Source organism: Neovison vison, chromosome 6 (assembly GCF_020171115.1).
Source record: "Neovison vison isolate M4711 chromosome 6, ASM_NN_V1, whole genome shotgun sequence".
Classification (NCBI taxonomy): Eukaryota; Metazoa; Chordata; class Mammalia; order Carnivora; family Mustelidae; genus Neogale; species Neogale vison.
Window position 1 is genome coordinate 12,707,901 of NC_058096.1, and position 144,179 is coordinate 12,852,079.

General features: G+C 41.5%; 2 protein-coding genes and 1 long non-coding RNA gene across 5 annotated transcripts; 1 reads left to right on the forward strand and 2 right to left on the reverse strand.

Annotated features, from left to right (window-relative positions):
• Window positions 1-27,842: 27,842 nt before the first annotated feature.
• LOC122910310 lies at window positions 27,843-45,764 on the reverse strand. Its single transcript, XR_006385210.1, has 3 exons — window positions 45,178-45,764; window positions 34,958-35,232; window positions 27,843-27,945 (listed from the first exon to the last, which is right to left on the reverse strand). It is a non-coding gene; the product is annotated as an uncharacterized LOC122910310 (long non-coding RNA).
• A 1,711-nt stretch (window positions 45,765-47,475) lies between these two features.
• Window positions 47,476-114,731, forward strand: SCAF4 (SR-related CTD associated factor 4). Of its 3 annotated transcripts, none has more exons than XM_044251028.1 (20): window positions 47,476-47,864; window positions 70,805-70,888; window positions 71,775-71,819; window positions 73,355-73,516; window positions 74,618-74,753; window positions 75,083-75,222; window positions 75,833-76,009; window positions 80,408-80,580; window positions 81,447-81,555; window positions 83,036-83,176; window positions 83,729-83,814; window positions 84,489-84,679; window positions 85,812-85,912; window positions 86,331-86,444; window positions 87,746-87,902; window positions 89,099-89,256; window positions 99,358-99,523; window positions 99,611-99,697; window positions 99,851-100,042; window positions 113,424-114,731. In XM_044251028.1, exons 1-20 carry the CDS (start codon window positions 47,835-47,837, stop codon window positions 114,371-114,373), a joined length of 3,399 nt encoding a protein of 1,132 aa, XP_044106963.1. In that variant the 5' UTR covers window positions 47,476-47,834; the 3' UTR covers window positions 114,374-114,731. The 3 variants fall into 3 exon arrangements, with proteins under 3 accessions (XP_044106963.1, XP_044106962.1, XP_044106964.1); XM_044251027.1 differs by having other exon boundaries at window positions 47,477-47,864; window positions 83,012-83,176; XM_044251029.1 differs by having other exon boundaries at window positions 47,477-47,864; window positions 83,012-83,176; window positions 99,917-100,042.
• A 2,270-nt stretch (window positions 114,732-117,001) lies between these two features.
• On the reverse strand, window positions 117,002-126,151 carry SOD1 (superoxide dismutase 1). Its single transcript, XM_044251030.1, has 5 exons — window positions 125,970-126,151; window positions 121,728-121,821; window positions 119,446-119,515; window positions 118,522-118,639; window positions 117,002-117,442 (listed from the first exon to the last, which is right to left on the reverse strand). The coding sequence occupies exons 1-5, from the start codon at window positions 126,039-126,041 to the stop codon at window positions 117,335-117,337; spliced, it is 462 nt and encodes a 153-aa protein (XP_044106965.1). The 5' UTR covers window positions 126,042-126,151; the 3' UTR covers window positions 117,002-117,334.
• Between the last annotated feature and the right edge of the window lie 18,028 nt (window positions 126,152-144,179).

Here is a 144,179-nt window from a genome sequence, read left to right on the forward strand (position 1 = left end):
CTCTATTTTTTTGATGAATGCCTAAAGCCTTTCTTGGGTATGGGTTTGCTGATTGGATGGCTTCATTATTTTTCTTGTATAAATCACGTTCATATATTTCTAGTTTTGACTTCTTTAAAATAGAACAAGAATATAAAGATACTGGTGAAGTGTTCTGAGTGTGGAATCCTTCCAGATCCTTGCAATGTTTTTTCAAATCTCCTTACAGTTGTCGCAGCCATATCAAATTAAGCAAAACTTTTAAGCAACTCACATTTGTTGAGTCTCATGGCAGTACGCAACTCAGTTCTCAGAGACACAACTCCAGGAGGTAGTTATATCTTTTTGCACAGAATGTGAGTTACATGAAACAAGAAATCTTTGTTGCTTTGTTCACCAGTTTATTCTGGGCATGAAGAACAGAGGCTGGCACATTGCAGGTATTCAATTTGTTTTTAAAAAGATGATGCATGGGTGGCTCAGTCAGTTAGGTGTCTGTCTTTGGCTCAGGTTATGATCCCAGGGTTCTGGGATCGAGTCCCACAATTAGGTTCTTTGATCAGCAGGGAGCCTGCTTTTCCCTCTGCCTGCTTGTGCGCTCGCTCTCTGTGTCAAATAAATTTTTAAAATCTTAAAAAATGTATAATAATAACATTGAGGTACATATGGCCCTTTTTTTCGCTGCATCTGTATCTTTGGGGTAAATACCCAGTAGTGCAATTGCAGGGTCATAGGAAGCTCTATTTTTAATTTCTTAAGGAATCTCCACATTGTTTTCCAAAGTGGTTGCACCAACTTGCATTCCCACCAACAGTGTAAGAGGGCTCCCCTTTCTCCACATCCTCTCCAACATTTGTCATTTACTGTCTTGTTGATTTTGGTCATTCTAACTGTTGTAAGGTGGTATCTCAATGTGGTTTTGATTTGAATTTCCCTGATGGCTAATGATGATAAACTTTTTTTCATGTGTCTGTTAGCCATCTGTATGTCTTAGCAGCAATGGCCACAACTGCCAAACTGTGGAAAGAGCCAAGATGCCCTTGAACAGACGAATGGGTAAAGAAGATATGGTCCATACATACAATGGAATATTATGCCTCCATCAGAAAGGAGGAATACCCAACTTTTGTATCAACATGGATGGGACTGGAGGAGATTATGCTGAGTGAAATAAGTCAAGCAGAGCGAATCAATTATCATATGGTTTCACTTCCTTGTGGAGCATAAGGAATAACATGGAGGACATTAGGAGAAGGAGAGGAGAAGTGAACTGGGGGAAATCAGAGGGGGAGATGAACCATGAGAGACTGTAGACTCTGAGAAACAAACTGAGGGTTTTGGAGGGGGAGGCGGGGGGGGTGTTGGTGAGCCCGATGGTGGGTATTAAGGAGGGCACGTATTGCATGGAGCACTGGGTGTGGTGCATAAACAATTAATCTTGGAACACTGAAAAAATAAAATTAAATTTTAAAAACCTTTTACATAAGACGCATGACAGGACACCTAGGTGGCTCAGTCAGTTGGGCATCTGACTCTTGGTTTCAGCTCAGGTCATGATCTCAGGGTTGTGGGATCAAGCCCTGTGTTGGGCTCTGTGCTCAGTGTGGTGTCTTCTTGAGATTCTTTCCTTTTCCCTCTGCCCCGCTCCCCACTAGTTCTCTCTCTCTTTCTCAAATAAATAAATCTTTTTTAAAAAGATGGTAACATAATATTTAATTAGACTAATTAATTACAGTAATAGTACAACCAGCATAAAAAGGCTCCAAAGCTAACACATGAGACTTAGTAAGCACAGTAGATAAATCAGCAAGTGGGCGAGAGAGTGGTCAACCAGCTGTGAACATGTAGCTTGCCCTGAGCATTGACTTGTGTGTGTTTTGGAGGTTATGGAAATGTCCATTGAACTGGGGAGTCCATTAGGTGAAGAGTTGTAATGACACCCCTTGCTCTTCTGGAAAAATAAGAAGCCTAAGTCAATTGGGGCTGAGAGAGAGCCGAAGGAAGGAGTCACATAGAATTTCAGTGATTTTGGGTTGTCAAGAAGCTCTTCTTCTCCAGAAATCATACAATATCTTTCAACCTGTTTGAAATAACTAGGGCTGCTGTGGTTCCCAACTGGGAGTAGACATCCTACTACTGTTTTAAGAGGAAAATATCCACCTGCTACTTATGCTCATGCCCTTCTTGGCCAACCAGGCATTAGAATAAAGTCCTTTGAAACCACACCTAGAATGTTGTCAGAGAGTGAGACTGTCTTGTGCAGATCCTAGGGTTACATCAGCCATGCCGATTCCCCCAACGAGGAATAACTGCTTCCCTGAGGCTAGAATGGCAGCAAGTTCTGGATGTGTGTGTTGCCCTGGCAGGAAGGTTGAGGTGGGAGCAGCAGCGGAAGTGCCAAAGGAGCGGTGACTGAAGGCATCCAGGTCCTGGGTCAGCCACAGGAGCCACGCATCGGGGCGGGCCGTGGTTCCACACTCTCCCCTGTGTGGTGTAGTTGTAGGCACCCTACCCTCATCTTCATTTTCTGGCTCCAGGCCTAGTTCTTGAAGTCTCCAGAAGTTTCCATGAGATATACCTGCTTTAACTTGCCACAAATTCCTTTTCTGCTTAAATCCACCAGTCATTCTGTCTTGCACACAGTTGAGAATACTGACTGATTCAGCACGTGTGAAACTGATCATCAAAGGCCCATTCTATAACCTGACCCAGGTCTCAGTCCCAAGGCCCATGACTTGATGGCCTTGAATTAACCTGTCTTTCTCCCTTCTTTCCGTTTTCACATTTCAGCCACCTGTCTCAATGCTGATCCTTGCCTCTGCTAGGCCCCTTTGGCCAATCATTCCAGAGGTTCATCCAATTCCAGGGCCCCAGGGAACCTGGGAAAATAGAACTTTTAGACTCTAACAACGTGGGTAAAAATAGGGATTGTATTTGGCTTGAAAAAAGGCTCACCAAGTCTTACTACTGTGCTTCTAAGTTTCCACCAAATGTCCTCCCTTTCTGGCATTTGCTGTTTTTGTTCTTTCTTTCACTCTTGTTTTACCCCATTATCTGATGACCTGGCTTGATGCCTACAGTTCTTGCTACTGTAAAGTGCCTAGCCATCCCTCCTCTTACCTGTGCTAGCATCCAAACACTTCTCAGGGCCCTCCACACCGGTGCTGTCCTACCTCCGTGGTTATACATTTCCAGGGCCCCAAACGGTAGCCTCAATCTTTCCTACTGGGCCAGAGGTTATTCGACCCAAGGTGGTCAGGTTTTGCTCCCCTGATTTGAGCAGAATTGCTCATTTAGGGATTCTGAGGCTCGACCATGAGTCCCACGGATCTTCCCATTTCTCCAAGCAGACTTGAAGTCCTCGTGCAAACAGGACTTCTGGTAACCTTCTAGAATCCCAGTGTCTTCAGAAGGGTGAACAGGTGAACCTAGATTATGACTCTCACATGCACTGAGACAATCAGTACAGTCTGTGGGGAAGCAAATTGTCCTGTTCATAGTACCCAGGACCATTCTGGTCTTAGCACTGACCGTCCAACCTCCTAGGAAAATCTTCGTCTCTGGAAATCCAGGACAACTGGTCACCCTAGCAATCAGCCAACGTGAAATCAAGAATGTCCACAAGCTGAGGTCGACCACAGGTTAAGGCAAAAATGATTCAATGCCCTTAATGTTGGCACAAAGCAGTCTTCTTTCTTGGTATCTACACACAGAGCATCTTTTTAGACCTGCCAAAATGCTAAAGTAATTATGTTCCCTCTCTGTCGTAGCTTGAAAACATTAACAGAAGTCCCGGAGCCTGCTTTCTTCCAGCCGACTGACTACTTAGTGAAGCATTCCTTGCTTAGCTGCTTCCATCTTCCCTCTTTTCATCATTTTAGCTGATCTCTCCTGAACCTCTGCCAATTTATCCGCATCTTCTTGATACCGTGGCACTCCGGATTGAACGCCAGGCGCATTTATGTAGGCTTTCACCTCCTCGTCTCATTATGTGCCCCAGGCAGCAAATGCAGCAAAGCCATGTAAGCATCTTATCCAATTATTGTAATTGCTTTCAAGACACATGCACACAGAGACAGATATACTCTGTTAGTCAAGAGAATTAAACACCTTCCGAAGGTCAAAAAGCCACATCCCTTTGGGTTAGAAAATGCAGGGCAATGATCTTGGGGAAAATGATGAGCATGGGGGTACAGAGGGCAGTGGCGAAGTTCTTGCTAGCGATCTCTCTCTCTGACCCCACCAGCTTGGAGCCTTTGGAGAAGGCAGTCCACCAGCCTGGCTCTCTGTTTCCTTATGAATAAAAACTAGGGGGTTAGACAGGTCATCACAAAAGTCCTTCCCATCACTGCTATTTGGGGAAAGGCAAAGTCTGCCGCAGGGTCGCACCTCGCACAGCGGCTTTCAGTGGGAATGGGGCTGAATTCGAATCACCTGCAGCACTTTCGCAATGTGCACCTGCTTCTCCAGCTGGATTCCTGCTGACCCTCAAGGGCACTGCGACATTTGGAGACCTTATGAAAGCTTGTCTAGTGATTATGATGGCAACTGTGGTAGGAAATTGTCCCCCTTCTAAGTCCCTGGAACCTGTGAATATGTTAGGTTTCAGGGAAAAGAGGAATTGAGGTTGCATTTAGAATTAAGATTCCTCACCAGCTGACCTGAAGATAAAGGATTAGCCAGGAGAATGACAGGGACTCTTACAAGTGGAAGGGGGTGACAGAAGAGGAGGGTGGGCGGCCTAAGGTCTAAGGTGAGGACTCCACCTGCCATCGCTGGCTTTGGAGATGGCAGAAAGCTGCAAGCCGAGAACGCGGACAGCTTCTAGAAACTGGAAGAGGGAAGAAACAGATTTCCCCCAAGGGCCTCCAGAAGGAGCAGAGCCCTGCTGACACCGTGATGTGAACCCAGTGCGACCCATTTGGAATCTCTGACCTTCAGAAATAGAAGATAATGATCTGTAGTGTCTCAAGCCACTAAACGGGTGGCAATTTTGGGACAACAGCAACAGGAAACCAACGCAGTGACCTCAGGGGCCAATGTGGAACACATACGCTCACCCTCACATACAATCCCTTACACTGTTTCACACACAGCCTCACATCCTCCTGTGGCCACACTCCCGCACATACCCTCGCTCCGCCACACTCTCTGACACACACACTCAGGCACACTCACACACGTACACTGACACATACTCTCTCACACGTTCACAGACTCACACACATGCCCCCTCACTCTCCAGATGCACACCTTCACACACGTACCCTCGCTCCCCAAACATACCCTCACACATACAGCGACACATGCACACTTACTCAGACCTACACATGCCTTTAAGAACTAATTCATTCAGGGTGCCTGGGTGGCTCAGTGGGTTGAAGCCTCTGCCTTCGGCTCAGGTCATGATCCCAGGGTCCTGGGATCGAGCCCCGCATCGGGCTCTCTGCTCAGCAAGGAGCCTGCTTCCTCCTCTCTCTGCCTGCCTCTCTGCCTACTTGTGATCTCTCTCTGTCAAATAAATAAATAAAATCTTAAAAAAAAAAAAAGAACTAATTCATTCAACAGTCCAGGGCTGTGTGGAGTAATATCTAGGGACTTTTCATCATTCCCAAGAAAAAACTTTAACTCTCCTGACTGTACCAAGAAAGAATTTACAATGAAACAAGCCATGGAATGTGAGGGGGGCTTCTGACAACCCCGACTTCAGCCAGGCTCACCCGTGGCCTCCCTCATCACAGTCCAGTGGTGACTCCACGCAGCCCTGCCTTCTCCCACTGGAGAATCTCTCCTTCCCAGGCCTTGCAGATCTCCCTCCCACTGGACATAGAAAACCCTCAGACCATGAGGATAGCCAGGCCGGAAAACCACTCTCCCTGTTCCTTTCCTTCCTTTTTTTTTAAGGTTTTATTTATTTATTTGTCAGAGAGAGCAAGCACATGCTTGTGCAGGGAAAAGCAGGGGGAGCTTCAGGCAGAGGGAGAGGGAGAAGCAGGCTCCCCACGGAGCAGGGAACCAGACACAGGGCTTGATCCCAGGACCCTGAGATCACGGTCTGAGCCCAAGGCAGAAGCTTAACTAACTGAGCCACCCAGACACCCCTCTGTTCCTTTCCTTTTGGTCAGTGTCTCTCCCCTCCTCCAAGACTCACTGGAAATGCTCTTCCTGATACCAACATCTGATTTTGTTTTCTTGCCTCAAAACTCCCTGAGGCATCTAGTGTACAATTTTGTACTGTAGGTGGTGGCAGCTGATCTGATGGGAAAAATACTGGGCAGGGAGTCAAGAGGCTTAGGGGCAAGTCCCGGCTTATCCTGTTATTTTGTGGTCACTTAATTACGAAATATGTCACTCTCCACAAAGTAAGTTAGGCCGTTGGCCTCGAAACCCCGCTTGAAAAGCTTCCTCAATTTTAGTGAGTTTTCATTCACTGGGAATGTTCCATGTCCCCCAGAAATTAAAAAGCTCCTTCAAGGCATGAGTTGAGCTTCTATTTATTTTTATTCACCCCCACACCTAGAAAAATGTGCCGTACCCCGTGGGCGTCCAGTAAATGTGGATTAGCTGATGGCTGGCTTCAAATGAAGAAAGCATGATTTGGTTCAAACTTTGTGAGTCGTGAACTACTGGGGGGAGAAACTGCTCTCCAGGCATGTGTTTGGGTCTTCTTCCTATCACCAGTGACATTGTGGGAATCTGTCTAAATGTATAAAATAGGGGCACCTGGGTGGCTCAGTGGGTTAAAGCCTCTGCCTTCGGCTCAGGTCATGGTCTCAGGGTCCTGGAATTGAGCCCCGCATCGGGCTCTCTGCTCCATGGGGAGCCTGCTTCCTCCTCTCTCTCTGCCTGCCTCTCTGCCTACTTGTGATCTCTCTCTCTGTCAAATAAATAAATAAAAATTTAAAAAAATAAATAAATGTATAAAATAAATTTTGGCATGATATAAAATAATTATTAGCATCATCTTCATGTTGTAATTATGTTTTTAAGGCAGAAGGTGATTCGTGTGAAAACTATTTAGATGTCTTTATTTTTATTTATTTATTTGACAGAGAGAGACAGCAAGAGAGGGAACACAAGCAAGGGGAGTGGGAGAGAGAGAAGCAGGCTTCCCGCTGAGCAGGGAGCCAGATGCAGGGCTCGATCCCAGAACCCCAGGATCATAACCTCAGCCAAACGCAGACACTTAACAAATGAGCCACCCAGGTGCCCCTAGATGTCCTTATTTTATTGAGAAGGAAAGTCTTACGGACTGAACTGTGCTCCCACAAACACACCCCCCAAAACCAGGAGTTGGCTGCTTAACGGACTGAGCCACCCAGTTGCCCCCTTGAATTTTTGAAGACAGAAAAGAAAATAGAAACTTCATGAAATTTACATTTTCCCTTCCCTCACTGCTGATGTTCATCCTTCCAAAATGTTTTCCAAACAAACATATATGCATATAAATAGATTATTTCATTTTATTTTTTAAAATGTTTATTTATTTGAGAGAAAAAAAGAGCACGTGATCATGGTGGGGAGGGGCAGAGGCAGAGGGAGGGAGAAAGCAGACTCCACGCTGAGGCAGAGCCAGATAATGGTAAAAATAGGGCCCACAGGTGCCTTCAACCGCATGGACATCAGTGGCTCCTCCCTGGTACCTGAACCAGAGCGATGGCTCTCCCAGGTTACATCATTCTAAAAAATCTGTGCTTTTGGGGGTCACCTGGGTGGCTCATTCAGCTAGGGGTCTGCCTTCAGCTCAGGTCATGATCTCGGGGTCCTGGGATCGAGCCCCACATCAGGCTCCCTGCTCAAGGGGGGCCTACTTCTCCCTTTCCCTCTGCTGCTCCCCTCCACTCATGCTCTCTCTCGCTCTCCCTCTCTCAAATAAATAAAATAAATAAAATATTTATTTTTAAATCTGTGCTTCTGACAATGTGTGCACTTGAAAAGAGTGTTAGTGGGTCAGACTAAATCAGTGGCCACTATTCGAAAAAAAATTGAACACTAAACACACACACTCACCTGTACGCACCCCACTCCAGCTCTACTTCTCACACAAGGACACCGAATTGTGCCTCTGTCTCGGCCCATTCAGGCTGCTATGACAAAATACCATAAGCTAGGTGGCTTATAAACAACAGAAATTTATTTCTCACAGTACCGGAGGCTGAAAGTCCAAGATGAAGGTGAGGGCCAATTCAGTGTCTGCTTCCTAGACAGAGGTCTTTTCATTATAACCTCATATGGCGGGGAGAGGGAGAGATCTCTGGGGTGTCTTTCATAAGGGCACTAATTCCACTCAAGGGGGCTTCATCCTTGCGACTCATCACTTCCCAAAGGCCCCACCTCCTAATGTCATTCCATTGGGGTTAGGTTTCAGCATATGAACTTGGGGAGGACCCAAACATTGAGTCCGCTGCAGCCTCCAACCTCCTCTTCCACAGAGATAAGAAAAGCAACCCTTTGTCCATAGCAGTGGACCATCTTTACACCAAATATTTGAGTCATCTACCTTACTGTTCTGAAATGAAATCCATACATAGCACGGCCAAACCACATGCATCTAAATGCTCGTGTGTGACTACAATAGAAGACATCAGTGGGTATCATGTCCTTGCCTTCCCTGGAAAACTCCTGCAACAGGACAATTACAACTGCAGACTAAAATAGGGGTGTTGCATTGGCAACTCAAATTCCATGAGCACCGTTGCCCTTAGCAACGTTCCCAGAAAACGGAATGCTATGTTGTTTCAATGTATATAGTTGTTACCCAACGGGGTTCATTATAAATTAAAAGTGTATAAAAATAATAAAATATAGAGTGGAGTGTGGGTCGAGGATTAGATCACTATCAACGCATGTTTCACTTACATGAATGACCAACAAGACACTCAAAAGTAAGGCAGGTAGGGGGCCACCTCTTCATTGTGCGAGAAAACTCCACACACTGGGATGACTAGCCATCCAGGCTCCCACCTGTAATTACTCTGACTACAAAACCTGTCCCACAAAGATCTGAAGACATTGGAACCCATGCAGAATGGTATCACCGCTATGGAAAGCAATAAGGTTGTTCCTTAAAAAAATTAAACATGGTGGGAAGCATGGGTGATTGGGTAGTTAAGCGTCCTACTCTTGATTTTGGCTCAGGTCATGAGATTGAGCCCTGTGTTAGGCTCTGCACAGAGTATGGGGCCTACTTAAGATTCTTTCTCTCTCTCCTCTGCCCCTTGCCCCCCACCTTCCCACATGCACATGCACATTCCTGCTCTTTAAAACAAACAAACAAACAAAAAATACTAAACATGGAAGTACCGCATTTCCAGCAATTCTACTTCTGAGTATATACCCAAAAGAATTGAAAGTAGAGTCTCAGATCCTTGTACAGTCATGTTTATAGCAGCATCATTAATAATAACCAGAAAGTAGAAAGAACCCAAGTGTCCACCAACAGATGAATGGATAAAAAAATACGCTACATACATACACTGGAATATTGTTCAGGCTTAGAAAGGAAGGAAATTCTGACACATGCTACAACATGGGTAAACCTTAAAGAGATTATACTAAGGGAAATAAGCCATTCACAGAGGGGCAAATACTATATAATTCCACTTATGTGAGCTGTCTAAATGTAGTCACATTCATAGAAACATAAAATCAAATGGTGATTACCAAGGGCTGTGGAAGTAGAACAGGGAGTTAATGTGCCATGGATACAAAGCTTCAGTTTGAGATGATGAAAAGTTTTGGGGAAAGCTCAACAATGGGAATGCCACTGAACTGTCACTTAACAATGGCAAAATAGTAAATTGCATGGTGTGTATATTTTACCACCAAAAAACCCACAAAAACTGGAAGAGTTGAAAACAGGACAAAAAAAATCAACACCACCGAAAAACACGCTTCACAGGGCACCTGGGAGACTCAGTCATTAAGCGGCTGCCTATGGCTCAAGTCATGATCCCAGAGTCCTGGGATCGAGTCCCACATCAGGCTCCCTGCTCTGTGGGAAGCCCACTTTTTCCCTCCCCCTCTCCCCGGTATGTGTTTCCTTTCTCACTGTGTCTCTGTCAAATAAATAAATTAAATCTTAAAAAAAAAAAAAAAAAAAAACACACTTCACAGACTTCCAAAATACTCCAGTGGAACTGCCCAACTAAGCATTACTGCATAAATATGTTCCTTAAAACAAGAGGCCCAATCCTGTACTTGGAATGGGGAGTGATGAGAGAATTGTGAAGTAGAACATCTCAGGGATGCCATATTGGTTTTATCTCAAGTGCCATTGGAAGTGGCTGGAGGGTGTGTTGAGAAAGCATTTAATGTGACCTTTGAAGTCAGTAAGGAAGAACAGAACAATCCATCAGCAGTGTCTTCCACGGGCAAGAGAGGAAGGAAGGATGGCCCATGGGCCACCTGTGCCTAGAAATGTAAACCCTCTTACTCCAGACATCTTTCTCCTATGACTGAAGCCTAAAATTAAAAAAAGCTTTCTAGCAGTAAAAAAGAAAATGCAATGGACATACCAAGCTTTATTTTCCCACATTTCACAAAATGTTTCAGAGTTTAGAGCAAAGAGGAAAACATTGGGTTCAAATACTCAAATACTCAAAATATATTTCACTGAATGAGAGAGACTTCCTGTGACAAAGAAATTAAAAAAAAAAATAGAACTGCTTAGGAGACACATAGAGTATGGTTTGTGGAGCAGTCTGGAGGAATTTACACACAGGCAGCTCCCAAATTCAAGAATTGAATAAAATTCTTGTATTTATTAACTTTGACCATGTTTTCCTTCTATGCATAGTCTGCCCTCTGGTGACATTAGCAAGCAGCAAACTCGTCTGGGATTGAATTAACTGAGGGAAAAGGAGCAGAGAGTCAGGTTGCCGCCCTGAGACCTCCTGATAATGGAGGAAAAATAATAATGCTGTGGTTGCTAGTGGGCATGACAGTGATGATGGTGATGGTGATGGTGATGGTGGTTGTGGTGGTGGCGGTGGTGATAATGGTGGTGGTGGAGGTGGTAGTCATGATAATGATGGTGGTAGTGATACAGATGATGGTGATGGTGATGGTGGTGGTGATGATGGTTGTGGTGATGGTGGCAGCGCTGGGGGCGGTGATGGTGATGGTGGAGCTGATGATGGTGGTGATGGTGGAGGTGATGGCGGTGGTGATGGTGATGGTGGAGCTGATGATGGTGGTGATGGTGAAGATGGTGATGGTGATGGTAATTGTGATGACGGTGATGGTGGAGGTGATGTGATTGTGGTGGTGATGGTGATGCTGATGATGTTGGTGGTGGCAATGGTGGTAGTGATGGTGATGATGGTGATGGTGGTGTTGATGGTGATGGTGGTGGTGGTAGTGATGACAATGATGGTGGTAATGGTGGCCGTGAAGATGGTGATGGTGGTGGTAATGGTGATGACGGTGATGGTGGAGGTGATGTGATTGTGGTGGTGATGGTGATGCTGATGATGTTGGTGGTGGAAATGGTGGTAGTGATGGTGATGATGGTGGTGGTGATGGTGATGGTGGTGGTGGTAGTGATGACAATGATGGTGGTAATGGTGGCCGTGATGATGGTGATGGTGGTGGTAATGGTGATGACGGTGATGGTGGAGGTGATGTGATTGTGGTGGTGATGGTGATGCTGATGATGTTGGTGGTGGCAATGGTGGTAGTGATGGTGGTGATGGTGGTGGTGATGGTGATGGTGATGATGATGACGTGGCGGTGATGTGGTGGTGGTAGTGGTGGTGTTGGCGGCAGACATATGTAATACATATGTAGCCCTTCCCTATGCCTGGCTTTACTACAAATGCTTTACATGCATTCATTAATTTAATCTACGGGGCAGTTACTTTTATGATCCCCAATTAAATGTGAGGAAACTGAAGCACAGAAAGGGTATGCTGTTTGCCCAAAGTAACACAGCCAAGAAAGAAATGGAGAGGCCACCAACACCCTGCTCTAACCTATTGACTAAACAAATTTTCCTAAATAGGAACAAGAGTTCTATTTTGAGTTTCATTAAGATTCTCTTTCAAAGGAAAAGTACACCCTGGTAAGTGAAGGCTATCCGTCATTCATACATGTGCATCAAACATTACTCCAAATAGCTGGGAGTTCTCCCTGAAGGTGGGAACAGAGGAGTGGCACTGGAAAAGAGGTGTGGGGGGAGCGAGTTGCTGTAGTTGAGAAGGCTTGTCTCTAGCAGCTAGCTAGAAAGCAGACACACTTGAGTCAGGAATAGGATGTCTGAAGGTGGGGGAGTTGCAGGCACGAGCCTCGTGAATTTCCCAGGAGACTGCCAGTGGCATGTATGGCCTTGATTAATTCTTCTCAGACTCTCTTGGATTCACTCCTTAAATGGCTGGTTATAGCACTTCCCCAAGACTACGTGTTGGTTCACCTGTCCCCGGAGATCACTGCCATGGTCATTTCATCCACCTAGTATATCTGCAGCAGCCTCCCCCTAAAACGAAAACATGCATTTAGGAATAGGCTTAGAGGATTTTATGTTTCACATCCTGAGCTTTAACAAAAGGAAGAGGGGACAGGGTTGGGAGGAAGGAGAAGCCAATGCAGGGAGACTGGCCCTGATTTTACTTATCACGACTTCCACAGCAACTGGCAGGGCAGAGATGCTCCTTAGAGTTTGCTGATAAGTAACTAAAGGGATGAATACATGAACGATACCAGGGATATTTCTGCTCAACATTGGTGACGTCACTACCAGCACCCGCTAGCTTCCCTAAGTAACTCGTTTGTAGCCGTATTTCGCCTGGATTCTCCCGGATTCTCCCCCAGATTCTGAAGTCACTGCATCTCTAAGCGGATGACAATAGGAAGGATTTGTGGATGACATCTCAGTTACAAAAAAGCATATGCTTTTGCGTGGATACGGTTAATAGAATTATGTCAGGAGTTGGGATTTGAATATGCATGCTTTATTAAGGACGCACTGTGCTTTGTAGGTGATAATCAGCTAATGGTGAGTATTTCACAGAGTTGAAGTAGGGTGGGTTTGAAAAAGAGGGAGTGGCTCACCATGTTTGATTGGGGGATCAGGGGTGGCTTCCTGGAGGAGATGGTATTTAAGCTGAGAATCAGATGCATCAAAGGAGACAGCCATGAGAGGATGGGGAGCCCGCGTGCACAGTGGCCACAGCATGGAAAGAAAGCGGTGGCGTGGGATGTAGGAAGGAGTGTATGAAAGATGAGTCTGCAGAGGCAGGAAGGGTGTGACCGGGTGGGTCCTACAAAGCCAGGGAAGGGTCTTGGCTTTTGTTTTCGGGCACAGTGAAGAAGTCTGTAAGGGAAAGTAGGGGATTAAGCAGGGGAGTGGAACTGATGTGATTTAAGAGAAAAACACTTGCTGCGTTTGAGGAATAGGCTGAAAAGAATGAGAGAGGGAGCAGGGAGACCATGAAGGAGGCTCCTGGCAGAAGTCCAGACCAGCCAGCGCAGGGACTCCTGCTAGACTGGAAGCAGAGAGGGCGGGGAGAGACGGGCAGGGTCTCAGCAGGAGAGTAGGCAGAACCTCCTTTAGATTAGAGCAACAGGAAAAAGCAGAATCAAGAATTGGATATTTGGCCTGAGCAGCTGGGTGAATACTGGGGCCACTTACGGAAGTAAGGAAAACCAGGGCTGGCGTGATCGTGTTTGCCTCGTTCTGCGCTGTCAGAAGCGGGGTAGGGTGTGAATTGAGCGTTCGGTCTCAGTTTCATTAATTACGAAATGCCTATTCCGCATTGGGGAGGAACTCCACGCAGGGCATTAGAGATGCAGACGGGCTGAAATTCTAGAGAGGAAGGGCAGAGCATGTCCCTGCAAGGGGGCATCATGGTATGGCTGTGCCGCATCTCATGGCTCACAGGGCACCTGACTCCTCAATTTCCCAGCAATCTCATGAGGTCGTTATTACTTCTCGTTGAACTGATTAATAACCACATTTCGCTTGTGTATCTCCTTAGAGTTGCTACAACACTTCCCCACAGTCTGTCTCTGCCCCCATTTTGCTCCTTTCAAGGCCACGAGGGAACAGAAAGACGTGGGCGATGGCGGCCAGGAGCGCAGGAATCCCACCTGTTGAAATGTACACCTGCAGAAGCACACAGAAGATGACATAAGCTTTGTACACCTGGGCTTGTGGGGCTGTTCAAAAGCAGTTCAAATTTTTGTTATGTACATAAGAGCCCTCTGCTGTTCAGACTGGGTTTATCCATCTGCTGAGATTTTTTTTTTTTTTTTAAGATTTTATTTATTTGTCAGAGAGAGAGAGAGAGAGAGTGCACAAGCAGGGGGAGTCGGAGAGAGAAGCAGGCGGAACTTGATCCCAGGATGCTGGGATCATGACCTGAGCTGAAGGCAGTGAAGCCACCCAGGCGCCCCTATCCATCCACTGAGATTTTTTTCAGCAGATTGCAGCAAAGTTCTCTTTTTTATCAAATGTTCTTGGGCTAGAAATCCCACAGGCGGACCATCAACGCTTTTTGGCATGGATTAATTCATCATCACCGATAATAGCTCCATATTAGAGAACCCGACAGTTTACGGTTCAAGAAAAGAAACATTGAACGAGAAACAAAGCGCTTTTATGTTTGAGACCGACCTTCAGTAATGGGATAGTTTAAAAATCGTTGTGAAATCTTGTCATATTTCCCAGTATGCCATACCCATTCATGGAGACAAGAGCAGCTGAACGGCTCCTACAAGGAGGTAGAGGAATAAAAGGGAGGGGACTGAACTGGTCCTTAATGACACAGCGGTGACCGAAACAAGTGTGAGGAGTTTGCCAGATGGAGCGAGTACCCCGAAACCGAGAGAATCCTAGCTGGTAGAGCGGGGACATAAAGCTGGAGGACTGTCCCAGCAGGGCTGGCTGCGGCTCTTCAGCACCTGCCACGTGGGGACCCCAGAAGGCTCAGCAAACGGTTGGTGAGCTGCATGAGCGGGGGTGAGCTTTAAAGGAGGCTTTGAAAGACTTGTGTAGGGTGTTCAGAGGAGGGAAGGAGCAGGACAAAGAATGGCCATGTAGCGGCTCTTCCGAACATCATGAAAGAAAATCACCAGGGCTGGTGACTTTCGGCAAAGCTGGTGATCACGGAAAGGAGAAAACAGAATAAAATTGAGAGGAAGGAAGGAAAAGAGAGAAGAGATGTCTGGGGGAACGGAGGCAACGCTGCATGAACTATGACAGGGAAGATCTGGAAGAGAAGTTCCATTTGTATTGATAATAAAACAACCACCAAAGTATTTTGTACTTCTCAGGCCTGCCTCTATACACTCCGTCTCCTTACGGCTAATGCCAACTGGCTTACAGACCCGGGCTCACACCTGCCCCTCGGCTTAGGACCCACGCTAACCGTGGACGAGGGATAGCTGAGTGGCAGCTGAGAGCAGTACACAACACAGGGGTATCTGAAAATGTGCGAGAGCACTTTTGGCAGGTGCAGTGACTGACATTTGGGGGCGGGAACCAGGGATGCTAAGCATCCTGCAATATTCGGGAAAGTTCCACACAATGCAGGACCGAACCACCCATAATCCAGTAGACCGTCATTGAGGAACCTTGCTGCAGTGTGTCCCCTGGTCCCAGCTTGATAAACAGGCATCTGCTCTGTTCTCTATACTATTTCCAACAAGACTGGATACAACCAGAGAGCCCTGAACACAAGACTCCAAACGCCCAATTCCTGCAGTAAAGCCCTCGGTATTCTTCCTCCAATGCTCAGATCACCACCTTCTGTCCCCGCGTTTTGAGAATTTACCGAGCGCCCAGCACTGTAGCCACAGTTGGTAGCCGAGAGAGGCAGAGAAAGAGCCCAAGACTTCCTGCCCGTCAAGAATTTCACACGCCACTGAGGAATAAAAGGCTGGCCCTCCTTAGGCCAGACTGGATTTACGTACATCAGATTATAAACCAGCACTAAGTGCTCCATACAAGCCAGAAGAACTGGAGTTTCAGAGAAACTACCTAAACAGGAGGGAAGAATAGATACACCCTCATTAGGTATTTCCCAGAGCGGATACCTTGGAGCACTGATTCGGTGAAATAGCAAATATTGTGATTGGCGGGAAAAGGTCCTAGGGTCAAATAAGTTTGGTAATTGCCGAAATTAATCAGGTTTCTTTACTCCAGGGCATCTTAGATCGTCTGATAGCTGAGAACCACTGTGATTCTCTGCGAGGGGGTTCTACTCTTCAGAATTTGCTTGGTTTACTTGAACATGGCACACACCCTTTCTTTCTTTTTTTTAAACAGCAGGTTTCACGGTCCTGGAGTTGCATGGTATGTACTTGGGAAAGGCCATTGGAATCAGAGTACCAGCTACGGGCAGGCAAGTGCGGGAAAGCTGGGAAGTGTGCATGAAATAGTGAGATGAATGGCACCGCGGGAGGTCAGGGGAAAGCTAGGCGGGAAATGAGTAATGTTTAGTCGCTTACATCAGACCATCTAGGTTCAAGGACCACCTCTCCCACCTACGGGCCACATGAACTTGAACAGGGCCTTTTGCTCACACGTGACACATAGATAAGCTGTTGTTAGGATGGGATCTAGTAATACAATAAATATAAAGCACTTAGGGCAGTTCCTGGCACAAAGTGATGTGATTGTCCACTAATATTACAGAGCTGGAGGCCAGACAGTGAAGGGTCTTTAAGCCGGACGGAGCAACGTAAGTGCTACATGACAGATGGAGTCCCATAAAAGTTTCTTTTTTTGTACAGCTGACCTTTGAACAACACAGGTATGAACTGCACAGGTCCACTTATACACAGATTTTTTTTTGATAAATAACAAAATAGTACCATGAAAGTGTTCTCTTCCTTAGGATTTTCTGAATGACCATCTCTTCCCTCTGGCTTACTTTATTGGAGGAAAACAGTATATAACCATAAACTACACAAAATATGTGTCAATCAACTGTTTTTGCTATCCATGGGTCTTTTGGTCAACATCAGGCTATTAGTTGTTACATCTCAAGGGAGTCAAAAGTTATACTGGATGGGAGTACCTGGGTGGCCTCATAGTTGGACGTCTGACTCTTAGTTTCCACTCAGGTCATGATCTCAGGGTTGTAAGATCCAACCCAGAGCCAAGCCCCACTCTGGGCTCCACGCTATACAAGAAGTCTGCTCAAGAGTCTCTCCCTCTGCCCGCCCCCCTCCACACTCATGCTCTCTCACATAAATGTTTACCCCCCCCCAAAAAAAACCCCTTATACTGGATTTTCCAACTGTGCAGGGGATCGGTACCCCTAACCCTGCATTGGTCATAGGGGTGCCTGGGTGGCTCAGTTGGTTAAGCATCTGACTCTTGATTTCAGCTCAGGCCCTGATCTCAGAGTCATGGGATCGAGCCCCCACATCAGGCTTCTGCACTTAGCAGAATCTACTTCTCTCCATCACCTTCTGTCCCTCCTGTTCATGCTCACTCTCTTTCTCTCTCTCAATTAAATTAATAAATCATTTTTTTAAAAAGGTAGATTCTATATTTTTCTATGACAAAATATTTCATTCAAAACAAAGGATATATGTAGGCGTGTGTATGTATGTAGCCAATGCCCCTTATGGACCCATGACCCAGCTAAAGGAATTGACCATCACCAATGCACTACAAACCCTCGTAGTCCCCTCCCCCACCGGTCTCCTTCCCTTCCCACCAGAGGGAAGCACCAGCCTGATTTGGGCACTTGTGTTTCTAGGATTTACTTCCTAGTGGGCCCACATTTGTGTGTTCCTCTATATACGCCAGGTGGTCTGCTGCTTTCTGAACATGATCTAGATGCAATCAGACTGCGCTGCTTTTTCTGCGTCTTACTTTTCTTATTTGACTTTACGTTCCAGAGATTCATTCATGGTGAGGCCTTGGCTCTAGTTCATTCATTTTCACAGATCTTTAGCACCATATTCCCTGACCACATTCCATACTTTTCTATCCATTCTCTGGTTAGTGAACATTTAGAGTGATTCCTTTTTTTTTCTTTTTTTTTTTTTTTTTTTTAGCTCTAACAAAAATGCTGCCAAGGGCATGTCACCTGTCACACCCATGCAAGAGATTGTAGATGGCGGTATACTCCAGCTTTTCGAGGACCTACCAAATTGTTTTCTGAAATGATCAAATTCACTGGCCCCCAATTTACATATCCAAATTCCCTTTTTCACATCACTTACCCTGGAAACTTTGGAGCGATAAGTACTGACCTAGCAAAAGCTATGTTAAGGAAGATCTGTTCGCCAGTGACAGAGAAACCCCACGACAACTAAAATGGGTAAGAGAGCAGAGGACATCGGGGCACCTGGGTGGCTCAGTTGGTTGTGTCTGACTCTTGATCTCAGCCCTGTGAGTTCAAGCCCTGCATTGGGCTCCACACTGGGCATAGAGCTTACTAAAAAAAAAAAAAAAAAAAAAAATGCGCAGAAGACATCAACAGGTGCATCCCTGCAAAGACCTGTGGACCTAGCAAGGAACAGGTTTCTTTCAGGGCAGAACCCCTACGGTCTCTCTTATATATGAGTTGGTATCCACCAATATGTTCATGAACCTTAGAATGGACCTAGAAGTCTGCATGGCTTACAGAAAATCAAATACAGGGGCACCTGGGTGGCTCAGTAGGTTAAAGCCTCTGCCTTTAGCTCAGGTCATGATCCCAGGGTCCTGGGATTGAGCCCCACGTCGGGCTCTCTGCTCAGCAGGGAGCCTGCTTCCCCTTCTCTCTCTCTGCCTGCCTCTCTGCCTACTTGTGATCTCTCTCTGTGTGTGTCAAATAAATAAATAAAATCCCCAGAAAAATCAAATACATAGTTAAAAACTGGAATTCTAACGTATGTCCCCAGCTCTGCTAAAAGACTCTGGCCCCCGGCAAGGTCCTTTGCATCTTCGAACCTCACCCTCCTCAAGCATAAATCGGGCATCACTATCTAGACAGCAGAATTACTATGTGGCATAATTAATGGCAAAGGGCTCTTGGCACCTATAAAACCAGATATAAATGTTGAATGGGCTGTTAAGTAAGAACAGGTTATGCACACATTAGGTGGAAGTAGGTTGAACACGATTAATGGTGCTTCCCAGCTACAGCCTGAATCTCAACTAAATTTTAAACTGCTTGGTTTTGGGATGTCTGGGTGGCTCTGTCTGTTAAGCATCTGCCTTCAGCTCAGGTCATGATCCCGGGGTCGAGCCCAGACAACGACCCCCGACGACGGGCTCCCGGCTCAGCGGGGCTTCTGTGTCTCCCTCTCTCTTTCTGGCTCCCCCACTTGTGCTCGCTCGCTCTCTCTGTGTCAAATAAATAAATAAGATCTTTTTTTTTAAATGGACGCATTCTTTTTCTTTTTTTAAAGATTTGTATTTATTTATTTGACAGACAGAGACCACAAGTACGCAGAGAGGCAGGCAGAGAGAGAGAGGGGGGAAGCAGACTCCCTGCTGAGCAGAGAGCCCGATGCGGGGCTCGATCCCAGGACCCAGGGATCAAGACCTGAGCTGAAGGCAGCAGCTTTAACCCACTGAGCCACCCAGGTGCCCCTAAATAAGATCTCTTAAAAAATAAATAAAAATAAACTGGTTGGTTTTGTATCAACAGGACTTTTCCCAAACCATGGGTTTCCTTTGCCTTCTGCAGAACTAAACAGGAAAACCCCTGGGGAGGCAAGCCCGTTTCCCGAGAGTCACACGTCTCCATTCAAGCCTGGCCATCTTCCCTGGCTCCCACTCCCCACGGCACCACCCGCCCTGCACAAAGGCCGTGGCTTCATCTTCATCACTGGGAGCCCAAACACAGATGGCTGGTTCGAGTAGCTGTTCTCATGCAGCCTCACTGGGATGTTTGGAGCAGCAGCGAGCCTCTCATTTGCGAACTGCAGAGCAAACACGAATCCCGAGGGATGCGATTACAGGACCTTCTCTCCCACAGGCACGAGGACGGCTGGACCATGAGGTCCGCTGCAGCAGGGGTTGGTCTATCCAAAAGCCAATCTAAACAGCAAAACATCAGTAAAGGAATAGATCAATAGAACGTGTTATATCCGTAGGATAGCATTCCCTACAGCCACGGAAAGACAGTATTAATTAGCTTGGGGAGGGGGGTGGCCAGCTCTCAGAAATATAATGTGGAGTGGAAAAAAATACTTTTCCCCCCTGTGGAGAATGCAACTTTTTATTTTATTTTATTTTTTCAGTGTTCCAAGATTCATTGTTTATGCACCACACCTAGTGCTCCGTGCAACTTTTAAATTTCCTGACAGGTGATTATGGATTTTCAGGTGTTTGAGAAACAAATGGAAACAAATCAGAGTCACTGGTTGCTTAGACTGTTTTATCTGAAGACAAGAGCCTATGGCAGCTGATCCACGAGGGTCACACCTTTGTAAGCTCTGTAGTAAAAAGCGAGGGCCAGGATCCAGCCCGAGGCCTCTCAGCTCTGGCACCAAGTCCTCTAAAGGTCCTAGGTGCCTGGCCCACTGTGTGCGAAGCCTTGACCCAGTCCCGGGGCAGCGGGCTTGTTGAAGAGTCCATCAGTTGACATCCTGCCCTGATACGTAGGTCCACACCAGCAAGGCCCCGGTAACACCCGCACGTGATGGGTGCTCTTCTGCAGGGGTTCGGCCGGCCTTTAGCTACAGCATCTTCTCTGCTGGAAGGAACTCTGCCCCTGGGTCCTGAGCCTCCGTCTCTCTGCTCTATTTCTTCCTCAAGGCCTCTGCCTGACCAGCCAGGGGCCATGGAACCAGGAATAGAGCAGGGACATTTCTCACTGAAACTATGGTTAAGCAAAAAAAGAAGGAGGAGGGGGAGGGGGAGAAAGGGGAGGACAATGAGAAGGAGGAAGAGGAGAAGGAGTAGGTAGAAGGGGAGGAGGAGGAAGAGGAAGAAGAGAAGGAGAGTAGAACTTAGACAGGTGTGGAAACAGGAAGCCAAAGATCAAGATGACGGAAGGAAAGTCTGAAGAACCGGCAGGTCCCAAAGCTTACAATTCTACTAAGCCTTCACCCATCCATCTCTCCACTCATTCACTCATTCCCTCATGCACTCATTCCTTCTACAAATATGTCAGGTGCTGAACTACATGCTGGGGACACTATGGAGAACTTTGCAATGCCCCTAGTCCTAGAGATGCTCATATGCCAGTGGAGGTGATGGACATCAAGCAGCCCCTTTTGTGAGATAAGGTCACATGGTAGTAAGGGTTACCAAGAAAAATACATCTGAACAAGGGGGATAAAGAAAGCCTGGAGTGAGGCAGGCTCCTTCAGTGTGGGTGGTCGGGGAAGGCCTCTGAGAAGGTAACATCACTGCTTGGATAAAGGAGGAGAATGTTTCAGGCAAAGGGAACAGCGAGTGCAAAGGTCCTGAGGCAGGACCATGGTAAGGGATGCTAAGAAATTGGTGTTGTGGCCCAGAGGGAGCAGGAAAAGTGGTAGAAAATAAAAAGAAATAGCAAAGCTTAGGCCATAGAGCCTTTGTCAGCTAAAGGACAGGAATTTTTAGATTCTTTTCTTTGTAAGTGAGATGGTAATCCACTGAATAGTTTTAAGCAGTGGAATAACACCGTTTTGTTTTTGTTTTTTTTTTTTTAGATTTTATTTTCTTTATTTGTCAGAGAGGGGGGAGAGAGAGCACAAGCAGGGAGAGTGGCAAACAGAGGGAGAAGCAGGCTCCCTGCTAAGCAAGGAGCCCAACGTGGGACTTGATCCTAGGACCCTAGGATCATGACCTGAGCCGAAGGTAGCCACTTAACTGACTGAGCCACCCAGATGGCCCCCTCCTTTTTTTTAATGTACCACTAGCGTGACCATACTCAGGCCTGCTCTCCTCACCCTGGAGTCCCAGAGCCAGAGATCTCTGAAGGAAACTCTTGCTAGCTTCAGATTCTCTACCCCTGCTTTCCATTCCAGCTGTTTGCCCTGGTTTCCTCGTGTGTTGACTCACACTTCCTGCCCCCAAACCCTGCCCGCTTCAGCTCAGACAACCGTTCTGCCTCATATCTGTCAATCTGGGGCCCAGGCGGGCCACAGCAAGGAAGTCACAAAAGGTACATTTGCATCTCACCTGCATCAGTAGAGCAAAAAGGGGGGGGGGGGTAGCTATTAAAAAACAAATATTTGGAGTATGAAGCACTCAAGCAAAAAGAGAAAAGAAAATTATCCAAACACAACTAAATAAAGATTTCGCCATGGGTCCCGTTGCCGAGGTACAGACATTTACAGCAGGTGTTTACTTCTGCTCGGGACTCTTTGCCACTCTGAAGCCCTCCAGCAAGGCTTCTGGCCCTTAGGGAAAGAGCCTCACCCAACGCTTTGTAGATGGGGAGCTTGAGAAGCAGGGAGGTGAGAAACTCACCAAGGTCACAAGGCTGCCAGGTGGGGGCTCAGCTCCATCCTGGACTCGTGTCAACCAACCAAAGCTTCTCTCTGCAAAGATTTATGAAAGGCTGGGCAGTAATAAAATCCGCTTGTGCCACCCTTCCCCCTAGTGCAAATTAAGTAACTGATTTGAGGAACAGAAACCCAGTTAAGATTTGCCCACCTACAAACAATGCCGAGGAGAAAGTCGAATGCCGAAAATAGAAGGAAATACAGGAAGAAGATAGCCTCTCATGGGACTGAGCATTAATTGTACTCTGAATAATGGAGAGGTTGCCTGTGAGAAGTCATGTCCTCAAACTGAGCAAGGCTGAAGTCTGATGCAAGCCTCTCCAAGTTTCCATAAGATCACCGATCGTTGTAGAGTTCAGTAGTTTGCAAAACGCTGATGTCCGCATCATTCTCTCATTTGCTCTTTGCAACGACCCTGACAGCAGCTGGAAGTCAGTATCATCATATCCCCATTCTACAAACAAGGGGACTGAGGCTTAGCACAATTAAATGACTTCCCCAAATCAAGCAAAAGAGCCTTGGACCTTAGGCTGCTGAATTCCTTTGACAAGGTACAGCAGAAGGAAGGAAGGAAGGATCTCATTTTGCAGACTTCCCAGATACCCATTGCCCAACACAGCACTGGAAGACACAGATGGGAGACTCTTTTCCTGTGGTGTCCCTCCCACATTCATTGGCCTGGTTTCTTGTTGAGAAAGATGTCGGCCCGGCTTCGTTTAAGCAGAGATTCACTTGTCAAAAGAATCTGTTGTGGGGGATTTCACCAGAAAGCAAAGGCTCAGGAGAAGATGGCCAGAACTTCATTTCTTCATACAATACATATTAATGAAGTGTTTACCAAAGCTGAGTTTTAGGGAGACCATGGCAAACTAGGTGTGGATAGCTCTGGGCCTTGGGGAGCTGAAGTTATAATTTAAGTCATACATGACAAACTTAGGTTATCTATGACAAATGTCAAGCAGGTCATTTGCATCACCAACATGGCTGCCTTAGTCTGATTAAGCTGCTATAGCAAAATACAATTTTTTGAGTGTCTCATAAACAGTAGAAACTTATTTCTTATACTTGGAGAGGCTGGGAGGTCCAGGATCAAGGTGCTGGTGGATTCAGTGTCTGGTGAGAACCCGTTTCCTGGTTGACAGGCAGCCATCTTCTTGCTGGGTCCTCATGTGGCAGAAAGGGCAAGGCAGCTCTCTGGGGCCTCTTTTATAAGGGCAGTAATTTCTATGATCTATCATGTCCCCAAGCCCCATCTTCTAATACCACCACCTCGAGGATTACGACTTCAACATATGAATTTTAGGTGACATGACTATTCAGACTATAGCAATAACTTAGATACCCCTAGTCCCCCCTGGCTCTTGGAGGGCTCAGAATTAATCAACAAAAAGAAGCATCTTCCTCCTCTCTGTTACTTCCACTTACCTGCAAAATCATTTCCCGCTAAGTGAGCATCCAATTGAAGCAGAGAAAATGATGGTCCTGGGTGATTCCCATCACTGCTGCTCACATTCCACTGCTGAGAACTAATCACATGACTGTACCTGGACATCATCCTTGACTGGGCAGCCACCGTCCACACTATGGAGCAAGGATCATGAATTTTTGGTGGTCGACTACTCACTTCTGCTGCAGCCAGAAAGGAGGCTGACCATACCAGTAATCATAACACCTAATGAAAACAACTCAGGGAAGTTAGATACAAAGACACGGAAAGAGATGGAGAAAAGTATGCCAAATGCATATTAACACTATTCATTTCACAGCAAGTAAAATTTGAAAGGAAGAGGGTTAAAAGGAATATATCATAATTACAAAAGTACGACCAAATATGTCATAAACCTTTATGTACCAAAAGTCTTTGCCTCAAAATGCATAAAGCAAACCCTGATAGAAATGCAAGCCGACATGGAGGAGTTCTCACAATGGTGACAATTTTTTAAATTAAGTTTTTATTTTAATTCCAGTACAGTTAACATACAGTGTTATATTAATTCCAGGTGTACAACAGAGTGATTCAGCAATTCCATACATCACCCAGTGCTCATCAGGACAAGTGCACTCCTTGATCCCTGCCACCTGTTTCACCCATCCCCCGCCCACCGCCCCTCTAGTGACCACCAGTTTGTTCTCTAGAGTGAAGAGTCTATTTCTTGGCTTGAATCTCTGTTTATTTTTCCTTTGCTCATTTGTTTTGTTTCTCAAACTCCATATGTGAGTGAAATCATATGGTATTTGTCTTTCTCCCAACAGACTTATCTCATAGCCACAGTGGAAAACAGTATGGTGTGAAACTACTATTACATACACTTCAACTAATTGGAATTGGAATTTAAATAAAAACTTGAAACAACAACAAAAAAAAAAAATAAAATTTTTTAAATCTTAAGAAAACAGCATGGAGCTGCCTCAAAAAGTTAAAAATAGAACCACCCTATGATCCAGTAATCACAGTACTGGGTATTTACCCAAAGAATATGAAAACATTAATTCAAAAGGACATATAAACCTCACGGGGCACCTGGGTGGCTCAGTGGGTTAAAGCTTCTGCCTTCAGCTCAGGTCATGATCCCAGGGTCCTGGGATCGAGCCCTGCATCGGGCTCTCTGCTGAGCAGGGAGCCTGCTTCCTCCTCTCCCTCTCTGCCTCTCTGCCTACTTGTGATCTGTCTGTCAAATAAATAAATAAAATCTTAAAAAAAAAAAAAAGAACCACATTAGGAGCACTGCATACACATCAAAGCCCATGGACTATCCTGAGTCAGCATTCAGAAAAGTAGATAACCTTAAATGCTTAGGGTGGAAAACCAGAAGGGTTAAAAATATATGAGTCAACCAAGCTTTCAACTCAAGAAGCTGAGCACAGAGATGGGGAGGGGGAGAAAGAAAATAAATCTAAAGAAAGTTGAAGGGAGAAATCAAGGAAGATAAAAGTAGAAATTAATAAAAATAGAACACAAAAAGGCAATAAACTGATGAGTTAAACTGGTTCTTTGAATGGATTGGTCAAGACAAATCTTTGTCATACCTGTCAAAAGAAAGAAAAAGGACAAAATCTTAAGTCAAAAATTGTAAGAATGTAAATTACAAGATTATAAAAATTGTAAGAACCTTTATGGCAAGCATTTTGAAAATCAGTAGATGAAGTGACTAATTCCCTAGGAGAATATTTAATGAATCTTTATAGATTCATTCAAGGAAAAGTAGGAAACTTGAATAGTATCTTAACCATAAGAGGGGAGCCTGGGTGACTCAGTCAGTTAAGCATCTGATTCTTGATCTCAGCTCAGGTCTTGATCTGAGGGTTGGGAGTTCAAGCCCCATGTTGGGCTCCACACTGGGTATGGAGCCTACTTAAATATAAATAAATAAATAAGCATCAGGTCCAGAGGGCTTTTCAGAAGGCAGATTCTACCAGACCTTTAGTGAAGAGCTAATTCTATATAAACTATCTCAGAGCCTAGGAAAAAACATAAAGCCTAAATCATTTTATGGTTTCAATATAATACAGAACCCTGATACATGCTTTTCTCTCTTTCTATCTCTCTATCCAAACACATACGTGTACATTTACTTAAAAACAAAGACGCAAAATTCCATATCCAGAACTATATTAAAGGGATAACACAAAATGGTCATTCTAGGAATAGATGTTTCAGTGTTAAGAAAGTAGAAAGACAGTATGATTGTATTAACAGATGCTTTAAAGGCATTTGCTGAAATTCAACATGAAAGTCAGAGATAAGATGAGACTCCTATTCAACACTGTACCCCAGTTACTAGATGTTACATGAAGGGCATGAAAAACTAATACTATTAATCTTTTTTCTTTTCTTTGGATTAACAGAAGCAGTCTCGTTTGCCCTTTACAGTTTACAGAAGAGTTCCATGAGTCCTATTGTGGCCTCACAATGACGAGGTGGGATCAGGTCAAGTATTGTCATCTCAGCTCTGAGAATGAGAACCCCGAGGGTCATAGAATTTTCAGATTTTCCTAAAGACGCACAGCTAGAAAGCCATGATGGGGAACAGACCCCAGGTTTTCTTATTCTTAATCAAATTCAATTAGGAATAAGGAATCAGACTGTAAAAACAATACAGTTGACCCTTGAATGACATGGGTTCGAACTGCACGGGTCCACTTATACACAGATTTTTTTTTTATAAATATAGTACAGTACTTTAAGTGTACTTTCTTAGGATTTCTACCAGCTTGCTTTATTGGAAGGATGCAGTATATAATTCATATAATACAAACTACATGTTACTCCCCTGTTTATGTCCTCAGTCAGGCTTCTGGCCAACAATGGGCCATGAGTAGTTAAGTTTGGAGGGAGTCAAAAGCTATGCATGGATTTGTGTGGGGGTCAGCACCCCTAACCCCCAAGTTGTAGGGCCAACTGTATATTTCATTGCTACCAGTGACTGACCCTGACCAGATCACTCCCTCTGAGCAAGCAAAGTCAGAGCCCCGGGAGCTGACTGGGGTGAGGATGGGAGTGGGGGGAGACACTGCACAGTGAGGAAGACAGAAGGAAGAGAGAGAGCACTGAAGACACACTTCTCGGGGCCACAGCGTATGTCCCTGGATGCCACCTGATAGACGGGGCCGGCCGACACTCAGGTTTGTGCCCATGATGTTCCAGGTACTCTTCTGAACCTCTATGTCCACTCGTAGATCCTCATAACAGCTCTCACAAGGAAGCTCCTGGGTGGCTCAGTTGGTTAAGTGTCTGCCCTTGGCTCAGATCATGATCCCAGGGTCCTGGGTTCGAGCCCTGTGTGGGGTTCCTTGCTCAGTGGGAAGTCTGCTTGTCCCTCTCCCTCTGCCCCTTCCCCACTTGTGCACGTGAGTGCCTGTGCACTCTCTCTACATATATCAAATAAATAAATCTTAAAAAAAGAAAACCTCTCATGAGGTTGGCACTATTACTATTTTTTTTTTTTGGCATTTTATTTTTTTTTATTTTTTTTCTTTTTTTTTTTTTCCCAATTTATTTATTTTCAGAAAAACAGTATTCATTATTTTTTCACCACACCCAGTGCTCCATGCAAGCTGTGCCCTCTATAATACCCACCACCTGGTACCCCAGCCTCCCACTTTACAGACGACAAATGTCCCTTGATTTATAGGTTTAAGAAGTGGTAGTGTCAGGATTTGAACCCAGGAAGCCTGGCTTCAGAGCCCTTGCTTAGATCACTACATTACAGTGTCTTTAAGCCAGTCCCTGGTTCTGGGAGTGAGAGTAGAAACCAACTTTTCACAGATGAGTTTTAGATATAAAAACAATACCACTGAAAGAAAAAAGCCTCCATTTGCTCACTCAATTTTTTCGACATTGCATGAGACCAGGAGAAAAAAAGTTTCTCACAGACAGACACACACACACGCGCGCACGCGCGCACGTGCGTGTGCGCATGCACCCACGTGATCTGCTTAGAAATATCCATTTTTATTAAGTATCTATTTCGCTGCTTCCTAAAATTAGACTTAACCCAAAAAAAGAAAGGAAGAAATGTTCTCCTTGGTCTTTTTCCTTCAGTCTGTAGACCTATACCCTAAGAGTCCTTCTCGGTAGAACTGTAAGAGAATCAGAAAAAAAAATATATATGATTGCCAAGTTAAGAATCAAGATAGGGACCATAAAGAAGTGTTATTCTAAAGAATTACCTACATAATTATAATTCATTGCTCTAAACTTCTTTTATCTGCCACTACACTTGCTTTTTTATGTCAGAGGTCCTTGTTCTCTTTCTTGGCTCTTCATCCTGTTCTAGACCTTTCTACCTACCCCAGAGAAAGTGTGTTAGCATTTTGGTTTGGTCCAGCTTTTCCTGAAGCACATAGGACTGCAGAATTAGTTGGTCTGTGTTTATGTGGACCTGCTGGAAATAATCCAAACAGGGTTACTTTACTTTGCACAACCTGTTCCTTTATCCTAGGATACCTGTCCCAACCCAACAACATCCTCTGCTTCCTTTAGGACCTGGTTCACCTCTTCCAAGAAGCCCTCCCTGATGATGCCATCACACATGCTCCAGCAAAACCTATAAAACTCACCCAGAACAGTAGCTTCTTTAGTCCTTCCCCTTTTGCTAATTTTTTTTAAAACTTGTCAGACCCTCACGTGAAATTATGAACTCTATGAGGGTAGGGACTTTGTGCTATTCAGATCTGGGTCTCCACTGCCTTTAGATTAGGAAATAAATTAGTATTTCAAGTTTAACAATTTGTTGGAATATTGAAGATCAGCATCCTCAAGATATGAAAAATACATTATAGGAGCATCTTGGTGATGTGGTTCAGTCCCTTAAGTGGCTGCCTTCGGCTCAGGTCATGATCCCAGGGTCCTGGGATCAAGCCCCAAGTTAGGATCTCTGCTCAGCAGGGAGCCTGTTTCTCCCTCTCTCTCTCTCTACCTGGCACTCCCCCTGCTTGTGCTCTTTCTCTCTCTGTCAAATAAATAAATAAAATCTTAAAAAAAAAAAGAAAAAGAAAAATACACTATAGTCTTTTTTACAAATGGGCTTTAAAGTTTTAAAGTTCCATAAATCTTAAACTTTAAATAGAGGCACCTTGGAAACAATTTATAAGGCTTCTAATAGGGACATTATAAATAATGCTTATTAGAAAAATAACAATGGCCTTTATCATTAGCAGTATATCTGGACACTTCCCTAGAAGTTTGGTGTAAAAGCCCATAAACTATCTCAATAAATCAGAATGCAGACAGGGATTGGGACAGCTACCGTTCTTTAAGTACTACTATTTCTTTACCAAAGTAGTGATCAGAGAAAAATACCCAAGGAAATAGGTTAAAAAGAAAAATCTTTGAATTTAAAGTTTGCATTGGGAGGGGGAGGGGAAAAAGAGGGAGTTATGAATAATTCTGATAGATGGTTGGATCATCCGGTATTAAATCTTACCCAGGCTGGGACCGCAATAATGTCACTTTGCAAAAGAAGTCAATGAAAATGTCACAGATAAGAAGTACAAAATCTGTCAATCTGGATAGTAACATACATTAAAGATTTACGAAGCGATGTCATTGCATTACAGAATGACAGGAATTATGTCTAAGGGAGACAGATTCTCAGAGTGGCAGGTTCTGTAGAGTACCAAGATAATTTTAAGAAGTTTTAGAGACAAATTGCTGAAAATGATCTGTGAAAAGCAACTCGACTCAAAGGACTAGGGTGGGATGATTTTCCCCGCAGATCACCATCTGATCTGATAGGTCATTTTAAACCATGAAACACTGGATAAAGCCACATGCCAGTACTGTCATTTGCAAATATCTTCTCCCATTCCGTGGGTTGCCTCTTTGTTTTTTTGACTGTTTCCTTTGCTGTGCAGAAGCTTTTGATTTTGATGAAGTCCCAGAAGTTTATTTTCGCTTTTGTTTCCTTTGCCTTTGGAGACGTATCTTGAAAGAAGTTGCTGTGGCTGATATTGAAGAGATGACTGCCTATGTTCTCCTCTAAGATTCTGATAGATTCCTGTCTCACATTGAGGTCTTTTATCCATTTTGAGTTGATCTTTGTGTACGGTGTAAGAGAATGGTCGAGTTTCATTCTTCTACATATAGCTGTCCAGTTTTCCCAGCACCATTTATTGAAGAGACTGTCTTTTTTCCACTGTATATTTTTTCCTGTTTTGTCGAAGATTAATTGACCATAGAGTTGAGGGTCCATATCAGGGCTCTCTACTCTGTTCCACTGGTCTATGTGTCTGTTTTTATGCCAGTACCATCCTCAAACTCAACCCACACGAAACAGACAAACACATCAAAAAATGTGCAGAAGATATGAACAGACACTTCTCCAATCAAGACATACAAATGGCTATCAGACACATGAAAAAATGCTCATCATCATTAGCCCTCAGGGAGATTCAAATTAAAACCACATTGAGATATCACCTTACACCAGTTAGAATGGCCAAAATTAACAAAACAGGAAACAACATGTGTTGGAGAGGATGTGGAGAAAGGGGAACCCTCTTCCACTGTTGGTGGGAATGCAAGTTGGTGCAGCCTCTTTGGAGAACAGTGTGGAGATTCCTCAAGAAATTAAAAATAGAGCTTCCCTATGACCCTGCAATTGCACTCCTGGGTATTTACCCCAAAGATACAGATGTCGTGAAAAGAAGGGCCATCTGTACCCCAATGTTTATAGCAGCAATGGCCACAGTCGCCAAACTATGGAAAGAACCAAGATGCCCTTCAACGGATGAATGGATAAGGAAGATGTGGTCCATATACACTATGGAGTATTATGCCTCCATCAGAAAGGACGAATATCCAACTTTTGTAGCAACATGGACGGGACTGGAAGAGATTATGCTGAGTGAAATCAGTCAAGCAGAGAGAGTCAATTATCATATGGTTTCACTCATTTGTGGAGCATAACCAATAGCATGGAGGACAAGGGGCGTTAGAGAGGAGTAGGGAATTTGGGTAAATTGGAAGGGGAGGTGAACCATGAGAGACTATGGACTCTGAAAAACAGTCTGAGGGGTTTGAAGTGGCGGGGGGGGTGGGAGGTTGGGGTAACAGGTTGTGGGTATTATAGAGGGCACGGCTTGCATGGAGCACTGGGTGTGGTGAAAAAAATAATGAATACTGTTTTTCTGAAAATAAATAAATTGGGGAAAAATAAATAAATAAATAAGTAAAATCTTTTAAAAAATAAATATTTATTCTTTATTAAAAAAAAAAAAAAAAGCCACATGCCAGGCACTTGGAGTGGGTCTGTTTATGCAAGAGACACAAGTCACGTGCCCCGAACATTTTCCCAGGGGTAAAACCCGAAGGGATTTGACCTGATCCATCCCAATTCTTCTTGAAGCTCTTCTAAGCACAGACTTAGAAGACCAACACCCAAGATGAAGGGGGTGGCTGCAATCACAAGGGAGCAGAAAGCTTACTGGTGTAGCCTGGCATCAAACTTGGGAGCTGTTCTGCTGCAGGAAGTAGGAGTGAGATGAGGGGTGGGGAGACCTGGGCCCCCACTCAGGCTTTGATCTGATCTCAGGGAGAGATGAATCACTCCTTTGATCTCAAGGGAGAGTCTCTGATCATAAGACATGTTTAAGGAGGGAAATGGGCCTCCCCAAATATAGAAGAGCTGACTCCACAAGCTTCTTGGTGGGCATGAGCGGGCAATGACAATCTGTACTTGATATAATAATAACAGATTGATGATAAGGATAATAATAATAGTAATTGCCCCTTATCTGGGATATAGGAAAGGTGGGTGAAGTTTTGTGGGAATCATTAATATTCGTAATCCAAAAGGAACAAAAAGGAAATATTTACTTTTTTTGAACTTAGAATGTGTGAGATTTCCTCTCTCAAAGACTTTAAGTGTGTCTCTAAAAAGTTTGCATCTAAAACGGTGGTCAGCAAATGTTTTATGTAAAGGGTCAGATAATAACTATTTTAGGCCTTCTGAACTCTGTCCCTACTGAGCTACCCAACTCTCACTGTAACTGGAAAGCTGCCACTGGTGATATGCAAATGAACTGAACTGGTTGTGTTCCAATAAAACTTTATTTATAAAAACCTGCAGTGGGCCTTTCCCAGATCAGGAAACTAAGACAGGAAGAGGCTGAGTCCCTTGCCTAAGGTGACATAGCTAATCATCATAGAAATGTTATCAAAAGACAGGATTAAAATTCTCCTTTCCCCAGTAACTGGCCAAACTGGTCTGCACACTTTTCCGAGTACCAGTTTTCTCCTCAGAAAGTTTTGATCAGAACACTGCCCTCCCTCCCGACTGTGCACTCCTCAAATGCGATTAGGCACTTGAAAGTGCTTTCTAGTGGCACCTGGGTGACCCAGTGGGTTAAGGCCTCTGCCTTTAGCTCAGGTCATGATCCCAGAGTCCTGGGATCAAGCCCCGCATTGGGCTCTCTGCTCAGCAGGGAGCCTGCTTCCCCCTCTCTCTCTCTCTGCCTGCCTCTCTGCCTACTTGTGATCTCTCTCTGTGTGAAACAAATAAAAAATCTTAAAAAAAAAAAGTGCTTCCTGTCTTCTGTTTACCTCCACGAAATGTTAGTTATTATCAATCTTCCGTTATCTAGCAAAAATATAGAGAGGTATCAATTAGGAAGCACCAGGGTAATAAAGACACACACCAATAGACTTGCTACCTTTTTCGAATATACAAATCAGCAAGCAAAATAGGAAATGAAGTACGTACACTAGAACTAACATTCACAGATGAGCAATGGGACCTATCAGCCCTCCATGATCCAGACAACCATAAAACCTGCCTTTTCACTGCCCTGGGCTCTATCACAACTTTTTACCTATATGAATTAATTTGATACTAACAATTGTTTTTGCAGACAAGAAATCTAGGATTCAAAGGACCAAATTCACCTGCCTAAGATCATATTACAAACCAGTTCCCTGGACTCTTTCCAATGACTCATAATAATAAGGTAGCTCAGTGGGAGAGAAAGGGTATGGCAAAGCAGAAGTAGGTTTCTTATTTTACTTTCTTAAGTGTCTTCTAAATGCTTAAGGGTGCCTCATTTATTTATATTACTTGGAACTGAATTGTCAATACTCTACAAATTTTGGGTAACTAAAGCATATCTCTTTCATTATAAAAACTATACATCTCAATCTTCCTTCAGTCAATATTTACTTCCTTTCATATCAATATTCACATTTGTTATAATGCCCTCTTAGTCCAGATTTCAGTCACCCCCACCTTGCAGGGCAATAGTGATTATTATAAAAGAATATCAATTCTGGACCAGGCCATTAGGAGTCATAAACGTAGAAGATTCTATACTGGATCAATTTGGGTATTTTCAATCACTGAGAACAGAAAACCCAACTCAACTGGCTTAACCAATAAGGAAATGGATTGGCTTTCAAAACCCCAAGACCAGGAGTAGTATGGGCTTCAGAACTGGTTTCATCCAGCAGATCCAGTTCAACTGTTCTTGGACAATCTTGGTTCTGCTTACCACCCAATGGCAGCTTCCTATTCAGGCGGGTATCAATATGGCTGCAGGCATCTCCTAAAGAAGATACTACTATCTTTTCTAGCTCTCTGGAGCACGAGAAACTTTTCCCTCAAAATCCCCCAGAACCCATCATTGTGCATCTGATTAGATCAAAATGTGTCTGATGCCAATATACAAACCAGCCTTTGAGGTCAGAGGAATGTCCTATGTGGCTCAGGTCTGAGTTTCTGAACAAATCAAGAAAGGTTACATTATTAAAGTTGGCCTGGATAAAGCATGGGGTACATCTGGAGCTGGGATTAATCTTCTAAGCCTCATTGTTGTTAAATAATAGAGGGGCGAAATAGATTAGGGAAAGCATTTGTCATTGTCCTTGGTTGAGCAAGCTCTGAACCTTCTTCTTATGTTTGGGATAAAAATCTGGATTTATTTCCCCAGATTATAAATCCTGGTGGAAAGCAGACTCTACTTCCCACAACTGAAACTGAAAAACAGATCTATGACTCCCCAGGTGCTTTTGCAGCTAGGATGTGGGCAAGTGACTCAGGCTTGACAAGCTTAATGCCCCTCTTCACCCAAAACCACCCTTAGAAAATCAGGAAAAAGTGGCCCAAGTAGAATCAGAATCGTCTGTCTTGCAGCGATCTTCCACTGTGGCTAATTGACCACAGAATCTCTAGGTCCAAAATCATAAGGAGCTCACTCAGGTCTCAGGAAGAGAGGTATGATCTGAGTACTACAACAGAGATTCTCAAATCCTGGGCTTGAATAAATTCACAGGCGCAGAACCTCAGAAGTTCTTGCTGAAGAATACAGCAAAAAGATCACAAATGTGTATTGTAAATCTTCATCCTGATCTTCCTCCAAAACAGATACCGTCATTAATCAGGACAGATGTGTGCCACCGAAAAGGAAATACCTAGATCTTTGGAGGATTCATGGAAACTGGTCTATGGCTAATGCTAATTCCCGCAGACCCAGAAGGCCACTGTTGTACTCCAGTCAGAGAGGAAATTTATAGGGAAAAAGGTAGTAAAATGAGTTTTGACTTAAGTTTATCTTCAAAAGGCTTAAGGAGCCTCCAGATCTGTGTTTATGTCCTCAGTTCATGAAAGTGTAAATAGAAGGGACACATAGAAGAAAGAGCAAATCCCCACATCAGCTCTCTACCCAATGAAGTAAGGGCTGTTAAGGTAGGAATGGCCCGATGTAAGCCCTTGGTGCTCTCCTTATGTTAAACAACACATCATGACTGACAGCACATATCTTGTAGAATTTCAAACTTTAAAAGACTGAGAGATCCAGAGGTGATGACTGCTACCATATTCCCATTTAACTCTCTAGTTTGGCCAGTGAAGAAAACCAGACGGGTCTTGGAGAATGACAATGGATCATCATAAACTTAACCAGTTACATCTGCTGTTCCAGGTGCCTTCGGTGGACGAAAGCAAATATACAAAGCCCCTGGTACATGGTAGGCATCTGTGGGTTTGCCAAAGGCATGTTTTCTCTGCCCAACACTAAGAACACCAAAAGCAAGTTGTTTATTTGTTTTTCTGTTTGCTTTACCTGGCAAAGCCAACAGTTAACACCTCTACGGTCTTACCTGAGTCTTGCTCCCTGTCCCAGTGCTCTGCCTGGGTTTGGTCCATGGGCCCTGGGTCGGTCATCTCACAGGATCTCAAGCTGAGAGACTCCAGGAGCTGAGGGAGCAGACGTGCGGGTGGCCTGGGTAAGAAAGTTCATCTCAAAGGCTGGAAGGTAAGTCTCACCAAGTTGCAGTGGATTTGGGGCAGAAATGGGAGAGCGTTTCCGACAACCCAGGGCACGTAGGGCTCTCTGTCTCCAAAATGAGCGGGAGGCTGCTGTCCCTTGCATGTCCTGTCACGAGGAATCAGACACTATGTTTGTGCGCTTCTACAGGATTCTAGAGCTGCATAATCCATTTGCATGCACCACCGACCCCAAGAGGGACCCAACTGACTCTCAACTTTGAGAACGAGAAAGCCCGGGGCTGCTCCCGGCTGCAGGACAAGCAACACTCAGCTGTTTAACACTTGTGATTTGGGGGATCCAGTAAGGGTGTCCCCCGCACACTGGGTTGCAGCAGAGCCCACGGCAGGTGCCGAGAGGAGAACCCAAATAAAAGACCCGATGGTTCCAGGGAAACTCAAGACCTCTTGGCAAATAACGAACCTTTAGAGAACCAGCTCTTGGGGTCCTGTTCTGGGCAGATGCTTAACCGACTGAGTCACCCTGGTATCCCCCTTTCTTTTTTTTTTTTTAAGATTTTATTTATTTATTTGACAGAGAGAGATCACAGTAGACAGAGAGGCAGGCAGAGAGAGAGAGAGAGAGAGGGAAGCAGGCTCCCTGCTGAGCAGGGAGCCCGATGCGGGACTCGATCCCAGGACCCTGAGATCATGACCTGAGCCGAAGGCAGCGGCTTAACCCACTGAGCCACCCAGGTGCCCCTGGTATCCCCCTTTCTAATCTCCCAACTGATACATGTAGTCACATATGTACAGTATTTTAAATAAATGCATACATGTGATCTATGTATTTTAAGAATTTTTTTTAAAGATTTTATATATTTGACAGAGATCACAAGTAGGCAGAGAGGCAGGCAGAGAGAGAGGAGGAAGCAGGCTCACCACTGAGCAGAGAGTCTGACTCGGGGCTCGATCCCAGGACCCTGGGATCATGACCTGAGCCCAAGGCAGAGGCTCTAACCCACTGAACCACCCAGGTGCCCCAAGACTTTTTTTTTTTTCCATTTTTGCTTGTCTCCCCTCCTGCTTTCACTTGCTTTAAGGCTACCCCTTCCCCACTGTGATGTTGCATGTGCCAACCACTGGGTATCCACCCGTCCACATTTCCTGCATGCTTATACAATCATAAACGCACACTCACACACACAGGATATCAATCTATTGCATGGGAGTCAGTCTTGCCCACTCAACAGCCATACTTTTGCTTCCTTCCTCTCCCTTGAGGCTTCCTAGCTGACAATTTATTTGCTCACATGTGGGCAAATATCTGTTGGACTGAAGGAAAGGCACCCATATTTTAGCCAACAAATCCTGGTTTGGTTTTAAAAAGACAATCCCGTTCTTCTTTTACTTTGTTTAGGGATGAACATGTAGCTCAGTTCTGGTCCATAAGAAGTAAGGAGGGGCATCTGGGTGGCTCAGTGGGTTAAAGCCTCTACCTTTGGCTCAGGTCATGATCCCAGGGTCCTGGGATCGAGCCCTGAATCGGACTCTCTGCTCGGCAGGGAGCTTGCTCCCCTCCTCCTCCTCTGCCTGCCTCTCTGCCTACTTGTGATTTCTGTCTGTCAAATAAACAAATAAAAATCTAAAAAAAAAAAAAAGAAGAAGAAGAAGAAGAAGGAGTAAGGAGAACAACTCTGGAATAGCTTCCTTTCTTTATATGAGGAAAGGTAGTGTGATTGCTGGATTCCACAGTGGGCTCACCTGAGATTCATGGGCCTGAAGACTAATTGAGAATCAAATATGTCCATTAAAATACCAGCGGATTTTGTTTTTTCTCCAAAATTGACAAGTGTAAGCTAAAATATATACGGAAAGGCAAAGGAACTAGAATAGTCAAGATAAACTTGAATTAAAAAATTGGAGGATGTACACTTCTGGATTTCAAAACTTTAAGTATAAGTATTAGTAATCAAGTGTGGTATTGATCAAAGGAATAGAATTATGATTTCAGAAATACAACCCTACATATGCAGCCATTTAATTCTTGACAAAGGTGCCAATGCAACTCAATAGGGGAAAGAAAGCTTTACAGTAAATGGGGACAAAGGAACTTTTTTTAAAAATGAAATTTGAAAAAAAAATTAAAAAATTTAAAAAAAATGAAATTTGAACCCTATCTTACATATTAATTTAAAATGGACCATAGACTCAATATGAGCACTAAAACTTCAAATAAATCTTCCAAAAGGAAACATGAAGGATATCTTCATGATTTCAAGGCAGGCAAAAGTTTCTTAGGCAGAATACAAAGAACCACAAAAGAAAAAATTAACAAATTTCACTCCATAAAAATTTTAAACTTCTAGAAACTTCTAATCATGAGGTAGTAACAAGGTCCAGGATTACCCTTCCACCATAAAACAAAGAAACAAACAAAAACAGAAAACTGGAAAACATACGGGAAACAAAACAAGAACAGTAATAATACTAATATACTAATATAAACCCCAATATATTGTGGGTTTATATAACATGTAGAAGTAAAATATAAAACAGTAAGCACAAGGATGGGAGAGGACACAGGTTAAAAGTAAAAAGATGGGGGGGCTCCTGGGTGGCTCAGAGGGTTAGGCCTCTGCTCAGGTCATGATCTCAGGGTCCTGGGATTGAGCCCCTCTTCCCTCAGGCTCTCTGCTCAGCAGGGAGCCTGCTTCCCCCTTTCTCTCTGCTTGCCTCTCTTCCTACTTGTGATCTCTGTCTGTCAAATAATAAATAAAACCTTAAAAAAAAAGTAAAAGGATGGAAAATATATGTCATGCAAATACAAATCCTAAGACCAGAGAGGTTATATCAATATCAGATGAAACACATTTCCAGGGTAAGGTCTATTACCAGACAAAAAAAGAAATTTTCCTAAGGAAACAGGTCAATTCATCAAGGGAAAATAATAGCCGTAAATTTGTACTAACTGAATAACAAAGATCCAAAACACATGAAAGAAACTACTGACAGAACCGAAAAGAGAAATAGAAGGGGCACCAGGGTGGCTCAGTTGGATGAGTGACCAACTCTTGATTTAGGCTCAGGTCATGATCTCAGGGTCTTGACATTGAGCCCCATGTCAGGCTCTGCCTTAGCCATGGAGCCTGCTTAAGATTCTCTCTTCCCCTCTCCCTCTGCCCCTGCCCCCACTGTACTGGTGTTTACTCATGTACTCTCTCTCTCTCTCTCTCAAAATAAAGAAAGAAAGAAAAAGAAAGAATACATTTTTGAAATAAATAAATTAAATATTTTTTAAAAATACATTTTTGAAAAAGAAAAGAGAAATAGACAAATCCATTATCACAGGAAAAGATACCAAATCTCCTCTCTCAGTGACCAAGAATAAGTAAACAGAAAATGAAGAGATAAATACTTAAACAATACTATCAACCACCCGGACCCAATTGACATTAATAGAACATTCCATCCAACAAGAGCAGAATAAACATTATTTTTAAGTGTACATGGAACAATCATCCAGATAGACCATAGGCTGAGGAATAAAACAAGTCTCAAAAGAGTCAAAAGGATTGAAATCACACAAAGTCTGATCTCTGGCTACAGTGGAATAAAATTATAAATGAATAACAGAAAGATTTTTTTAAAGATATTTAAAATACTTTTTAGACTTAAAGTTATTTTTTAAACAATACATTTCTAAAGAAATGTGGGATAAAAGAAGAAATCATAAAGGAAATTGCAAGATATTTTGAAGTAAATGGAAATGAAAAGCACAACATATTAAGTTTTGAGAGGGAAATTTAAGGTGTAAAATGCTTAAATTACAAAAGACAAAAACACCTCAAATTGGTGATCTAGACCTCCAAACTTAAGAAACTAGAAAAGTAAATTAAATACAAAGCAAGCAGAAGGAAGAAAATAAATAAGGTAATAGTGAAAATTAATGAATCAGAAAGCACACAAGAAGTAGGATCAATCAATAAAATCAAAAGTTGGGAGCGTCTGGGTGGCTCAATGGGTTAAAGCCTCTGACTTCGGCTCAGGTCATGATCCCGGGGTCCTGGGATCGAGCCCCACATCAGGCTCTCTGCTCAGCTGGGAGCCTGCTTCCTCCCCTTTTCTCCCTGCCTCTCTGCCTCCTTGTGATCTCTGTCTGTCAAATAAATAAATAAAATCTTTAAAATTTAAAAAAATAAAATAAAATCAAAAGTTGAGGGAGCCTGGGTGGCTCAGTGGGTTAAGCCTCTGCCTTGGATTCAGGTCATGATCTCAGGGTCCTGGGATCAAGCCCCGCATTGGGCTCTCTGCTTAGCAGGGAGCCTACTTCTCCCTCTCTGTCTACTTATCTCTCTGCCTACTTGTAATCTCTCTCTGTATGTCAAATAACTAAATAAAATCTTAAAAATAAATAAATAAAAATAAAATCAAAAGTTGTTTCTTTGAAAAGATCAACAAAACAAACTTCTAACTACACTGAATAAGAAAATTTTAAAAAGAACATACAAATTACCAACATCAGGAATGAAAAAGGAGACATCACTACAGACATTAAAAGGACAATAAGAGGGTTGCTTGGGTGGCTCAGTAGGTTAAGTGTCTGCCTTTGGCTCAGGTCATGATCCTACAGCCCTGGGATCAGGCCCTCCATCAGCCTGCTTCTCCTTCTGTCCCTTCCCCTGCTTGTTCTCTCCCTCTCTGTCAAATAAATAAATAAAATCTTTTTAAATTTTTTTTATAAATTAAAAAATAAAAGGGCAATAAGAGACTAGCATAAAAAACTGTATGGCAATAAGTTATCAACCTTTAAGCAGACAGATTTCTCAAAAGATACTAATTATCAAAACTGACCCAACAAGTAGAAAGAACATTTGAAGAGCCCTGCATCAATTTAAAAAATTAAGCTATGAATATAAAACCTTCTCATAAAGAAAGCATTAGGCCCAGATGGGTTCACTGGTGAATTCTAACAAAATCTTAATGAAGACATAATACGATTCTACACAAACTCAGAAAATGGAGAAAGAAGGAAACTGCTCTCAACTCATTTGATGAAGACAGGATCCTCAGACATCAGAACCAGTACAAGGAAAACTACAGACCAGTATCACTCATAAACGTAGAAGGAAATATTCTTGACAGAATCTCTACAAATTGAATTCAGCTCAGGGCATGATCTCAAGGTCCTGGGATGAACCCCCTGGGGCAGGCTCCACACTCATCAGGGAATTTGCTCAAGGATTCTTTTTTTTTTTTTTTTTAAGATTTTATTTATTTATTTGACAGACAGAGATCACAAGTAGGCAGAGAGGCAGGCAGAAAGGGTGGGGGAAGCAGGCTCCCCACTGAGCAGAGAGCCCACTGCGGGGCTCAATCCTAGGACCCCGAGATCATGACCTGATCCGAAGGCATAGGCCCAACCCACTGAGCCACCCAGGCATCCCTGCTCAAGGATTCTTTCTCTCTCCCTCTGCCCTTCCCACTGCTTGTGTGCTCTCTCTCTCTCTAAAACAAATAAATCTTTTAAAATAAATAAATAAAAGCAAAATGAAACAACCTCTCAAGAAACTAATAGAAGGGAACTTCCTCCACCTGTTATAGGGCATCTATGGAAAACCTATAGACAATGACCTAGGTAATGGGGAAAGAATGTTTGCCTCTGAGATCAGATACAAGATTCTTTCACTACTTTTATTCAACATTTTGCTGGAGGACTGGTGAGTACAGGCAAGAAAAACACATAAAAGACATAGACAGTGGTTGGGAAATATAAATAAACTGTCTTTATTTTCACAAGACATGATTGTGAACAAATGACCAATATGCCTATGAAAAAATGCTCAACCTCAGGGCCAGGTGTTAGACTCTGGGGGAGTAGTTCCGGGAGAAAGGAACTTCTGCTTTTGTCTACCATGGTCTCCTAAACACCTAGCACAGTGCCCATCATAGAAGCGGTCATATTTATTTCATGAATGAACGAATGAAATGCATGGGCAAATGTTAGACTGGGGTGGTTCATTTCACTTCAGCCAAGACTTGATTTTCATAACTTTCAATTTTGGAAAAGATATCTTAGATAACAATCTTAAGTCAGATAGGAAATAACAACAACAACAACAAAAACCTGTCTTCTTTTATCAGTTACTTGTGATGGTTGATTTTATGTGTCAACTTGCCTGGGCCACAGAATGCCCATGTTAAATGTTACTTCTGGGTGTGCCTGTGAAGGTGTTCCTGGAAGAGATCAGCATTTGGACTGATGGAATTGGTAGAGTGGATTGCCCTCTCCAATACGGGCAGGCATCTTCCAGATCTGTTGATGACCTGACTAGAACAGAAGGTGCAAAAAGGAGGAATTAGCTCCTTTTCTCCTGCCTTAGTGCTGGAGCTTGGACACCTCAGCTCATTTTCTCCTGCCCTTGGATTGGAATTTATACCACTGGCTTCCCTGGTTTTCAGGCCTTGGTCCGGGGCTGCAAGCTTTCTTGATTCTCCAGCTTGCAGATAGCAGATTCTACACACACACACACACACACACACACACACACACACAAAGGGTATATATAGAGAGAGACAGAGACAGAGATTAGAATATATAAATATTTTAAATATATATATATATATCCCAATATATAGAGAGCACATAGAACATGAGAATTAGAATATATTATTATAAATTTTATATTATAATTATATAAGTATACATAATTATGTATTATAGTTATATATTATTAAAGATAAAAATTATATATTTATATATAATCCTAAATATTAAAATTAAACACATTAGAATATATATATATATATATATATTCTGTGTGTGTGTATGTTTAGTCTAATAGTTCTGTTTCTCTAGAAAACCCTGATTAATAGATTACTCTTCTGCTCCTATGTTTACTATCATAGCTAAGATTGTCAGTCCAAACATTATAGGTTTGCTGCACACTCTTCTGTAGTTCCTTTTTAAAGGAGCTCACTCCTTCTGATTACAAAAGTAATACATGCCTTCTGTTGGGAGTCTAAAAAATGCTGAAAAATTAGGAAGGAAATGAAGATTCCCTAAAATCCCATTGTCCCAACCGCTACTAAGCTTTTTCTCCTTCTAGTTCCTGTTTTCCTCATAATCTGTTCCACTAATTTGGCATCCTACAGGCATGGAGACAGAGATTGACATGAAAAGGAATCAGGTGGGTACCTTAGGGACAGAGGGGGACATCCATGTGGAATTTTCCAACAGGAAATGCAGCCATAAACTGAGAGATTTCCAGTCCCTATGTGGGGAGGGAGAGGGATTGCATAGGTATCAGATGAAATCTCAGGAAGGGGAGGAGGCTAGCCAGAGAAGAGAAGCAGACCAAGAAGAAAAGTCTCTTACAATGTAATTAATTTATACTCGCTCCAAATAGCATATGGAATAAAGCATTAAAAAGAACTTCTTTTCTCTTGAATTCTTTTTTTTTAAAGATTTTATTTATTCATTTGAAAGACAGAGAGACAGAGAAAGCTCAAGCAGGGAGAGCAGCAGGCAGAGGGAGAAGCCGGCTCTCCACTGAGCAGGGAGCCCGATGCAGAGCTCGATCCCAGGACCCTGGGACCAAGACCTGAGCCGAAGACAGGGGCTTAACCCACTGAGCCACCCAGCCGCCCCTCTTGAATTCTTATCTATAAATGTTTTCCTAGGCTTTTCAGGAGATGCTTTCTGTATTCTCTATACCTATGGACTGTGGCCAGCATTAATTTCAAGAGAAGAACAGGTTGACATGTGAAGGACACAGAATTAACCAGAATTATTACTTCCTGAATGCCATCTTTTCCTTTCTCTGAATATTGATTTCACCTGCTCTTTAAAAAATATGAGTTTGTTTGGAATGGCTTTTCAGAATTATTTTCACACCCACATTAAGAACACATGAATCCGCTTAAATCTATGTTCTCTGAGACAAGGCAAGTTTGCAAGTCGATCAAATTGTCTTGCTGAGTTTGATGTTGCATGTCCGTATCATCCTCCAGCCATCTTCTTCATAGGCTGCATTCCTACTGTATCAAGGTCTGCTCACAAAGGATAGCCCTCCTGAGTTTTTGTCATTTGCCAACAATTTCTGTTGGAAGATTTGACTTGTCTGCCTGAGCAGATCAAGAAAGAAGTCCACTCACAGCTCTAAGAATGGCTGCCACGTGTCCCCAAGCAGAGAGAGGAGTTGCCATCTTCCAAAGAGAAAAATGGGAGAAAATACTGCCAAGGCACCCAGGATCTCGCTGATAATGCAAGTTCCCCAAACAACTTGTTTAAAAGACTTCCTGAACATGAGCAACATAAACATGAACAACCCCATCCAGCAACAAACCTTCTAAATCTAAATTCTTTTTTTTTTAAGATTTTTATTTATTTATTTGACAGACAGATCACAAACAGGCAGAGAGGGAGGCAGAGAGAGAGAGAGAGAGGAGGAGGCAGGCTCCCAGCTGAGCAGAGAGCCCGATGCGGGGCTCGATCCCAGGACCCTGAGATCATGACCTGAGCCGAAGGCAGAGGTTTTAATCACTGAGCCACCCAGGCGCCCCTAAATCTAAATTCTTTACCTCAAGCACAAGAATCATAGAAACCAAATCTTCCCCCTTATGCATTCAAATCTCAGTAGGATGGTACACAGAAAATGTTCTCCATCAGGCCCTCCATCCAACAGTCATTCTAGGGCCCAATCGCCACAATGCATTGGATCCCAAAATAACTTTTTTAAAGATTTTATTTATTTATTTGACACACACATACACACAGAAAGACAGAGAGGGCACAAGCAGAGGAAGCTGCAGAGGGAAAGGGAGAAGCTGGTTTCCCGCTGAGCAGGGAGCCCCACACCAGGACCCTGGCTGGAATCATGAACTGAGCCGAAGGCAGACACTTAACCAACTGAGCCACCAAGTGCCCCAAGAACTTCATCTTCTAATGCAATGTTGATAGTCCTACAGATGACAACTCTTATGGAAGCAAAATGGGTTTAAAGAAATGGTAATAGTAGATCAAATGAGAAAGAAACAGGTAATAATATGAAGTAGATAATGGGTGGGCCTGAAAAGAATATTTGGGATCGGGGTGCCTGGGTGGCTTAGTGGATTAAGCCTCTGCCTCCGTCCGGTTCAGGTCATGATCTCAGGCTCCTGAGATTGAGCTCCGCCTCGAGCTCTCTGCTCAGCCAGGAGTCTGCTTCCCTCTCTCTCTCTGCCTGCCTCTCTGCCTACTTGTGATCTCTGTCAAAAAAGAATATTTGGGATCAATTTTGTTTGTTCCTGCAGCAAATAATTAAGACTGCGTTTCTCTCATTTTAAAAGACACAGGCAAAAATCGACAAGGCAAGAAACAAGTGTTGGAGAGGCTGTGGAGAAAGGCGAACCCTCTTACACTGTCGGTGGGAATGCAAGGTGGTACAGCCACTTTGGAGAACAGTATGGAGGTTCCTCAAAAAATTAAAAATAGAGCTACGCTATAACCCAGCAATTGCACTATCGGTATTTGCCCCAAAGATACAGATGTAGTGAAAAGAAGGGCCATCTGTACCCCAATGTTCATAGCAGCAATGGCCACAATAGTCAAACTATGAAAGGAGGTGAGAAGCCCTTCAGCAGCCGAATGGATAAAGATGTGATCCATATATGCAATGGAATATTACTCAGCCATCAGAAAGGATGGATGCCCACCATTTGCATCGATGTGTACGGAACTGGAGGGGATTACGCTAAGTGAAATAAGTCAAACAGAGACAGACAATTATCATATAGTTTCACTTATTTGTAGAACATAAGGAATAGCATGGAGGACATTAGGAGAAGGAAGGGGAAAATGAAGTGAGGAAAATCAGAGGGGGAGACAAACCATGGAAGACTATGGACTCAGGGAAACCAACTGATGGTTTCAGAGGGGGAGCAGGTGCCATTCTTACAGCTGTGCCCGGTGATGGGCATTAAAGAGTGCAGGGATTGCATGGAGCACTGGGTGTTATATGCAAACAATGAATCATGGAACATGACATCAGAAACGAATGATGTACTGTATGGTGATGAACATAATAAAAAAACTATTAAAAAGTAAATAAAAAAATAAAAGACACAGGCATACCCTTCCTTCACCCTGCAGCTTTCTCTTGATGCCGTTACAACCTGCCTTCACAGCCAAGTGTCCGTGAAATAGCTCCTTTTGCCTTCCCCTCTTGGATGCACCTCAGTTTGGCTTCTGTCCGCACCCACTCCTGCCAGCGTTCCCTCCTGGGATCCTAGATGCTGTCAGGTACTTTCCAGTCCGTGTCTTGCCACCTGCTATCTTCAGCACGAGGCAGGGCTGACCTGGTCTCCTGGTCTCTTCTTTCTCAGCAGCTTCTCCCAGCTTCTTCCCCCTTCCATACCTCTGTTCCCCATCTGCTTTCCCTATTTTAGATCCTCCCACCCCTGGCTGTGCGCTAATGACTCCCAGGTCTCCGCTTGCTCTCAGTCAGCTCTCCTGGCTCCACAGGTGTTTACCCAACTGCCTCCTAGACATCTTCACTTATGTGCCCCAGGGGCACCTTGAACTCCACCAGCCCCAGAAGGAAATCATGTGGCTCCGGGCATGTTAATAGAATCGGGCCTCACTTCCTCAACTATGAAACAAGGCATTACTGATAGCCACCTCAAACAGAAGCCTGTTACAGAGACTTTTTTTTTTAGATTTTTTTTTTTTTTTTTTTGACAGAGATCACAAGTAGCCAGAGAGGCAGGCAGAGAGAGAAGGAAGCGGGCTCCCTACTGTGCAGAGAGCCCGATGCGGGACTCGATCCCAGGACCCTGAGATCATGACCCGAGCCGAAGGCAGCGGCTTAACCCACTGAGCCACCCAGGCGCCCCTGTTACAGAGATTAAATAACACGGAATTGTGTATTGCATAGACTCCAGCACCCGGTAAAGAATCTACAAGTGTTTACTATCATTCTACCTTCACTCAAACTCATTTCTTCCTCCCCATAGTCCCCAAATTGACTTACAAATCCACCACACACAGCTCTCATCCAACCAGAACCTTGAGCAGGCTCCTCGACAAACTCCCTGTTCCTCAATCTGTCATTCTGTCCCAGGCAGTTCATTGTACTTCCTAAAAATCTGACCTTGTCTTTCCTGCTCCACTCTGTTGCCTTAAGTCCCCGGTGTCCCCTGGGGCTTAGAGCCATGCTTTCCCTGACCTCACTCTTGTTGCTACACCTTCGTTCTGAAAGAGCACATGGCATGACACCACCCTCCCCTTAAAACCTGTCTGCCTCCCCACTGCCTCAGGGACAAAATCCAAACTCCTTGTAAGCCTACAGAGGATCTTCAGGACCTAGTCTCAGTCACTCCCCCTCAGTCCACCCCACCCCCCAAGTTTCACGGGTCCTCCTCAGGGGAAGGGGATGGCAAAGTACTCATCAGGCTCAATCACTCCACAGCTTCTTCTCCAACAGCTGCTGCTTCTTCCAGATTTACCCTGGGTGCCACTTCCTCTGAGAAGCGTTCCTGGACGTCTAGTCGGATGGGTATCTTTCTTCTTTGTTCCCCTGGGTCTCCGTCCTTAACATTTATCATGCGTTAGGTCTTATCTGCTCATTTATCTTTCCTCCCCACTAAACGGAGTGGTCTGCCGGCAGAAAGATTGCCTTTTACTTCCATATCCCCAGAACCTAGCAGAGTCGCCAGCCAACACAAGTTGGTACTCGAGGCACGTGAACCGGGGCAAAGTGCTTCCACCAAAAAGGAAACGTTTGGGGGAATCTGCAGCAAGGGTTAGCGAATCCCGCGACAGAGGGTTTCACGGGGGTTCCTTCGAGTACCCACTGCCTGCACGTCCTTCTCAGGGCTTCACTCTCGAAGTTAGAGCAGACAGGGCTGCACAGGCAGAGGCTGCAGGGGCGCCAGCAAATGCACGCTCAGTGGGCTGAGGTTAAACCCTGCGCCCTTTGTTCGAGGCAGCGGAGAGCAAGTGGGTCCGTGCCCGCCCTCCCGCCCGGGCCGGGTGCAGGGCCTGCTTGGGCAGAATGGCACAAAAACGCACCGGGGAACGCCGCGTCGGGCAGGGGCGCGCGTGTGCGCGGGCCCTTTCCGTGCCAGCCTCCCGACTCCGCGGTCCCGCGCTCCCCAGAGCCCTCGCCGGGGCAGCCTCACTGCCCGGCTGTCTCCCGGGCCAGCCGCCACCGCCGGCGGGAAAGCGCCGGGCGTCCCGGCGTCACGCGCCAGCAGCCGGGCGCGCGGCGCGCGGGACGGGGGCGGGACGGGGGCGGGGCCAGCTCGCCTGAGGCGGGGCGGGGCGGGGCGGGAGCCGGGCACAGGAAGCGCTGGGAGGCCCGAGCCGTCCCAGGGTGCCCCGCGCGGCGTGGACTCGGGCCGCTGCCGCCATCCCGCTGGCGAGAGGGAGAGAGAGGCCCGCCCGCTCGCCGGTCGGGCCAGTGTGGGCTAGTGCGTGAGGGCGCGGGGGGCCGTGTCAGCGAGACGCAGAGCGCAGCCGCCACCGCCAAACGGACATGTTGGAGCCCAGCGCCGCCGCCGCCTCCTCTTCCTCATCCTCCGAACGGGACTGAGAGGGGGCCCGCCACCCTCCGCCTCTGCCGCCCGCCCCGCCGCCTCGGCCGCAGCCTCTTCCTGCCCGGCCTCTAGCTCCGCCGCTCGTCGCTTCCCACCGCCCCTCAGGCCCGGCCGGTTCCCCGGCCCCGCTCCGCCGCGGCGCGAGGTCTATGTGACCGGCGGGCCCGGAGCAGCCGCCGCCGCAGCGCGAACATGGACGCCGTCAACGCCTTCAACCAGGAGGTGAGGAGTGCTCCGGGCTGGGGGGTGCCGGGCCTGCCGCGGGAGCCGGGGCTCCGTTTCTCCCGCCGCCGGAGATTTAAAGCTTTGGTCGGGGTGGGGACGCTTCCTGCCCGGGTTCCGGGGCGGCGTGGCCTGCGCGGAGCGGCCTGTGGTCCGGGAGAGGTCGCGGCGGCCACGGGAACCGACCCTATACCCCTCCCCCATCGCCCACCCCCGGGCGGCGACCTCGGGCTGCTCCCCTCGCCCCTTCCGGCCTCCCCCAGCCCGCTTCGGCGCTGGTACCTCTAACTTCGCCCTCTTTCAGGTCCAGGCTCTCTCGCTGTCTGCTCCCAGCCCCGTTACTGGCTTCGCAGTGCCGGGAGCCAGCAAGGGGCTAAGAAAGAAGCGCGGGCGGGCGTGTGGGGTTGGGGGCGGGGGAGCGGGAGCATCTGCCGGTCGCTGGGCTGGCGGAGCGGCGGCCTCGGCTCTCCTGTTGCTCAGGCCAAGTCTCGGCGGCGGCTGGACTCTGATCCCGGGTCGGGGAGGAGGAGTTGGAGAGGGTGTTCATCCTCTTCTCCCGGGATGCACACACTTGGGAAATGGGGTTCCCAAATGAAGAGGGGTGGCTCTTTATCACTTCCAGTCATGAACGCAATCCTCTTAATGGACTCTGTGGCCCCAACGTGACACCTAAAAAGTTGAATGGGAGAGGAGTACTTGGTCCGCCTCGGTCCGGTAGAAAGTTGGCTTTGGCCTCCAGTCCCCCACCCTCGCACTTCTTCCGCGGTAGTTAATCCGCGGCTCCCTTCTAGAGGAACATTTACATGTGAAAACCTCCCAAAACGGAACAAAGCTGCCTGCCGCCCTAAAGCGCTATAGTTTTATCTCAAGTCATTCCAGGTGCTCTTTTTGGAGCATAGAGTACACACGTCTTCTTCAGAATGACTTGGGTGGAGGGGACTTGACCATTTAAAATGCAGATACAGAATGGAAACTGTTGTCAAGTGTTGAATTGGATTATTTCCCTTTTCCAAACACTAGAGATAAACCCAACATTGAAAAAGTCAGATGTAGTTCTGTAGCTCTAGACGTCTTGATACGGCGTTAAAAACTTGTATCTCACAATAAGATTTTGTAATTTCACTTGTAACAGAATTAACGTGCGATAATTTTCCTTTAGATTTGTAGTGCCATAATAGCGGTAATATGGGATTCTCCAGTAACACTGCATGTAGGATCTTTTATTGCCTTACACATTATCCTAGAAATGATTTGTCGTCAACCGATGAGTGCATAAAATGTCTTAATTGGAGTAGCAACTGGCGTTGGACAGTGGGATTATTTTCAAGATAACGAGATAATATTTGCTAATGTTTAATGGCTAGAGAATTTGTGATAATGCTCCAAAGATTTCAGGTTTGGAAGTTGACTTGGTTTCCTGAAGACAAAATTCACTGGAATGTTGGCTCTATGAGGGCAGGGAGCTTTTTGTTCTTTCCTTCTCCCTTCAACATAGGAGGCAGATAATGGTTGAATGCATGAGAATTTTACAAATGGTACAGCAGTTTTTTAAAGATTATACGTACATTTCTTTTCCAAGATGAACGAAGAAGGGGATTTTTAGAGTATTCTTTAGATCGGAAGTATTTGATTCTGAGTTAAACAACGTGGAAGTTGACATTAAGCAAAATATCTTATGCTCTGGAAAAGTGTGAGCAGGAGTTTTTACTCTGAAAAACCAAAATAAGGTGTGGCAGTGACTTCTCAAAAAAGGAAAATGGTGTTTTAACCTTTTTAAAATGTACAAGATGAGAATTTTCCTGTCATTGTTCACCTTTCTGCTCAAATTTTTATTTCCATTCCTACTCTTTATGAACTCCAAATTACATTATGTTAGGTGAGTGTTGCCAGTTCTAACTTTCTTCTGAAGAAACTTTCTGGAGAAATTAAAATTCATCTTCTTGCGCTGTTTGACTTGCAGTACTTAGTTATTTCTCCCCACTCATGAAATATTATTGGTTAGTTTTCCTGTAACCTCAAATCTCCCCAAGTCTTAACTTAGTTTGATAAACTTTTAAGTGCGTGCTCAGCTACAAAGCTGTGTCCTGAATACTGTGGTGCTACCAAGGATCTCTGTCTCTTAGGAGCCTGATGGAATAGAGGACACAAGACTTATGCAAATAACTTTAACATGTGATAGAATAGCTTCCTTTGGGGCCCTTAAAAAGGTTGACTATGGTGGCATCAGCAAAGACTTGGGAAGAGAAGGTGGAGTCAGTTTTAGGATTTTAGAAGGTGTAGAAAGTGATTGAAGGGCAGCAGTGCTGGGGGGTGAATAGTAGTTTGATTCCAAGTGCTACTGGAAAGTAAAGGTGGTTAAGTAATTTGGGGCCTGACAAGTTTCATGTCTGTCTAATGTGTTTAAGTTCCACTTTTAGGCTCTGGGTAAGCTGAAGATTTTAAGTAGTGAGGTGATACCATTAAGAAAACTGCTTGATTTGTATATATATTGTAGAAGGCAGAAATTTGAGGGAGATGGGCATTTTGAGGACGGAGGTAGAGTTGAGTAAAATCTGAACTTGGCACATCTGTAGTGGCAAGGAGAGGAGGGGAAGGATATGGACCAGAGGAGTCCATGCACCTGCCATCTGAAAGGGTTATAAGCACCTTTTACCCCCACATTTTGAGTGCTGGGAAAGTGGTGATGCTACTTACACAAGTCAAGCAGTCATCAAAAGCATATTTAGTGGAAGAGGAAATATGTTTGGTTTTTGAACAGGTTGAGTTTGAGATTGAGTGGAAAAATCATGTGGAAATTTTTGCAAGCAGTTAGTTGGGCATGTAGGACTCAAACTCGGAAGCAACCAAGAAATTGAGGAAGACGTCTGGGAGTCACTTTGAGATGTACCCTGGAGAAAATTGGGGGGGGGGTGCCAGGGTGAGAAAAGGAATTAATATTTACTAAGCATCTCTGGTGTATCAGGCATTTTATAAATACATATCTGATAGTCTCACAACCTTGCATAGACATCCACTTATAGATGAGGTAACTGATTTTCAAAGAAGTTAAATAATAATTGGCCCAGGGGCATATTGTTAGCTAATGGTAGAGCTGGGATTTGAATGCACATCTCCTCATCTTAATTGCTGCCTAAAGATAATATTTTGTATAATACCGGGGGAGTGGTTAGAAGTTAAGACTTAGGGAAAAAGCGACCTGTACCCCTGGGGCAAATAATACATTATATATTGATAAAAAGAATTAACAAAAAATGTAAAAAGAAAAGACTTTAAAAAGCTACTAAAATTTGAGAGTAATGGGATCTGAAGTAAGGTTGAATGGTGTTAAAGGAGGTAAGGAAATAAAGTTCACAAATGAAGTCTTTTTTAGAAGTTTGGTTCTAAGGGATTTAAGGACAAAGTTGCTTCAAGAATGAAGGGAAAGAAGTACAGTTTAACAGTGTAGTAGGCACTAATGGTAGGCCATTTGTATGTTTATATGGCATATATGTGATCTTAGCTTAATAAGTGATGTTGAAGCCCTAGTCTCAGATGGGAGTAGAAGTTTTTGAGCATGTTGGGGGAGGGAAAGTGTAGAGTAGTACAGTTTAAAAATAAGAGGGCTTGCTTAGAACATAGTTGTGGATAAAAGGAACGGTACAGATCAGCACAGGTAAAAGAGGTCCGTATTTCTGATACAGGAAGGACGATAAAAAGAATGAAGTTATTAAAGACACCCATTAAACAGAGGACTTTTATGGTGAGGCAGTTAAGTGTTGTTAAAAAATGTTGTAAAAAAATGAGTGAACAATTGCAGCTAATACTTCATTGTTTTCTGCTATGTTTATATACTCCTCAATGTGAAGAGTTTGGTATTTTGTAAGCTTGTTGAATGAATAAAAGTTATAGATTGGGGGCGCCTGGGTGGCTCAGTGGGTTAAGCCGCTGCCTTCGGCTCAGGTCATGATCTCAGGGTCCTGGGATCGAGTCCCGCATCGGGCTCTCTGCTCAGCAGAGAGCCTCCTTCCTCCTCTCTCTCTGCCTGCCTCTCTGCCTACTTGTGATCTCTCTCTGTCAAATAAATAAATAAAATCTTTAAAAAAAAAAAAAAAGTTATAGATTGGATTTTTTTAATACATTGATTTCATTTTTAGCCTTTAACCAATCTCTCTAATCCCAAGAAAGAGTGTATCTTCCCATAATTTTGGGAGGGGAGCATCATCTGTGATTTTAAGACTTTTAATTAGGGGCAGCTGGGTGGCTCAGTCGGATAAGCACCAGACTCTTGATTTGGGCTCAGGGTCCTGAAATCAAGCACATTGGGCTCAAAGCTCAACATGGAGTCTGCTTGAAATTCTCCCTTTCCCAGTGCTCCTCCCCCCACTAGCACAGGCACCTGTGCAGGCTCTCTCTAAAATAAAATCTTTTTTTAAAAAAAGACTTAATTAAAATATAAAAAAGCACAGAGATGATATAACAAGAATGGACAGTTGTTACTGTTGTGTTTTTAATTTAAACTTAAAATACTACAAGTTAAAGTACTTTCCTCCCGCAGAGGCAATCAAAATGAATTTAGTATCAATCTGTGGTACATAAGTAATATATAATCTGTATTTTGATATCCGTAAGTGGTATATTGTACATATTTGTGGGGTTTTTCCCCTCAGACATTGTTAATATTAAGATCTCATTCTAATGCTGGGTAGTGTGTTGTCATTTGAATAAACCATGTTTTATGTATCTGGCTCCCCAGTTGATGAACATTCAAGTTGCTTCTCAGTTGTTGCTGACAAACACTGCAGTAAACTTTCTCAAACATGTCTGTATTGTACAAGAGTTTCTCTGGGACAGCTGTTCTCAGGACTACAGAGAGCTTTTGTATCTGTGGCTGCTATCGTACATAAATATATATATCATATATCTTTGGGATATTTATCATTTTAGAAATTTAGTCTGAGAAATGCATTTATTGAAATAACAAACCCATTATATTTTAACATATATTTACCATTTTAAATGAAAAATAATGTTTCCCCCAGAAAATGAGAAGTGACATTGTTTTACATTTTGCAAATCTCATTTAAACTTTGGTTTATAAACCTGGATTCTCATATGTACTTCTTTATTCAGTCTCTTGCAATTAGACACATCAGGTAGCCTCTGGAAAACTTTGCTGTACACTTGTGAGAAAATGAATGAAAGGGGCAAGAAATGTTTTAGTATTAAAATTAAAATAGTTTTTACCTCACAGACCACTGAAAGGAACTCAGACCCCCAGGGATCCGCAGGCTATTGTTAGAGAACTACAGCACTGAGTTCCTGAGGTTAGGGTTAATACTGTGTTGGAAGTGCAAGAAGAAAACACGAGAACTTTGGCATTCATTTTTATCTTTAAACTCAGACTAATTAAGTTTTATGAATATTTTATGTGTGAATTTACATTGATGCACTGGGTTGTCAGTCTTGAACCACCACGTTATCCTGAAGGAGGAGTCGTGTTCCACATCTCAGCGGGGAGTTGCCACCCCTTTGTTTTCCCACTGGAAAGTTTTGTGTATGAACTGTTTTATGTTTTACCTACTGATTACTATGTATGGTTATCTTCCAGAATTTAAATCACATGAAGATACTTTAAGTATTTTTTTTCTTTATCTGTTAATGTTCATCTTCACTTGTTTTTGATCACTCCCTCTTTGGAGAGGTTTGTCTAAAGCAGTGGATAAAGAGTTGACACAAGATTCTTACTGTGTGGAGGAGACGTAGAGGACCAGGCCACAGTTGAAGTAAAACTGGAGCTTTTTTCCCTTGACTCATTTGATCATGTTACGCTGCTACCATGGGAGTTTTAGATATTAAAAGTTCTTGTGGTATTCCTCTGCTTTTTCTTGACTCTCAGAGAATTGCTCATCTCCAACAATGGTAGAGGTCTGGCCTTACGGTGAGTGTAATAACGCTGGCTCTTCAGAGCTTTCTGTTGCAGCATTTATCACTGATGTTCTTTTTGAAAATGTCTCCTACCCTAGAAGTCTGGCCTTTCATTTAGTATCATGTTTCAGAAAAAATTACATGGACGCATGATAAGGAACTGATTCAGAGAAAAATTGGAATCCTAGAAAAGTTGGCTTATAAATCTTGTGAAACAATTCAGAACTTAAAACTACGTGGCAGAAAATTGACAGATGGTAGTTGGTATTGGGGTAGGGGTTTTTTTTGCCAGATATAAATTGTAGGTTCTCTGCCATGGAACCCAAGTGAATATAACTTACTTCGGCATTCCAGGTAACTTCTGCACACATTGAAATCTTGTTTTAAATATATTTTAGTAACATGGTAGGAAAAAAGTTCTTACAAAGATGATGAACCTTAGTATTATTCATAACATTTGTTGAAATAATATGCCAGATCTTTTTTTTTTTTTTTTTAAGCATACTTGAGAGCAACAGCATACATCTTTAATGATGAGCTAAAAACAAGCTACACTACAGTATTGGCTATTATATAGAATAAGCGATTTACCCATTATTGGTTCAAATTTTTGGTAACATTAGTTGATTAATACTCTGTTCCTGTGGAACAAGAAAAAGTAGAGTTTGGTAGGACTAGGCCTTTAATGATCTGTTGAAAGTTTAGACTTGAAGAGACATGTCTACATTTCTTTGTTAAAACCACATGTGACTAACAGTGTACTACCATGATTTTTTTTGGAAAACTATTAAGATTTCACAAACAGTATTATAATTTTATTATACCCTGGTCACCTTTGTCCTATTAAATATTTGCATGGTTTATTGATTACATTTCATTGCTGTATATCTAAAGCTCCTTACTGGTGCTTGTGAAGGCATAAGTATAGAAACTTTGATATTCAGTGAAACACATTGTATTGACTTCTAATGAATTCTGTAAGAAATCCAATGTAACTCTGGAGCGAAGTTAAGAATTAAGAAGCTAAGGTTTAGATGGAGTCACAGGGTGGGGGGGGGTATTGGTGACAACAGGGCTCAATGAAAAGTAGAGAGCCATCCAGGTTCTTCTGAAAGTTATCATTTGTGTTTGGATAATTGGTGATTTTGGTATAAACCCATGTATTGGATCAGTAGTCCTAGTTGGGAGAGACTGTAGAGCAATGGCACGCCTTGCATAGGTGACATCCAGAGCACAGTTTTTCTTTTTAATAGATCCCTTTTCTACAACAAAATTTATTCCAGAAATAATCATGAGAATGGCCAAGAAAAACCTGAACTTTATGCCCATTGCAAATATATATTACAGTGGGAAAAGGTTAATATTTTTAAATTGCATTGATACTTTTTTTGGGAAAAAATAGAAAAATTTACCTACATACTGGTCTGTCATAATGACTTACTAGGATATTCCAGTTTCTTTTCAATCATTACCTTCTGCATATTTATCAGTGACTGTCAAGGTGATCTTCAACATATTTGTGTTCATAGACCGTTATAGCCCATTTGATCAGTCTTCACCTGTAATTGAAGAACACTTTTATTGGTTTTAATTATGAAAAGTTGTAAGTAAAGCAACAGACATACACTAGTTAAGGAGTCTTAAACATAAGTTTTCTTTGGTTAGAAATTTAGGGGAAAAAACCACTTCACAATAAATTCTAGAAATCTGGAATGTCTTTCTTCCACATTGATTGTAGTGATTTTCAAATATCTCCTCAGTCCAAAAAAATTTAAAAATTCACTGAAATGTTTCCACCAAAAAATTCAGTATAGATTTCTTATAGTTAAACATTCTTTAAATTATCTGTAAATTTCTGCTTCCTTACATTTTGTTGATTAGTTATGGCATTCTTCGTGATTTTTATTCATGGATCTTCAAGCTCTGTGTTCTGCTATACCTTTGTTCAAGGCTGATACTGGCTGTTTGTAAATATTTATACCAGAAAAAAAGATCTCAGAAAGGAGAATTGCATTCAGCTGTCGTATTTTGAATGTACTCTTGAACTACATACACACTCGTATATGGGAACCATAGGATTGGAGAAACAAACTGAGCCTGAGTGCAGGCTGTGTACACTAAATCTCTGTAGGGACTCTCCAAATGAACAGGTAGGGCGAATCTGCCATGTTTGGGGCACTGCCCGCATAACTGGGGGATTTCCTAATGAATTCCCACTTAGAGTAGACGGCTTAGTAAAGGACATGTAGTAAAAATGTATAAGTTTGATGCTTACATATTGTTGAAACTTAACAGTAACCACAGCAATAGATTAAAACCTAAACATCTCAGTCAACATGTGTTCGGAGAAGGAATATTTTATACCTGATATTATTTAGAATTGCTAGTGCTCGGTGATGACAGAATGATTTCAGTCAGTTTTATTACTGTGCTTAGAGTCTTCAGAGACAATTTACCCCCTGACTGCCTGACCTGTTAGTTTCTCCCATTGTCCCACTGTCCGTGCTGTTAGAGAGCAATAGTGGACCAACTCTGTTGTCTCTCAGTCTCCCTCTGCAGTGTTTTTAAGATACCTTTATGCATTTTTTCATGAGTATTCTACTTTTTTTTCCTCCTTTTGACTTTGTCAGAGCTGAGTTTTAGCTGAAGTGGAATTATATGCTGCTTAAAGGAAGCCTATTATATGGAAATTTACAGTAATAAGCCCTTTAAGCCTTTAGGAAGCATAAAATACTCTTCAGACTTCAATGGCCATATATCACCTTATTCACCTTAATTAAGAGATGCTGAATGATAAGTTACTTTGGAAAGGAGAGCCAGGTTTGGGGTTCATAGGAGATACGTTCAAATCTTTATAAAGGCTCTAATTATTGATTAATACCCAAAATAGGCAAATTCATAGAGACAGTAGATTATTGGTTGGTGGGAGGGAGGAATGGGTATAGAATTTTTTGGAGGGGATCAAAGTATGCCAAAACAAAATAATGCTGATGGCTGCCCAACTCTGAATATAGTAAAAAAAAACAACAGCAACGCTGAATTGCATACTTTAAAGGGGTGAGTTTTATGGTATATGAATAGGACACATGATTTAGCACATGATTTCCATTATTTTGTTGCTTGATCTGATTTTCTTTCCATTGAAAACAGTCCCTAGTAGCTGCTGAGTGGCTCTGTAAATTATTTTGTTGATCTTGAGTTCTAAGTTTGTTTTATAGGATATCTTTAGTTTTTACATGCTATTTTAAGAAGTAATCCAGTGGGGACAGTCCAGGGGAAGGATAGGAAAGGAATCCTGCATTTGCTCCGTAACTACCAGCCAGATGCCAGCTTAGGGGCTAAGAGTTTTTTTTAATAGGTGTGTCTTTCCATTCTTTTCATTTTGAAGTTAGGGAAATGGAAGAGGTGGTATGAATTGGCCAAGGTCACACCAAGTAATACAGCAGTTCTGAGACTTTACTGAGTATTTTTAAGTACGCATCTGAGCCCAGTCCATAGCCCCACATGGTTGCGGGTTTTTAAGCAGTGGCTCTTTGTCTGCTGGAGTGTTTATGAGGGGAGAGGGCTCACTAACAACTTTTTTACATTATGCTATAATGTATACTTCTGGAAGGATTTGTAGAAGTTTAAGAAAAATGAAGCTTGGTAAGTTTTTGAGTCATGCATAGATACTCCATATTTAAAACTTAAATGCACTTCTAGGCATTTATATTTCTTTTACTAATTTATATTCACAATTAAAATTTTAAATTGAGGATTTTATAAATTCTAACATTTTCATTTTTAGTCCTATACTTGTGCATAAATCCATTCATCACAACTTTGTGGAGAGAACTGGTTATAAATGAAATACATTAAATATGGGATAATTTTTCTTTTTTTCTTCTAATCAAATGATTTTATATCCAGGAACTAATTTTATTTCTTCAGTTGAAGTCTATGAGAAAATTATTTAATTCACAAAAAAAAAAAAAAATTTTTTTTTTTTTTTTTTTTTCCAAAGATTTTATTTATTTGAGAGAGTGAGATGAGAGAGCAGGGGCAGAGGGAGAGGGAGAAGCAGGCTCCCAGCTGAGCAAGAAACCCCTTGCGAGGCTCAATCCCAGAACCCTGGGATCATGACCCCAGCTGAGCGCGGACACTTGAACTACTGAGCCACCCAGGCACCCCTCACAAAACTGTTTGAAGACAATTTTGGCGGGCGGGGGGGGACGACACAAAGTTCACTAGTGTGAGGCACAGTAAAAGTAATTTTGCAATCTGGAATCTGCTAGTAGAACAATGACATAGAGAAAATATTTGCCATTTCTTAAAATCACCTTCTGGCCTATTTCTTGATCAGGTGAAAAGAAGTGGAGGATTGATTGGAGTTCAGTGAACCAAAATGTAGCTAAGGACTAAAAAAATGACCTGTTGTCCTGAGCTGGAGCTGAATGGGTTAAAAGCCCTGCTAAAGAGACACAGCCTTTGTTCTAAAGTGGGAAGTTTGAGTGAGGGGCTTGTGGTGGTTGGCTGGGTCAGTTGAGCATGAGACTCTGGATCCTGGGTGGGGTGTAGCGCCAGGTTGGTGTAGAGATTACTTGAAAAAAAAATTTGGGGGTGAAGAGTAGATTCTTGGAAATTATAGCAGAGTTACTCTTAAGTGAAGAATTAATTAAGGGCATACTATACAGAGTAAGTTGTGAGAAATTAACTACTTAGAAAATTAGTTCTGCCAGCAGCAAAGGGTGACAAATAGGGCTTGGTGATATAATTAAAAAGTGTGGAATAATGCAGAGGATGTTTAAACTGATAGCCATGTTCTATTTTCTTTCTTTTTTCTTTAAGATTTATTTATTTATTTTAGAGAGGGAGAGGGAGATAGGGAGGGAGACAGAGACTCAGGTGGACTCTGCACTGAGGGCAGAGCAGGTTCAAGACCCTGAGATCATGGCTGGAGCTGAAACCGAATTGGACACTCAACCAACTGTGCCACCCAGATGCCCCTGCCATATTCTCTTTTTTTTTTTTAAGATTTTATTTATTTATTTGACAGATCACAAGTAGGCAGAGAGGCAGATGGGGGGGGCAGGCTCCCCACTGAGCCACCCAGGCACACCCATACTCTCTTTCCTTAATGTGCACAGAAATAATAAGTAGTCAACTCAAAAATAGTTTCATAGTTAATATTCACCATTTTTATTTGCACTTATAGGTGTGTATTTTGTAAAGCATTACTCCAAATTCTGGAACTAGGAGAAAACTTGGAGAGTTTGTAGGAGGATGTAGTAAGGTAAAGATACAGGAAAAGTATGAAAATTTTTTTTGAACTTGAGAATATTCTGTGCAGCTGTGTTGCTTGTAAAAATATCTGGTTAGGATAAAAAAGAAAAAGAAAAAACCCAAAATCTTGCCATTTACAACGGCGTGGGTGGATCTAGAGGGTATTATGCTAAGCAAAATAAGTCAATCAGAGAAAGACAATTATTATATGATCTCTGATACAAGGAACTTGAGAGGCAGGGTCAGGGGTGTCCTGCGGGGTTGGGGGGGAATGAAACAAGATGGGATTGGGAGGGAGACAAACGTAAGAGACTCAATCTCAGGAAACAAACTGAGGGTTGCTGTGGGTAGGGGGAGGGATAGGGTGGCTGGGTGATGGACATTGGGGAGGGTATGTGCTTTGGTAAGTGCTGTGAATTGTGTAAGACTGATGATTCACAGACCTGTACCCCTGACGCAAATAATACATTATACGTTAATTTTTTTTTTTAAGATTTTATTTATTTATCTGACAGAAATCACAGGTAGATGGAGAGGCAGGCAGAGAGAGAGAGGGAAGCAGGCTCCCTGCTGAGCAGAGAGCCGGATGTGGGACTCGATCCCAGGACCCTGAGATCACGACCTGAGCCGAAGGCAGCAGCTTAACCCACTGAGCCACCCAGGCGTCCTATATGTTAATTTTTAAAAAAAGGAAAGAAAATATCTGGTTTAGGGATCTTTAGAAATCTGAAAAGTGAATTTTGTGGAGAAATAAATGGAACGATTTTCTAGTGTTTAAGTCAAATGAAAGACTGCTTAGTAGGAGCAGGGAGACCATGGTTTCTTTTTCCTAACTTTTTGTTTCAATGGCCTGGTAAATTTGCTCCATCTTAGGAATAGTTTGTGTTAATGCCAGACTGTCTTGTCTCTGTGTACCTTCCTCTAAGCAGGTTGAAAATTGGCTACCATTGAGGTTTCAAAGGGCTTCTGACTCTATGGAAAGTAAATAGAATTTGCTTGGCAGTAAAGTATGTCAGTAACTAAAGGGATACTTTCTTTAGTGTGCAGAGGTCAACAAAATACAAAGATAGTGATTTCTCAAATTTGAGTTTTATATCCACAAGGGCATCAGGTATTATAAATATTTAAAGGGGCAAAATTTTAAATTTATTTTTTAAAATGTTTTAATAATTTTGAAAATTTTTGATAACTCAAGGTTGACAAGGTTTAATCCATGAATAAGCTATATCTGATAATGATGGTTCTGTATATTATTATATTTATAATCAGAAGTTGGGAAATGTATTTTTGTCTCATTTTGAAAATCAATAGATTTTAATCTCTTTCCCTTTAAAATTAATGCAAGTTATGTAAGCTTAAATTAGGAAAAAAAGAAACTACCATCCCACTGAATACCATTAATATTTTAGGGTGTTTTAGTCTTTTTCCCCCTCCACTTGCGTTTGGAAATTTTTATACGGTTACCAGATCAAAATTTTTAGTAAGTTATTTTCTGATTATAAAATAGTCATCATGGAAGATTGGAGCATGTATTATTGTTTTAGATAAATTTAGATAAATTTTTAGAAGTGGTATTGTTGGCTTAAAAGATAAGAATTTTTTTTTTTCAGTTCTTGATACATAACCTTAAATTTTAAATTTCTTCCTGAAATTAAAACTCCCCAATTAGGTCTCATCAGCAGAGGGCTCTGTTTGCTTGATGCCAAGCCACATTCATGCCAGTAGACAGCTGAAGAATTGTGTCTCATTGTTTTACTTTGTGCTTCTTTGATTATTGGTAAAGTTTAGCTTTTTTTCTATGTTTATTAATTGGCTGTTGCAGTATCCTTTGTTAATTGAGTTACTTTCCTCTACATATTTTTCAATTTCACCGTCTCTTACTGTTTGCATATGTTCTACTTTCAGGTAAAACGGCATCGTTGGTAGAATGGCATTGTACATGTGATTGGTTTGCAACTTTCTGTACCTGTCAACCCATCATGTCAAATTGCCCAGTACTAAGAAAGTATTAGATTACAGATTTTATTTATTTATTTGACAGACAGAGATCACAAGTTGGCAGAGAGGCAAGCAGAGAGAGACAGGGAAGCAGGGTCCCTGCTGAGCAGAGAGCCCGATGCGGGGCTCAATCCCAGGACCCTGAGATCATGACCTGAGCAGAAGGCAGAGACTTTAATCCACTGAGCCACCCAGGCGCCCCAAGAAAGTATTAGTTTGAACAGACCTTTGATATAGTGTACTTAAGGCATAAAGTGAAATGCCATGTAAAAGGAGCTGTTAACTATCCCTTTCCTAATTGTTCCAGCAGTATTTTATGGGGTGGTCTTCCAGCTGTAATTAGATGAACAAAGCATCTTTGCAGAAGAAAGAGGAAGAAAGATTAGAATTAAATGCTTTGATACCTGCATCTATCAGGAGGGAGATTTGACTATCAGCTTGTCATTTTAAGTGTACATACTTCCTTTTGGAGGATTCATATCTTTTCTTCAAAGTTTGTAAATAAGTATTAATAACGCCAGCTTAAGGCAGAATTTGTCATCTTGGAGAAAATAATAGCAAGGAAGGAATACTGCATATATAATCAGTATGATTCATTATAAAATAAATTTGAGGAAAGCACATTTTTTAAAGTTCAGGGGGAAAAAGGTAGAGGTAAGCATTCCATTGAAAGATTCCTAAAGGAAACATTGAGGGCTTAGGTACTAGAAGAATTATTTAGACTAATATGGTCTTCTAATTCTTTTCACTGCTTTGATAACTCTATTTCAAAGAACAGGAAAAGGCATACTCCAGAAATCAAAGACTCAGTGCCAGTAACTTTTATCTTTGCTTGTTCTGTTACTAGAAATTTCTAAAGTACTCAGAGCCAGAACAGGTTCACTAACAATTCATAGAAGACCAAATTAAACTTTTTTGTGATGTGTGTTTTATCTAGTGAGGACTATAAACCAAGTATTTCAGAAAGATATGTGTCTTGATTTCATCATGAATACGTTAGAAAAATAAAGGCAAGATAAGAGTATTGTTAAGTCAATTTTAGCTGACAGGCAGTGTCCAAGGTCCGTATGGGTCATGCCCCAAGTAGGTCCTGTTCTTACTAATTTTTAAAAAACCATTGAGTTGGAAGAAATAATAAAAAGCACATTCATGAAAGTTCATGAAATCTTTAAGCTGATTGGAGTCGCTGCTTCATCAAGTAGCAGAAAATTATTTCCAGATGACCTAAGTAGATTGAAAGGACTGTCAGAAAACATCAAAGTCAACGTGAAGATCTAGTTTTGATAGAGATTCCATTGAAAACAGTTTGAGGGTTTTGGTTTGTTATAGATGTGGGTTAACAAAAACACATAAACTATTTTGTTTTTGTTTTTGTTTTTGTTTTTAAATAATGTTCTGGGGTCCCTGGGTGGCACAGTAGTTAAGCGCCTAACTCTTGGTTTTGGCTCAGGTCATGATCTCAGTTGAGGTCTTGCCCTGTGTCTGGGTTCCGAGCTCAGCAAAATCAACGAAAGTTTCTCTCTCCCTCTTCCTCTGCCCCTTCCTGCCAAGGAAGGTGGTCTTTCTCTTTCAAATTAATCTTTTTAAGAAAGAAATAAGGAAAGAAAATTACTCCCCCATCCACTTTAGAATTCTAGAACCTTATTATATTGCCTTGCTTTGCAGATCTGTTGGGGTTAAGGATCTTGGAATGGCTTAATTGTCCTGAATTAATCTAGATGAGCATAATGTAATCCCAAGGGTCATTATACAAGAGGGAGTAGAGTCAAGAAAGTGATGTGACAACAGAATCACAGAGGTTAGGGAGGAGAAGATGCTACCATCTTGGCTTTGAAGATGGAGGAAGAGACAGACCATGAGCCGAAGGAATGTTGGCACCCTTGGCTTGGAAAAGCCAGGGAATGCATTCTGCCCTAGAATCTCCAGAAGGAATATGGTAGCCCTGCCAACACCTTGCATTCAGACTAGGGAAATTCTGACTTCCAAAACCATAAGATGAATTTGTGTTGTTTTTAAGCTGCTAATTTTGTGGTAATGTGTTACTGCAGAAATAGCAAACTTAAAAAAAAAAAAAGCAATCCACTGGATTCCATTAACACAGTAATACATCTGGACGATGTCCATTTGGGGATATCATACTTAAAAGGAATTAGCCATTTCAGTAGAAGTACCATCTCACTAATAGTTGAAGAAGATAGTTCAGTGGGAAACATGTTTAGTCAGCTTTAAATATTTTATCCTGCAAGAGAGCTCACTAATCAGAATTGGAACAGGAGAGAGAAGGTATCAGAAAGGAGATTGGGGGTTAGTACACAGGAGGCCTCTGTAACCATTGGAGCTGATTAGTTAAGAGTTTTAAGCCGTATGACACTTGGCTGTAGATACCTTATAAAAGTTATAAAAGTACTTTATAAAAGTAGTTATAAATTCAGTTTATGTACCGGGTTAGATATTAAAGTGCTATATGGCTTTAAGAGTCTTTGATACTATGGTATTGCCACTGTAGAGAAGATTTCTTAAGTGCAGTGTTTGAATAGTAGATGTAATACAAAAAAGATACTACAGTAAGCCATAACAAAAAGTGTGTGTAGAGATTCTCAGGACATTGTATAGCTTTATTTAGTGAGTCACTTATATGTTAGGTACTAGGCTGAGATTTGTGTCTGTTATCTCATTTAATCCTAATAGCCTTATGAGATGAAATGTATGCTGTTAATCCCCATTTTCATATTCAGAAGATACTTGAAGTTTAGAGAGGTTAACTAAACTTGTTAGAGTTTATAGTGTTAGTAAATAGCAGAGTATCATGTTACTTTGACTACCTCAAACTGAATTCAACATGTGTAACAGGCCAAATAGTCTCATTCTTTACCTTCTCTTGAAACTATTCCTTGTTGGTATAAGGGATTGTGATGAATGATTCTTCATAATTTTTAGACTGCTTTGTGTATCAGGCATCTCTATATGTCCCGTAACAAGACTGTGTTCACATTTATACTTTCTGTAGTTATTTTGCTAGTGACAGAGGAAAAAGCCAAACATCTCTATTGCTGGCAAGTACTTTTTTCTACTAATGCCTTCCATGTGGGTCTCGCACCTATTTCTGCCTACGCTTCCTCTATTTTGTATTAGAATTAGAATTAGAATTACATGGGTTTCTTTGGCTGCCTTGACATACTTGCTTTCATTGACAGATGACACAAGTGGTGACTAGAGGCTGTAGTGGTAGGGAGAGTGCCGCTCTTAAGTGACACTTACTGAGCGCTCGCAGATGATACACAGTCATTCATCTGCACAAACTCACTCAGTTCTCATTGAAGCCTCTGCAGTAGGTAACGACCATACCTTTTTACATATGAGGACACTGCATTCTATAGAATATCTAATTTGCCCAGAATTGTTTACATTGCTGGACCCAGAATCAAAACCAGGTTGTTCTGACTCTTTCCAGAGTACCCATGTATCTGATTTTTTTTTTTTCCACTAGTAGAGTTTGTTGGAATTATATTAAAGTTTATGGTTCTCATGCTTCTATATGAAGCCAGTGGGTTATTTTCTTGAGGTTTGTTGGCTGAGATTGGATGTTGGTCAGAAATAACTAGAGCCCAAATTATCTTTATCCCTCTTTCTACTCTGTATGCTGTGTATTTGAAACTTGATTGAAAAATATGAAATTTTTTTCTAAGTTGACGGTGCTGCTTTTTTCCCCCACAGTTTGTTCATAAGAAATATGTTAATGGCTTAAGCACTCTCTTCATTATTGAAAGTTGACAGCACTTAGTTTGGGGCTTTATTTTCCCTCATTTCTAAGACAAAAGACTGTTTCTCTGAGTCATTGCCTTTGACTGTCACCCTTGTAGTAAGATTTATAATATTACATAGGTGTTTTTGCGTACCTACCCACACACAAAACTGAGAAATTTCACTAAGTAATACTTACCTTGCTGCATACAATTCTGTTTATCTTTTTATACTCTATTCCACTAAAAATTTCTGTCACCCATTAAACTCATTTTTATATTCTAATGTATCTCAGCCCACAGTTTGAAAAAACACTCATCTCGATTATTTCCAGGATTTTTTCTCCTTTCAACAAAATTATGTGTGGTGGTAGTAATAGGTGACGTCTGTTGGGTACTTTGTGCTAGGTGCTGCATTAGTGGTCTTTATATGTGTTGTTTGTATTAAACTTGCCTTAATAATTTTCATTTTACAGATGAAGAAACAACTTCTCATACCTAGCAGATGGGGAGTCCGGATTTCCCAGACAGTTGATTATTGATCTTGTTCTTATCATTACTTTAACAGAAATTTAGTGTTTTTAAAAATTCAGGAACTATAACCCTAGGACCCAGCAATTGCACTACTGGGTATTTACCCCAAAGATACAAATGTCGTGATCTGTCATGACAGGGGCACCTGCACCCCAGTGTTTATAGTAGGAGTGTCCATAATAGCCAAAGTATGGAAAGAGTCTAGATGTCCATCAACAGATGAATGGATGAAGAAGATGTGGTGTATATGTATACAATGGAATATCATGCAGCCATTAAAAACACCGAGATCTTGCCATTTGCAAGGACGGGCATAGAACTAAATGCTATTATGCTGATGATCTCACTGATAGGAGGAATTTGAGAAACAAGACAGAAGATCATAGGGGAAGAGAGGGAAAAAGGAGACAAACCATAAGAGACTCTTAATCTCAGGAAATATATGGAAGGTTGCTGAAAGGGAGGGGGTAATTGGGTGATGGACTTTGGGGAAGGTATGTGCTATGGTAGTGCTGTGAATTGTGTGAGACTGATGAATCACAGACCTATACCCCTGAAACAAATTATACATTATATGTTAACTTTTAATGAAAAATGAAAATAATGAATAATAAATAAATAAATAAAGTGAGTATACCTGTGGGGGGAAAAATTCAGGAACTATAATCTGAGTCTTCTTAGATCACCACCACAAGGTCGTATACTTCTGAGAGATTTCTCAGCCAACATGTCAATTAACTCTTTCTTATCTAAGATTATTAAATTTCAGTTTTGCTCTAGATCCAATTAAGAACTTAGTACATTACCTCTAACTTACTGCTTGGCTGGACATAGCACTTTATCTCTGTGTCACTTATTTTTTGTTACTAAAAAAATATTTGGGTCCGGTCCCTCCATAACAGTTAAATATTGGTATACTTTCTTATTTGGGTCTTCATGTGTGTATACACACACACACACACATATAATTGCATATATATGTGTGTATTTTGTATAACATTTAAAAACTTAGTTGTATAGTCTATCATCTTTAATATCTGTGTGCTGTTCATTCCTCTAGGATAATGTATTATAGTATTAATGAAATAATTTCTTTATTGTTAGGCAGTTATTGGAAAGAACTTGAGCTTTGGGTAGTGGTGGACCACAGATTAAATTTACCACCTGAATTATGATTTTGAGCAGATTCTTGAACTTTTATGCCTCAGTGTTCTCATGTGGAATTATAATAATCTAACTACCACAAAAGCAATTAGTGTTTCTATTTAAATAGGTAGTGTTAGTGCACATAGTTACAGTAAGGTATATCAATTTCAGCATAATTTCTGGGTCTCTATATCCAAGGAAGGTATTGATCTAGTTATCAGGGAAACTTTTTGCCTTGCAAAAGGTAGAAACTGATGAATTTGTGCTTCGAAGAAGTCAGTAAAGTATGAGTAACATTCATTGAGCTTTTAAAGGTAATTTTTTTCAGCCTCTGGTTTTGAAACTTTTTTCTCTCTGCCTGTAGTAGTGTTTTTCTTATAAATTATATCAAATACAGATTTTTGGCTTTAAGATCTAAAAAAGTCATTTGTAAAGGAAAGCAAAGACCGTCTAAAAAGAAACTTAAAGATTTTTTATTTTACTTATTTGAGAGAGAGAGACAGTGAGAGAGAGAATGAGCGAGGAGAAGGTCAGAGAGCGAAGCAGACTCCCCATGGAGCTGGGAGCCTGATGTGGGACTCGATCCCGGGACTCCAGGATCACGCCCTGAGCCGGAGGCAGTCGTTCAACCAACTGCGCCACCCAGGCGTCCCTAAAAAGAAACTTAAATGTGACAGAAGCATCGCAGTGCTTACAAGTAAGAGATATTTTAAGGGCGGTCATCAGTAAAGCACTGAAACATGGCTCTGCCTCCTCTATGTACCACTCACTGAGCTTGACACTTCCTGAGAGCTCAGAAGTTTGTTAAATTAATGAAAAATTACCCAAAACTGCATTTCTACCTCCTCACCTTCTGCTTCTTTACCAGTTGGCCTTTGAAATCACTTTCAAAAACTAGTATCCTAGTATCTGTTCAGCCACCTAATAGTCAAACCATGCACCTCTGACCACATTTGACATGGCAATGCCTTTAATTTCTAGTATTTATCCTGATATTATTCATTCGTGTAACCCCTTTGTCTATACCACAGTGGCATTTTGATACATCCTAGCTTATGTGTTCTTTCTTGGCTTTCTTCTTACTACAAATTTCTTCTCACCCACACTCATGGTCTTGACTCTGTGACTTTTCATTTTCTAGACTGGACCATTTCTGTGTTCAAGAGCCGTATTCTCACGTCTGCCTGAACTTCAGTATAAATTGAATATGTTTAGCCATTATCCCTGAGTCAATATAATATATATATAGATAGGCACAGATGCCTGCTTCATGTTTTGTCTGTATTCTCCATCATAATGGTCTCGTATGTATTTAATCTATAAGCAGCATTGTATTAAGGGTATAAATGTGCTATTAGGAATTGTGAGCTATAGGGGCAGCTGTGTGGCTCAGTTAGTTAAGTGGCTGCCTCAGGTTATGATCCCAGAGTCTTGGAATCCAGGCCCTTGTTGGGCTCCCTGGTCCTCCGGGAGCCTACTTCTCCCTCTCCCTCTGTCTGCCACTCCCCTTGCTTGTGCTCACTCTCTGTCAAATAAATAAATAAAATCTTTTAAAAGGGGGGGGGATTGTGAGCTATAATATCTACAAATTATAGTTCAGACCCATTCCCTGGGCATCATCCGAAACAGATGTGTAAGTAACTCTTTTGAGTATCATCTTAAACAGGTAGAAGAGAATCTCTTAGTTGTTAATATGGATTTTTTTTCTCCCAACTTTTTATATAAATTCTGGTTAATTAACACATATGGTAAAATTGGTTTCAGGTGTAGAATTTAATGATTCCACACTTCCATACTGCACCCAGTGCTCATCACAGCAAATGCCCTCTTTAATACCCATCACCCATTTAGCCTACCCCCCACCCTCCTTCCTCCAGTTGTTAACATGATTAAATAAAATTATACACCACTAAATTTAATTCTTCCTTATACATCATAGGCCCTCAGATGCTGGTTCCCTCCTCTCTTACCAAGTCATCCTTCTTCATGAAATGATTAACATCCTTTTTACTGGCTCTTTGATAATAGCACTTGAGGGTTCTCTTGCTGGTGTTTTGCATGAATGGTTATAGTGCTGTATGATATAGTCTGTATTTTCAGTTTTTAACAAGTTGTAATTTAAATAGAGACTATGGAGTATTTTATGCGATGGTACATTGGTCTGTCTGTGTGCTCAGTTGGCTGAGGTTTTTTAATAAGGCAAGTTGCTCACTGCTGAAGTAATCAGGGAGTGCTATTTGATACATTAAATGAGTACTTTTTGCTTAGGTTTCATGAAAATATGATTCTCTAAGCTTTTAATGACCAGAGAAGTAGTTCTCACTGTTGTTCATTCCTAAAGATCATGTATAAACTTTTTTGCATCCCTTTTCTCTCCATTAAGTTACAGAGAAGAAAATAGAACAGCAGTAATAACAATTGCCTTAATAAAATATATGACTAATAAATGGTAAGAAAATATCCTTTATAAAAATGCATACTATAGGGCGCCTGGGTGACTCAGTGGGTTAGGCCGCTGCCTTCGGCTCAGGTCATGATCTCAGGGTCCTGGGATCGAGGCCCGCATCGGGCTCTCTGCTCGGTGGGGAGCCTGCTTCCTCCTCTCTCTCTGCCTGCCTCTCTGCCTGCTTGTGATCTCTCTCTGTCAAATAAATAAATAAAATCTTTTTTAAAAAATGCATACTATATATCTCATGCAGTGTTTATATTTTTAGAATTTGTATTTAAATTTTAGTATTTTAAATTGTTTTTTCATTTCCCATCATTTTATATTAGTCTCAAAGGTTACTGTCTCCTTTCTAATTGTTTTCTGTTAATGAGCATTCTCAAGGATAATTTTTATTACCTTGGTAAAGAAATAATAAAGAATTGTGACCTCTTCAGAGAATAACATTTTTTAAAACTAATTCCTTTGTTTACTATGTTTTCCCCAATTTTTAAAATCTTAATATTACTTACGGAAGAATTCTACTTTTCTCTGCTTAAACCAGAGTATCTAATTCTTGTATTGATTATCTCTGGCATTCCATGCCTTTTCTAATATTACTGTTACTGTTATCTGTAATCCCGTTGTGTCTATAGTTGTGTGAAAAGCTGTGAAAATTTTCTGAATTTGGGGGGTATATTGCCAAATAGGGCTGTTTACCTTACAAAAAGAGACTTTTGTACTTTAGGTTAACTTCTTAGTGATCTAGTAAAGATCTGTGTCTTAGAGATTACATATGTGGAGTATCAACATTGTTTGGAAATACGATTCGTATATAGCCCTGAAACTTAATTATTTCACAGTATCTTTTTAGGAGTGCCTTGTTGACTCCTTTGGTTAAGCATCTGACTCTTGATCTCAGCTAGGTCTGGATCTCAGGGTGGTGAGTTCAAGCCACACTGTGTTGGGCTCCATATTGAGGGTGGAGCCTACTTTAAAAAAAAAAGAAAAACCCACAGATTATCTTTATAGAAGTCCTACGGTGAGTATGTGCCTGTGATTAAACAAAATGCAAATGGGCACCCGGGTGGCTCAGTTGGTTGAGCTGACTCTTGGTTTAGGCTCAGGTCCTGATCTTAGCGTCCTGGCATGGAGCCCCCTACGTGGGCTTTCCGCTCAGTGGGGAGTCTGCTGGTTTCCTCTCCCTCTGTGTCCCCCACCCCGTGAGTATGTGAGCATGCCCTCTTTCAAATAAATAATTTTTTTTTTAACCAAAACAAAAGCAAACAAAAAAAGAAGAATTTAAGAAGCTAGATACAAGCTTCTTAATGTCAGGATTTTATCTTTGTAACTCTCTGTGAGCTCTGATTATGTCTTGTTTTGATTTAAATATTGGGGGGAAAAGTGTGCATGTGTGGTTGAATCTCATGGGGAGCACCTTATTGTTGGATTTACTGTCATGAGATTTGGTAAATATGGTGGTGTTTTTATGCCTGACTAAATCAAGAAATTGTGAATTCCAGCATTTTCAATTTCTTGCCTAATTTAATACATCTTTCTCCAAATGAACCTTAGAATTATTTGAAGTTCTCCAAAATCTCAATGAGGTTTGCATTAAATATTGAGTCATACTATTGCCAATCTCAGAAACCCCTGGTATGTTTCCATTCAAATTATTTCTGAGTTCTCTAGTAAAATTTTCTAGGTGGTTTTTTTTCTTGCTTTCTCTTTAGTATCTTTTCCATTGTATTTTCTTGGTAGCAATGCAGGGATATAGGAAAGTGCTTGGATTTTCTTTACGAGCTGAATTGTTCAGCTTAGTTCCAAAAGTTTGTTATTCTTTTGATTAATAAATTGTATTATCTTTGCAGAAGTGGGGGGAATTGACCTCTAACTTTTAATTTCTAAATTATTTTTGTTTTTTTTTTAAGCTCTTTTCACTTATGGATATGAAACCTCCCATCTCTCGAGCCAAGATGATTCTTATCACTAAAGCTGCTATTAAAGCTATTAAGGTAAGAATAAAATACATTTAATTCAAAAAATGTTTTTGAAATTTTGAAAATACTTTTAAACATGAGAATTCATCCTCTTAGTTTAGGCGTGAATCAAAGAAGTAACTAGCTTTTGCTGAAGACACGTGATAATACGGTACAATATATTTGAAATGTAATACATTATTTCAAAATCTGCTTTTTTCCTTTTCTGTTGTTTTAGTATCGCCCATTTATGTTTTTTCCAACTTTATTGACGTATAATTGACAAAATCAAATATATTTTAAAATAATTATTTATTTGTTTAAATACATTATTTTTTAAAATGATGATTTGATACACATTATGAAATGATTAACACAGTCAAGCTAATTAGCACATCTGTTGCCTCATGTATTTGCTGGTGTGTGTGTGTCAGAAAGTTGAAGTAGAGAGTAGAATGAAAGGATTTTTTCTTTGTTTTAGTTAATTCTTGCCATAAATCAGCTGAGTATCAGCCTCATACTTACATTAAAAAAAAACAACTCGGGCTCCATGAAGTTAAATGTTTTCCTCAAGATCACACCTAAGTAGCTGACTCACTTTAGAAACTGCATCATTTAGTTCCAGTTCCACTGTTCTTATCGGGCTCAGAGTTGCCTGAATACACTACCTTATTAAGGTTTATTGATTAAAAATCTTTAATAAAAGGACCTTTTGGGGGTATTTTTGTGGTTTCTGTTTTGGCTAATTCTCTTCTGATTCATGAATGTTCACTTACTGATTAGGGATTATTTGTCATGGTTCATTTAGTATTTTGAGAATTCACATTGTGCAAATTTTAAGGTTTTAAGTATTTTCTAATTATATTACTGAATATGTAGAAATATGTAAACTGCACAATAATTTTCTTTTAATTCTTTTCAGCTTTATAAGCATGTAGTTCAAATAGTAGAAAAGTTCATCAAAAAGGTAACTATCCATTTCCTTATTACTTATTTTAGTTATGATCAGTATTTGTAATTTACTTTGTAAATTGTAATTTGGTTGCTTGGTTCTAAAGCCACTCTACCAAAGAAGTTGTCACTGGGTGTTCTTTTTAATCGCGTGAGTTTGTTTTTTAACCGAAAATGTATAGCAGTGCTGTTTATTAATTAGTATAAGGTGGGCACTCAACAAGTTTCCTGTGTACTCAGCATGACTCTTCTCTGAGTCTGATATGCCTCCTGTGCCATTTGCCCTGTTTACTTCGTTGACATTTAACTCATCTTAATGTATTTCAAATGAAATCAGTTTGTAAATTTTTCCAACTTTTTCCTGCTCCTATCATAATGAAATCATTTTTCACTTCTACAGTTGTATCTGGTTTTATAACCATGCAATTAGCATACGTCTGTCTCACCAGAGAAGGACTGAGAACAGAGACTTAATAAACTTCTCTGTCTACCCATCCCCTCCCCAAAACCTGGAGCTGTGTTTTGTAGTATGAACCAGTAAATGTGCGTGGCATTGTCTTTAATCCATGGCCTTTGAATAATAACTGAGAGTTAGGAGTTAGAGTCCCAACAGACCAAAAAAATGATTTGGAGAAGTTTTTATAGTAGCAAATCAAAGTACCAATAAGTAAAATGGAAAAAAAATAAAATTACCTGTTTGCCACCACCCCAAATTACTATGATATTTATATTTGGGCCTACTCCTTTTTTAATTCTGTACACGTACATTCATAAAAGAAACTGGTGACATCAGTAGCTGCTTTCCCACTGAATTTATCATAAAATGTCTGCAAAAAGTACTCCATTGCATGATTGTTTCCACAATTTACTCAGCTAGTTCCTTTTGGACATTTCAACTTCAGGGGCTGGCCTTAAGGAAAAAATTAGCCACATCTTAATGGTTTTCCTTATGATAAATTTCTAGATGTGGAATTGTAGGATCAAATAAGGCTTTGCTTTTATTGCTAAATCATCATCCATAAAGGTTGTACCACCAGAAATATATATGTGTCTGTTTCTCCTTTCTTCTTCTTAATTTGGTGGGCCAAAAATGTGATCTCTCCTTTCAGTTTTTCTTTTCTCTGGTACTATACTTGAGTTTGAGTAGATTTAAAATTGATGTTACTAAAACTATCTTTTTGATAACTTTAAGAGGTAGAAATTATTTTTTTAAGCAGGATGAATTGGGAGTAGAGAGTATCATAAGTGGATTTGTGTGGAAGTGGCTTAGGGATTGGTAAAGTAATGTTGATTTTGGGAAATTGTCGGGGGAGAGAGGGATCAGACGAAAGTAAAATATTGGAGATCTGAAGAGTCAGGAGAATTGGTAGTTCTGTACAGACCTGTGGGAAATTTGACAAGCTAACCAATAAAAGAACCAAACACTCAAGCAGTTTCTAAATAGAAACAATCATTGGATATAGAGAGTTAATCCACATAAAAGAGAGATTATTGGGCATCAAATTGTGATTTTGCTTTTCTTGTATTAACTTTGCATCTTTATCTTTGTAGTGTAAACCAGAATACAAGGTTCCAGGATTATATGTAATTGACTCAATTGTGCGACAGTCTCGTCATCAGTTTGGAACTGATAAAGATGTTTTTGGGCCAAGATTCTCTAAAAACATAACCGCCACATTCCAATATTTATATCTTTGTCCATCTGAAGATAAGGTATAGTTAATAATTTTTAAATTAAAACTTGTATTATTTCTATATTTAAATGTATGAAAATATATATTATATATTTGAAAGAGAATTATATGTGAACTTGAAATAAAACCCAGTGTTTTCTCTTGTGGCCATCTCATGTTTATGTATTTTCTTGTGAAATTCTTCTGGAATGTTGTACTGTTGAAAAGGGAGTTGGAAAGATTGACTTGTAGTTCAGTGATAAATTCTGCCATAGAAAAAGGCAGTATTTATCTCATATTGTTGCTTATTGCAGAAAGAAGGGACCAATAATTGATGGCTTTTCCTAGCATTTTGAGAGGCTGGAGCATAAATGGTATTCATTAGCAATCAGACTACAGTATTTAATTCCTCATTTTTACCGCTGACTTTACTGTGTACTATAAAAAGGGTAGAAGAAAGAACATTACAGACATGATAACTGGACTCCCAGTAGGTGGGAGAAAGACACTGCTAAATCCACTCAGAAGAATGAAGACATTTACAGTGAACACTGTATAAATTTGGGTGTTGTGGATTCTCTATTTATATTCTTAGAGGAATGTTCTTAATGGAAAAAAATATACAAGACAAAAAAATCATTTCCTGAGTAGGACATAAGAGTTATTTTTCCCATGAATAACACATCTTCTCTCGATTGCCATTATATTTACTGGGCCATAAAATGACTTAGCTATCGGTTAAAGGCCAGTTTCTTAAATATTTTAATGGTTAAAATCATCCTGAAGAAATTCTTCTTCACTTTATTTACTTTTCTAAGATAATTACTTCTTTTTGTCAGTGATGGTATTTCTTTGTAATCATAAATACAATGAAAACCTGAGGTAGATTTTTTATCATGTTTCTAGTTATATTTTTTTCTGTTTCTTTTTCCCCCTTGCTTTTCATTCTAGTTTATACTACTGAAGAAAGGCTGATTAGGGTAGTTTTAACCAGGTGGTAATTCTAAAGATAAGTTTTTTTTATTTATGAAACAGACTTAGTATGGAATTATTAGCTTAGAGATTTCTTTCTTTTTTAGAGGTATAATACATTATTTGTGAAAATATTTATTGTATATTCATGTTTTATTGCACGTAACAGAGTAAAATAGTTCGTGTGCTGAACCTTTGGCAAAAAAATGGAGTATTCAAAATTGAAATTATTCAGCCTCTTTTGGACATGGCTGCAGGAACCAGTAATGCCGCCCCAGTAGCAGAAAATGTTACTAATAATGAAGGTATGGCCAAGTATATCTGTGAACTTAGAAAAATACTGGTATAACTTGTATGTGAGACGTTTGTGGTCTGATTATATTGGTGGAATTTTTCCATAAGAAAGACTTTTGAATTTACATCTTGGAAGGTATGGTTTTCTTTTCACAGTTCTTATTTCTGATAAAAATATGCTCTTTCATGTATTTGCTATAGTACAGATCTAGCACCATGATCTTTATTTTTCCTGTATGTTAAACTAAATGCAGTGTTCAGTAAAAAAGCTAATGGAGTTTAAAAAGGAAAATTTGAAGATTAAAGTTTTTGCAGGTCTTAATGGCCTTTTCTTTTTTAGGTTCACCTCCACCTCCAGTTAAAGTTTCTTCTGAACCGTCCCAAGCCACTACAAACTCTGTACCAACTGTACCACAGCTGCCTAGCTCTGATGCTTTTGCTGCTGTGGCCCAACTGTTTCAGACAACTCAAGGTCAACAGGTAAACTACCATCTCAAGATTAAATTCCATGCAGTTAGGTACTATTTTCAGTTTTTATTTTCCATTCCTAACTAATGAACATGTTCAAGGGAGGAAATATTTCTCCTTTTCCTAGAAAAGCATTTACAAGGCAGGTAACAGCATAGGGATAATGGGCAGTGAGGGACAGGTGAGAAATAAGGGAGCTGTGTGCTGAGCAGTAGCAGTGCCCTGCGAAGAGAACTTCAGAACTGCTGGCTGGTTGGTATCGTTGCTCATGGTTCTAGCATTTCAGACTGACTTCAAAATTCTATTTGGGTTGGAAATATTTTTTACATTTTCCTAGAAATATTTCTTCACCTTGTTCACAGTTCAGTGTATTTTCTCTTTTTGACTGTTGTTTTCTGCCTGTTGGGGTATCAGCATACATGTTTAACCTTAAATGACACACATTGTGTCCCTGGTATTTACAACAGACTTAACCTTTACTAAAAGGTGTATTCTTTTTCCAGTTCACTTTGTGCCTGTGCTGTTTTGAGTTACCTTTAAGATTTTTTTTTTCCAGTAAATCAACCTTTGATACTGTGATTATACTTTGTTATGTGATTTATCAGTTCTCCCATTCTTTAAGCTTCAGCAGATCCTTCAGACTTTTCAACAGCCTCCAAAACCGCAGTCGCCGGCCATTGACAATGCCGTGATGGCTCAGGTCCAGGCTATCACAGCTCAGTTAAAGACCGCTCCTGCACAGCCGCCTGAACAAAAAGCTGTTTTCCCCCCACCTGAGCAAAAAACTGCATTTGACAAGGTAGGCTTTCTTCTCTTACATAACCCACCTTGACTGTTCATACCACTCAATTTAGGATATGGAAGTTACTTCTCTCTTTCTCTCTGGATTGTTCATTTTGTTGTTTTGTGGCTTAAAGGATTTCCATCCCCCCCCTTGACAGCAAAACACTGATTATTTTTCCTGGCTGTAAGTGTATACTATATACTCAGTGCAAAAATTTTTAGTAAATTGGAAGTAGGAAAGTCAACAGGAGAACTTTCACCATTAACCCCTGTACTTAGAGATAACTACTGTAAGTTTTTGCTGTATGTCTCTTCTGAACTAATTTCCTGTGGATAGGTTTTTCTTTATTGGGTCATAGTATGTATGTATATTATAATATATGCATGTTTTATGCATAATATATAAATATATATGCACACGGTTTTTAACTTGTTTTGATCTGAATTCTCTTGTCATTTTGAAGGTTTAGATTTAGGTCTACATTTTTACTGAATGCTTATTGTGAGTATTCATTACACGTGCACCTCACAGTTTAGCCATTCCCCTGTTGACAGAGACTGAGGTTGCCTTTTGCTTTTTGCTCTTAGAACTTACCGTATGTATAACTTGAGAGTTTCTTTGATTCAGTGTCTTCCAGCTGCTCTGTTGGAGGCATGTTTAAGGAGTTGCAACTATGGATATAGATGTGCTGGATTCATAGAGCTCAGATCTTCCTGCGGAAATGTCAGCCCAGACAACTCTGTCTTACCTGTTTTATGTCTTGTCTGTTTATTGGGTTTATGACTGTATAAAATTTCATTTTTTTGGTCTCACTGCCAAAAATACAAATGTTTGAAAACCCTAGAACTAAGTGAAATCTTTTAGCTTAATCATCTGTAAAATGTTTTATTCTTTCCAGATTTTAATTTTAAGATATAATTTTATTGCTGGTAGTCCAAATTAAGAATCCATTTGGTAAATACTAGTTGTCATTATATCTTCATGATTTTTGAACAACTACTCACTAAAAGAAGTTTGGATAAAATTTGAAGTCGAAAAAGAGTGCATGCTTATAGGGAAAAAGAACACAATACAGGAAGTTCTAAAGTGAAAAGGGAAGCAGTTACCTGCTTGGAACAGGTTTGTGTATGTTTTTTCAGAGTTTAGGAAAACTCTCCACTCATATATTTTTTTAATTTTATATTTTCTTTTGGTAGTTTTATATTTTTGTTGTTTATGTTTGTCTCTTCCTTCCATCTGGAACCTATTTTAGAATATGGTTCAAGATAATTGTATCTTGAACTTTTTGGAAGTAGCCAATTCTCCCTCCCTATTTTTGTCATACATTGAATTCTCATTTGTTTCTGTGTCTGTTTCTGGGCATTTGAACTCTGTTGTGTCCTCCTAATATTATTTCTGCATCATAACAGTTTAACTACTTGCAGCTTCTGTACTATATTATTTCATTTCCAAGTATTACACTCATACCCACACACATGCAAAGTGAGAGAGGGACAGATTGGTTAATTTGTAAGGAATTGTTTGACACAGTTGCGGAGGCTGGCAAATTTGAAATTTGTAGGACAGAAGGCAGGCTGGAAATTTAGGCAAGAGTTAATGTTGCAGTTCTGAGTCTGAATTCTACAGAGCAAGGTTTTTATGTTGCTGTCTTGAGAATTCCTTCTTGGGGAAACCAAAGTTCTTAACTCCTAAAGTCTTCACTGAGTGATTGAGGCCCACCCATATTATGGAGGGTATTTCTTTATTCAAATTCTATTAATTTAAATACTAATCACATTTTTAAAAGACCTTCACAGGAACATTTAGATGAATATTTGATCAGACAACTGGGCATGGAATTGATAAAATTAACCATCACATCATACTTTTCAAGATGAACTTTAACATAAATTTTAGAATTTATAAGTTAATTTAAGAAGTACCAAGAGCTTTACACAGAATATCCATTTATTAAAATCTGTTTTCATACAAGTCTTGTACATTTATTACATCATTTATTTCTAAGATGTTTAGTCATTTTTCCTGTTTGTTTCTTTTATCTTTTAAATGTTCATAATACTAAACACTTAGTTTTTTAGTTGGTTCTCAGATTTCTGGGTAGCTGCTAAATTTGACTTCTCCTCTTCAGTATGTATGCCTATTTCTTTTTCTTATTGTACTGGTGGCTGGGATTTCAAAAAATACTGAATAATAGTAATGCTGATGGAGTCCTTTGTTGGTCAAGTGGTTTGGTTGATCGGTGTTTGTCAGTTACATGAAGTTCAGAATAAGAAATTCTGTGATTTTCCATTGACTAAAAGGTCTGTTTTAAGCTAGTAGAACAGCTTCAGCTGCTTCACAGATCTTCACTTTACTAAAAAGCAACAAAAGTGTCTTTGAATCTTAGTTTTAATTTTTTCAAATCATTTTTGAAGCAATAGCTTTAAATCTTAAAACTTTGAAGAACATATCTACGTTTGAAAGACAGTAAAGACCAGAAGTTTTGTTTTTTGTAGATAGTCTAGACCTTAGTTTTAATTTTGACTCCCATCATTGATTCTGTCTTGATGCTGAGTCACTTAAGTATTCATTGTGCAGCACTGTAAAAGTGACGGCAGTGTGTAGGCTTTGCTGCTTTGAAGGTTAGATGATACGCTAATGTGTGTAAGACAACAAGGTGTCTGGATTGTAATTCGATCACTCAGTTACTCTAAGAATTTTTTTTTAAGATTTTATTTATTTATTTGACAGAGAGCTTGCACAAGTAGGCAGAGCAGGAGGCAGAGGGAGACAGAGGGAGAAGCAGGCTCTCCGCTGAGCAGGGAGCCTGATGTGGGGCCCAGTGGGATCATGACTTGAGCCAAAGTCAGATGTTAACCGCTTAACCAACAGAGCCACCCAGGCGCCCACTGTAAGAACTTTTAATGACATGGTCTGGCATTACAAAGAAACAATGTTATCCAAGAAGGGGATTTCCTTTCCCAATTCAGAAATCTCTTATACAGTAAAGTAGAACCATAATTTCTAGGCAGAATTTACCACAGAACAACACAAGTTTAGGAATTTGAGGTTGAAAATCCATGACCAGAATGGGCACAGCTTGAGGGAAAAGACTGCTTGTTTGAATGCCAGAGATTGAGAGATTTGAAGTCAAAAAGAGCAGTGTCCACATCCTAGTTCTACTATTTGGTGGCTCTGTGGTCTGAGTAACGTTTCTTAATCACCTGGGTCTTGGATTCCTTGTCTATGAAAAGAAGAAATTATATCTAAGCTATGTGTACATTACAGGCCTCTTGTGATGGATGAAGTATCATACATAGATATGTAAACAGTAGATGGTGGTAGGAGTAGGTGTTTGTGATGTTACCTTCCTTCCTTTCTGAACAAATGTCATCTTATTTTTAAATGGCTCTTCTAGACATGTGATCTTGTGACGTGTTGAGCTAGCTTGCTTGTTTCCTTCCTTCCTTCCTTCCATGTTTCTGGTACTCTGACATGAGCTATGAAGTTTTAAGGAAGAAGTTGGTGCCCAGGGAGTAAATTCTTCATGGCCGTGTCTGTGCCATTCTCTTTTTTCTTTGTCATATTAGTATGTTTTTGAGCACGCAGCATATGGACATTTTTCTTTAGGGATTTATAGTGGTTGGATAAGACGGTCTTGGTACATTTTACAGTTAACTGAAAATTTACACCCATTTTCATGTGTGCAAAGTTCCAAACGTTTTTAGTGTGTGAATATTTTAATATTTATATTGCTAAATTAACTATAAAATAAGTGTTTAGAAAATAATCAGAAAACACTGCATTTATAATTGGTGAAGAAAAACAGTAAAAAATTTTTTTTCAGGGGTGCCTGGATGGCTCAGTGGGTTGAAGCCTCTGCCTTCGGCTCAGATCGTGGTCCCAAGGTCCTGGGATCGAGCCCCGCATCGGGCTCTCTGCTCAGCAGGGAGCCTGCTTCTCCCTCTCTCTCTTCCTACTTGTGATCTCTGCCTGTCAAATAAATAAATAAAATCTTGGGGCACCTGGGTGGCTCAGTGGGTTAAGCCACTGCCTTTGGCTCAGGTCATGATCTCAGGATCCTGGGATTGAGTCCTACATTGGGCTCTTTGCTTGGCAGGGAGTCTGCTTCCCTTTCTCTCTCTCTGCCTGCCTCTCTGCCTACTTGTGATCTCATCTGTCAAATAAATAAATAAAATCTTAAAAAAAAATTCTTTTTCAAATGACATTTGTGTGGCATTGGTTTGTCTGTGAACCAAGGTGCTAAGGGGCAAGTGGGAACATGAGATGGTACATTACTGTGCTGGGATCATAGATGATAGGAGATATCTGTTGTTTTTTATCAAGTCTTTTGTGTAGTGTATCCCAGCCCAACTTTATTATTTTTTTTTCCAATCCCAATTTTAAAATGGAATATTGATGTACCTATTCCAGAAGCTACTCGATAGATTTGATTATGATGATGAGCCAGAGGCTGTGGAGGAATCCAAGAAGGAAGATGGCGCCACCGCTGCCGCCGCTCCACCTGCCATGGCTGTTGCGCCTCCTGCACCCTCCGCTACCACGCCGGCCCCCGCACCTGCCGCTTCCCCTCCACAGGCACCCTTGTAAGTTCTTTCCTACGCTCCTCCATGGGTAGGGTTGGGAATCGGAATCAGGCATAAGACAAGTGCAGTTGATCATTGGCACAGCATGGTGATTAGGTAGGGGAGCCAACCTGCCCAGAGTCTGAAGTCTGCATTATAACTTGCCTCCCCCCAAAACTTACATAGCCTACTCTTCACTGGAAGCCAAACCTGTACACATACTGTGTTCTTCGAATAAAGTAAGCTAGAGGAAAAACAGTGTTAAAATCATAAGGAAAATATGTTTACAGTACTGTTCTGTAGCCAAAAACTGTAAGTGGACTCACATAGTTGAAACCCATGTTTTCAAGGGTCAACTATAACTTCAGTAACAAAGTCATTTTTCATATAGTCATTGTTTTTTAAAATGATACTTGGGTTTTCTTTTGAACGGGGAGGAGATGCTATCAGATTTATAGTTAAAAATGGCGTTTACATTGGGAATAATGCTGGATGTGTAAATTAATGTAGGCAAGTACATGATTCAGTAAGATGTTAATTTTTTTTAATTAAATTTATTTATTTTCAGCATAACAGTATTCATTATTTTTTCACCACACCCAGTGCTCCATGCAATCCGTGCCCTCTATAATACCCACCACCTGGTACCCCAACCTCCCACCCCCAAGATGTTAATTATTAATGACTCCTGAACAGCATTCTTAATGTCTCAACTATAACTTCAGTAACAAAGTCACTTTTCATATAGTCATTGTTTTTTAAAATGATACTTGGGTTTTCTTTTGAATGGGGAGGAGATGCTATCAGATTTATGTGTAGTATAAATGTGGCTTAGAATCTTACGTGTTTTTGAATGGACAAAATGAAGATAGCTCCTATTTTTTTAGTGGGTTTCCTGGAGATGGCATGCAGCAGCCAGCATACACACAGCATCAGACTATGGATCAGTTTCAGCCTCGAATGATGACGATGCAGCAGGACCCAGTGCATCATCAGGTATACACATTTTTCTTGCCACTGAGTTTTACTATGTGAGGATCTGTTCATTAGAGCATACGGATTGCCCCTCCCAGCCCACTGTTAGTTAGCTGTGTGTTTGGCTAAGTAGTACTGCAGCTGCAGTCAGAGCTGTTGTGCAGGAGATTGACTTGAGTTGTTACTTATAAAAAGCTTTAATTAAAACAAGCATACTAAATATTACCTGCTTAGAATTTAATAACAGGTAGTTTTGTTAAAACCATTTAGAGAGAGATTATAGCTCTGTTTTAGGTACCTGACCTGCTTAATGGTGCAGCTTTTTCCCTTGTGAGGATCTTTTTTGGGGGTTAGATGTTTGAGATGCTTTGGAGGGTTTTTAGCTCTCCACATTCAGGAGTGTAGTTTGAAATCTGCAGTGAAAGGAACTCTGGAAAATTGCAAGAAGTTCGTAGGGGTTTGCTGTTGGGTTTATTTTAGCAAATCCTTTATTCAGAGTTTCCTAAACTTGACTGCACAGCTAAATGGCAGAGGTAGGGATCTAATGCTAAAGTCAAATCTAAAGAATCTGTATTTTTTTTTAAATGTACAGATTCTGTTATATAAACAGCCTTAGGAAGTACTACTTCGTATCCTTGGTTTAGAAAGGGTTCTGAGAAATACTCTGAAGAGTATGTTCATGTTCTTATGTGTATCGTGTTTGATCCATTCTGTAATTTGCTAGTAGGAAATTGATACTGTGCTTTTTTAAAGATTTTATTATTTTGAGAGAGCACAAGCAGAGAGGAGGGAGAAGGAGAAGCAGACTTGCCACTGAGCAGGAAACCTGATATGGGGCTTGATCCTAGAACTATGGGATCATGACCTGAGCCAAAGGCAGATACTTAACCAACTGAACCACCCAGGAGCCCCTATAATTATACTTTTAATATTGTCCGTATTGGAATGGCACATGCAGAAATACGTTACGTTGTGGTTTACTCTCATTAATAATATGATCTTTTTGAACCCTAAAAGTAGGGATGTTTATTGAAATTCCCCTTGGAGTAAATTTTTAAAAAGTGAATCTGTACATCAGTGCTATAGCTACTCTCCCTCCCAATGGACTTGATTGCCTTTGAGGTTGAAGGGAGACCGATTGCAGTACAGTACCTCTCTGAATTTTAAGTTTATTCAGTCACACTGTTCCTCTTCTAAATGAAATTATGTCTTTAAATATATGAAGTCAAGCCTTTGTATTCATAATTTTAAAAATGAGTTCTAGAATTTTTAACCTATATATGTGATGTAAATTCTTCAGATAAATACTACACTTACGGAAATTGTTAATCGTTATTGTATGTCACTACACGGTTTTTGCTTGATCAGAATTGCCTGAAGATATTTTAGTTTTACATCAAGTAACTAAGGACATTCCAAATTATTTTTGGTAGCTGTTACTTAAAATCTACTCACGTGCCTTCTTTAAAAACAAAAGGTTCCACTTCCTCCTAACGGACAGATGCCAGGATTTGGCCTTCTTCCTACACCTCCATTTCCTCCCATGGCTCAGTCTGTGATTCCTCCAACTCCACCTGTGCAACAGCCTTTCCAAGCTTCTTTTCAGGCACAGAGTGAACCACTAACACAGAAGGCACATCAGGTAAAACTTTATTCTCAGATCGGTTATCTTTTTGGTTGCTTTGACTTATGTGCAGATTCCTGCCTGTTTTCTTTGTTATCTTCATTTTTGAATGTGAAGAAAGACTTCTTTGGGCACATATTCACCCTTTCTGTGCCTAAGCTTTTCATCCGGAAAGTGGACATAGTAATAACCAATTTCCGTAGAATTCTGTGAGGATTGAGTCAGAGTCCAGAATGCTTAACTAGAATGCCTAGTTTACCACTGTAATCAATGGTTTAATAAAATTATATGTAACCTATACGAATTTCCAGAAGTAGAGAAGTGTTTCTTCTAATCTTGTAAACCATATAAAAACTTTTTTCTCTCACTGATGGACAGTCATTATTAAACTAGTAAATTATTAAACTAGTAATGTGGTGTCAAGTATTCAGCCAGAATAAAACTGTTGAGGCATAGGATTTGTAATCTAGCATTTTTTAGATTTTGTCTTCTTGCCTTTATAATTTCCATTTCTCTTATTTAATGATGGGTGGTTGTTTTAGTTCTTTTTGTTTTTATTGGTTTTTAAAGGAAATGGAAGTCGAACAGCCTTGTATTCAAGAGGTTAAGCGGCACATGTCTGATAACAGAAAGTCAAGATCTAGGTCAGCATCCAGGTAATCGATAGAAAATGTTTTTCCAATCCTGTGTGTCTTAGGAGACAAATTAAAATCAAACTGGATTGTTTTTAGATATACAACATTAATAAAATAACAGTTAGTGTATTTGTATGTCTGTGTAGAGTGGGAGCAGAAGTAGTGATGTAAAAAACTAAGATCGGTCATCTTACCCGTGCTTTTCTTCTGGAATTGCTCCAGTGCCTACATGCATATATGCATAGAATGATAGGAATTCTGTATTCACAGTTACTTTACAAGTTGGTCAGCCAACAAAAGTGGAACGGTAATAAGCAATACTATAAACAGATAACATTTTTATTTGCTGCAGAAAAGAAGATAACTGAGAAGATAGATACCAGTAGGAGCAGTCTGTCTCAGTGATGACAGCTTCTTACACTCCCAGGCACATAATTTAGTATAGTATCAAGTTACCAAAGATGAGAGAATTTTTTATAAGATAGCAGCCTTATTTATCTTATTTAAAATATGTGCATACTTTCTAACTTGCAACATATTAAACTTTTAAAAAATGAATTCTCTGCTTTTGAATTATTACATGTCTAAAGATTAAACTACCTAGTTATATTTTTTCTTTTTCAGATTAATACCTACTTACATTTTCAGTTCTTTCTCTGTATTCTATCCATTCTCCCCCCTCATGAAAATGTTAGGTCACCAAAAAGAAGGCGATCTCGATCTGGCTCTAGATCTCGAAGGTCCCGCCATCGACGTTCTCGATCTCGGTCCAGAGATAGACGCCGACATTCTCCTAGATCTCGGTCCCAAGAAAGGCGAGACAGAGAAAAAGAAAGAGAACGCCGACAAAAAGGCCTTCCCCAAATCAAACCAGAAACTGCAAGTGGTAAATTAACTTTTATATTCAGACTTCTTGCATTATCTTTTGTGTATCTTGGGTATAAAATACTTCATAACTATTAGCGACATATTTTTATTTTCGACATACTATTATAGCGACATGCTTTATTTTCTCTTTTTTGTTTGTGCTTTGGCATACACCCTTGACTTTGCTTTGATGTGTTAAACATAAGGAATAACACAGAGGACATTAGGGGAAAGAAGGGAAAAGTGAAGCGAGGGGGAATCGGAGGGGGAGAGAACCATGAGAGACTGTGGACTCTGGGAAACAAACTGAGGGTTTTAGGGGGGCGGGGGGAAAGGGGATGGATGAGCCCAGTGATGGGTATTAAGGAGGGCACAGATTGCATGAAGCACTGGGTGTTATACATAAACAATGAATCTTGGAACACTGCATCAAAAACTAATGATGTACTGTATGGTGACTGATATAACACAATAAAAAAATAAACTAGCTGTAAAGCAGCAGTAAGGAGTGAACCCAGCTAATAGTGATGAAGAATAAAGTGATAGCATGTCTTGAATTTAATGTATGAAATAGAAGCCAATGAACTAGTGCTTCTCATCATGTATTTAAAATATGTTTAATAAGGTATGCCGGACATATTTATGGTGTAAGTTTGTAGTTACTGTTGAAATTTTTATTTATACTACAAGTAGGGCATATGTAGAGCTTCTGATAGGGAGATATTACCTAGGATACAACATAAGAGAAAAACCATTCGTGTATACTCAACAGTCAGGAAGAGACAGCTGTGTTAGTGGACAAAAACAGCTGGACTGTTTGTCGATCGAGAGAGTTAGGATTGGGTCTTCTGCTACTCACTTGCCAAGGGTGGCCTTGGACCAGTTATTGTATCTCTGGCCCCAGTTTAGACCTGTCCACAAAAGGGCCAGATTTTTTTCAACTCTTAGGTTGTTCAGCTATCCTATTCCATTTCTGGAATTACTACCACAGTTTTCTAGGATATTTTTAGATGTGTATGGGATTTGTTACTTAATCTTACAGTATCATGTGACTTGTGCATCTTTTTATAACGATTTTCTTTTTATTGTAAAGTACAGTGCTGCTCATTATGAAAATACGTGTATTTTTATGATGATAATTTTATTTTAAGTTTGTAGTACTACACTCTGGGTGGGACAGCTGGACAAAAGGACTACTCAACAAGATGTTGCCAGTCTCTTAGAAGAGTTCGGTCCAATTGAATCAATTAATGTGAGTTTTATTAAATTATGTAATGATGGACAGGTGTGATTAATGTCATAGGAAATTAAGGACTTGAGACCCAAGTTAAAATTTGCCCAGCTTTGTAGATGTGGCTAGTGTTAAGTGTTAAGTCCAGTTTAGCACTCTCTGCATTTAACCACAGTTCTTACATAACCCAAGTTTAATTTGAAACCCTTTTCTACAAAAATCTATATTAACAAAGCTTGGAGAACTATAAGTTCCTTATAAACTGGCAGCTGAGACCAAACTTGAATTGCCAGTTTATGATACCTTAATCTCAGATTATAGAACCTGGCTTCATGGGATGGGTAGGGGTCAGGGGAGTTGGGGTTGTTGGAATTGGTTATTTAGTATTTATTTAATTTTGTTGCTCTTTTATTTTATTTTATTAAATATTTTGGAGCAGATGATTCCTCCCAGAGGTTGTGCCTATATTGTTATGGTTCATAGGCAAGATGCCTATCGTGCCCTGCAGAAACTGAGCCGAGGAAACTATAAAGTAAACCAGAAATCCATAAAGGTACAGTTTTTATACCTTGTAGTTCATTTTTTAAAAATTTTAACACATAACATTACTTGGCTTTTTAAAAACTAATTTTGGACACTGAAGCATTTCCTATATATAGCTTATCTCCTAAATATTAACATAATATTTTAAATGTTCATGTGGAATTCATCAAGGTATTTTTAATTAATTGGTGCTTTAAATATAATTTCATTTTGTCATTCAAGATATTTTGGATTTTATACATTTTTAAAATATTTTTCTAAATATTATGCGTTTAAAAAAAATTTTTTTTTTTTTTTAAGTTTTATTTATTTTGAGCACCTGGGTGGCTTCAGTCTGTTAAATGTCTGCCTTTGGCTCAGGTCCCGCATTGGGCTCCTTCCTTGGTGGGGAGCCTGCTTCTCCCTCTGCTGCCACTACCCCGCTTCTGTTTTTTCTCTCTCTGACAAAATCTTTTTTTAAAAAAAAAGTTTTATTCTAGTAATCTCGATACCCAACATGGGGCTCAAACTTAAGACCCCAAGATCAAGATTTACATGGTCTTCCGAATGAGCTATCCAGGTGCCTCTGAATTTTACACATTTTTAAAGTTTGCTATCTCATCCTTGGAATACTAACTATTAAAAATAATCAACAGTCGGGGCACCTGGTGGCTTGGTGGGTTAAAGCCTCTGCCTTCGGCTCAGTCATGATTTCAGCATCCTGGGATCGAGCCCCGCATCAGACTCTCTGCTTAGTAGGAAGCCTGCCTCCCTCTTTCTCTCTAGAGACTCTCTCTGCCTACTTGTGATCTCTGTCAAATAAATAAACAAAAATCTTTAAAAAAAAAAAAAAATTTCAACAGAGAGGAAAAGTTGTAGGTACATGGGTATTCTTCCCGTAAGGGGCCAGAGTCAGCATTTCCTTAGTGTCATAACAGTCTACCCGTTGACTGCACTGCAAAAGGATTTTGTCTAATGTGGAATAATTCCAAGGTACCCAAGACTTTGAAAAGTGGTCCCTGTGCAAGGAACTTCATTCAGCCTTCCCTGCTAAACATTGTTTTCCTTTTCTCTGAGTTTTATGTTGGCTAAATTGAGAAGTGAGTGGTTCAAAGAGTGGATAAGGAGGCAATGCCAGTTAAATTTGCATAAAGTGGGAGAAAAGGTTAACCAGTTTCCTGCCATCAAATTGAAATCTGGGGATAGCAAGACCAGATTATTTCCCTTTTGCCCCCAAGTCTGAGTGACTAGAAATTCGAGAAACAGTTAATCCTCAAAATTGACCTTCTTTTCCTTTTCTTTCTTTTTATACTTTGACTAATGGTGATGCAGATTGCCTGGGCTTTAAACAAAGGAATAAAGGCAGATTATAAGCAGTATTGGGATGTAGAACTGGGTGTTACTTATATTCCGTGGGACAAAGTCAAGCCTGAAGAACTGGAGAGTTTTTGTGAAGGAGGAATGTTGGACAGTGATACACTTAATCCAGGTAAAACAGTATTTAATTTCTTTTAAAATGCATCTGTTTTCTTGACTGTACATATGAAAAATGTTTTTTCACAGTAGGAAGTGATTTTTGAGATTTTTCAAGTACCCTCTATGTGTCAATCTCTCCATAATAAACTGAGGAAAAAGTGGTAGATAAGACAGATGTGGTCTTTACTCTTAAGGCAACTTCTGTTTAGTGGGACAGATTCAGACATAAATGAAATAATATTCATTGTGGGGTTAAAGTATTAATTACAGTATAAGTAGATCAAAATGGAATTTTTCACTGTGAAAATCTAATGGAGCAAATGAGTCTTAAACTGAACATTACTGGTATTGTGTTTTAATCCAGTGCTTCATAATAATTTCTTTGAAAACATTTAAATGTCCAGAGAAACAGTCGAAAGTAAACACATAAGACAAGGAGGTAGAGTTACCTGTGCGATGAGCATTAAAAATGCCAGGTTAACAGTAGGATTACACTGGGGGAAATAGCCTCAGATGTGGGCATGAGCTGGACGAGGTGGAGTGCAGGGTGCTGTGGCAAAATAGGAGTGAGTGATTAAAGGAGTTTGAAGCAAGTAGTTGGTTTGAAAGCCAAAAAGAGGTGAAACCATGCTGGGCCATTCCCATACCTTGACCTTGTTTCCCACAGTGTATGGTGCCTTCACTTGAGGGTAGAGCTAGGTTTCTGTTCAGGCAAATAGGTATCAGGGCATGACTGTGTGCCAGGCATTCTGGTCCGGGTAGAAAGAATCTTGCTTCTCCCTCCTGGGACCTTTACTCCAGACAGTACGCTATTATGGTTAAGAACATAGACCGTATAGCCAAATGTGTGTATGTTGAATCCCGCCTCTGCCATTTAGCAATATTTGACCTTGTTTTCCTTAATTTCCAAATTGTTTTTCTCATTTATAAAATGGGAATAATAATGGGGCCTACTTACAGGTGGTTATGAGAATTCACTGAATTAATACATATTACTTAGAACTGTGTCTGAGACACAATTGGCATTCTTTTGCATGTTTGTTATTGTTGTTTATTTGCTTAATATTTATAAGATTAGCATAGGCATTTCCTTAATAATCATACTGCTGGGTTTTTTATATAATCAGCATTTTAAAAATGATTTCTATATTTAAAGCTATAAACTGAAAATGGCAAACTTACATTGTTAAATTTCTTTAATTCTTATAGATTGGAAAGGAATCCCCAAGAAGCATGAAAATGAAGTTGCTCAAAATGGAGGGGCAGAAACCTCACATACAGAACCAGTATCACCCATACCTAAACCTTTACCAGTGCCTGTCCCGCCTATTCCTGTCCCCGCACCTATAACAGTGCCACCTCCACAGGTAAGAATATTTGGAGCACTGCTTAAACTTGGGTCTGAAAGATAAACCTTTCTAAATCTCATTTATTTAGATGTATGTCTAGATTAATGTTCAAAGACTTGAATGAATCCATAGATGTTCATACTCCTATTTTGGTAAGTCGGACCTACTTTTTATAAACTCTGATACATTCTCCATAAACACCAACAAAATCATAGTAAATTCATATTGCCTGACACCTGTCTAGATTATTAAGTGTCTTTATAATGTTTCAGGCTTGAGATCCAAACCTAATAGCATTTTACATTCTGTTTCCTCTTGTCTTCCTTTATTGGATCTTTATTCTTTGGAGACTTCATGATCTGAGGGAACTTAAAGTATATATCCCAACTAGTATTTGTTTTGAGGGAAAGAGGGTTTCTCAATTTTCATATTGTGTGGTGCTATCGTGACATTTTTTAATGGATCAGTTATTTAATAAATTGAGTTCCACTTAAAATGAAAGCATATTCTTAAATGTCTGCTGTCTGGTCACTCAGTGCATTACTTCAGAGGAGAGAATCTGGATTCTAACAGAACGTAGTTTGAATCCCAGCTCCATTATTTGTTCTTCACAATGTAACTTTGGGCAAGTCACCTAATTTAAGCTTTAATTTCCTATCTGTAAGTGTGCAAATTCCCTTTCTTGGCTTTGGCTCTGGTGTTCTTCCTAGGTCAGAGTTGTTTTGAGAATTAAATGACATAATGTATATTAACTACTCAGCGTGTTTCCTGTGCCTTTTTCAGTTGTTCACATTAAGTCAGATAAATCTGAACTACAAAAAACTACCACCTAGCCTTTTTTTTTTTTTAATTAACATATAATATATTATTTGTTTCAGTGGTACAGGTCTGTGATTCGTTAGTCTTAACACAATTCACAGTGCTCATCATAGCGCATACCCTTCCCAAAGTCCCGTCACCCAGCCACCCTATTCCTCTCACCCCTCTCCCCTCTGGTAACCCTCAGATTGTTTCCTGAGATTGAGTCTCTCATGGTTTGTCTCCGTCTCTGTTTTTGTTTTTTCTCATTTTTCCCTCCCTTCCCCTATGATCCTCTGTCTTGTTCTCAAATTCCTTCTGTCAGTGAGATCATATGATAATTGTCTTTTTCTGATTGACTTACTCGCTTAGCATACATAATACCCTCTAGTTCCATCTACCTCCTCACAAATGGCAAAATTTAGGGGGGTGGGTTTTGATGGCTACATAACAGTCCTGTGTGTGTGTGTGTGTGTGTGTGTGTGTGTGTGTGTGTACATCACATCTTCTTTATCTGTTCATTTGTTGCTGGACATCTAGGCTCTTTCCATAGTTCGGCTATTGTGGACATTGCCGCTATTAATGTTGGGGTGCACATGCGCCCTTAGATCATTACATTTGTACTTTGGGGGTAAATACCCAGTATTGCAATTCCTGGGTCATAGAGTAGCTCTGTATTCAACTTTTTGAGGAACTTCCATACTGTTTTCCAGAGTGACTACACCAGCTTGCATTCCCACCAACAGTATGAGAGTTCCCCTTTCTCTGCATCCTCACCAGCACCTGTCATTTTCTGACCTAATTTTTAGCCATTCTGATTGGTGTGAGGCGGTATCGCACGGTGGTTTTGTATTTCCCTGATGCTGAGTGATGCTGAGCACTTTTTCATGTGTCTGTTGGACATTTGGATGTCTTTACAAAAATGTCTGTTCGTGGGGTGCCTGGGTGGCTCAGTGAGTTAAAGACTCTGCCTTCGGCTCAGGTCATGATCTTGGGGTCCTGGGATCGAGCCCCACATCGGGGTCTCAGCTCATCGGGGAGTCTGCTTCCCCACTCTCTCTGCCTGCCTCTCTGCCTGCTTGTGATCTCTGTCAAATAAATAAAATCTTTTTTAAAAAAAAAAATGTCTGTTCGTGTATTCTGCCTATTTCTTGATTGGATTATTTGTTCCTTGGGTGTTGAGTTTGGTTAAGTTCCTTATAGATTTTGAATACTAGCCCTTTATCTGATACATCATTTGCAAATATTTTCTCCCATTTTGTTGGTTGTCTTTTGTGTTTTGTTGACTGTTTCCTCTGCTGTGCAGAAGCTTTTTATCTTGATGAAGTTCCAATATTGCATTTTTGCCCTTGCTGCCCTTGCCTTAAGCAGTGTTTCCAGGAAGAAGTTGCTGAGGTCGAGGAGGTTGCTGCCTATGTTCTCCTCAAGGATTTTGATGGATTCCTGTCTCAAATTTAGGTCTTTCATCCATTTTGAGTCTATTTTTGTGTGTGGTGTAAGGAAATGGTCCAGTTTCATTCTTCTGCATGTGGCTGTCCAATTTTCCCAACACCATTTGTTGAAGAGACTTTCTTTTTTCCATTAGATATTCTTTCCTGTTTTGTCGAAGATTAGTTGAGCATATTGTTGTGGGTCCATTTCTGAATTCTCTGTTTTGTTCCATTGATCCATGTGTCTGTTTTTGTGACAGTACCATGCTGTCTTGATTATCTCAGCTTTGTAATAGAGCTTGAAGTCCAGAATTGTGATGCCCCCAGCTTCGGCTTTCTTTTTCAACATTCCTCTGGCTATTCAGGGTCTTTTCTGATTTCATACAAGTTTTAGGATTATTTATTCCATTTCTTTGAAGAAAGTTGATGGTATTTTGATAGCGATTGCCTTAAATGTTTAATAGATTGCTCTAGGTGGCATAGATGTTTTCACAATATTTGTTCTTCCAGTCCATGAGCATGGAACATTTTTCCATTCCTTTGTGTTTTCCTCAATTTCTTTTATGAGTATTCTGTAGTTTTCTGAGTACAGATTCTTTGCCTCTTTGGTTAGATTTATCCCTAGTTATCTTACGGTTTGGGGTGCAAATGTAAATGGGATTGACTCCTTTAATTTCTCTGTCTTATTGGTGTATAGAAATGGCAACTGATTTCTGTGTGTTGATTTTCTATCCTGACACTTTACTGAATTCCTGTATGAGTTCTAGCAGCTTTGGGGTGGAATCTTTGGGGTTTTCCGCATAAAGTATCATATCATCAGCAAAGAGTGAGAGTTTGACTTCATCTTTGTCTATTAGGATGCCTTTTATTTCTTTTTGTTGTCTGATTGCCTAGGCTAGGACTTCTCATACTGTGTCGAATAGCAGTGGTGATAGTGGACATCCCTGCTGTGTTCCTGACTTTAGGGGAAAAGCTCAGTTTTTCCCCAATGAGAATGATACTTGCTGAGGATTTTTCATAGATGGCTTTTTATGATATTGAGGTATGTACCCTCTCCCTACACTGTGAAGAGTTTTGGTAAGAGGATGCTGTACTTTGTCAAATGCTTTTTCTGCATCTACTGAGAGTATCATATGGTTCTTTTTATTTTATTAATGTATTGTATCACATTGATTGCCGTGAATGTTGAACCAACCTTGTAGCCCAGGAAAAAAATCCCACTTGGTTGTGGTGACTGATCCTTTTAATGTACTGTTGGGTCCTGTTGGCTAGTATTTTGGTGAGAATTTTTGCATCCATGTTCATCAGGGATATTGTCTGTAATTCTCCTTTTTGATAGGGTCTTTGTTGTTTTGGGGATCAGTGTTATGTTGGCCTCATTAGTTTGGAAGTCTTCCTTCCATTTCTATTTTTTGGAACAGTTTTGGGAGAATAGATATTAATTCTTCTATAAATGTTTGGTAGAATTCCCCTGGGAAGCCATCTGGCCCTGGGCTCTTGTTTGTTGAGATTTTTGATGACTGCTTCAGTCTCCTTACTGGTTATGGTCTGTTCAGTTTTTCTATTTCTTTCTGGTTCAGTTTTGGTACTTTATATATCTCTAGGAATGTATTCATTTCTTCCAGATTGTCTAATTTGTTGGCATTAGTTGCTTATTACATGTTCTTGTAATTGTTTGTATTTCTTTGGTGTTAGTTGTGATCTCCTCTTTCATTCATGATTTTATTAATTTGGATCTTTTGTCTTTTGTTTTTGATAAGTCTGGCCAGGGGTTTATCAGTCTTCCTAATTCTTTTAAAGAACCACCTCCTACTTTTGTCAATCTGTTCTACTGTTACTTTGGTTTCTATTTCATTGATTTCTGCTCTCGTCTTTTTTATTTCTCTTCTGTTGGTTTTACGCTTTACTTGCTGTTCTTTCTCCGGCTCCTTTAGGTGTAGGGTTTGTTGTGGATTTGAGACCTTGTTTCTTGAGTAAGGTTTGTATCACTATATACTTTCCTCTTAGGACCACCTGCCTCCCAAAGATTTTGAACAGTTGTGTTTCCACTTTCATTTGTTTCCATGAATTTTTTTTTTAATTCTTTCTTAATTTCCTGGTTGATCCATTCATTCTTTAGTAGGATGCTCATTAGCGTCCATGTATTTGAATTCTTTCCACCTTTTCTCTTGTGATTGAGCTCTAGTTTCAAAGTATTGTGGCCTTAAAATATGCAGGGAATGATTCCAGTCCAATTGAGACCTGATTTGTGACCCAGTATATGATCTATTCTGGAGAATGTTCCACGTGCACAAGAGAAAAATGTGTATTCTCTTGCTTTGGGAATGGAACGTTCTGAATATATCAGAAGTCCATCTTGTCCAATGTATCATTTATAACATTTATTTCCGGGGCACCTGGAAATAAATGGTAGTTCAGTGGGTTAAACCTCTGCCTTCGGCTCGGGTCCCCAGGGTCCTAGGATTGAGCCCCACATCAGGCTCTCTGCTCGGCAGGGAGCCTGTTTCTTGCCTGCCTCTCTGCCTACTTGTGATCTGTTTGTCAAATAAATAAATAAAATCTTTTGAAAATAAATAAAAATAAAACATTTATTTTCTTGTTGATCTTTTGCTTGGATGATCTGTCCATTTCAGTGGGGGGGGTGTTAAAGTCCCCTACTATTATTGTATTATTGTTGATGTGTTTTTTGATTCTGTTATTAGTTGGGTTTTATAATCGGCTGCTCCCTTGTTAAGGGCATAGATATTTAAAATTGGTAGATCTTCTTGTTGGATAGACCCTTTAAGTATGACATAGTGTTCTTTTTCATCTCTTTATTATGCTCTTTGATTTAAAATCTAATTCATCTAATACAAGGATTGCCACCCCATCTTTCTTTTGATGTCCATTAACATGGTAAATGGTTTCCCACCCCCTCACTTTAAATCTGGATGTGTCTTTGGCTCTAAAATGAGTCTCTGGCAGACAGCATATTGCTGGGTCTTGTTTTATCCAGTCTGACACTGTTTCTTTTGATTGGGGCATTTAGCTCATTCACGTTCCTGGTACCTGTTGAAAGGTATGAATTTAGTGCCATTGTATTGCCTGTAAGTTGACTTTAAATGTATATTGTCTCTGCTCCTTTCTGGTCTATCTTAACTTTTAGGCTCTCTCTTTGCTTAGAGGTTCCCTTCCAATATTTCCTGTAGGGTTGGTTTAGTGTTTGCAAGTTCTTTTAGTTTTTGTTTGTTCAGGAGGCTTTTTATCTCTCCTTCGGTTTTCAGTGACAGCCTAGCTGGATATACTGTTTTTGGCTGCATGTTTTTCTCGTTTAGGACTCTGAATATATCTTGCCAGTCCTTTCTGGCTTACCAGGTCTCTGTGGATAGGTCTGCTGCCAATCCAGTGTTTCTACCATTGTTGGTTACAGACATCTTCTGCTGAGCTACTTTTAGGATTTTCTCTTTGTCTCTGAGACTTGTAAATCTCACTATTAGATGTCGGGGTGTTGACCTATTTTGGTGGGGGATTCTCTGTGTCTCCTGGATTCTGATGCCTACACTCTTCCCTCTCTCTCTTTCTTCTTCTGGAATCCCAGTTATTCTAATATTGTTTAATCTTATGGTATCATTTATCTCTCAGATTCTCCCCTTGTGATCCAGTAGTCATTTATCTTTTTCTCAGCTTTATTCTCCATCATTTAGTCTTTTATATCACTAATTCTTCTGCCTCATTTATCTTAGCAGTTAGAGCCTCCTTTTTTGATTCCACATCATTAATAGCCTTTGGATTTCGATTTGGTAGATTTTAGTTTTTTTATTTCTCCAGAAAGGGATTCTCTAGTATTTGCTATGCTTTTTTCAAGCCCAGCTAGTGTCTTTATAATTGTCATTCTGAATTGTAGTTCACACTTCTTATTTGGTCTGTGGCAGTCAGTACTGGCTCTTGTTCTTTTTTTGAGGTAAGTTTTTCCATTTTGCCATTTTGTCCAGAGAAGAACAGATAAATGAGAGAAGAAAATGTGAAAAGTGTAACAGTGACCCTAGAAAAAATATACACTAAACAAATCAGAAGAGGCCCAAAATTGGGGGCGGGAGCATGGGTGGCGACGAAAGGAAAAGGGAATTTTTAAAAAAAGAATAAAAATATGATCAGGCTGGGGGCACCTGGGTGGCTCAGTGGGTCCTCAGCTCAGGTCATGATCCCGGGGTCCTGGGATTGAGCCCCACATCAGGCTCTCTGCTCTGCAGAGAGCCTGCTTCCTCCTCTCTCTCTGCCTGCCTCTCTGCCTGCCTGTGATCTCTCTCTGTCAAATAAATAAATAAAATCTTTTTAAAAAGAAAAAAGAAAAGAAACTGCCCACTCTTTAAAAAAAAAAAAAAGAATATCATCAGGCTGGTGAATCGACCAGAGCCACACTCTAGATTTTGGGTGTATTTTGGTCTTTTAGGAGAAACTACCTCCCAAAATTTTAAAGAAAGAGGAACTTATATATATACAAAAATAAGGGTAAATACAATGAAGGGACAGAATATGATTGTGAAGATGAAAATTTACAAAGATTTAAAAAAAGGAATTGGTAAGAAATTGGTTTAAAAAAAAATTTTTTTTTTAAAGAAAGAGAATGTGATCAGGCAGGAGACTAGAACAAAGCCATACACTAGATTCAGAGTGTATTTTGGTCTGTTGGAAGAAACTGCATCCCAAATTTTTAAAGAAAGAAAAAACTTTCATATATACCAAAAATAAGGTTAAATACAATGAAGGGATAGAATAAGACAGTAAAAGTGAAAACTAAAAAATTCTTAAAAAGGAATTGATAAGGTGCTGGTTGAAAAAGAAGAAAAATTTTTTTTAAATAAAATTTTAAAAATTAATTTGAAAGACTAAAGAATCATCGGGGGGGAAAAACCATGATTCTATATGCTGTATTCCCCTAGTGCTGGAGTTTTACAGTTTTCATTGATTGATAAACTTGGTCTTGACTGGATATTTTTGCTGATCTTCTGGGTGAGGGGCCTGTTGCAGTGATTCTTAAGTGTCTTTACTTGAGGCGGAATGGCATTGCTCTTCCCAGGGTCCTAGCTAAGTAATCTACTCCTGTTTGCTCTCAGTAGCTTTTGTTCCCTGAAAGCTTTCCATACAGCTTTGGAGGATGAGAATGCAAATGGCGGCCTCCCAGTCTCTGGCCCCAGAGGAGCCAAGGACTCGGGGCCCCACTCCTTTCACCAGGCTTGTGATTCAGCATTTCTGTCTCTGGCACATGACCCTGATGTGTTGCAGAACTTGCAAACATTTAGGGTTTCCAAACCCATCAGATTTCTGCAGTGTGCTCCCATGTCGCTCCTCCTGGGGAAAGAAGGGGAATCTCCCCAGATCTGCCACCTGTTGGGTCCCTGCTTGAAGAGCAGTGGCCAGACTGTGCATCAGATCATGGTTTATGGGAACCCTGAGCTGAGAGCCCCCTTCTTAGGTCCATCTCTGCAGCTGCTTCCCCACTTCAATACTTAGGGGCTCTGCCACACTCAGGCACCCCCGCTCTTTCTGTGACCCTGGGGGTCCTGGATTACATGATCCCGGCGAGGGTTCCACCCCACCCCCCACCCCCACTTAGCCACTGGAGCAACATCCCTCAGTGGAGCAGACTTCTAAAAGTTCCAATTTTATGCTCCAGTCTTCTGTCACTTGCCAGTAGCTGGTTGACAGAGGCTTCATCCCCCCACCCCCATGGTCTTTTCTTCCCAAATATCGCCTTGGATACACTTCTCCACGCATCCTGCCTTCCAGAAATAATTGCTTTTCTGTTCATTGAATTGCTGGTATTCTTTCCTTTGATCTCCTGTTGAGTCTGTAGGTATTCAGAATGGTTTGGTAACTATCTAGCTGAATTCCTGGGACCAGACAAAATTTAGATTTCCTACTCCTCTGCCATCTTGCTCCTCCCTTCAAGTACCTAGCCTTTTGATTTTCCCTCCCTAAGGAGAAAATTACATGCTTTGATACATACTTAGCTGTGATATTTTGTACATGGGTTAAATTGGCAAACCCTTTAGCTGGTTTTTTGGATATGCATATTCAGCACAGGTTCTAAAATAAGAGTCAGAAAGTGAAGATGAACTTTGGGGACGTCATCAAAATCAAAAGCTTCTGCACAGCAAAGGAAACAGTCAAGAAAACAAAGAGGCAACCCACGGAATGGGAGATGATATTTGCAAATGACAGGTTGATATCCAGGATCTATAATGAACTCCTCAAACTCAACACACACAAAACAGACAATCATATCAAAAAAATGGGAAGAAGATATGGACAGACACTTCTCCAGTGAAGACATACAAATGGCTATCAGACACATGAAAAAATGTTCATCATCACTAGCCATCAGGGAGATTCAAATTAAAACTACATTGAGATAACACCTTACAACAGTTAGAATGGCCAAAATTAGCAAGACAGGAAACAACATGTGTTGGAGGGGATGTGGAGAAAGGGGAGCCTTCTTACACTGTTGGTGGGAATGCAAGTTGGTGCAGCCTCTTTGGAGAACAGTGTGGAGATTCCTCAAGAAATTAAAAATAGAACTTCCCTATGACCCTGTCATTGCACTACTGGGTATTTACCCCAAAGATACAGATGTAGTGAAAAGATGGGCCATCTGTACCCCAATGTTTATAGCAGCAATGGCCATGGTCGCCAAACTGTGGGAAGAACCAAGATGCCCTTCAGTGGATGAATGGATAAGGAAGATGTGGTCCATATACACTATGGAGTATTATGCCTCCATCAGAAAGGACAAATACCCAACTTTTGTAGCAGCATGGATGAGACTGGAAGAGATTATGCTGAGTGAAATAAGTCAAGCAGAGAGAGTCAATTATCATATGGTTTCACTTATTTGTGGAGCATAACAAATAGCATGGAGGACATGGGGAGTTAGAGAGGAGAAGGGAGTTGAGGGAAATTGGAAGGGGAGGTGAACCATGAGAGACTATGGACTCTGAAAAACAATCTGAGGGTTTTGAAGGGGTGGGGGGTGGGAGGTCAGGGTACCAGGTGGTAGGTATTATAGAGGGCACGGATTGCATGGAGCACTGGGTGTGGTGAAAAAATAATACTGTTATGCTGAAAATAAAAAATTTAAAAAAAAAAAAGAAACCAAATGGGATTACCCAAAGTAGTATTAAGGAGGGCAGGGATTGCATGGAGCACTGGGTGTGGTGCAAAAAGAATGAATACTGTTACACTGAAAATAAAAGAAAGAAAGAAAGAAAGAAAAGAAAACAAAAAAAAAGAGTCAGTGTATATCACCACTCATTTAAAGAAACCTGACTAATCTGTTGAAGTTATACTTTTTTTTTTTTTTTTAAATAATAGCTAACATTTGTTGGGTGTTTTGTAAAGTGACAGGCACTAGCACTTAAACATGTATTACCTCTTTAATCCCCTTAACTATGTGATGTTGGCACTTTTTCATTTTACAGATAAGTAAACTGATGTCTAGAGATTGTAAATAGCTTACTCGGGATCATAGAGCTAGTTAGAAGTGGAGAGGGGACAGGCAGTTTGACTCTAGAACCTGGGATCTTAATCCCTGTAAATTGCCAGGTATCTTTTCTTAAGAGTTGTATTTCTCACACTTACCTATCGATGCAACATGTCATATTCTATCAGAACACTAATAGATACTCGTGAGACAAAATGTGAATTTGCTGTCCTAGAGTAGTGAACAAAAATTTGAATTGTCATTTATAGTAGGTACTAATTACCACCTGTCATTAGATAAATTTGTTGACACAATAAGCACAAGTTTAGATATAGCTTTTTCAACAAGATCTTTTGTTCATCTCTACTTAACTATATGGATGGGAAGGTGGCTAGATATGTGGCTTCATTCTTCTTTCTTTGTCTTTAGGTCCCACCACATCAGCCGGGTCCTCCTGTAGTTGGTGCTCTCCAGCCACCCACTTTCACGCCTCCCTTGGGCATTCCCCCTCCGGGTTTTGGTCCTGGTGTTCCTCCTCCACCACCTCCTCCACCATTTTTGCGCCCAGGATTTAATCCGATGCATTTACCACCAGGTACACTGAGTTGTTTAAGAAGACATTCTTTTTAGAGCCCAAAGTAAGGTGACACAACGTAAGTTGACATTATTTTTCTTATTCTAGGTTTTCTTCCTCCTGGACCCCCACCTCCTATAACTCCACCAGTATCCATTCCTCCTCCTCACACTCCTCCAATAAGCATCCCAAACTGTAAGCATGTTTTTCCTTTGTGTTCACTCGTCCTCTTGGAGTTGGGAGTAGGAGGGAGAATGGACCAGTAATAGGGTCTATAGTATGGCAAAAGAATGTTGACTGGGGAGATAATTATTCAGCTTCACATGTTGATGTAATTATATTCCTTAGCTACTATCGCTGGTATAAATGAAGACACTACAAAAGACTTATCTATTGGAAATCCCATTCCAACAGTGGTGTCTGGGGCTAGAGGAAACGCCGAGTCTGGTGACAGTGTGAAAATGTATGGCTCTGCTGTGCCACCTGCTGCACCCACGAATCTGCCCACCCCTCCTGTAACCCAGCCTGTTTCACTTCTTGGTAAGTTAATTTTTTTATCATTAGTTTTTTTTTTCCCCACCCAAGTTAGGTGTCTTGCTTTTCTTTTTTTTTAACAATGCTAATTTTGGTGAAATGTTTCTGAGACTCATACTTTTCTTTGAGGAAGATCTTACTTTTAAATATGTACACTTGGTCTTTACCAAGAGTAGCCCAAGAGACAAACCTCAAAGATGAAATCATGTTTGTTGTCCTGAATGAAAGTGTGGATTTGTACATTGTAATGTGGTGTAGGAAGGTTAACTAATCTCTGTGAGACGGAATTGGTACAGAGTCCATGACTGATGTAACGCCAGACATCCAGCGTTGTAAGAGATAGCATTTTGACAACCCGGAATTTTTTCCTGTCTGGACCAGTTTTTATAAAATCCTGGGCTGTGATCTACTCTGTTGGCTATCAAAGAAATTACCTTTCCTACATTGTAATAAAATGGCTTTATTGTCTGAGTGACAGTTGCACAGCCTGGGACAGTGTCTTCTCACCCCTCAGTTTCCTCTTGCTAGTTTATCTGTTGTGCCCTTTACCCGCAGTTTTACTACTGCAATCAAGGGAAGTATGATTTAGATTGTTTCCATCTTTAAGAGGCTTTACCCTTGCTTGCTTGAGTTATAAATGATTATTTCATATACTTGTTATAGCGACCATCTTTTAAATTAATACATTGTTGTGTCTTGAAGTGGTTTTGCCAAGTATAATTAACACTTGATTCTCCTAATGGGTAGTTAATTCCTCCTTAGTATTATAACATCGTAGTCCTATAACCCCATTATATTTTTCAGAAGTAAATGTATGTGCACATATGAGCTTTCATACTCATAGTTTTTTTTTAAGGAGAGAGCACCTTAGGTGCCTCTGAAATGTAGGACTGTGGAACATTAGTTTGTGATGCAAGACTTTTACTTTATACCTACACCTTTCAGTGCTGTTGGAACTTTTTACTTTGTGCATATACTACATTTATAATAAAAATCAACTTGTTTTCAAATAGTATGCTGTCTTCTGCCCTCTCTAAGACTGAGCTTAGTCTGAAAATAAACTTGATTGTTCAACTCCTTTAGTATACATACTGGGTAATGGTAAAAGAGCATTTAGGATTAAAATTTTGTCACCAGTAATGCAGCAATAGTCATCATAATGATGGCAAATAGTTTGTTTAATGAGGAAGTTGCTTACAAGGTCTACACCATGATGAAAATCATGTAGTAGAAGGAACGTTGTTCTGGGAGGCAGGATACCTTAAAATCTTTGGATCTCAGTTTTGTTATGCATTTTATTTTTCATATTTGTAATAAGATGGTTGCATAAGAATCACAGAATCTGAGTTGGATAGTATTTTCAGATCTACCCCTTTCCTCCACCTCAACACTGACTGATTGTGAATTCTCTTTGTAATGAAATTTCCGAGACTAGCATCCGTGGAGATTAGGCCACCTGGGACTATTTACAAAGTGACACGCATCTGTGCTTTTTTCCTGGCGTTAGTAAATCCACTAAATGAAAGCTTTCTTCATCCCCAAGAGTTTAATAACCACTACTTTCAAACAACCTTGAAGACTAAGTAGACTGCCTCTGATTTAACATTAAGGTCTTGAAGACTCTGCCCTTTATTTCTTATCACTACTGAGGTGCCTAATTTAAACTCTGCATCCAATGTGTGAAACAAACTAAAGCACAGATCAAAAGTTGGTGAGCTTGAAAAACAAACTTAGTAAGTTAGGCAATGCTAGAAAAATAATTACATTTCTCGGCATTTATCATTGCCTGACACGCCTTTGTATGTCTTTTCCTTCTTCTCCCTCCCAAATACATACTAGAATAGAAACTCCATGAGAGAGGGACATTTGTTACTTGAGGATTTGGTTAAGTGGATGGTTTTTCAAGGTAGGGCTGTTTATACTTTACCTCTGATGATGATCTTTGTAACTTTCAAAACAAAATTAAGAAATTGAAGGCTGTTCCAAATCTGGAAAGATCAAAATGTGAAATAACATAAAAATGAAAACTTTTTCCTTAAAATAAGTATTTTTAACTGAAATGCAGTAGTTTAGTTCCAGTCAAGAGAAAGAAAACCTTTCATGTTACTTCAATTAGAAATCTTGAACAGAATATCCTATAAATTTTGGCCTTTAAGAGAAAGGTCACATATGCAAATAAAGGAGAATTCATCCAAAAGAGGAATCATAGTTCCATCATTCTGATAAAGAAATGCAGTAATCACATGTAATACTGTAGCCCTGGAGGGTTGCTAATTAGGTTGGGATATTGTTGATGTTGACCAAGTAGTAGAATATTAGAACTAAGATGCTTTCAACTTTCTTCTTGGTGCTCTAATGTTTTCTCTTATGGTAATAAAAAGAAATGCTGTGCTGTACCAGGAAACTTTAAGCCTCTAAGGTGATATGAAACTCCAGTTTCTTCATCTGTTTTGTTTTTTGTTGTTGTTGTTGTTTTTAAAAAAGGTGGGGGAGGAATAAAAATGACACACCAGGCGTTGTGGTGATTCAATGGGCTTATGTATATAAAACGACTGACATGTGGGGCCTGCCACAGGGTAGGCCATCTGTGAATGGTGGGGGCTTATTACAGGTAAGGAGTGTCCTAGGAGATACTTAAAATACTTAGACAAGATCTCTACTTTGTAATTCTAAAATTATATTACTTTAGCTATAGTTAGTTTTGAACTGTTCTGTTTGTTGGCAAAGGAAACAGGCTTTTTAGAAAAAATGCACTTTGACATAGTATCCTCATATTTTCCTGGTGGATTAGACTGGGTCATAAGTTCACACATTTCAAGTTCCATCACTTGGCCTACTGAGGGAAAGAGTTGGCCATAGTGGTATTTCGTTGAAATAGCATAATATGATATATGTATAGTCTCATTAATGATACACAGGTAGTTTTCTTACAAGGGAAGCTGAACCTATCCTTGGGACTTAACTGAGTTCTTGGATCTTAATTTCTGAAACATGGCAATAGTATTTTTAAAATAGCATGGGCCAAACAACTGTTCATCACATCTCCCAAAATTCAGTAGTAAGGCCTGATTATACGGAGAGGAGGCAGTGCAGTGCTGCAAGGATTGGCTTAAAGAATTTTCTGAATGATCAAATTTAAGTGTGGGTGTTAGTTTGGAAGTGGTAACTAACTACCTGTTTCTTGAGTTGGGTGAGGTACCCCACAGTACCAAATTTGTAGAGAACTAAACCTCCATCTTGTAGAGATTCTGATTATTTTAGTGACATTCTGAAAATATGAAGTTATATGATGCACAGTAATAATTCATTATCGCTTAATTTTAAAGAAATCCATTCTTCGTACTTCAGACCCCAAAATAGCTAGTTCAGACGGTGGTTTCATAAAAGCTGTTGGTAGGGGTGGTTGATCATTTAGGTGAAAGGGAATATTAATGATAGCAATTCAGTCTATTCTCTTTACTGTATGAAGTGTATGTGTTTACTTTTCAAAAACTTGTATAACATGTATCCCTTAATATGTATAGCATATTTTTTATTAAAAAGTTCATTGTAAATGTGAAATTTGGGTTACTTTGGTGTTCCAGACAATAAAAAAAATACACAAAAAAAATGTTTGTTTGTGTTACATATCTCTACTGTGTTACCAGTATATCCAAAATATCTTTTCAAGGAAAAATTATGCTAACTTGAACCCTTTCCTTTGGTGGAAAATTAAAGCCTTTTCTCTTGTCAGATACATTTACTTTCATTAATTGCTAATATGCAAATTCTCCCTAGTTTTGTCACACTGCTATAGATGATGGCGAAATTTGTAAGTAAGAAACGGGTATTTCTAAGATTGCTTCCTACTTACTGATAATTTTGGTTACCAAAGATCTAAAGCAGAAGTCACAAATTGGTGGCCTCCAGGCTGAATTGCTAGACAGTGGTATGATGCCCTTCATACTTGGTTTCTACACATCCCTGCATGAACTCAATAAGTATTTGAGTTGATGTTCCCAAATTTGGATGCTTCAAGAAATTAAGTGTACAGACTTGGTTTGTGAATTATATACGTAAATAACTGTGTTTGCTTTCATGCAATAGTTAAGATCCTTAAAACTGCCTAGAAGATGAATAGTTTTACCATCACATTCAGTGATTACTTTAAAATTCATATTTGGTTTATGGTGATTTCACTTAGCTTGGATTTCTCTGCCCAGAATTTTAATTATTTTTATATTAGTAATTTTTAACATTTAAATTAGAACATTAGAGCACCAGTGTGAATAACATTCAAAGAAAATCTGAAGAAATCCTAGAGTCATTTTTTTATGATAATATTTAATTTTTAATACAACTTTTATGTTTTAATGGTTTTTTCTTACTGTGAACTTTGCTATATTTGGTTATTTTAAATTACAAGCTAGAGGGATCTATGAGGTGTTTGATTTGGTACCCCCAAAAAACCTGTTGACTTTATCCTATAATGTGTTCTCTTTGAAAGCTTTAAAATACTGGAATTGGTACTCTAAATATTATATTGGTAATTATTTCACTAGTGTTACATAGTAGAAATGGTTCCCACATACTGGTCCCCTACCTTCGGTTTAGTATATAACATTGTTCAGTGGATACAGCAGATGCTTAATAGCTATTAATCCACAACAAATACTTGCCTTGGATATGAGTTGATGCATGAATACACGATATTTTCTCAGTAGGTGAAGTACTTGAATGAAACACACAGGGAAGGTCTTGTACAAAAATCTGAAAGCTGTTTATCACTTTGTCTCCATGTCCCTCTGTGCTTCCTGGGCTGTAGAACTCTAGCCTAAAGGGTCTCTCTTAAAAATTTAAATCTTTCGGACATACATCACTTTGGGTTTGAGGAAGGTGCGAGGGGCATATACTCTGGGCTCTGACCTGATTTTAGTAGACAGTGATGTTGCTGTGAAGAATTGCAGGTAAGATTTTTTTCCAGCTAACATTGAACGTTGCAACTCTTAACTCCAAGTCAGAGCTGTTGTGCTTTGCCAGTTATACTAAAAGTAGTTTGTGTGCAAATTCTAGAAAGTGACTATAAATGAACTATGGGACATGGACCAGAACCTATTGTACATTATTTTGCAAAAAGCCATGCATTCACTTTTAGATAATCTGATTTCTCTTCATTTGAAATTCTGGTTTTCATGTATTGGACTTTATCAAAACATAATGTACCCCTATACTAAAAATAGATCCTCCTCTCGGTACACCTGCATTATGTATTACTGAAAACTCCGATTTCTCTTAAAGATCTCTTGTTAACATTCTAGGCACGATTTGATACTGATATAATACTGTCTAAAATGTGCTTTCTCTTTGTTTGAAAACTAGCTCCTTACTCTTTTGTTCTCCTCAGCTCCCAACATCGTAGCTGCTATAAGAATTGCCTGGGAGTGTTTTCAAAATAGTTACGCTGTAAATGTTACTAAATGGTAAATCTGGGCAAAAGAAAGACATATGTGGGTTGTGCCAGTATTCCCATTTTCTGAAGGTTTGAAATGAAAAAAAGACATTTAGTGATTTTTTTTTTTTAATTACATATATACATGCACATGCCTAGGGATTTTTGGTATTGGTGGGAGAGAGAGGGGTGGTTGATAATTTTTTTCTCTTGTGCGGAAAGTTTCATTCTAGATTCATGCAAATGCCACAGTGACATTCATTTTCTTGGGATCAGATCAAAAGTGGAACCACAACTAGGAACAGAAAAGGAGGTTGTGAAAGAAAATTGCAGCCTTTCTGAAAATAAATTTCAGATCTTTGTAGGTGAACAGCGGAAAGACCTTCTGTACCCTGGGGGAGAAACCTGGACTTAGAGCTTCTCTCTTGCACCCCAAGAGGGATTTTCTGCTGATGAATTTGGTCATCACGACTCTGCCACCACCATTCATTCGTACATTCAACATGTATTTCTTCAGTACTTACTGTGTGCCAGGCACCCTTCTGGGTACTAGAGATACCTGAATGAACAAGACAAAAGCCCGTCTTTGTAGAACTTCTATTCTGATAAAAGTAATCGTTTCACATGGAGTTAATCCTGTGAAGAGTGACGTAGAGAACACTTAGGCATTGGACGAGTGTCACATGCGATGTGCTCTTTTATTTTTTTTAAGATTTTATTTATTAGAGATCACAAGTAGGCAGAGAGGAGGAAGCAGGCTCCCTGCTGAGCAGAGAGCTGGATGCAGGGCTCAATCTTGGGACCGTGAGATCATGACCTGAGCTGAAGCAGAGGCTTTAACCCGCTGAGCCACCCAGGCGCTCCAGCGATGTGCTCTTTTTAAATGGGACAGCTCAGGAGGGCATCTAAGAAGGTAATATGTAGAGAAATGATGGGGAAGAGGCATAGACATAGAGAAAAGACATTTCATGTAGAAGGCCAAAAGGAGGCTAGGATTGAGAATGAATATGGCTTATTTGAGGCACTCCAGCACACTAGTGTGGCTGGAGCGGGTGAACAAAGGAAAGAGCAGCAGGCTCTCAGTTCAGAGAAGGTTGTCACGGGCCTGGTTATGAGCGCAATGGGGAATGTTGTGGTCCTAATCCGATGTGTGTTTTATAAAGGTAACAGCTGTTAAAGAGAAAGCAGACTACAGGAGTTGTTAAGAGTGGAAGAAGACACCAGATGCTGTTGCAGTCGATGAGATGCAGGCTGACCACTTGCATCGGGGGTGGTACAGTGGAGGAAATGAATTGGTTGGGCACTGAATTTATTTTGAAAAGAGGGCCTCCTTGTTGCCTTATTAAATACGAGATGTGAGAGGAGGGAGTCAGGAATGAGTCTCTGACCTGAGCAATCAGTAGGGTATAATTTCTGTTCCTGAGGTGGACATATGTCGAGGAGGAGTGGGTTCGCAGAGAGGATATCAAGGTAAAATGGTGGGTATTTTAACTTTGAAATTGACGTGCAGATGGTAAGTAAACAACTTGGTGAATGATGTCTAGAGATGTGATTTCAGGTATCGTCTGCAAACACATCGGCAAAGCCACAGGAGCCTGTGAGAGGACTTGAGGCCATGTAGAGACCTAGAGGGATGAGCCCAGGAAATACTTAGCACCTAGTGCTTAAGAATACAGTACTGAGAACTAAGGTAGACATAGTTCCATATGCCAGGAACTCTTCTGAAGAGTTTTTATGTATCAGTCATTTGAGCCCTAAGCGGTAGGTGCAGTTACCCCATTTTATAGATAAGGAAGCTGAAGCGTAAAAAGGAAGTATCCTGGCCAAATCAACAGCTGCAAGCGGTGGGTCCAGAGCTGAAGCTAGCGTTGCTCCCAACGCCTGTGGTTTTAACCTCTGTTCTGTACTGTTCTGTTCAGCAGAGGTTACTGGAAGGTGCAGCCAATGGGCTAGCAGGCAAAGTAGAGGGGGTATTCTGGAAGCAAAGTACAGTTACTAGGAAGGCGGGAGGGATCAACTGTCGGTTGTGTTGCTGGGTCAGGGAAGGACACTGAAGCTTGCTGCCTGGATTTAGCAAAATGAAGGCTTCTGGATAACCTTAGAAATGTGGTTTTCTGGAATGATGGATCCAAAAAGCCCAATTACAAAGGGTCAGGAGAGAATGAGCTGAAGGAATGGGTACAGTGATTCTGGACATCACTGAGGATACTTGTTACATAGAGGAACAGTGAAATGGGGTGGTGGTTGAAAGGAGATGCAAGGAAAGGGAAGGCTTTTTTTTTTTTTAAATTTCTAAAAGATGGATGAAACTGAAGTATCTTTATTGGAAAATCAGCAGAGGGGAAGTTTTTGGTACAAGAAAGAAGAGGTGTTTGCTGAGGACATGCATGGGTTCAGGGTTCAAATAAAGAGCTTAGCCCTTGGAGCATAATGTTCTCAGAAGGAGTAATACGGATACAGGTAAATTGGTAGATGTGGTGGTAGGTAATGAAAAAGTCTTCCAACGACCTTTATTTTTTTCATGATAAACCCCAGTACATATATACAATATATGGTTTTCGTTATAATGGTTTCCATTATAAACCATATAGTGGAATAGTACTTGGTAATTTTTTTAAAAATGAAGCCCTTAAACATGCTACAAGATAGGTGAATCTTAACAAGATAAACTAAGTGAAAGGAGCCAGTCCCAGAGGATCGCATATTGTTTGATTCCATTTATAGGAAATGTCCAGAATAGGCAAATCTATAGAGACACAAACTGGATTATGCGGTTGCCAGGGGGCAGGGAGTGGGGGACCAGAAATGGGGGTGGTAAGGGTTTTTTGAGGTGATGAAAATATCCTGAAGTTGATTGTGACAGTTTTCCAGCTCTGAATATACTACAGACCATTGAGTTACAAACACTTGTACGTGAGTGAATTATAAACAATGTATTTTATCTCACTGAATTTGTTATAAAAACTCCTAAGAATAAGCAGAATTAAGGAGGAATAGGTGAATTAGGTATCGAGAGAAGTGAGAATGAAAACAGACTGGGAAAATGAGGATCACTAACCCATTAAGGAAGCACGGTTTTAATTGTCCACTTAAAATGAGACCAGTTGACGTCTTGGGGGTGGGGTGCCCCCCCAGCCCTGTCAGGGTACAGATTAGGTAGAAGTTGCATTCCAAACCATCGAGTCAAGGTTTTTCCAAGCCAGCTGTGGTGAGGGGGTAACATGGACTCTGAGGCAAGTTAAGGAGGGAAAGGTAAAGACAGTGAAGGGCACTGTGGGGGCCTGACCCTCGTGAGATCAAAAATTACTCCGAGAAGCGGGTCGGGGAGTGGGGTGCTTGCAGATGAGAATTTGGAAGTAATACAGGTATTTATAACAAAAGGTCCAGGACTTGAAAGAAGCGGTGGTTTTGGTAAGATGAAGGACGAGATTGTTGGCAAAGAGGTAGAACTGCCTTGCCTTTCTAGATGTTTCCCTCTCATCCTTTTCCTCCCTCCCCTTTTTGCCTAGCAAGTCCTTGCTTTCCTTAAAGGATCCCCCTTGAATTTTCATCCTCTTCAAAAGCATCCAGCTAACTGATGCATTTGGATCACTCAGCACTTAATTCAAACTTCTAGTAATTTTATATGTGTCTCCTTGTCCTCCCTCTCCCCCCTACAGTCCTTAGCAGAAAGCTGCCTGTAGGGCAGAAAGTTACTGTTTGTGTCCCTTATTTATGTTCTGGGATTTCAAAGTCCACGTTGGATTCCACCCGTGATACCAGCTTCCTCTTCCTCGCTGCCCCTTTAGCCTTTTAACACCTGTTCTTTAAATCACATAATTCTGGACAGCTTTGCTCTAGATAGCAGTGTACCTCCCCTTTAATCTTGACTGACTTTTTAACTGTGAAATGTCTGGTTTCTGACTCACAGGAATATTCACAGTTAAGTCTTGGTTATTTTGAGTTGAATCAAGTGTATTTTTTAACACTTCTCAAATTTGAATATAGACGTTTGGGGCTGTCCCTTTTACTGCATTAAAGTCCGCTGTATTAAAATTTTGGAGACTTAAAGGTAGTGTCTCCTCGGGTCCGAACTCTTCCTTTTTCTCACCTGAACTGAGGGTGACACTCGGACTTCTCTTAGGAGCTCTAGGTCTGCACACACCCCCAGATCTAACCCAGTGTCCTCTAGCTCAGTGGAAATGCGTCCTCTCTCTCCCCAAAAACAGCTTCTCTTCCTAAATTCCTGCACTGCGTTGATGCTTCCGTCTGCTCATTCAGACCAGCGAGCTGTGCTCTTCCTCTCTGTCCACCCTGTCTGGGTTCAGTCTCTCTCTTTCTGTCCCCTGGATTCTGGGGATAAGAGTCCACCTGCTCTCTGCTGTCTTTCCGCTCCTGGCTCTCCTCTACACTGCTTGCTAGAACGCTCTTTCAAAAATGAACATGGGATCATCCTTGGGAATCATGCCTTGGTCATTGCCCCATCACCTGAAGCCCAAGTCCGGCTTTTCTCTTGTGGCGTCTCACACTTCCTGAATTGCCCCAGCCAGTCTGCTCGGCCTCCTGAACCTCTTGCAGTTGGATGGTAGTTGTATTCACACAGATTCTGCCTGCTGCTGCAGTAGTAAACCGCATCTTGCATAGCTCTCTTCTCTCTCGTCAGAAGACACACTGTTGCAGTTCTCCTGACTGGTGATGTCCTTGCTGTTGGGCCCTGCTCAGACACCCTACGCCTCACACTCCGATTCATACACACAGGCTTCAGCAGGCCCGCCTTTGCCCCCGTACTAGCTTGTGCCATCTCTTCCTGCAGCCGGCATGTTTCTTTCTACTTAGGCTATATCCTGTTTGAAGGAAAGGACAATGTTTCACTTACCTTTATGTCTCTAGCACTTGAAATGAGTCAATAATGTAAAGCTCAAGTGTTCAATATATGTGAATTATTATTTTTTTAATCTGTAACTAGAAAACTTGTCAGTGGCATTGCATGTCATCCTTCCATGACATAATGAATGATTGCTTTGAAGGCCCTTTAGACCAGACTAACTGACTACATTGTCTGTTGATGTATGTATAATGTCAGCTTTCCTAAATAAAAATGAAATTCAGCTAGCATGCTTGTCAGCGGTTTATGCCACCTGGTATATTTTTAGTTAACTATAACTTTGACTATAAAAGCAACACATGTTGACAGCAAAAAAAAAACCACAGTAATAATCCATAATTTTACCACTTCTGTGGCCTGAAGGTCAACATTTAGGACTATGGGAATATTCTGTCAGGGGAATGTAAATGTTTGTCCATGAAGGATTAAATGGAAATCTACTTATTTACAAATGAGAGAAGGGATTTGAGCTTGTAGTATTTTAGGCAAATACAAACAGCTACACCTACAGAATCAATGAATTAGGCGATATTTTTGCTTTTATAAAAATATTGTATGTTGAAGTTTAAATATATGATTACTATAAATGTTAACCATATTAAATCAATCTGTTTACTCTCAAATGCATGTTATAAAGGAGATGTGTTCCTGGAGACAGGTTTATATTTTTAAAGAGTATGATTGCCAGTTTATCTGTTCTGTACAAGGCTGAGGTGGCCTTGCATCCTTTGGCCACTGTCAGATTGGTAGTTGAGGAAGCCAGTCTTGGGTAAATCAGGAAATAGGACCTTTCCATTGTCCCTGTTGCCTCTTAAAGATTCATCTGAACCTGATTCTTTTGTTGTAATAAGATGCTCTGAACCTGTTTCCCATTTTTCTAGTGATATTTAAAATTTTGGCATTGGCCTCTGGAGCTTAAAGAGAGGTACTCTAATGTGCCGCACTGAACTCTCTAACAGAGTAAAACAGTGGTCATTTTAAAGGCTGGTGGGAAAGTAGTTTGTTTGAGTGTATCTCTGTGTGGTATCTCTATGAAAAGGGCAGTAACTTGGGTACATACATTTTATGTTGAGTTATGGTCCACAAATGTTGGGACTAATTTCTTTTAAAAGTGAGAGAAAGGATGTATCTTAGGTGCTTTTGTTGCCCTGCTGTTTGGCATACCACGGTGTTTACTAAGTGATAGGAATAATGTTGGCCATTGTGAATTCATTTAGATCTGAAACGTAGGATACGTTCTGTGTATACGTTCATTGGGGTTTCAAGGCGAGTCTGAAGAGTGTGTGAAGAGACAAGGTCTTTGCCTCGTTTGTCCATTTCATAAATTCTACCCTTTTACTGTGGTATTTAGAGTATTTTACCTTAGACCCGACATGTGGAAGCTCACTGTGTTCACATTTTTCCCACCTGCCAAAGTGCTTGACTTTAAATTGTGGTGGGTGTTGGGGAACCACGAGAGGTTAATAAGATCCAAATCAGAAATGAAGAACGCACTCATTTTAGTGAAGTTAAATATTTAATGTTAGAATATTTATCACCTGTCAAAATAGATATAATAATTTCAGCATACTTAACTATATGTATTTTATCCCATTTAATCTCAACAAGAGGCAGGTATTACTCTCATTTCTGAGGCACACATCCAAGGTCATTCCTAAGTGAGATTATATTTCACCAAACATACTTCTTTTTAAGCATGTGAAAGAAGGTGTGTCTAATAAATACCAAAGCTGGTGAGTTTTCATGTTGAAAGTTATAAACCGCTGTATATATATTTTCAGGTCTACTCTGTTTAGTCCTTAAGTCTGACAGAATACTATCAGACCACATGTTGTGAGGAGCAGAAACTGAAGTTAGAAACTCATACAAAAAATTTGGGAGGGAGCAGTACTTGTTAAATGTTTGCTGAACCAGAACCACGTGGGAGGAAGGAAGTAGTTCAAACTGATGTTGGGGGGCGCGGGGAATACGTAAAGTATGGGGTTTGCTCTTGAGTTTTTTTTATCTGTGTCACGCAGACATTTCTGTGAACCATTGCTGATCAAGAGTCCTAACCCATAACTTGCTCAAAGGCCTTTCTGCAGTACATGAGGAAATAGTACATATTCTAACCTCTGGAACAGTTTCCAGTGTTAGTGTTACAGTAACAGGAGTTAACTCCCATTGGTCATATAGTATATTTGCCTTGTGATGTTGGTATTTGCGAAGAAATAGATGATGCCTTTCTGTTATTAAGTGGTGAACTGAGACATGCATACTGCTTGCCAGATCATTCTAAATGATGGATTGTTGAATTTGTATGACTTAACACCAAAACATGAGCAAAGCCTCAACCAGTAAGTCCTCAGTGCTGTCAACAGCACCAACTTCGTCCATCTTGTTGCCTTAGGAAGAACGAGTAGAAGATGAATGGCTGAACTTTGAGCATACTTCGTCATTGGGGCCTAGCAAGAAACTGTAAAATAAACTCTCCGCTGGTCTGTCAGTCTTTATAAGCATTACTGTACCATATAGTAAGGCATCCTAACGACAAGGAATCAGAGACCTCTCTCTTCAGTGGATTTTCTGGGTCAGTGACCCCCATTTGTTTCTAGTATTGACTTTAAAACGTAAAATTTCCTAAAAGTACACCTGAGCTGGCCTTTAGTTGGCTCAGATAGTTCAGCACTTTCTCATTAGGCCTAGTACATTGTATTTCTCAAACGTTTTAAGTATTTTGAGTGTTTTAAGTATTTTCACCAAAACAGCTGCTGGTGAAGACTATAGGAGACTTTCCAAAATGGGTAGACTGCAATTTCCTTTTCCAGCTGATTTTGACCTCTACCAGTATGAGACCCTAATCACCTGTACACCGGTTATATAGACCCGTATCTCCATAGCATATATATAGTGTAGTATCTGTAAGACTGCATCCCGTGGTTGTGACTGGGCAGACCCTCACATTGAGTTTCTCACAGGGTAGACTTGGCAAACCACACAAAATTGGAAGATTCTGGATTGAACTTCATTCCGATTGAAGCTCCACAGGAAACAGGTGAAAATCGAATGCATCTTCTGCATTGCTTTACATAATTTTTATTTTTACTTTCTCTTAGGTACTCAAGGAGTTGCACCTGGTCCTGTAATTGGGCTCCAGGCACCATCCACTGGTCTTCTCGGTGCCCGACCTGGCCTGATCCCACTTCAGCGCCCTCCAGGAATGCCTCCACCTCACTTACAGAGGTTCCCTTTGATGCCACCTCGTCCCATGCCGCCGCATATGATGCACCGAGGTCCCCCTCCAGGACCGGGGGGCTTTGGAATGCCGCCACCTCATGGAATGAAAGGCCCCTTTCCACCACATGGCCCCTTTGTTCGGCCTGGCGGAATGCCAGGGCTCGGGGGCCCAGGGCCAGGCCCGGGGGGTCCTGAAGACAGAGACGGAAGGCAGCAGCAACCCCAGCCGCAGCAGCCCCCACCACCGCAGCCGCAGCCCCAGCAGCCCCCGCCCGCGCAGCAGCAGCAGCAGCCGCAGCCGCAGCCGCCGCCGCCCGCACAGCAACAACCACAGCCGTTTAGAAATGATAACAGGCAGCAGTTCAATTCAGGTAGAGACCAAGAGAGGTTTGGAAGAAGATCTTTTGGAAATAGGGTGGAAAATGACCGGGAACGGTATGGGAGCCGTAATGATGATAGAGATAATAGTAACCGTGAAAGGAGAGAGTGGGGAAGAAGGAGCCCTGACCGGGACAGGCACAGAGACTTGGAAGAGAGAAATAGACGCTCTAGTGGGCATCGAGAGAGAGATTCTAGAGATAGAGAGTCTCGTAGAGATAAGGAAGAAAACCGAGGAAAGGAGAAGCCCGAGGTGACAGACAGGGCAGGTGGTAACAAAACCGCTGAACCTCCCATTAGCCAAGTGGGAACCGTAGACACTGTTTCAGAACTTGGTAAGGGGGAGTCTGAGTCTGCCGTTGTAAAACCTTCTGAAGAGCTACCTGCTGAGGCTACCTCGTCCGTTGAACCCGAAAAGGATTCTGGCTCAGCAGCAGAGGCTCCTCGTTAGAGACTGGCATTTGTGGAATGTGACCGTGACACTTCCGGAGTGTAGAGCTTGAGGTGTACAGATGCTGTATTATATTGCTCCTGCTATACCGCAGCCCCGCAGTAGTTGGTGGGGAGTTGTAAGCAATTTGATTGCTTCCCTTCTATTTAAAAATAGCCACAAAATAACAAAAAATACTGAAAATATGAATAAATATTACCCTTTTTGCTGTAACTTTTTAAAAGTTTTGACTTTAAAAAGTTTACAAATCGTAATTAGAAGTGCTCTCTATTTTTTTTTTTTAATTTAAGACAAGGTAACGGTGAAAGCTCCTCAGAACAATAGGGATGTTTTTAATAAACTCTATTTTCATAACAAACTTTAATGTGTGCTATTCTTCCTACACTGCAGTAAGGTGGAAAAGGACTGTTCACCATCAAAGTTTGAGCTGTTAATACTGTATTGGAGTCTAAATTAGACTTGTTTATTTGATGGAAATAGACATCTTTATGTAGTTATTCTCACTTTCATTTGTACTATTTTTGAATTATAACATTTCAATCATAAGGTGTAAAGGGTTAGTTGTTTTCATGTTAACTGAAAAGCTTGTTAGTTTTGCAGTTCAATCAAGGTTTTCTTTTGCCATTGGCTTTGTGGTAAATGTTGCCCTAATTAACTTGTAAAGAGAAATTTTGCTGGGGGAAAAACTGGATCCCAAAGACCCGATTGTACTATAGAATTATCTGATTGCCTGGGTATTACTTAATAGAAGTAAGTTTGAGTGTTTCCTTACCGTCCCATTAAATTTTTCAGAAGGGTGAAAAAAATCAAGGTTAACATTTGCAACCTAAAAGCTTTCTGTCTTCTATGTTTAAGGACTTAAATGCAACCTATTGTTTCCTTATAAGCCTTGACTGTTGCCTTTCTTTACCATTTGTTAAACTCCCCTGCTGGGCAGAGGTAGACTGGACTTTTTGTCACATATAAGAACATATAAAGTATTTTCTCTTTTGCTTAAAATTGTTGGGATAACTAGAAAAGTAGATGTAGTTTATCCAAGAACTATTACATGAAGACGTCCAAAGCCAAATCAAACCTGTATCTAAATATAATACAGAAAAGCGGTTCCATAAAACGGCTTTCCCCAGTGCCAAGGAAGAGACCTGTTGTTACACAATCCCAAGTTGTTTATGGCCTTGTTGAGGCTTTTTCCCCTTAAATTACCTTTTAAACTGTCCTAGTTCTAGTGTGCTGAGCAGGTAGCTTTTTCTTTGCCCTCATCCCCAGGTGAAGCTGCTTTATTACTCTGGTTTTTAAATAGTGCTTTGCAGCAAGATCTCTGTTTCGACAGGGAGAATGTATCTAGGACACTGTTCATGTGTTCCTGGCTTGAGAAAATGAGAGAATATCAGGCTGATATCTGCACCTGAATTATAAGACTTGTCCTCCGTTTGATGTTGGCCCACCTGAGAGGTTTAAAAGTCCTAACTGAAACTGCTTCTGGAAAGAAATAATACATCTGATTTAGTGTTCAGATTTCAAGGACTTAAAATCCCTATTTCCAATTTTTAAGTATTGGAACCATCCTATTTCCACATGACAACACCCCTCCCCTGAAGTACTAAGTGGTAATGATCACACTTGAGGCTCACAAGCCAGGCCCTATATTTCAGTCTTATCCCACACACATACACCAAGCAGTCTATTAGCGAAATCCGTTACGGTTTTTAAATTCTGACAGTGATTTTAACCTTACTTCTGAGCATGCTGTTCTTTTTATCACCAATTTTAAAACTGAGAACACTACAAATTGTCCTTTTCCAAATTGGCTTTTCTTCTCCTAACCAATATCCTACATTTGGTAAAAGTATAGCATATATTTATGATCAATCAGAACTGTACCTTATTTCTGATTTCCCTATCAGAAATACTCTACAATTACCAGTTGATAACTGTAATCCAGAGTCCAAAACCTCAATTAGGTTAACATTTTCATTTAAAAGTAGTTTTTCATGGGTACATAGTTAAATATTTATAATAGGAGAACTACACCTAAACTTACTAATTGGATGTGTAAATTCTTAAGTACCCATAACCCACATTCAAACATTTCCTTGGTCCCATCTTAAAAAGCTACGGTATTTTCTTTAAATGGTTAATTTGAAAGCAGACTGTGCCAACCTCTACTTTTATTATAAACTAAATAAATGTCTGTAGGTGTATGAAACGTGGAATATGTGCCATTTTGGCAGGTAGGTAAATTTACTCTTAGCTGAGGCTTACTATTCACAGTTTCACTAAAAGTTATCAAAGTGCTCTCTCAAACCGTAACATTTACTTTTTAAAATAAACTTAAATACTTTTTGAATCAAAATGCTAAGTAGCTAACCAGGGAAACCACCTTAATTTCCCTGAAGCTGACAAAGGATAGCTGTCCAACCAAGATTCAAAATGAGGTGTTAGCTAAAAGACCAGCTGCTAGAAATTTAAACCCTCTTCTGTCATTCTGAACACTTTGAAAAGCAACCTCTATGAAACAGGTCATATCTGTCAACACATTACTAACTCTGTTCCATTCAAGCGCTCTATAGGAGTTATCAAGAGCTAATTTAATAGAGTTTCCATTTGGATACTTCAACAGGTTCAAGATGCAGTGCCATATGGTGTATTTATTGCGGGCTTGAATGAAAATTGAAGAAATTCACACAATTAAGTTTAATACCCACGTATGATTATTAAGCCTGGCAAAATACAGAGATTGTTGAAACAGACATTTTAACTGAATAGGAGTTTTATAAAATTATATAAATCTTCCAAGTGATCATAAATCAGTTCTCATTACAGGTACTTTTTAAAGCAATTAAAAAGTCACACAAATTACACTCTTAAGGTTACAGTGTTTAATGTTTATCAAGTTAAATTTCTACAACTAGCAAGGTAACAGAGGAGCTACTAGGACTCAGATCGCATCCTAGGGAATATTTACTTGGCGATCCCAATGACACCACAAGCCAAACGACTCCCGGCGTTTCCCGTCTTTATACTTTCTTCATTGCCACCTCTGCCCAAGTCATCTTGTTTCTCATGGACCTTTAAAAAGTTTTGAGAACATTAACATAGCACAATCAAGTAATTACCACCTATTCCCAACAATACCCAAAAGATTTTTAAGAACCACTCAATACTAGAAAAGACCATGTTAAAATAATCCTAGCATGGAAATACACTAATGTTTAATCTAGTGGTAAACAAGAGAAACTACTATTCAAAGCTTTTTCTTTGTGATAGAGACTAAGTTCATTGTAAACACTAGGTAAGTGTTGCTATCTCTAAAAGAAATACTAAAAACCCGGGACAAGTGTTACAAGCTGCCATGTACCAGTTTGAATCCTCCACAAGAAATTTTAGTAGCCTGAGTTAATAACCTTCTTTCATAATAAACACTTTAGAAGAAAAGGAAAAGGAAAGTGAATTTTAAAAAACCCAAAAACGTGCCTCATGAACTACCAGTCTGTAAATAAATATCTTCAACTATTTAAACAACAGTATTTTAAAATTGGCTCCTCAAACATTGATCGATGATTCTTCTGCTTCGCAACCATAGCTGGAGAAAACTCTAGGGTCACCTGAAAGGAAAGGACTACAGAAGGTTTACTGTCCTCTGGGGCAGGCAACACAGAGCCCACGCCACTTGGGGACTACGAGAACCAGATGCAGCTCCCGTGGGTAACTCAGGGCAATCGCTTCCCACAAGTTTAACAAATGGTGGTGACCTGCAAATATGAACAAATACCAATACTGAGGTCTGTCTCATCTGGACGTCACGAAATGTTCTGTTGAACTACAAGGGGGACACTCAATCACGGCAGGAAAATCCGGCCATTTTAAAACCAGACGGTGACAACTACTGTTTCTCCACGATACAGATATAGTATGACCAAATGAAACCTACTTAATTACCACATCTCTGCAGAACAGTGTCACAACCAACCTACATCAACCTAATTCACCTTCACTGTGATCATCAAAGTAATTGCTTTTAATCTGGACTGAAGGTACAATGTGCGTGGATCCTTAGAAACCAGGAATAATAATCATGAATCCATGAAAAGATACATGTCTGTGTATTAGAAGAAATGGTATGCACATCCTAGCATACAAAAACTCACCACCATTGTGCGGCCAATGATGGAATAGTCTCCTGAGAGTGAGATCAGAGAATCTTCCATGGACACAATGGCCACGCCATCCTTGCCAGCAGTCACATTGCCCAGGTCTCCAACATGCCTAACAGGGAAAGAGTCATCAGGAATTGGGGCTGACTTCCATTTAACATCAGGCTAGTTGGTGAACTAAGTTAATGACTGAGTCATACAGAAGGGTAGGTATGGTATGTATCAAACAGGACCCACTCTTCCAGATGGACAGAATTTTGGAACATACAAACTAGAAACTGACATTCTAGACACGCTGCTCTTCAAAGCTTCCAATCTACAAGGTAATGCTATGGGCAGAATTGCAGGATGGGGACACATCTCTGATTTCAGAGGTAAAGTACTGAAGGGTAAACTTGAAGTTACTGAGTTACACCTGTTAATTCTTGGCCTGGCTAAGAATGCTATGCCTCAGGCCTGTTATAAAAATAAATTCAGCCCTGTACTTAAATTTAACATTTTCCTGAAAGGCTCTCAGGAAACACACATGCAAATGGACTCACTGAATTTTCAGTATCAAATTTTTACCTACAAGGCTTCCTATGTTTCACAATGATGGTTTATGTTGCTGGTGGTTGACAGTACTGTTACTCATGACATTTCCTGTATTAGTTCCCTCTGGCACTTGTATCGGTTCTATATTCAATAAATGCTACAAAACCAAATCACGTCCCCATGTGTCAATTCCTCAGCCCAGAGAGTAAGCTGCTCTAGTACCTGGGGCAAAGGGGTTACTTGGTGGGGGCAACAAATTCAAGAGCAGAGGTGGGAAGGCCTACTCAGTTATGTCAGCATGCAATCTGCAAGTAGATACCTGTCCTGACCCCAACAAGCCATGGCCAAAATTTTAGTTAAGAGTTAAAGCACTTCGTCACTCACCTCTCTTGGTCTTTCGGCCCACCGTGATTTTTGGATAGAGGATTAAAGTGAGGACCTGCGCTGGTACAGCCTATTTACCAAAACAAAAACAAAGGTAGCCAAATTAGGAATCAGAATTTCAAAACCACAATTCTAAAAAGAAACTGGTCATTGCTAAAACCTCAAATACAGAAAATGCTGACCTACATCATGACTTCTAGGTTCATAAAGAGAGGAAGCAACACCTCAGTATAAACAAAATAGGCGAGCAGTAGAAACAAGTTCTAACTACTCTGTAACACGAGTAAAGGTAATATCCTTCTCTGGGCTTTGATCTCCTCACTGCCCTGTAAAACAAGAGGGCAGGACGTGATCGTCATGGTTCTTCTATTATTAAAATCCCATGATTAGGATCCTGGTTTGTGAGGTGGCATACCGTACCTACAAGAAGCTGACCGCCCCAGCAACATACAACCAGCAACCACTGTCGGTGCCCTTTACTTGGGGCAAGCAGACTGGACACGGCACCTTAGAGCTACGAGCCCAGGCTGTTGCCTCACAGAACTCCACAGAGTGCCATTCAGAACAGTCTGTGAAAATGGTGCTCCTGTGCCTCACGGAAAGCCAATCTCACAGACAACATCATCAATGCAGAAGGCTCGTTAGTGACAGGCTTTCTTCACTCAGCAGGTAACGGAGTTTCCATGGCTTACAGCTTCTACCCAGCGTCCCCAGAGAGAAGACACACAGGTCACAGGAAATAGCACGGTAAATCAAAGACACAGGGCAAATGCCACCCAACACAAAGTGGTTTTGGGGAAAAAAAAAAAAAAAAAAAAACCTGAGGAATTTTAATTGTCGAACTGGCTCAAAGCTGGTCATTAAATCACAATTTTTATAGGAACCAAATTACAGAACATAAAAACAATCCAGCAAGACGAATAAATCAAGTTCTCATCATAAAAAGTAAACACTGGGGGCGCCTGGGTGGCTCAGTGGGTTAAGCCGCTGCCTTCGGCTCAGGTCATGATCTCAGGATCCTGGGATCGAGCCCCGCATCCGGCTCTCTGCTCAGCAGGGAGCCTGCTTCCTCCTCTCTCTCTCTCTCTGCCTGCCTCTCTGCCTACTTGTAATCTCTCTCTGTCAAATAAATAAATAAAATCTTTAAAAAAAAAAAAAAAAAAGTAAACACTGAGTTCACGTTACTCGAATATGGTAAAAGATGACTAAATGCATATAAGCTTTTGCTAACTTGCATCTAATCCCAAAGTGAGAAAACAAAACTCAAACAAAAACACCAACAGTTTACATTGTTCAGACTGTAACTTACTTCTGTCCTACTAAGGCTCTTGTGTTGGAGGTATAAGCTACTCTTACAGGTAATGCAAATAAACGCAGACCCCGTGCTGGCAGCACCCACCCTCAACCCAGCTCACAAAGGCCTGAGATTACTATGGAAGGTAAGAGTAGCTTAATTTTTTGTTTTCTTAAAAAATACTTGAGGGCATCTGGGTTTCTCAGGTCATGCTCTCAGGGCCCTGGGATCAAGTCCCACATCGGGCTCTCTGCTTGGCAGGGAGCCTGCCCTCTCCTCTCGCTCTCTGCCTGCCTCTCTGCCTACTTGTGATCTCTGTCAAATAAACAAATACATCTTAAAAAAAAAAAATACTTGAAGCTCTTATAATCAAGGTATAATCATGATTAAAAAAAAAAATCAACTTCTTGGGGCACCTAGGTGGCTCAGTGTGTTAAAGCCTCTGCCTTCAGCTCAGGTCATGATGTGGGGTCCTGGGATCAAGCCCCAAGTCCGGCTCTCTGCTCAGCAGGAAGCCTGCTTCGCCGTCTCTCTCTGCCTACTTGTGATCTCTTTGTGTCAAATAAATAAATAAAATCTTAAAAAAAAAAAAAATCAACTTCTTGGGGTGCCTGGGTGGCTCAGTGGGTTAAAGCCTCTACCTTCAGCTCAGGTGATGATCTCAGGGTCCTGGGATCGAGTCCCGCATTGGGCTCTCTGCTCAGCAGAGAGCCTGCTTCCTCCTCTCGGCCTGCCTCTCTGCCTACTTGTGATCTCTGTCAAATAAATAAATAAAAATCCAAAAAAAAAAAAAAAAAATCAACTTCTTCCCCTTCCTTTCCACACTTAAGAATCAGTTTTGCAGGTCATTTCCCTAAGGCTGACCATAGTAATCCTACTGACTTTTTTTCTCCATGTTGAGGGTTTTTAATGTTTAGGGGTAGCTCTACCCAGTCTCACTTATCTTACTAGCTGAAACAAGTAGCCACTAGACCAAAACAACACCCACCTTGTGTATTATCTCCAAACTGATGGACGTGGAATCCGTGCTCGCCTTCAGTCAATCCTGTAATGGTTCCTGACACCTCAACAGGCCCCTTTCCCTTTAGTCAAAGAAAAGTGCAAAAAGTTTGAGAGAGCAAGTGCTTCTGAACAAAGAAAAGAGTTGAATAATCTTTACCAATCACAGGGAAGTGGAAGGAACGCGGACATGGGAGTCGAAAGAGCTGTCCAAATCCCAGGCCCACCAATTTCTAGCAAGCTATTTAACTGTTCTAGGCTGGGGACCAACACAAGGGAGATGTGACCTTGTTCTAACACTCACAGCCCAGGAGCCCTACAGCCAGCATCACAATTAATAGCCAAGAAAACGCACTTAGCTGAATGGCAAGTGAGCACTAAAATGGTGGATGTGTGGATGTTGTAGGGTTTGACTCTCTTACAACGGACACCACATCCATACAGAATATGGCTATTTATATGAATAAGTTCATGACTTCTGTAAATACTTTTCTGAATACATTTGCACCTGCTGAATATATGAGTATGTATCAAACTTGTTGACCCAAATGTTGGCAGCACATGACAACACGTCATTTTCTTCATGCACACACACTTCCATACAGCAAACATACAGATTAGCCACCCAAAAAAAGAAAAGAAAAGAAAAGAAAAAAAGACACCCTGGAAACGTCCAACAGGATACCCTAGGATCCCGGTTCTCCAGTCTCTCACTAGGGGTATTTATCCATCTCCAGCATAGCTATTTTTTATTAACAGCCAGAAAATATCCTATCCCACTTTCCCGGGGGACTGATTCTGGTCTAAGCCAAGTTATTGTTTCCTAAAGTCATTTTAGGCCCTCAAACCTAGAAAACCACCTCCCCACTTGAGACCGAAAAGAAAGGGCAGTTAAAAACACTACAGCAGGGGCGCCTGGGTGGCTCAGTGGGTTAAAGCCTCTGCCTTTGGCTCAAGGCATGATCCCAGGATCCTGGGATCAAGCCCCACATCAAGCTCTCTGCTCAACGGGGAGCCCGCTTCCTCCTCTCTCTCTGCCTGCCTCTCTGCCTACTTGTGATCTCTCTCTGTCAAATAAATAAATAAAACCTTTAAAAACAAACAAACAAACAAACAAACAAACTACAGCAGCACACCGCTATCTCCATGTAAGCAATGGTGACAGGTAACAGTGCTGCAGGGCTGCAGACAGAAATAAAGACCTTTTGCAGCTAAGAGATCTTAGGAACAAAAATAAAACACAAGTAGTATCCATACCACACACTTATACCCATGATGGCGGTTTTTTTTGTTTGTTTGTTTGTTTTTAAATAGCCAGGGCCAACAGTTACAAGAGGGGTTAGCCTCCGTGGCTCAAGAAAGTAGTATGTCAACTTCTGCCCTTCTTTGCTTTTCTTTGAGAACAGACTAGAATTCTTCTAAGCTTTAGCTCTGGAAAAACTAAAACGTGAATGTTAGTCCCTCAGATGCACTGTATTACCGACAGCACAGAGACAAAAGGGCAGGTTCTTCCAAGTCGCCATTAATGGGTAATGCACAGAGCACACATGAGCGTTTCAACAGTCAGCGACCTGGGTGCCACCTATAGGGCCAGACAGTTACCTTAACTGACTGCAACAGGTCAGGGAAGCAAAAAGCATAAACTCATCCTGCAGGGTGCTGTCCTGACCTAATAAGGGCTCAGTGTGGCTTCCCTTTTTCAAGAGAAACTAGTAATTTGGTCTTACAGATCAAAACTTCTGATTTTTAGAAATTGGAAATGAATCCAAAATTTTAAACACTATACACCAAACAAATACAGTTTATTTCCAATTTAACATCCCTGCATATCCGTAGAGCTGTAATGCTTTACTACACTAGAATCTTTTATCAGGTACAAACAGCACCACCAAAATGAAGTTTGGAACTTAAAAAAAGAGGGAGCCCCACAAGAGACTCAGGGAAAATGGAAAAAACTCCGTTATGTATGGATTCACAGCTTGACTTCTGAAGGTAACACCCATGCCATTTCTCCAAGGCCAAAGGAAAGGTATTCCACAGAGGCTTCTGAGATTTTTTAGTACTGGCGGAATTACAAAGGAAAGAAGAAGAGTGAAACAAAGTCTGGCAAGTGAAAACAGCAAAATTTAGTCAATGACAAAGCCTTTTTCCAGAAAATTTGGAAACAACTTAAAGGAAAAAATTAAGCTCCCTCGCATAAATTTCAAAGATTACTTTTCCCATCCTCTCACATTTTTGCATGCCACTTTAAAGATTAAATCTCAGCACCTGGGTGGCTCAGTCATTAAGCATCTGCCTTCAGTTCACGTCAGGATCCCAGAGTTCTGGGATCCAGCCCAGCATCAGGGCTCCCAGCTCAGCGGGAAACCTGCTTCTCCCTCTCTCCCTGTCTCTGTCAAATAAATAAACAAAAAAGTCTTAAAAGAAGTATTAAATCTCATTCATATATTAAGTATTCTGTTATGATTATCAAGCCAAGTACAACAGACAATTTTCCATCAGTTCCTAACCTCACTAAGATTTGGGGAACAAGTCTTACCACAAGCACGTTCCTTGTAAAACATGTGTTTTGCAGTATTATTAATGAGCACTTTTATATAGTTTATTCTTTGACCATTTCAGTAATGGGCCTATTGGTAGAGCAATTTCAAAAACCACTTTACAGAGATTTTGGTTAAATGAACGCTCCAACAACAGAGTTAAGTGAACTCCACATCTCCTGACTTCCAACTCCTAAAAACCCCATCCACTACCCTCTACCAACAGTTATCAATTCTTGGTGCAAATCTGTACTACTGTGGAAACTTTGAAAACAGCAAAGCTCAGACTGCACTCCGACAGATTTTGATAGAAATAATCTGGAGTTGGCCCCAGAAATCAACACTTTTTAAAAAGCGCCCCAAACAAGCCTACTATACACCCAGGGTTTAAAAAAACAAACAAAACAAAACAAAACAAAAAAATTCACAGGTCTGGAAAACAACCAACACGGGAGTCCCATCAGCTCTCTTGCTTCTGGAGCTTTGCATGTGGAAAAGGAGCTTTGTCCAAGGCCATCTTCTCTGCCTTTACAGCCTGACCATGACCCAGAGTAAGGGTCAGCAAACTTTTCTGTAAGGGGCCACACAAGGTCTCTGCCCTGTTAAAGTCAAAAACAAACCGAGACTAGCCTTGAAAATTCCCTGATCAGACAAAACCAATTTAGTCACACAAGCATAGCTTAACTGGCTTATTTTGCAAGACTAACTTGACCTGGGTCATTTCTTATTTATGCCTCTGAAAATCCTAAGCAAAAGGTCAAACTGTTTGCATCCCAAGGCCGGTCTTTGGTAAACACCAACCAATTTCTTATTCTTATTTAAGAAAACTGTGGTGACCCACGACTGTGAAAGATAGTACAGTCCCTGCCTTCTCACTCTGTAAGCTGCTTTACGGCAATATACCATGGTTTGGTCTGAGCGCTCCTGGGTCCCGACTACCTCCCGGCGTGTGCACAATAAAGCTTTTACTAATTACTACCTCAGGGACTCAAGGGTTTCATCTCGGACTTGTCAGTCGCATGATTCTTGTTTTTCAGGGCCTTCTGAACGAACCGTGCACCGGCCACCCTCTTAGCTCCGGGGCTGCACAACACCCGCCCCGGCACCGGCTGTGCCCGCAGGCTGCAAGCTGCAGACCCCTGAGCGGAAAGGAAGCCCCGAAGTGGGGTTACAGATGCGACCGAGCCCAGGTGGCCCCGCCGCACTCCCCACCCCCGCCCCGGACGTCAAGGGCGGGCCAGGCCGGAGACTGCGCAACTCCGTGTTCTGGAGCCTCAGGACCCAGAAAACGACCCCGCAAGGAAGGGCCACAGCCGCCTCAAGCACCTCCTCCGCCCGACCTACAGACGCCGGGGCGGCGGCCCAGGCCCGCGGGCCAGCCAGCCTCCGCCCTCCCCGCCGGGCCCGCTCTCTGAGCTCCCCCCCACCCACCGCCCCGCCAGGGTCAGCCCCGGCTCCTTCCCTGCACCCCCGCCCAGGCCTCGCCACGCACCGCCGCCCCCGCCGGGCCCGCCCGGTGACTCAGCACTCGGCCGCCACACCGCCGCGGGGCAGAAGCCTCGGGCGGCGCGAACCCGCAAACCCCGCGCGGCGGGGGCGTGACGAGGGCGGCCCGCGGGCCCGCCGGCCGCCGCTCCCGGGCACAGGTGCGCGGGCACCGCCTCGCCGCTGGCCTCCGCCCCAGCCCTTGCCTTCTGCACGAAGTGGATGGTGCCCTCCACCGGGCCCTGGCCCTTCAACACGCACACGGCCTTCATCTCCATGACTCGCGAGGGCGCGCTCCGGTCCGGGCTCCGAGGGCTGCAGGGACCCCGAGGACAACGCAGGACGCCGCAGGAGACGCCGACGCAAACCGAGGTGGTCGCGCCGCGCTCTTATAGGCCGGCGCTCCGCGCCCCGCCCACCCTGGCCCGGAACCAATCGCCGCCCGCGCGCTCAGCCCGCTCCCCACGGGGCGTCGGCGCGCGAGTGGCCAGGAGTGACCGGCCGGGGGCGGGACCACGGGGCTGCGTGGGGAACCTTGCGTCCCGCGCCGCCGGCTCCCTCCGCCCGGAAACATGGCACTGTGGAAAAAGTCGGCCTTTCTCTTCCAGTCCGTAGATCTCTGTGCGCGAAAGGGGAAAAATGAGGTACACGTGGCACGCGTTTGATACTCTACGTCACTTTGTGTGGAAGCGTCAGGGTTTATAAGGGCATTGTCTCGTCTGTGCCTCAGGAATTGGGACGGTCGAGCGCGGCGCTTTTTGTCGTTTCGTTTCTCGTCCTGCGTTCTGGGCTTCCCGACGGTGTGGAAGCGGCGCGTCCCCTCCCAGCCCCTGGCGCCCGGCGTTACCAATTTGGTGAGCGGAATTCTGTGTTCTTGTCGCCTTTTCCCTGTTGGACTAGGCCCACCACCGTGAAAACACCAGATCGCCGGCGCGGTGCCTCCCGCACCTGGCTCGTGTGTTGTCGGCTCTACTGCCACCACGGTCAGGGAGGAGGGCAGACGGGGCGCCAGTCGTTCCAGACCCGCAGGCTTACTCAGCCTTCAACGGAGATCTTTCTCTCTCGCTCTCTTTTTTTTTTTTTTTTTTAAGATTTTATGTATTTATTTGACAGAGGGAGATCACAAGTAGTCAGAGAGGCAGGCAGAGAGAGAAGGGAAGCAGGCTCCCTGCTGAGCAGAGAGCCCGATGTGGGGCTCGATCCCAGGACCCTGAGATCATGACCTGAGCCGAAGGCAGCTGCTTAACCCACTGAGCCACCCAGGCGCCCCAAGGGAAATACTTCAAAAACATGTTATGAAATGAGCAAACAGTCCAAAATGTGTGCATTTTCAGGATAAACCTACGCACTGTGCGCTCAGAAATGTCTAGAATGTCTAGAACAATGTACAGGAGACTGCAGCACCTTTTACTGAGTTCTCTTAGCATTTTTTTCACAACGGCCGTGAATTTGTTTGCAGCGATAGGGCTTTGAGAATCCCACCCACCCTCCCCCCTGACGCCCGCACTTTTGTTGGGGGAATAGTTTGATAAGCCGTGGGGGCTGGGGAGCCTGGCAGGGAGAAGAGCCTTCGCCTTCCAACGGCGGCTGAACTGTGTTTGCAGGAAGTGCTCAGCTTACCTTCACGAGGCAGCGGGCGTTAGACTCACCCAAAGGGCGAGTTTAATTGTAGGTGGCTGTGTTTGACTGGGTGGGTCCGGGATGGGAACCCAGAACTTGCTCTCCTAACTTACTCGCAGGTGACACGGGTGCCGCTGGTCCAGGACCTCATTTTGAGAACCTGTGATTCGCAGGTGTTCCTCTTGCCCAGTGAAGCAGGCAAATTGGGGCCAAGAGCTGGACATACCTGACTCCAAAGAAGAGATGGGGAAAGAGTCCTGAAAAGAAAAGTGGAAACAGGGAGACCAGGACAGGGACCAAGAAGGGACAGATTGGAGAAGAACCCTCTGCCTCCTGGGGATTTCTGTGCTGTTTGCTTTGTGGTATGATCCTCCCCATTTCCTGACAACTCTGCACCTCAATCCCTGTTTCCCTCTAATGCAGGATTCACTTGTAAGGATGCCAAAATACTGAGGCCTAATTCAGTGCCAGAGTGGAACAAAGACAGGGGCTGCTTCAGCCTCATCTGGGCTACACTTTACCTCAATTACTTCGTAAGACCCTCGGATTCTAAGACGGCCTCTGATTCTAAGGCGTCAGAGATACACAATCCACATTTTTCCATCAGCCTCTAGAAAGTGCACATATTTGTAATTTTCCTGCTTGTACTTACTAGTATTCTCCAGATAATTGGCATATGTTACTAAGTTGCATAAATGTGCAAATGCTAGCCAAAGGGCCTTTGCCCAAGGTCTAAGTTTCTTTGGGTTCCAGGAAGTGAGAGAGTCTGGTTTCAGTTCATTGTATGAACTTGCCAGGGGACCAGCCCAGGAACCAACCCCTGGATACGAAGAGCAGCCCTAGGTCAGGGAGTTGGTCCTCTTTGAGATAGTCCCTTGAAGCCGGGACAGCCCCGTTTTGCTCAGTGGAAGGGCTTTGTCTCCTACAGGTTTCAAGGACCTTGGAGATACTCTAAAATCATTGCCAGTGCTGCCCCTGCCACCTGGGCAAGGGAGTCCCTGGCCCTGGGCCCTGTACTTTAGAAGGCCCTGTTCTGTCCTTCCCTAAGCCGGATCTCCTGTGGGGGAGAGTCTGTGGAGCCAAGAGGGTGTTCCTGCCCAGAACCTTACCCCTCCTTCTAGAACAGGATTAAGGAATTTAAATACAGGCATACCTCATTTTTTGCGTTTCACTTTAATGCACTTCGCAAACGTATTTTTTATGAACCGAAGGTTTGTGGCAACCCTGATCAGGCAAGTCTGTGGATACCATTTTTCTTTTCTTTCTTTTTTTTTTCCCAAAGATTTTATTTTTAAGTAATCTCTACACCCAGTGCCAGGCTCTAACTCATAACCCTGAGCTCAAGAGTTACCTGCTCCACTGACTGAGCCAGCCAGGCACCCACGGGCACTGTATGTCCAGCAGCCTTTGCTCACTTCATTTCTCTGTGTCACGTTTTTGGTAATTCGCGCAGGATTTCAGACTTTTTTATTACCCATTATATTTGTTATGATGATCTGTGGTCAGTGATTATGAACTAGCTGATAGTTCAGATGATGGTTAGCATTTTTTAGCAATAAGGTATATACATTGTTTGAGACATAATGAATGCTCTTTTTTTTTTTTAAGATTTTATTTATTTCTTTGACAGACAGCGATCACAAGTAGGCAGAGAGGCAGGCAGAGAGAGAGGAAGGGAAGCAGGCTCCTCACTGAGGAGAGAGCCCGATGTGGGGCTTGATCCTAGGACCCTGCGATCAGGGCCTGAGCCGAAGGCAGAGACTTTAACCCACTGAGCCAGCCAGGCGTCCCTAGACATAATGAATGCCCTTGCATGCTTACTATTTTGTAGTGTAAACATAACTTGTACATGCACTGGGAAACCAAAAATTTCACCCAGCTTGCTTTATTGCAGTATTCACTTTATTGCAGTGGTCTGGAGCCGAACCCACAGTATCTCCAAGGTATCTTGTGATCTTGAACAGTATTTGTGTCCACCTACAGCAGGACATCTCAGTCGTGGCACTGGTAACATTTTGGGTCAGTTAACTAGTGTGGTGACTGACCTGTGCCTTGTAGGATGTCTACACATCCCTGACCTCTACCCACTAGAGGCTCTTGACACCCCTCTCCTCAAGCCGTGACAGACAAAATGTCTCCAGAAATTACCAGATGTTCCCTGAGGGGCAAAATCGCCCCCAGTTGAGAACTACTATTCTAGAACACTCATTGAAGACTTAAGACTTTGTGATTTCTTGGCATCCTCGGCCTGTTTCCAGGACCTAGACAGGAAAGATGGTACCACTGTGGGTATACATCTAAGTTTGACCCCTCAGTGCAACAGGGAAACTGCAGTGGGGAAAAAAGGAAAGACCAGGGACAGGGGGCTACTCTTCTCCTATTACCACCTTCCTACCTAGAACTCAAAGAAGCCCAAGAATGCCATATTTGAACCTGCCTTGCAGGTCTTTTTATTAAGATATATTTATTAAAACAGAAGATACGATATATTTTTATCTGGCTGTTATCTTGGTTTATATTATTTAAATATCTAGTGTATGGTGCGAGGGCCTCCATTTGTGCTCTTGCGCCAGTCCGGTAAATATTAAGGCAGGCCTATTCATTTTAACCTTGAGATTCCATGGTAGCTTTGGAGTGTTTCTGCCCCAAAATTTCATCCCCCAGAGTTCATGTGTTTCAAACTGCGGTGTGACCAGAGTACTCAGGTGATTTTGAAAAGTCACTGTCGTACCAGGCCAATACTACTGAGAGTCATTATCCTTAAGAAGTTGAAAAAATCCCAAAGTAGCCTGGGTTTTCTTGAGCCCCAGAATGTGGTCAGAATCTGACAGTCAGAATGGGGTCCAGGTAATCCAGAGAGGCTTTGATTTTATAGGGAATGATGGGGAGGGATAGATGTCTCAGATATCAGGCAGCCTGTGTGGATGACTGAGCAGCTTACGGCCTGTGTTTCTGGCATTCCTGAGAATGAAAGTCAACATTTGGGGACTTCTGTAGTTAGGATGTGAGTGAGGAGGTAGACCAGAAGTTCAGTCTTGCATTTCTTTTCTTTTCCCCTTCCTCCTCTTCTTTGCCCAGGGTGCATTTTCTCCACTTTTTCTCATTTATCTCATCTTTTTCTTTCCCTAAATCATTCTTATTTCTGTGACTCAAGGCAATTTCCTCTTTATACCTTCATCACTCTCACTAAGTACATAGTTTTCTGTTACTCTCCTTTACATCACATGCCACAAAGGGATTATCACCACGGCCTTTGCTTATGAATGACATATTTTTTAAAAAGATTTATATATTTGTTTTAGCGAGAGAATTGAGGGAGGGGCGGAGGGAGAGGGGCAGAGAGCATCTGAAGCAGACACCCCGTTGAGCACGGAGCCAACGTGGGGCTCCATCTCAGGATCCTGAGATCATGACCTGAGCAGAAATCAAGAGTTGGACGCTCGGCCCACTGATCCACCTAGGCGCCATCAAAAAGGCATATTTTTATGTGAACTGTAGGAAAATGCTAGAGTTAGGGAAAATGCTAGAGAAGGAAAGTACAAAGAGAGGTTTTTTAATGCTAAGAAACAAATGCACTAACAACTAGGAAGCAAAGGAGAAACAGAAGTGGCGTTAGCTAGTTCTGCCGGCCTGTACTAAAACCCCGATGTCAGTAGATCTCCAAAACCGACACCTATTACCAATAAACCCTGTAGGAAGATGATATCACAGAACCATGAAGTATCTGAGGCATTCTTAAAAGTTGGAAAGTGAAAAGGGTAAAAATTAATGTAGATTGTTAGTAAGCAGGAGTGAACAGTCTGTGATTAGAAGTTTGCAAACTGTACTTGTGAGTTAACTATATATTTAATAATCTTGTCAGAACCTCTATCATAGGCTATATTTTTAGCAGTTCTAGCCTGGGCTCTGGCTCCATCTGGCCCACTGTATCTTCCTGGAATATCCTCCTCTAGACCTCATCTATAAATCATAGGTACCTGGGCTGCACATTAGAACTACCTGCGAGCTTTTTTGAAAACACTGGGCTTACTGGGTGCCTGGGTGGCTCAGTGGGTTAAGCCACTGCCTTCGGCTGGGGTCATGATCTTGGGGTCCCGGGATTGGGCCCCCTATCGGGTTTTCTGCTCAGCAGGCAGCCTGCTTCCCCCCGCTGCCTACTTGTGATCTCTGTCTGTCAAATAAATAAATAAAATCATTAAAAAAAAAAGAAAGAAAACAAAACACTGGGCTTGGGCCCAATTACATTCAAATCTTCAAATTGTATGTATACATGAACTATAAATGTGTATCATATTGCTGTAAGACATAAGAATCTAACAGTGTTTTGGGGAGCCTGGCTGGCTCAGTCATTTGAGTGTTGGACTCTTGATTTCAGCTCAGGTCGTGATCCCAGGGTTGTGGGATCTAGCCCCGTGTGGGGCTTCATGTTCCACAGAGTCTGCTTCTTTCTCTCCCTCTGCTCCGTAACTCACCCACCCCCACCCATTAGCATGCCTCTTTCTCTCTCTCTAAAATAAATAAATATATAAAATCTTTAAAAAAAAATTATCCCTAGGATATCTGAGTGTGTGGACTGACAGGGGGTGGGGTGAGACTGAAGGCAGTGAGTCCCCATTTGGGAGCCACGATAAGGTCCTGGCCTACGGCCATTACTGGAAAAAAGATAATTGAAATGCAATACAAGCCTCAGGGACTATCTAAAGTGAGGGAGGGGGAAGGCAAATGTAGTTCCCCTTTTTCAGGCTTGGGCCAGCGGGTTGATGGTGGTGCCATTTACCAAGAAAAGCAAGTAGAGGGATAAAGATCCTCATTCAGGAAAGGGTGCATCTGGAGTACCTGAGGGAGTTAGAATTGCCAAGGTGGAATTGTCCAAACTTGGCTGTGGGTCTGAATCTCAGGGTCACATCTCTAAGTCTGGCCTCTGTCTCAAATTTAACGCACATGCTATTCAGATTGGTAAAGCTAATGTAGTTATTTATGCCCTCTAGGGGATGTCACTATCTTCATGATCCTCTACCACTTTGGATGGGTAAGAATCAGGTATGACTTGGATGTGCCAGTGATGTTATGTCAAGTTCATTTGGTTTTAAATAGTCCTTGAGACCAGTGATTTGCACACTTGGTACAAGAATTAGGGGGAAGGCTTATTAAAACCCAGATGGCTGGTCCCCACCCTCAGAAACTGTTAAAAAAGAAATTGTTTTATTAATATATAATTTATATACTATTTTAAAATCTCATCTATTGTAAGTGTACACTTAAGTGATTTTTTTTTTGTTTTTTGTAAATTTAGGTGGCTGGCCATCATTACCAAAATGCAGTTTTAGAACATTTCCATTAGCCCAGTAAGTTTCCTCCTGCTGGTTTTTGCTTAATCCCTTCTCCCATCCCAAGCCCTTGGCAACCACTGATCTACCTTTTTCTATATGAATTTGCCTTTTCTGTGTGTTTCTTATAAATGGAACCATACAATATGTAGTGTTTGCATCTGGCTTCTTTCATTTAGTATGTTTTAGAGCTTAATCTGTGTTGTAGCATGTAGCAGTAGATCATTCCTTTTTATGTCTAAGTGGTAATTTATTATATGGATATACTACAACTTGTTTTTCCCCTCAAGTTGCTGGACATTTGGATTTGTTGTGGTTTGAATAGTGCCCCCTCCACAATTCATAACTTGAAGATAACCCCATGTGACCTTATTTGCAAATGGGGTTTTGTAGATTCCTGATCTATGGACTCTTTTATCACTAGGAAACATCTGTTTTTGTTTCTAGTAATATTTATTGTCTTTACATCTATTTTAGCTAATATCCACATGGGCCACGCAACTTTCTTATGGTCACTTTTTTCACAGTGTATCTTTTTTCATCTTTCTACTTTCAGCCTCGTTCTGTCTCTGAATCTAAGTGTGTCTCTTGCATACAGCATATGTTTGGATCTTGCTTTTTGTATCCAATCCGAATCTCTCCACTCTTCATTTGGGATGTTTAGGCCATTCACATTTACTGTAATTCATAAGATGTTTGGATTTACATTTTCCATTTTGCTGTTTGTCTCTGTCTCCTCTCTTCTTTGTTTCTCTGTATCTCATTCATTGCTTTCTTTTGTGTTAAATAAGTACTTTGGGTATATCATCTAAATTCTCCTGTTAACTTTTCTTACTATGTTAAAATGTATTTTCTTAATGGTTCCTCCCTAGATTTCAGCATCTTAACTCAGCAAAATCTAGTTGAGACTAATACTAATTTAATTCTGGTAAAATATAGAAACTTCACTGCAGTATAGCTCAATTTTCTCCCCTCTCCTTTATATTATTACTGTTATTACATTTATATGTGCTATAAACCCAACAATACAGTGTTATGAGTATTGTTGGACACAATCTTATGTCTTGTAAAGAAATTAAAAGGAGAAATGAAGCAAATATATTTATAGAGTCTTCTATATTAATCTACGTATTTACCATTTCCAGTGCTTTTCATTCTCCCCTGCGCATCCAGTTGTCAGCTGGTGTCACTTCCTTTCAGTCTGAAGGACTTCCTGTAGTATTTTCTGAAAGGCAAGGCTTTCATGACTTCCACTGACAGTGCCACTGGCATGGGCATCATCCACTACAGCAAATCCTGTGAGCCCCCCTCAGCCACAGTGGCATAGCTACCAGCCCTCACGACCTGTCCTTCCCTGGGAGAACCTCTACCACCCACTGGGCTGGAGGGGAAGGAAGCAGTGCTAGGCCAGGATGCCTCAGACCTCTACTATTCGTACAGTTCAGCAGTTTCGAAGCATAAATGCTTCTCAAATTGTCCTATGCCTTTGGTTGGTTTCCAGAACACTAAAATTGTCATTCTTATCAATTTTGTTTAGCTTTATATGATAGTTGCATTCTGGGGAGAGGATTTGCTCACCTTTCCACTGGACCATAGCCAGAAGTCAGCTTTGTCCCCTTGTATTTCTGATTCATTAGACCTGGGTGTAGCTGGAGAATTGACATCTTAGTGAGTACCCAGGTAATGCCACTGGCCCAAAGACCACACCCTGAAAACCACTGTTTTAGATTAACTCAGAGTCTTTTAGATACTAGAACAGCTTTCTCATAAACTCATTATGAGGACACACAGAATGTTATTTAAAATTGCTGCAGAGGGGCGCCTGGGTGGCTCAGTGGGTTAAGCCTCTGCCTTCGGCTCAGGTCATGATCTCAGGGTCCTTGGATCGAGTCCCACATTGGGCTCTCTGCTCGGTATGGAGCCTGCTTCCTCCTCTCTCTCTGCCTGCCTCTCTGCCTACTTGTGATCTCTCTGTGTCAAATAAATAAATCTTTAAAGAAAAAAAAAAAAAGAAGTAAATGTGTCTAAATAATATTGTTAGCCTTAGGTTCAGAAAGGCCTGTCAGGTGAATGATTGTCTATTTAGTACCAGCCTGATGGTTAGCAGTTCGGGTGATTCATAACAAGATAGCGTAGGTAAATCTGTCTACAGAGACTCTTTTTTTTTTTTTTTTTTTTTAATTTTATTTATTTATTTGACAGAAATCACAAGTAGACAGAGAGGCAGGCACAGAGAGAGAGAGAGGGAAGCAGGCTCCCTGCTGAGCAGAGAGCCCAATGTGGGACTCGATCCCAGGACCTGAGATCATGACCTGAGCCGAAGGCAGTGGCTTAACCCACTGAGCCACCCAGGCGCCCTCTACAGAGACTCTTAATCTCATCAGAGTCTATGAGAAAATTGCTCTGTCGTTTTCTCAAAAACGCTAGTTACTCTCCAGAGGAGGTTGTAATTATCCCAAACACCACAGTGCTCCACACTGCCTTCCTTTGACTGTGGACAGTTTCCTGTGTCACTGGTAGATGCAGCATTTCTTCCCATTCCTGTGATTGCACTCCGGGATCGACCCAGGGCATCTCACTGGCAGCACTGGAGGAGAGCTCCTCCTACTCATGTGATGTCACCAGGGTCCTTGTTAGTTTCTGCTGCAGAGTACCTGGTCCAGTCTGGTTCTGGACTGGTGACGACCAGATATGGCTGGTCCCACCACTGTTGACATGGTTCAGACCATTTACCTTGTCTCCTAGTGCCCACTTCTTTGCGCTGCTCTCAGGCTTCTGCTGGTCTACCAGTTGACTGGATCTTTTTGTAATCTAACACTGGGCCCTCAGAATCTTCTGGGTGCTGTAGATGGCTAGGCATAGGCAATGTGAAGCTCTTCAGACTTCCCTCTCCTGACTTCTCCCTTCACACCCAGATGTGCTGGCCTGGCACCATATTGAAATGTCTCCCCATGGACCTTCTCCCAGACTTTTGACCTTCTTCCACTCTTATATGCATGCCATGAGCACTCTTAAAGTTCTCAAGATCTTCTTTTTCTTTTTTTTTTCTTTTAAGATCTTCTATTTTTATCTAGGTATTTCTACCTCAGCCTTCAGAACTCACAGGGAGGGACACCTGGGTGGCTTAGTTGGTTAAGTGTCTGCCATCGCCTCAGGTCATGATCCCAGGATCCTGGGATTGAGCCCCACATCTGGTTCCCTGCTCAGAGGGGAGTCTGCTTCTCCATTGCCCTCTCCCTCTTGCTCCTCTGCTCTCTCTCACTCATTCTGTCCCTCAAATAAATAAAATCTTAAAAAAAAAAAAAAAAAAAACCTCACAGGGAAAGAGAAAGAAAGGACCCATGTGGCTCATCCATGTGGCTTGCTTCCTCTCCAGCTCTCCTTTTCCCTCTCCCCACAATATTGAAGAAAAAGTGTTCCACTTGCTCTGTCTCAGAGGATCTCAGACTTTCTCTGAATCAGAACCCCCTGGAGAGTTAAAGCGCAGATGACTCAGCTCCCTCCCTCCAAAGTTTCTGATTCAGCAAGTCTGAGATGGGGCCCGAGAATGTGCATTTCTAGCAAGTTCCCAGGAGATAACTGCTGCTGCTGATCTGCTATTCACACTTTAAGAACCACTGATCTCGGACACCTGGGTGGCTCAGTGGGTTAAGCCCCTGCCTTCAGCTTATGTCATGGTCTCAGGGTCCTGGGATCGAGCCCCACATCGGGCTCTCTGCTCAGCAAGGAGCCTGCTTCCTTCTCTCTCTCTGCCTGCCTCTCTGCCTACTTGTGATCTCTATCTAATAAATAAATAATTAAATCTTTTAAAAAAAAAAAAAAAAAAAGAACAACCTATCTCTATCTTCTATGCTGGTTTCTTGTTACCCCTGATTTATAGTAAAATTCTATCATCTTTCTATAAGGGTTGACTTTTGATTTGTTAATGGATGTTAAGGAACGTAGAAAATCCTTTTCTCTCAAGAAAAGGTTTTCAGACTATTATCTTCTATAGCTTACTGTCCAAACTGAGGCACCTTTGGTGGGGAAATCAATTGATACTTAAAATAATGCTAAGACCTGGGGTGCCTGGGTGGCTCAGTGGGCTAAAGCCTCTGCTTTAACAGGTCATGATCCTGGGGTCCTGGGATCAAGCCCCGCATCAGGCTCTCTCATCGGCAGGGAGCCGCTTCCTCCTCTCTCTCTGCCTGCCTCTCTGCCTACTTGTAATCTCTGCCTGTCAAATAAATAAACAATAGTAATAATGCTAATACCACAAGCATAGATGGGACTGTGCTAGACAAACCAGGATGGCTGGTCGCCTCATGCTACTGCCTTAGGAAAATCAGCTTTTTTCAAAGCAATTAATTCCTCGTTCTGGGGGTTAACAGCCTCTCCTTTTCTGGGACAAAAAGGCCCACGACTCAAACTTGCAGGTGGGAGGCTTCTGGGGAATGTGATTTCAGAGAGAAACAAAAACACAGTAGTTTCATGTTTTCACAACACCATCTGCATCATACATATTTGTAGTTATCCACCTGTAGTCCTGAAGAGTCTGAATAGCCTGTAGCCACTATAAATAAAGGCAGTTTGCATTTTCCTCCTGGCACAAGTCCCTACCAGCTCCATTGGTTATCAGCCTTTCGCCTCATCCCCAGGTGTCCTTAGTTATTTCTGGGCATATCCAGAGTATCGGCTCACGTGTGTCCACAAAATCAGAGTATCAGCTGCAGTTTTCACATGCTTTGGCTCCTTATCCCCATTCACAGTCCGCAGAGCCACCTGGAGAAGTTTCATCTCCGCTACTGCCCGTCCTGAGGACACCCAGTTGCACGCCAAGGACGCTGCCTCCTCATGCTCCTTAGTCTGATGCTGGAGCATAGCTGGGTTTTTGCAAGCCTTCCCCCCATATCCCTGTTTCCTGGGCCCCAAGTTAGATATATTTTGGAGGCAACATCAGTAGGATTTGGTGATGGTTAGGATGTTGGGTACATGAGGAAAGAGGTCCAGCATGATTCCAGAGCTTTGGCCCAATGCATGAGGTTGTTATTAATTAAGGTGGTTGCAAAGGCTGCAAATGGAGCAGATCTGAAAGAAAATGTCAGTGGTTTCATCTCAGATATAGTTAAGTTCATGGTGTCCGTTAGTTATCTAAGGAAAGGAAGGTAATAGCGGACCTTCCTTTTCAACATCTACACAATTACCATAGACAGAGTCGAACTGAACCTTAAAGATTATTTTCCAGGGCTGCCTGGGTGGCTCAGTCGGTTAAGCGTCCTATTCTTGAGGTCATCATGTCAAGGTCATGAGAGATCAAGCCCTGAATCTCTCTCCTTCTCCCCCTCCTGACCCCCCTGAAAAAAAAAATTATTTTCCAGTTCCATCAGGCACTGTTGATCACCAGCCCAACCACCCAGATTTTGTTTCAGAGTCTGTCCTCCCCTGTGACTGGAGGAAATAGGAAATCCTGATTGTCTAAACCAGCCAGGGTCACCCCATTCTGTAGGTCAGTGATGAGTTTAGGGGTAAGCCTGAGACCTATCCAGTCCAGTGACACCCAAGGAGCATGCATGTGGAGGCTTCTGGGAAATGTTCCCTTTCTATAAAAAAGATCTGCAAAATGAAGAATTGGTCAGCTTCTTCTGGATGTCCTACGACAACCGTCTTGCAAATGTGACCTGAGCTAAACTGATTAAAACAAGCCGAGGGTGGCGAGGCTGAAAGATGGCATCTTCTAGCCCGTTGATTAACTAGTTGGAACCACCCATCTCCAGAACTCTTCTTCAATATACCCCTTCTTCATCAGTTAAGCCATTTCTAGATGAGTTTTGCTCACCCATTAAAGCATCCTAACACAACATATGAGGGGAAGGTCATCCGAAGGAGGAAACCATAGCCAGGCAGTAGAGTAAGAGGTCCAGGTAATTACCGGCAAAGTCAGGCCAATGCAGCAGCAGGAGGATTTCCAGCAAGTTCCTGACTTGCTCAGGAACTTCCACAAGAAACTGCTTGTTTGGTCATAGATCTGTACTTTTTTTTTGCCAGTGAGGGCAGGATTTCCACATGTGAGGGCATTTGCACCAGTGGCCCTTGTGGGATGGGCGTCTACTCCTAGCTTGCCCCTCCTGCACCGGGCTTTTCCTTGGCACCCAGAGAAGAGTCCAAATTGCTCTCATGCTTCTTATCCCATGCTGTACTCACAAGCACCTGTTAGAAGGCCAGGATGATATCATAATTCCCATTTTATAAATTGGGGATTAAGACTCAAAGAGGTGGTCATAGCCTCGAAAGGGTAAAACCCAGACTTTCTAAATTCTAGGCCAGCACCCTTCAATAATACCAGGGAATTTGTTTTAAAGTCTAAAATAATGGACAGTCTAATAATAAAGGACAATGACATCTTATCATTGTCCTTGCTTGATTGCTCTAATTTTGCATGTTAACCACGATTAAAGTAACTCAATACCACCATAAGATTCCCATAAGTCTTGATTCAAACATAACACACACAGAGTACCTAAGGTCTGTAGGATATGTTTGGTTTTACCAAACTGTCCAAAAATAACAGTAATCTTTTTTTCTTAAAGATTTTATTTATTTATTTGACAGAGATCACAAGTAGGCAGAGAGGCAGGCAGAGGGAGAGACGGGGAAGCAGGCTCCCCACTGAGCAGAGAACCCGATGCGGAGCTCGATCCCAGGACCCCGGGATCATGACCTGAGCTGAAAGCAGAGGCTTTAACCCACTGAGCCACCCAGACACCCTAACAGTAATCTTTTTTTTTAAGATTCTATTTTTAATTAATCTCTACACAGTGTAGGGTTTGAACCCACAACCCTGAGATCAAGAGTTGCACACTCCACTGACTGAGCCAGCCGGGTGCCCCCCCCTTCCCAAAATAACAGTAATCTTCCTCCATATGCCACTTGCTCTGGACTCCTTTTTCTCCCCCTCACAGTTTTCTTACAACATGTGCTTTCTGTTAACCTTTCAGTGCCTTAGAGAACAGGGCTCAGAACCACATTAATTCTAGAAGCAATCTTTTTATTACTCTTGACAGTGAACAGGGATTTAAATTTATAGCAATCCTGTTGCACATGCATTAACTGTACACGTAGTGGCACGATCGGTTTTTCCTCTTGCGGAGCTCTTCATGTGCGCGGGACTGAAAACCCTGAATCGGCTTGAAGTGAGAAACTAGTCCAGTTTTACCAAGGAAGATAGTAAGTCAAACCAGATCAACTGGGTGAAAAAATGGTTCTTAATAAATTGGTCTTATAAATTGAGAGTGAGTATGGAATATCCTTATTAAAAAATAAAAATAAATAAAATATTTATCATAAAATTTTATTTATTTATTTATAAAATTAAATTTAAAAAATAAAATCTTTTTTAAAAATTTTTTTAAAAAAGATGAGAAGTATTCCAGAAATGCTAAAAGGCTGAATTTTCCAAAGAACAATTCGTATTTTAAATGTTTCAGTGAAGTCAATTGTAACAAAACATGTTTGACTTGAAAGTATGTTTATCTTCTTATTTATTATTTGTGTAACACATTTTTTTTTAGATTTTATTTATTTATTTGACAGACAGAGATCACAGGTAGGCAGAGAGGCAGGCAGAGAGAGAGGAAGGGAAGCAGGCTCCCCGCCAAGCAGAGAGCCCGATGCGGGGCGCTCGATCCCAGGACCCTGGGATCATGACCTGAGCCGAAGGCAGCGGCTTAACCCACTGAGCCACCCAGGCGCCCCTCATGTTCTTTTTCGATTCACTTAGACTGAATCCATTTCCTTGCCTTTTCCGGTATCTAGAGGCTGCCTGCCTTCCTTGGCTCCTGGCCACTTCCTCCATCTTCAAAGCCAAAGGCAGCAATGGCCAGTTGAATCTTTGTCACATCGTGTCACTCTGACACTGACTTTCCTGCCTCCCTCTCTGATTTTTTTTTTAAGATTTTATTTATTTATTTGACAGATAGAGATCACAAGTAGGCAGAGAGGCAGGCTGAGAGAGAAGAAGGGAAGCAGGCCCCCCGCCGAGCAGAGAGCCCGACGCGAAACTCGATCCCAGGACCCTGAGATCACGACCCGAGCCAAAGGCAGCAGCCCAACCCACTGAGCCACCCAGGCGCCCCCTCTCTGATTTTTTTTTTATTATTATTATTTTTTAAAGGTTTTATTTATTTATTTGACAGAGAGAGATCACAAGCAGGCAGAGAGGCAGGCAGAGAGAGAGGAGGAAGCAGGCTCCCTGCTGAGCAGAGAGCCCGATGCGGGCCTCGATCCCAGGACCCTGAGATCATGACCTGAGCTGAAGGCAGCGGCTTAACCCACTGAGCCACCCAGGCGCCCTCCCCTCTCTGATTTTTAAAGGGATGGCATTGGGCCTACTTTCATGATTATAGTGATCCTGCTCATCCAGAGTCATCTTTTTTGTTTTAGGGTCAGCTGATAAGCAGCCTAAATTCCCCTTTGACACATAACCTAGTATATTCATAGGTTCTAGGGATTAATATGTGGACATCTTTGGGAACCATTATTCTGCCTACTACACTGGGCAATCTCTTAGCTCTTTCTAGCTCAAAATTTTATAAAAAAGAATCAGTATAAATGTCCACTATTACTTTGGCTTTAAAGGGCAAAAAAAAAAAAAAAAAAAGGTTGGGGTTTCTGAGTAACTCAGTTAGTTAAGTGTCTGACTCTTGATTTCAGCTCAGGTCATAGCTCAGGGCTGTAAGTTCGAGCCCCACATTGGGTTCCACATTCGGCAGGGAGTCTGCTTGGGATTTTCTCTCCCTCTCCCTCTCCCTCTGCCCCTCCCCTTGCTCTTGCACACACACGCATACACACACTCTCTTTTCTCTCTCTCTCTCTCTCTCTCAAATGAATCTTTTTAAAATATAAAGCACAATAAATAAAGCTCAAATAACTAGGTTATAAAGAAATAGAACCATTTTTATTGTCTGGTTTTTATTTAATTTTTTTTTTTTAAAGATTTTATTTATTTATTTGAGAGAGAGAGAGACAGTGAGAGAGAGAATGAGCGAGGAGAAGGTCAGAGAGCGAAGCAGACTCCCCATGGAGCTGGGAGCCCGATGCGGGACTCGATCCCGGGACTCCAGGATCACGCCCTGAGCCGAAGGCAGTCGTCCAACCAACTGAGCCACCCAGGCGTCCCTATTTAATTTTTTTTAAGATTTTATTTATTTATTTGACACAGAGAAAGAGAGATCACAAGTAGGCAGACGGGCAAGCAGAGATAGAGGGGGAAGCGGGCTCCCCTCATGGAGCAGAGAGTCCAACGCAGGGCTCGATCCCAGGACCCTGAGATCATGACCTGGGCCAAAGGCGGGGAGGCTCAACCAATGAGCCACCTAGGCGCCCCATAATATTTTATTTTTTTAAAAGACATTGTTTATTTGTTTGACAGAGGGAGACACAGCGAGAGAGGGAACACAAGCTGGGGGAGTGGGAGAGGGAGAAGTAGGCTTCTTGTGGAGCAAGGAACCTGATCCCGGAACCCTGGGATCGTGACCTGAGGCAAAGACAGATGCCTAATGACTGAGCCACCCAGGCACTTCTTATTTTATTTTTTAAAGGGAACTATATTCATGTAGTTCAAAAACCAGAGCATAATAAGGACTAGCTTGAGGGTCTCGCTCCCTTCCCGTCATGTGTGTATACCATCGTTTATTGACTTGATCCCTTTTGTATCAGTTTCCTACATCTACCATAACAAATCACCACAAACTGGTGGGTCAAAATAACAGAAGTTTATGCTCCTATAGTTTTGGAAGACAGAGGTCTAAAATCAAGGTGTCAGCTGAGTTGTGATTCCTCCAAAAGTTCTAGGGGAGAACACTTCCTTGCCTCTTCCATCTCTCACTCCAATCTCTGCCTGTGTGGTCACATGGCTTTCTTCCCTGTGTGTATGTCTGTGTGTCCTCTCTTCTTATAAGGACACCAGGCCCTGGATTTAGGGCCCACTGTAATACAGTATGATACCATCATTACTAATTACATCTGTGAAGACCCTATTTCCAAAAAGGTCATGTTCACAGGCACTAATGGTTTGGACTTACCTTATCCTATGGGGGTAATATGTCAACCCGTTACACCTATGGACAGACTTATTGGTGTTTCCCATGATTTGCTGGTAGAACAGATGCTGCGTATTTTTTTATGGACCTGCATGCATAGTCTCATGGACTTGCAAAATGTCTCTGAAGTACGAATCCCTGCAAGTATAGCAAGTATACATGCTGAGTTGTAGGTTTTTGCCAAATTGTCTCTAAAGTACGAATCCCTGCAAGTATAGCAAGTATACATGCTGAGTCGTAGGTTTTTGCCAAATTGTACTTGGAAAAGGTTGTACTTGGAAAAGGTTGCATCGGGGTGCCTCGAAGGCTCAGTCAGTTGAGCAACCGACTCTTGATTTCGGTTCAGGTCACGATCTCAGGGTTGTGAGATCGAGCCCCATGTCTGGCTCTGCCCTTAGGAGTCTCCTTAGGATTCGCTCTCTCCTTCTCAGTCTGTCCCTCCACCTGTTCCTGCACTCTCCCTCTCCAATAAATCATCCTGGGATCAGGTCCCACATCGGGCTCTCTGCTCGGCAGAGACCTACATCCTCCTCTCTCTGCCTGCTTCTCTGCCTACTTGTGATCTCCATCTGTCAAATAAATGAGTAAAATCTTTAAAAAAAAAAAAAAAAAGACAGAGAAAGAGAACAGCATGAGCAGGAAGGAGGGGCAGAGGCAGAGGGAGAGGGAGAAGCAGGCGCCCCACTGAGCAGGGATCCTGACACGGGGCTTAATCCCAGGACCCTGAGATCATGACTTGAGCTGAAGGCAGTCGCTTCACCAACTCAGACACCCAGTTGCCCCATAAGTAAATAAATCTTTAAAAAGGAAAAATCCCTTCTTTAAAAACCAAAAAAGGTTGCTCTTATTTTCATTCCCACCCTCAGTGTTTGTTTCCCTGGAGCCTCACCAGACTTTTGTAGGACCAGTCTCTTTACCCATCAGAGCTTAAAAATAAAATCTTATTTATTTTAAAGATTTTATTTTATTTATTTGACAGAGAGAGAGAGAGAGAGAGAGAGAGCAAGAGTGCGCTGCGAGAGAGGGAACACAGCAGGAGGAGTGGGATCTGGAGACGCAGGCTTCCACCAAGCAGGGAGTCCGAAGCGGGGCTGAATCCTAGGACCCTGGGATCATGACCTGAGCCAAAGGCAGACGCTTAACGACTGAGCCACCCAGGAGCCCCTAAAATCTCATTTAATTTCCATTTCCTTAATTATTCGTGCAAATGAGCACACCTACATGTGTTCACTGTCTCCATAAGTCTGCGAATTACTAGGTGTTTCCTGTTTCGCGTTGAGCTGCTGTTCTGCTTTTTATTTACTCCATTTTGGACACTTTAAGGGCTTCTTTCTTTAGGTCACCATCCTTTCTTTGTTCTGCCACTTGATTGGAACTTGATCTTTTACAGAAA

Excerpts from the sequence above, each read along its gene's own strand:
- SCAF4 (XM_044251027.1), top strand. The coding sequence starts at position 47,835 with ATGGACGCCGTCAACGCCTTCAACCAGGAG. Across the intron at positions 74,754-75,082 it reads AAATGTTACTAATAATGAAG|GTTCACCTCCACCTCCAGTT; the intron begins GTATGGCCAAGT and ends TTTCTTTTTTAG. Across the intron at positions 83,815-84,488 it reads AGATCTAGGTCAGCATCCAG|GTCACCAAAAAGAAGGCGAT; the intron begins GTAATCGATAGA and ends TGAAAATGTTAG.
- SOD1 (XM_044251030.1), bottom strand. The coding sequence starts at position 126,041 with ATGGAGATGAAGGCCGTGTGCGTGTTGAAGGGCCAGGGCCCGGTGGAG. Across the intron at positions 121,822-125,969 it reads CCATCCACTTCGTGCAGAAG|GGAAAGGGGCCTGTTGAGGT; the intron begins GCAAGGGCTGGG and ends CTTTGACTAAAG. Across the intron at positions 118,640-119,445 it reads GGGCCGAAAGACCAAGAGAG|GCATGTTGGAGACCTGGGCA; the intron begins GTGAGTGACGAA and ends TTTCCCTGTTAG.